Source organism: Vombatus ursinus, unplaced genomic scaffold, assembly GCF_900497805.2.
Source record: "Vombatus ursinus unplaced genomic scaffold, bare-nosed wombat genome assembly UNPS02000580.1, whole genome shotgun sequence".
Taxonomy (NCBI): domain Eukaryota; kingdom Metazoa; phylum Chordata; class Mammalia; order Diprotodontia; family Vombatidae; genus Vombatus; species Vombatus ursinus.
This window is the reverse complement of record NW_020940358.1, coordinates 4,384,840-4,510,454: the sequence shown is the minus strand read 5'-3', so window position 1 is coordinate 4,510,454 and position 125,615 is coordinate 4,384,840. Positions and strand designations below refer to the sequence as shown.

The following is a 125,615-nucleotide window of genomic DNA, read 5'->3' as shown; positions in this document are numbered from 1 at the left end:
CTGCTTGGCCTTGCTGTGATGGCCTCTGAATAAAGCTCTAGTGTTTGCACCTCCTGATTGGCTCGTCTCTGTGTTTATCTGGGTGGGCTCCGAAGACTGGTAAGTATGACCCTGGCAGCCTGCTCCTTATAGGAGGAGAGTGCACGGCACAACCGGCACAATTGCCACAATGGAAATGCAAACAACAACAACAACCTAAAGGAGAGCAACATGAAACAAGCCTGACAAGGTAGCCTGAAGGCAGAGTTTATATTTTATCCCGTCAGTGGAAAGCCACTGAAGATGATTTATGTGTAGAGCATTTTAAAAGGTGTTATTCTTTGTCCTTCCTTTTCTCTTTTTTTTTTTTGCTTAGGCAATTGGGGTTAAGTGACTTGCCCAGGATCACCCAGCTAGTAACTATCAAGTGTCTGAGGTCAGATTTGAACTCAGGTCCTCCTGACTCCAGGGCCAGTGCTCTATCCACTATGCCACCTAACTGCACCTTGTCCTTACTTTTCAAGGAGGACCTCTGATATCATGGGGTGATGACTTGTGGTGAATTAGATTTAAATGAGGCAAAATTGCACAAAGTCTTTAGCCTCACTCTCTCTTCCTGAGGCACCAAAGTCCAGCAGCAAGACAAGAAGACTGGCAATGGTCTGGGATGCAGTGGATGACTATGGTGGTGGATGACCTTGGCATCTTTGATGTCTGACCAAGCTCTAAGCACTCCACAACTTAGCCACCTTCATAGACATTAGAATAAATCTTTCTCATCTGTCTCTTCTGCTAGAGGAAATCTTCACATGCTTGGAGTAGACATCCCCCTAACTCACCAACAGGTTTGAGGCCTGTTAGAATACAATATTCAAAAAGGCAAAAGATATACTTTTACAGCTAAGAATAATTTAACTAGCAAATCTGAATAAAAATCCTCCAGGAGGGAAAAATGGATCTTTAATAGAATACAGGACTCTCAAGCATTCCTGATTGAAAAAGAAATCAGAACTAAGTAGAACTTGGAATACAAGCACAAAAGTCCAGAGAAACCTAGAAAGGTAAATCTATTTGAGCAATTGGAAGAGGCTGTATGACGATGAAAAGTTAACATTCTTTTTTCATTTTTAATTTATTTTTAGTTTTCAACAATCATTTCCATATGCTTTTGAGTTCTAAATTTTTCTCCCCTTCCCTCCCCCCCTTCCCAAGACAGTGTGCAATCTGATATAGGTTCTACATATACATTCCTATTAAACATATTTTCACATTAGTCATGTTGTAAGGAAGAATTAGAACCAACAGGAAGAACCACAAGAAAGAGGAAACAAAATAGAAGAAGAAATAAAGAGCAAATAATATGCTTCAATCTGCATTCTAACTCCCTAGTTCTTTCTCTGGATGTGGATACCATTTTCCATCATGAGACTTTTGGCGATGTCTTAGATTCCTGCATTGCTGAGAAGGGTTAAGTCTGTCAAAGTTAGTCATCGAACAACATGGCTGTTACTAAGTACAACATTCTGGTTCTGCTCACTTCACTCAGCATCAGTCCATACAAGTCTTTCCCAGACTTACAGCATCTTCTAGAAATAATAGCCCCTCAATAATGTCACATTTATTATAGGGGATTAAAATTTGGAAGTAGGAAATCAAAATGCAGGCAAAAAGGCAGTGCCCCCCTTTACTGTTGGGTTGTTTTTTTTTTTTTTGTCTCCATAGTCTTGTACAAATCCTGGCCTCTGAGGCCCCTGTGGTCTGAAGGTCTCTTTTCCTCTAATGGATAGCGACCTTATGGTTAAGGGACTTTCCCTATTTTTTCCGAAGGCCCAATAAAGGTCTTCACTGTTCGAGAGTGACCTATGTGATATGTCAGCCCTAATTATAATCTCATGTTTATGTAAATTCCACCACTCCCGGCATGCAGTGGCTGATGTTTCAACAACTATGACTTGGCACTAGAGAACTTCCCTGATTGCACACACTGTGGCAAATTTTCCTTGTTTCTCCTCCCCTGACACACCCACAGAGGTGGATCTCCTCAGCCCCTCCTTCCCTCCTGTCCATAAAAACCCTGTCCCTTCTCTGTTCTAACAACCAACCAGTATCCTGACCTGCTTGGTTCCCTTTGCTTTTATGACAATAAAGCCCTGCTTAGGACTCTGGCCTTGGTATTCTTACTGACTCCGAACCAGCTCTTCCACTACAAAATTCAGACTTAAATTGAAGAAAATTAGGGGAAACCATCATACCTTATAAGTATGACCTAAAAATAACATCCCTTATGAATATGAAGTGAAAGTGATGAATAGTTTTAAGGGATTAGATCTGGTAGAGTGCCTGGAAGAACTAGGGACAGAAGCTTTAAATATTGTACAGGAGGAAGCAATAAAAAACATTCCAAAGAAAAAGAAGAGCAAAAAAGCAACATAGCTGTCTGATAAGGCTTTACAAATAGCTGAGGAAAGAAGCAAAGGGAATGGAGAAAGGGAAATATATACCCAACTGAATGCAAAATTCCGGAGAATGGCAAGGAGAGATAAGAAGGTCTTCTTAAATGAGCAGTGCAAAGAAATAGAAGAAAAGAATAGAATGAGAAAGACAAGAAATCTCTTCTAGAAAATTAGAGGTATCCCAAGGGAACATTTCATGCAAAAGTGGGTATGATAAAAGATGAAAATGGTAGGGATTTAAAAGAAGTAGAAAGGATTAAGAAGAGGTGGCAAATATACACAGAAGAACTATACAAGGGGCAGCTAGGTGGCGCAATGTGTAGAGCACTGGCCCTGGAGTCAGGAGGACCTGAGTTTAAATCCAATCTCAGACACATAATACTTCCCAGCTGTGTGACTCTGGGCAAGTCACTTAACCCCAATTGCCTCACTAAAATAAATAAATAAATAAAATAAAAAATAAAAAGAACTATACAAGAAAGATCTTGACATCACCAATAACCATGATGGTGTAGTTACTGATCTAGAGCCAGACATACTGGAGAATGAAGTCAAGTGGGCCTTGAGAAGCATTGCTAACAATATAGATAGTGGAGGTGTTCAACTATTTAAATTCGTAAATTCCAGTTTAGCTATTTAAAATCCTAGAAGGTGATGCTGTTAAAGTGCTGCACTCAATATGCCAGCAAATTTGGAAAATTCAATGATAGCAACTGGGTTGGAAAAGATCAGTTCATGTCCCAATCCTAAAAAAAGGCAATACCAAAGAATGTTCAAATAACCAACAACTGTACTCATTTCACCCTCCAGCAAGGTTATACTTAAGATTCTGCAAACTAGGGTCAGCTAGGTGACACAGTGGATAGAGCACTGGCCCTGGATTCAGGAGGACCTGAGTTCAAATCCTGCCTCAGACACATAACACGAACTAATTGTGTGACCCTGGGCAAGTCACTTAACCCTATTGCCTAACCAAAAAAAAAAAAAAGATTCTGCAAACTAGGCTTCAGCAATACATGAACCAAGAATTACCAGAAGAGAAGGCTGGTTTTCAAAGAGGCAGAAGGACTAGAGACCAAATTGCCAACATTTGCTGCATTATGGAGAAAGAAAGCAAGGGAGTTCCAGAAAAACATCTACTTCTGCTTCATTGACTACCAAAGTCTCTGACTGTGTGGATTACAACAAAATGTAGCAAGTCCTCAAAGAGATAGGAATATCAAGTCATCTCACTTGTCTGCTGAGGAACCTGTATGTGGACCAAGAAGCAACAGTCAGAACTGAACATGGAACAACTGATTGGTCTAAGATTGGAAATGGAATATGACAAGGTTACATACTGTGACCTTATTTACTTAACTTATATGCAGAGTACATTATGTGACATGCCAGACTAGATGAATCAAAAGCTGGAATTAAGGTTGCTGAGGGAAATATCAGCAATAAAGTAAAGAATTAAGAAGCCCCTGGATGAGAGTAAAAGAGGAAAGCATAAAAGCTAGCTTAAAGCTTAACATCAAAAAAACTAAGATCTTGGCAACTCGTCCCATCACTTTTTAGTAAATAGGAGAAAAAAATGAAAGAAATGTCAGATTTTATATTCTTGGGCTCAAAAATCACTGCAGATGGTGACTGTAGCCATGAAATTTTGATGTTTGCTCCCTGGAAGGAAAGCTATGGCAAATCTGGGCAGCACGCTAAAAAGCAGTGATATAACCTTGCTGACAAAGGTTGTACAGTCAAAGCTACAGTTTTTCTAGCAGCAATGTATGGCTGTGAGAGTTGGACTATAGGGAAAGCTGAGTGCTGCAGAATCAACACTTCCAAATTATGGTGCTGGAGACTTCTGAGAGTCCCTTGGACATCAGGGAGATCAAATCAGTCAATAGGTAAAGAAATTAATTCAGACTATTTACTGGAAGGTCAAATACTGAAGCTGAAGTTTAAATACTCTGGCCACATAATGAGAAGATGGGACTCATTGGAAAAGCCCCTGACTTGGGGAAAGATTGAAGGCAAAAAGAAAAGAGGATGGCAGAGGATAAGATAAATACCGTCATGGAAACAACGAACATGAACTTGGATAGACTTCAGAAGAGAGTGGAGGAAGAAGGATCTGGCAAGCTATAGTCTATGGGGTCCCAAAGATGTATGAACTCAGCTACTTCTCATAATTGGTGTGCATGAGAAGAGTATACAAAAATGGATTAAGGTAGAGGGTGGGAGTAGGGAGCAGGCATCAGATAAACCTTACTCTTTGAGTGTTTGTTTTGTTCAGGTTGAACAGCTTCAACACAGATGGTAGCGTTAAGCGGATCACAGAGGACGAGCACCGAGGCAATCAGAGCACAGAGCCAAGGAAAGGAGGGGCTGGACCTCACTTCCACTTAGCCCAGCCTCAGTAGCAACAGAGGCTTTACCCCCCCCCCCCCCGCCCCGACCCAACCACTGCCCGCCTGGAGCATCACGGGAAGAAGGACCGGCTTTGGACCTGGGATGTGACGTAAGTATCACGTGACAACTTAGGCCAATGGTTCTCTGCTGCCCGGGAAAGTGCAAATTGGGGCACTGCGGAGGACCCGGGGAGACAAAGGGAGGAGAGCTCTTGAAAAGGGCTGGTAAGTACTCCTCGGGATCCGTCTGTCCACTCGTGTCTACTCAGTGGTTCTATCGGAAGTCAAGGGAGAAGTAATGGTTTCTGGAGTTAAAAGGATGATCTTTAGAAAAAACTACAGCTCCCAGCAGGCTGCGCGGTGGCTGGCTTCCTGCTGCGTTCTTTAGGAAGGAAGCTTGCGTTGCATTGGAGGGCTCCAGCTTGCGTCTTCTTGTCCATTTCTTGCACCTTCCCTTCCCCCCACAAATCTGAGCCCCGCATCGGTTACAAAATCAGAAAGTCTCAGCTGGAAGAGACATAACAGTTCCCCTAGGCTAGGTCGTTCACTTGAACAGAAATCCCCTCTACAATATGTGTTCAGGGGTTCTGCTTCCGCTGGGGTACCCTGAAGGTGGGGGTGGGGAGGAACCCCACTAATCCCTCCCTTACCCGGCCCATTCCTCTTTTGGACCAGCTTTAATTGTTATTTCAATGGATTGTTAAGTAGCTTCTCTTGGAGGCCCAAATCTGCCTCTCAAGGAATGCGTGAAAAAGCATTTATTGAGTGCTAAAGACTTGTGGGGCTGTGTCAATTTCTGGGGATGCAAATGCTGAAACGAAACTACCCCTGTATTTTGAGAGCTTCCATTCTGACTGGGGGAGCCTGCATTTATTCGGGAGTGGTGGGTGGGCTGAGAAGGGAGTTCCCCTTAGGCACTCTGCAGCTTTCCTCCGATGGCTTAAGCCCTGTCCCCCGGAACCTAGCAGAGCAACTTAAATCCCTAGGTACTCCATAGTGAATAGCTTCAGTTAAGCAGGATCTTTGCTTTTCTAAAGGTCGCTCAGACTTGGTGTGGCTTAAGCTATTTGTTCGAACTTTTGTGTAACAAAAGCAGGAGATCCAAGGGTGGAGTGTAAGAACCCTCAGACGTCATAAAATCTACCCCTGCCCCCCTCAATTTTGTAGAAACCCTGGGAAGTAAGTACCAGAGTAGGATTTGAGCCCCTGCTCTCTGTCCAATTTCCAGTGTGCTACACTGCCCAAATCAGCTCTCTGACTGCTTGTGTGCATACTAGTTGCTTAACCTCCCATTGTCACTTATATCACTTATAACCTAGAGATAGAGGAATAGTAGAGTAGTGATGTTGAAAGAATGCCACATTTGGATTGGGAGATCTGCTTTCCCATTCTGGCTCTGCTATTGTTTGACTTTGGGCAATTTCCCATCTGTAAAATAGAGGTAATTTCTGTAGCCTGTCCCATAAGAGTTGTTGTAAACCCTAAATGCTAAAACCTTAATGCAATTGTAAATGTTAACTATCATCTCTGTCCTTTGGGAGGCAACCAACCCCAAACCGCAAAAAAATTAACCGATATACGTTATTATTTACAAAAATGTCATAGCTGTTTACCTTCATTAGTGTGCACAGAAATGTTCAGAAGTCTGGGATAATTTCATGGAGTTTTAATAGTAAATATGCTGAATTTCAGGAAATTTGGAAATTGTACTGAAAACAGTTAAATATGCCCAAGATAACATTAAATGGCGTTACAGTGGATTTTCCTTTCCAACCATACAAGTGTCAGGAAGATTATATGGCTAAAGTCCTGGAGTGCCTACAGAAGGTGAGACATCCTTTAGAATCTTTGTTTGAGTCACAAGTTCATGTTAAGGCTGTGATTCAAAAAATACCTGATATATTATAATAATTTCTTACATATTTATTCCTCCCTTCCCCCCTTATGTAAGTTTATTTTCTATTTTATTTTAAAATGCAAAACAATAAGCCTGGAATACCAGAATGACAAAGGAGAAGTGCTTGATCAGTTGGAAGAGTTGCAGATTTGGTTCCCCTTCTCTCCCATTTCATTTATTTATTTTTCTTTGTATCTTTTGTTTTTACAATCCCTTTATTTGCAAAAGTATCCTTCTTTCCTTTCCCTCCCCTACCTAGTGAACTACCCCTTGTAAACAAATATTAAAACAGAAAGAGGAAAAAAAGAGTGGTTCAGTAAAACTTGCTAATGCATCAGTTCTGTGGATGTGCAATATTCCCCACTTGTAGTCATAGGATCGTAGTTCTATAGCTGGAGGGAACTTCAGAGGTTCATCTATTCCAATCCCAAATCCCCACCTTTGCAATGACTCAGTCAATCTATAAAAAAGAAGATCCATTTTTTTCAACTCTTCTGTGCTTCTTTCTGCATTTTAAAGTGGAATCAAGATAATGTTTTTTGTGCCTTTGCCATTAAGTTCAATTCAACAAGTATTTATTACAATTGTTTCTCTCCTTTATACTTTGTAGTATGTATTGGCTATTTATTTCTAATTTTATCTTATCTTTCACTGATACTTTTTTTAATTTCACATTTCTTTTCAAATACTTCCATCCCTACTGAACCATCCTTGGTAGCAAAGATTCAAAAAGAAATTGGGCGGGGTGGGCAGAAGCCTTTTAAAAACTAACCACCACATCAGTAATTTCTGATGGAATTTGAAATATTCCTTGTCCATAATTCTCCCATCTGAGGATTTATTCTGATTATGATGCTGGAGCTGAGATTTCCTGTGTGCTGTTAGTATCCTGCCTAGGTTTTAGCTCTGGTCAGCTGGTTTGTTTCTAACAAAATGGAGACTTGGATCCATTTCAACCCCAGCTAAGTTCACAGCTTTTGCAGAGCTGTGTTATTAGCTTCTCATTGAACCTAATGATTACAGGCATTCACATATTAGATTTATATTTAGGATTTTAGAGAAGGCAACTGTTTGAAAGCCTAAATTCAGAATTGCAAAATTATTTGTTATTTAAGGGGCCCCTAGCAAAGTATCTTACTGTTAATTTTGAGTTGAACATACCATCATAATCTTATTCAATGAAAAAAAATGTTAAAACCAAGTTAAGCTGTGATTTGTGTAACTAGTTTGAGAGTTTCAACTTAAATTGTAACATCTTAGCATTTACTTGTTTTATAAAATACTGCCTCTTGCTTCATCAGTTTTGAATTGTGAATGAAAAACTATGTATTATGTGTTTACTAAGTGTCAAGCATTGTGGATATATACACAGATATAAAAGCAACAAAAGCCTTTTGCCCTTGAAGAGCTTCCATTCTAACAGGGGAAACAATGTAGGTCAGGGTACAGCACTTTAGTCTAGAAGGTTAAGGGGATGGTGAGTGATGCCACAGGAGTAGGCTGGCATTTCCCTTCCAGAACAGGGGCAGAGTTGATTTAATCATGGTTCCCAAATTTGGGAAAGGTGTGTTTGAGGTGGCCAGACAGCTGGTGAGACTGTCAAAAGTATGTCTGGGGTATAGAGAGTGAAGAGATGCAGGTCTTAGTTTTTCCTGAAAGAGGGCTGGGTAAGGCAATCACCAGTCAGGATAGAAGTTGCAGAGGTGAAGGAGTTATAACTTCTTTCGTGTGGTTTCTGGTCTAGGCAGCAAAGCTGCTGCTGCTGTGGCCAGTAGAGGAGAAGGCCAGGGCAGCAGGAACTTAGACATGCAACATACAAGTACCTGGACAGAATGCTATAGTGAGAAAATAGAGAGTTTGTGTTTAAGCCCTAGCTTCTTGCTCTTCCAAGATATGTATGTGACTGTGGGCAAGTCATCTAACCTCTTTGAACCTCAGTTTCATTTGTAAAATGAATGCCTACCTACTCCATGCCTACTTGTTGTTGTGAGGAAAGTGCTTTGTAAACCTTAAAGTGTCATGAATATGAGTTATTAGAGTGATTCAAATAGTTGCTCTGCTTAACTTCTGTGATTAATATAGGACAACATGGCCCCTCTGACTTTGCCTTTTTAAACCTTTCCCTCATTTCCCTGGTCTTCAGAAGGTAAATGGCATTCTTGAGAGCCCCACAGGAACAGGAAAGACTCTTTGTCTTCTTTGTACCACTTTGGCTTGGCGGGAGCACTTTAAAGACACAATCACTGCTCGAAAGATCGCTGAAAGGATGCAGGGGGTGGAGCTCTTTCCTGATAGACCAATGTCATCATGGGGGAATGCTGCCACAGATGGAGATACCACAGGTACAATCTCCCCTTGCATCCACTACCCTCCAGCAGGGAATACCATCTGATAGCCCAAGCTGTTGTTGTTGTTGTTGTTGTTGTTGTTGTTTGTCTTTTGTTCTTGAAGAGGACCGTGACATCAGGAAGGTGATGCCATGACTTGTAAATGAATTGGATTTAAGTGAGGAAGAGCTGTGCAAAGTCACCAGCCTCACTTTCTCCTCCAGTGTCATCTGGGTTCAGTGGGAAGATATCTACCTCAAGCTAGAGAAGAAATGAAGGAGATTCAAGACTGAGATGCATGTTCTCCCATTCTCTATCTTTTGAACTCAGGTCCTCCTGACATCAGGGCCAGTGTACCATCCACTTCACCACCTTTTGAACAAAAGGGATGTGAGAGTGTTTGTGGCTGTCTCATTTCTCATTACCCTTTCTGAGCTTAAACCTGGGATTAGAACATTTTCTCTTATGGCAGTGAAACTATCTACTTATCTCATTTCCAATAGATTATCCTAGGTTGTATAATTCTCCACTATCTATGGAAGAGAGGGAGTTGTTATCTGAATGCCAATTTTGTTAAAAATAAATGTGTTATCTTAGGCTATTCCTTGTGTAATTATTTTATTTTTGCCTCCTCTGCCTCACTCCACACTTTGTCAGCATACTACACTGATATTCCGAAGATCATTTATGCCTCCAGAACCCATTCTCAGCTCACTCAGGTCATCAGTGAGTTAAGGAACACTACTTACTCGTAAGTATATCAGTAAACATAAGAATATAATAAATATGGAGAGGAGAAGGTCTTAGTGTCCAAAGAGCTGAACCAGTCCCCAGAAATGGATGAGTTTTTAATGTTTTTTAAATTTCAGTATTGAATGCCATTTTCTTTTGAGAAATGATTTCGTTTTCCACATTGCATGCATTTTACTTTCTCTTCTTACTCATCTCCGTTCATCTTCCCTGAGTTAGAGGAGTGGCCCAATCTATCTACCCTTATTTTCTTTAATGGGTTGAAAGTCTGGAGCCAAGATGAATACCTGGCATCATGTTTCAAGACACTTTCTCATGTTAGGAGTAAGGAGGAACTCAGATGCTTAGGTCAGGGTTCAATATGCATTTTTTCCTCTGTACACTTCCATGTTCCCGATCTTGCTTGTTGTAATTCTTTGACTCCATCACCACTTCAAGCAGAGCAAGCCTTTTGCACTCTGAGTTCTTGAGGGAATAGCTCTCTGCATGGTAGGGATTTTGATTAGAACTCACAAAAGAAGATTCATTTATATATCCTTATCTCCTGCCTCTTACTAGGCTCCTAAATGGAGGTCATTATTGTGTAACACTTGAGCATCATTTTCCCTCTCTGCCTCTTCACCCCATTCCACTCTTCCACCCAGTTTAAGAAATCTACCAAATCTACCCCACTGAATCTTCTTTAACAAAACTTCCTGGATTAGAGGAGGATTTAAGGTGATCCATTTAAGATGGAAAAGGGCCGCTCAGTGGCCCATGTAAATAACCATAACCATTTCAGTATAGCTTTTAAAAAGCTAAAACATTTCTATTCTGAACTTTTCAAACACCAAATTAAATTGGCATTTTTTAAAGCATTTTTAGAACCAAAAAAAGAAACTGTACTTGAAACTTCAGATCTCTCTTATACAGAGTTTGCTTTTCTTTTTGAGTATCTAATAAATTCATCCTAAGGCTTTCAAAGCTGTACTGTCCACCTGTCTTTCTTTCTGGTCTTCCTCCTATACCTTTATAGCTAGCTACCCTGTCTATGCTTGTTCTTTGCATGTGTCCAATTTCTGTCTGAGCCATGTCTTTTGCAGTCTGTTTTGTGAACTTCTTTTTTCCTACTAACTGTACATTATTTTTAAACAGACCAAAGGTGTGTGTACTGGGCTCTAGAGAGCAGCTGTGTATCAACCCTGAAGTGAGGAAGATAGAAAGTAACCACGTACAGGTAGGAACTTGGCATTTTCTATGCTGGACTTTGTGTCTTCATTGTTTCCACTTTATATGTCCTTTCCATTTGCTTACAACTCATCAGGAAGTTGGGCAGTATTTTCTGAATGCGTATTGGGGACTTTCTTTATTCTGTTCAGTGGTGTTGCCCTCAACTTAACTGCCCCAGAGGAGAGTCTCTCCTCTTTCATTTCCATCGTCCACCCAGCTGCCAAAGCAGTTTTTCCAAAGCACAGATCTGACCGTGTTTCCCCCCTCCCTTAATAAACTCCAGGTGTAGCCAGTTGCTTTTAGGATCAAGTACAAATTCTTCTGTATGCCATTTAAAGCCTTTCACAACCTGGCTCTAACCTACTTTTTCAGGCTTATTACACTTTTATCAATCAATAAGCATTTATTGAGTGCCTGTTGTGTGCCAAGCACTGTATTAGGCACTGGAGATACAAAATAATAATAATAACATTAATAAAATTGTCCTTACTCTCAAGAGCTTATATTCTATTGATGAAGACTATCTGTACACATTTAAATATATTCAGAAGAAATTCAAAGTAATTTGAAGTAATTTAAGTAATTTAAATAGAAGGCACTAGCAGTTAGGGGGACCAGGTTGGCTTCTGTGTAGAAGTTGCTCAGTCAAGCTGACTATTAAAGAAAAAAGATGATTCTAAAAGTTAGGAGAAAAGAGAGTACAGTGTGTTCCAGGCATGGAGGGTGGCCATGGGAACAGACAAGGGAGGGTTGTGTGTGAGGGAATGGCAACAACACAGGTTTGCTTGGACTATAGAATATGGGAAGGGAGGTGATGCACATATAATAAGTCTGGAAAGGTGGGTTGGTGCCAGGTTGCCAAAGGCTTTAAAATCCCAACAGCAGCATTTATATTTCATCCTAGAGGCAGTGGAGACCTGCTAGAGTTTATGGAGTGGGGAAATGACATGGTCAGACCTGTGCTCAAGGAAGGTCACTTCGGCAGCTCTGGAGGTTATGTTGAAAAGAATAAAGAATTGTGAGAGGAAGAACTATTAGGTGGCCATTATAATAGCTCAGTTAAGAGTTAATGAAACTAAAAAAAAAGAATGTTTAAAAAAAAACCTCAATGGGGTGGGGGTGTGGTTGGAGGAAGAGAGAATTTGGAACCCAAAATTTTTTAAAATGAATATTTAAAAAGTAATAAGAATTTAAAAGTCTTTCTAAAAAGTTAATGAGGGATTGAACTACAGGGGTAGTTGTGTGAATAGTGAGAAGGGGATAGATGTAAGATATTGTGGAGATAGAAACAATGAAATTTAGAAACAGATGTGATAATGTGGGGTAAGGAAGAGTAAGGAGTCAGGAATAATGCTGAAGTTGTGAGTATGGGGAACCGAATGGGTAACAAAAATACTTTTGACAGAAATGGGGAAATTTGGGGACAGGGTGAGTTTGAGGAGAAAGATAATGAGTTCTGTTTTGGATGTGTTGACCTTGAGGTATCTGTAGGCCTTCCATTTTGAAGTGTCCATTAGGCAGTTGGTGTTTTGGGCCTGGAGCTCAGGAGAGAGATTTGGACTGGATATATAGATCTGGAAATCATTTTTAAAGAGATGATAAATTCATGGGAATTTATGTGGTCACCAGGGGAGAGAGTAGGGACAGAAGGGGGGGAGGACCAAGGGGGAAGGGAAAAGAAAAGAAGAAACAGGCCAGAGAATTTGAAGTAAACCCATAATTAGAGAGTGCGATATGAATGATAATCCATCAAAGGCAACTGAGAAGACCAGTTGGGGAGGTAGGAAGAAAGCTAGGAGAGAGCACTGTTAGGATAATTCATAGAAGAGTATCCAGAAGGAAAGCAGCATCTGCAGAGAGATCAAGAAGGATTTAGATTGAGAGGTGACCAACAGATTTTGTGGGTCTGGTCACTTTGGAGATAACATCAGTTGATTGATAACATCAGAAGCCAGGTTTCAAAGGTTGAGAAGGGAAGTGAGAGGAGTAGAAAGGGAGGCTATGAATATCAGCAGACATTTCTAGTAGTTTGGTCAAGAAAGGGTAAAGATACATAGGATGATAGCTTTAGGGGGTGGTAAGGTCTAGTGAAGGTTTTTTCAGGATGGGGAAGACTTGACCATATTTGTAGTTAGTAGGGGAGGAACTGGTAGAAATGGAGAGATTTAAAAATTAGCTGGAGGATAACATTTTAGGGAGCTGGAGAAGACAGAAGGGAATGGGATCAAGTGCACATGTAGGGTTGGCTTTGGCAAGAAAAAACTGCCATCAATCTCATCGTCAGAGATTAGAGTAAAGGAGAGAATGTAGGATGATGTCAGAGGATTTTGTTGTGAGGACATGGAGAAAAGAAGGGCCTCAAACTAATGGCCTCTCTTTTTTCAATAAAATAGGAGGTGAAATCCTTACCTGAGGTTTGGGGGTAGGTGGGGGCTGGAGGGCAGGGAAGGGGAGGTTGGGAAGGAAGGGAAGAAAGGTGGTATGATACATTTGAAACAAGAAAGTTTGGATGGTCCCGAGGAGCGGGATAGTGAATCACTTAGGAATTAAAGAATTGCTTTGCTGCACGGAGGGTCCATTTGAGGTAAGACAAGCTGAATTTGTAGTGGACCCAGCTGGTTCTTTGTCCAGCTCCTTTCAGCAGCATGTGAAGAAGAGCAGAGGAAACATAGGGTAGGAATGATGCAGGGTTGGTGCTTGGCAAGGCATGAATGGAAGTAGAAGAGGGAAAGGGATTTGGGAGTAGAAGATAAAAGAGAGTAGAACAGGGTTGAGATTGTGAAGGAAGGGAAGCAAAATCAGAGTGGGGTAAGAGCCTGAGGAAGTACTGACGGGTGGAGGGGATTGGAGATTCTGATCAGGACAAAGAATAGGTTTAGGAGGGTAAGGTACAAAGAAAGACAGAATGATAAGGAGAATTATGATCAGATAGAAGAATGCATTTGATTATGGAATTGGAACATTGGATGAGGGAGAAACCCAAGCTGTGATCATCTCTGTGTGTGGCTGAGACATCTTTGCTGATTCCCTAGTTGCTGGTGCCTGTTCCTTAAAATTACCTTGTTTTTCTTTTGTATAACTTCTGTGCATCATGTTTCTTTTGATAGATTGTAAACTTTTTGAGGGCAGGGACTGTTTGATTTTTGTCTTTGTATATTCTAGTACATAATAAGCATTTAACAAATGCTTGCTGATTAATTGATAGTTTTAGGCCTAGATTTCAGCAGTACTTACTGTCTTTATTCCCAGTTCTTGAAACTGGATAGGATTATGGTTGAGGTGAGGAATCCATGCTCACCTCTCTTTGTTCTGCTTTTTCTGGTATTGTGATATGAAGGTAGCCCAAGGTAAGTCATTGCTCCTAGAATCATAGTCTCTGAAGTGACTTTAGAGAAGTGATCTTAGAATTCATCTAGTCTAATCCCCTTGACAGCAACCACACAAGGAGCCATCCAGCCTCTGCTGAATGTGTCCTGTGGTGGGGAATTCACTTCCCATAAGACAGTCTCCTGGCCAGTGACTGCTGGTCAATAGGCCTCTGACTCAGTGCAGAAACTCTAACTAGCAACTATCTATTAGAGCAAGGAAGAACAAAATTGGGAGCACAGCACCCCAACCAGTTGGTATCCAACTAAACTGATTTTTGTCGTTTACATCTTCCATAACAAAACTTTTCTTTTGTCTTCTGGGCACATTGACTCTTCAGATGAATACACAAATATATTTTATTTTCCAGATCCATGTGTGTCGAAAGAAGGTGTCAACTCACTCTTGTCATTTCTACAACAATGTGGAAGGTAAATAAGAACATCCTCAGCTTCTTTGGAAGAGGCATTGAGGAAGAATGATATAAAATATGAGTTTACATGGCCTACTTCTTAAGGACTCACCTGCTTCCCTTGTAGGTGCTCTACTGGATGGAGCCAAGTACTAACAATTAGGATTCCAGGGTTTTATTTCTGACTCTGACCATAAATAGTCCAGTTCATGGGACTTGCCCTTTGGCCACATAGGGATAATAATCAGAGATGTGTGTTTGAATGATTGTTATGACTTCTAATTACTCCGGAATTCCTATAAGGGAGTTATTCCAAATAGACCCTAATGTAGGTAGGTAGGTAATCCTTGCCATGGTTTAATATTGGTATTCTTCTGTCATGACCTGAAGGGTAGTTCAGATTCTCCCTTGAAATTTTGGCATTCTTTTGATTATTTGTCCAGTAGCATTCAGACTGGTTCCAATGAGCAGGAAATCAATGAGAAAGTACTTGTAAAACATGGCCTCTTAAAGCAAGTCATTGATCGTCAGGATCAGTGCCATCAGATGGTGATGAATTGAGTACTGTTAACTGGACCGGTTCTAGAGTTAGGCAGCCAGTTGTGGTCCTTGGAGTTCAGTATTTATCATATTTCCTCAACAGCAGATGACCTTGGGTTCATTTTGTTACATTAGGAACATTAGCAAACTGTGCTAAAGGTAAAACTCTCATCTGTATTAATAACAGTGACTCACATTTATATGGCTCTTTAAAGTTTACAAAGCACTTTGCTAATGGCCACTGTTAGGTAAGTAATGGAAGTCTCATTCTCATTTTATAGATGAGGACACAGACTTAGGAGGAAGAGGTAATTTGTAAAATAAACTTTTAGCTGGGGAAAAGTCAGCTGTCTCATGTGAAAAAATGTTGCGGTTGTGCTGCTTTTCCTGTGCTAGAAAGGATACAGGATTTCCTTTTAACACCTTGATATTTTACATATTCTCCCCAAATGGTCATATGTCGTTTTCTGTCTGGTGCCTCTGAAATAATCCTCAAATCATCCATATTTCTAAATACCCTGGTCTGTTGCACAGTGGCAAGCTATTCCATTGGGATAGAAGGGCACAATGGGGAATTATCCAATTGCATAGTTTAGATAACATCCAGAACAAATGTATGCCCCAGAAAGGAAAAAGTGAATATTCTCAGGCCTGGAGCAGCCACACCAAAAGTTCCATTCCTTTTCTTTTAAGATGCAGTGTCTTGTTAACAAAGAAATTTAATGGTTGCTAGAGCTGCATCACATAAAAGAACAGTTTTAAAAAGAAAAAAATAGTTAAGTATTCATTGGTATCTTTAGAATTGAATGGTTGCTTGAAATCAACCATATTTATATTTATTTATTACGTCCTATTACATTTTGTTGCCACTTGTATTCTTAGTAGGCTTGTTTTACCACTCTCTTGAGGATAAAACCCAATCATGGCAGGCAGCCTCAAAAAGGCTAGAACACTAGGAAGGATAAAACTCTTCCAATTGTCTTGTTTTCCATGTATTTAACTTTGTAAGTTGTTTTAAATCTCTTAGGAAGTAGATGCAATACAAATTCTAGATATGGAAAATGTTTTCCTAATTAAAACCTGGCAGTTCTATCACTGGAATCTGTTTTAAGAGCCCTGTTATTCTATCCACAACCTATTAGATCTCAAATGGCCATGTCTGTCTTTGCAAGACCTTGGGAGCCTTACTGGAGCTTTCTGGCACTCCTAGGGTTAGTTGGGAGTTTGGATGAGTTTTTGGTGACTCGCTGCTGCCATCTAGTCTGGGACTTCTTTCTCCTGGGCTGCAGCCTTTTGAGAGTGGCCTAATGTTCGTCATCCTTCCCCCTTCCTGTGTCACTACAACCACAAAACCTCTAGGCCTGTTCTTGCTATTCTACTGTGAATAAATAGGTTAACTGAAGTTAACTAAATCATTCACTCTGGGTCCCCATCTTCCGTGAATAAATGTGATTGTTGTCTGAGGCTCAGCTTGAGCTTAGTAGATATGTATCAAGCCAAGTTGGTAGTTAAGTAATTTATCCAGGGTCACAGAATTAGTAAGGTCAGATTTGAACTCAGATCTTCCTGATTCCAGGCCCAGTGTACTATCTACTTTGCCACTTAGCTACCTTACCGTTACCAAGCCTTACCCTTTTACCTGTTCAAGCAGTCTTCTTCCATCTTGTCTCCTCCAACAGATTGCCCCTTCCAGCATCCCTGCTTTTTCACTTATTTTATTTTTTATTTTTTTAATAATTTTTTTATTAATTTATTTTTCGTTTTCAACATTCACTTCCATGAGTTTTTGAGTTGAATTTTTTCCCTCTCCCTCCACAGACAGTGTACAATCTGTTTATCACTTATTTTCAATCTCTTCCTGTCTACTGGCCCATTCACTACTGCCTAAAATAACATGCTTACGTCTTCTCCATCCTGAAAAAACCCTCACTTGATCCTACCATCCCTACTATCATCCTTTATCTCCTCGGCCTTTTGTAGGCAAGTCCTCAAAAAGTCCAAGTACAATAGGTGCCTCCACCTTCTCTCCTCTCACTCTCTTCATAACCCTTATAATCTCGTGATCTCTGTCTTTTGCTTCTTTTTGTATTCCCAGAGTTTATAGTGGTGTCTGACACATAGTAGGCATTTAATAAATGTGCATTGATTGATTTATTGTGAAAAGAGGAAATTGAGGCCAGAAAAGGGGGGGTACACTAGGAGAACAGGGAGGGAGGAGGGAATGATTGGAGGTCACAGTGAGGCAGAACAGTAGACTACAGAGAAACGAGCAGAAGGAGAAATGGGACATTATGATCACAGAATGCATTTCAGTCGGGATTAGAGAGATGTAATGTTTTGAGTGCTGATGAAGGCTAAAGTGGGGGCCCCATCCCTGGGGATGGCTGAGATTAAAGTGGAGAGGGAGCTCAGGAGAGTTGAAGACAGTGATGAACTGAGGCCAGGAAAAGGAAACAGAATAGAGAGGATTTTACCTTGGCAAGAGAAGAGCTCTGAGTTGTAGAGGTTGGGGGAGCAGGAGGTAGGAATTTGCTAGCCATAGGGAAACAGACCAGTGGAAAGGGCATTCATTCAGGTGGTCAGTAAAGGTGATGGGAGGGTTAATGATAATGGTGATTGGGAAGGATGTATAATGGAGATAGTTGTGAATCTTGGGCAAAATGCTACCGGGCACCTTCATGATAGAGACAAACTGATTTTGGTAGAGCCTTGTGATAAAGGAGGCCCAGGCATCCCCTAGCCACTTCACATCATTGCGGCAATGGAAGCAGGATGTCCTCCTTCCTCAGCAGCAGCCCCCACCACCCCACCCCATCCCTGCCCCCAGCCTCCTCAGACAGTCAATAGTGATGAGAGATTGATGGTGCTGTTTTTTTTTATATCCTTAATACTGGGTGATAAGCAGTGATAGAGGGCACAATTGCCAGGGATTGAGGAGGCCTCCAGTCCCAGTCCTTGAGAACAGCCAGGGCTGGAACTCCAGACTTCCAGGGTTGAGTGACAAAGGCCACAGTATATGCTGGGGCAGGGATATCTGTGTCAAGAGTTCCTTGTTTGGTCTAAACAGTGGTTACCTCTACCTACCTACCCTGGCCTTTGGTGGTGGTGAATGAGGGATGAAGGCTCTGCATTAGTTTAACCAATATTTAAGACCTATTCCCCTAAGCCATTATTTCCAACCTTTTTCATTTTATCTTATTCCTTTAGATTTGCTGGGATGTACTAGAGTACATTTTCTTCCTTACTCCTTCATCAGTACCACCTTGTTCAGCCTCCGTACACATACACACACACACCTACACACCTACTATCCGTCTTCTTTCCCACAATAGTTGTGTATTCCTGGCAGCCCTGATGCCATCTAGGCCAGCCATAATAGTAGGAAATATCAGAGACTAGATTTCCTGATCAAAAATGGCAAAGGGAAACCATTGTAGAACATGTGCCTAGGATGTCCTTGACAAGGATTGGTTGGGAAGCTCCACCTCTCTCCTCCCCCTCTCTCCTCCCCCTCTCTCCTCCCCCTCTCTCCTCCCTTCCTTGACTCTCTTTGCCTCCTCTGGTCCTAATCCACATAGTCGTGGTGGAAATATAAAAGACCAGTGAAATTGTTCATAAGAAAACCACAGGAGGGAGAAGCAAAGGAGCTGGAATCCCCAGTGAATGCTTTTCTTGGTTGAAGGTTGATTGTTCTCAAAAGGATGCTGACAGTTTTTGATACTGTGCTGAAAAATGCAGAATGATTGTGGCCTAGAATTAAATAGCTCCTCTGCAGGAACTCTTGATATATACTTACTGGTGCTTCCCAGTTCTCTTCATAACTTCCTTGGAAGGCCTATACTAGGCATTTGGTTGAGGAAACCACAGCACATAGAGTAAATGAACTGTTTGAGGCCATCATCTAGTTTAGGAAAGGCCTTGGCTCCAAGGCTCCTGATGTCCTCACTGGATAATTCTACTTTCTACCTATTGTGGCTGGCCTGGGTGACATCAGGGCTACCAGGAATGCCCCCTCCAGCCAGCTAAAGGAATCTGTAGAGACCTCATCCCCAGGAGCCATTGCCTCTGGGTAGCTATCCATAGCAGTGGTTAAGGGGAGGCCAGCTGGAGAAAGCATATAGCTGCCTTTCTTTTGCCCCACTCCTTGAATTTTACTTCTCTTGATGCTCAGGCTACAGACAAGCCCCTAAACCAGCTCCAGCCAGACTTGCTATTGCTAGGGAGAAAAAAAACCTTTGCCAATCATAAATCTAAAAGTCCTTGCTGAGCCAGTGCTTGAGCTCTGGGCCTCAGCATAGGAAAGCCAGCCTCTCAGCTTTCTGGGAAGCTGCCTAGCATCAGCAGTGTTGGCTGAAGACCAGAAAGGGGTGGAATGGGGAGGGGCCAGGAGGCAGCTGAGTCAGTTGTTGGAAATGTAAATATCAGGAGATTTCAGTGCATGCAGAAATCAGCACAAAACAGATAGGGGAGAAACAGCCAAAGAAGATGGGGGTGCTGATAGGAAAAGAGACCACAAGATGGAAAAGGAAGGGGAGGGATAAAAGAGTATCAGAGAATTGTTTAGCTTCCTATTCAGTCTCTTGAAAGATAAATTGGGAGTATATTAAGGAACCAGGAAGGTTTAAGTCAAAGGCACTAAGAAATGGTTTGTTTTTTTTTTGTCATGTCACCTTTCTACATCTGTTGAGGAACCTTCCTGGAGAACTTCCTGTGGCTGTCAACTATGCAGCCCAAGGCTGCTTTTCTGTAACGAGCCTTGGCTACTCCATTCCTACTCACCTGGCCCATTTAGCAGCTGTAATTATGAAAGCTGACGGACACCTGTTGCATGTTGCAAGAGGATTTTTGTCATTGAATTCTTTCTAAAATTCTTTATAGCTTACCCATAGCTCTTGGTTTGCTTATTTCCAGCTCCTCCTGCACCTTTCTGTTGTGAATTCTTTCCTTTTGTTCCTCTGTAGTCAGTCATCTTTACATTTACAAATCATTCAACAGTTCAAGCCAGATCAGTTTTCTATTCTTAAGTGCTTAAAAGCTTAGATTTGACCAGTTGGACCCGGGGTTGTTTTTGCAAATCACTTGAGGTTTCTAGAGTGGAAGCATAGGCTTTTAGAGTTGTCGGGAAGACTGTAACATGGACCACAGTGTTCCTGGTCTTGTGCCTTTGGCTCCCTTCTTAAATGTTGAGCTTCTTATTAAAGGTACCTCTCAGTGAGTCTATTTTATTGGAACAAGCTTGGTGCCCATGGCCTGATGGTTCTGGTGTTACAGAAACACTCCCATATTCCAGCTCACATTTGCATGTATGAGCCATCTGAACTAACTTGTCAGTCCCCAGCAAAAGCAAGTGATTTAAGGCAGCTAGGTGGTGCAGTGGATAGAGCACTGGCCCTAGAGTCAGGAGGACCTGAGTTCAAATCCAGCCTCAGACACTTGATACTAACTAGCTATGTGACACTAGGCAAGTCACTTAACCCCATTACCTATTCCCCACCCCCCAAAAAAAAATCACAAAAGGGAGTGATTTGGAACAAGGACAGTCATGTTTGATCTTCCAGTTCCTTGCCAGGTAGAGAGAACTGTTTTCAGAAAGCAATTTTAGGTGTTAATCCTTTTGATTTTAGGATTTTTAAAAGATGGCTCTTCTTGCTCCTGTTTTAGCTGCTTCTTTGATTAGTTGATCTTAAATTATAAGGGGAAAAAAGCATACCCTGGGGAGTTTGCCAGCCAGGGTTAAACAATAACTCTTAATAGGAAGGCTTTGTGTTGGTCTCTGGCTGAGCTCTAGTACACAGCATGCCAATTGGCTGCTGCTGTTGCTATGGTGCTGCTGAATGGATACCTTCTCTCCTCTTTCTGCCTTGTCTCTGCCTTTCCCTAATGTCCCTGTTCTGGGAACCTTAGAGATGTTTTGGGCCCATCATGCTCTGGAGGAGCAGAGGGATTTTTTTTTTTAGTGAGAGCAGGGCTCATGTAGGAGGTAACAAGTGTTTGCTTATTCTTGTCATTGGAATTAAGATTCTAGTACTTGGTTGTCGAATGGACCAAACCAGAGAACTCACTGATATAAATGCTTGCTACTGTTGTGGCAAGGAAATGCCTGGAAAGCCTATGCCACATTTGTGCAGAGAGGACTGTTATTTTAAAGGGCTTAGTCTGTCTAAGGACTTCTACTCAGAAAATGATTGAATAGGTAGTAGTATGGTTAATGCACCTTCTATATATTGGTACCTTCTCGTAAATGTCAGCCCCCACTAAAGGGCCTATATTGACTCAGAAGCTGTGTTCCATATGAGACTTTTCTCCTTGAATCCCTGGCAGTTTAACATAAAAGTTTTGATGCCTAGTTTCCATTGCCAGCAAGGAAAACTAGCATTTTTAGGTGGCTTAACTACAGCACTATTCTCCCAGATGTAGAACTTTCTCAGTTCAGAACTTTTGATCCTGCACTTGGCCTGGGATAATCACCACCTATTGGCTGTGGTAGAGGAAGGTGAGAGTAAAGATAACGGGGTCAGAGTCACTGAATCAGCCTTCTTATCTCATCACCGAACTTTATCAAGGTCCTCCCCCCACCCCAGACTGTTTGAAATTATTACATAATCTAATAAATCTTACCACTCTGCAGGATTTTTCTAAGGTTTGTTCTTGGCTTCTCCATCCTGATTTTGTCCCTTTTCTTAGACTAAATGGATCTCTACTGGGTTGACCCTTACTGCACTTTCCCCCCTGCTCTTGTTTATCTTTTGTTTTTCATGTCATGGGCTTTTAGTTTCTTTGTTCTCCTTGTGGCAAGCCAGTTTCTCTGCTAGGTTGTTCCTCCTTAGGTCCCTTTTGTATTCCCTGGCTTTGTTCCACAGTACGTGCAATACTCAGGCTTGGGACAGTAGGGAGCTTATGCATTGTCACGCCGCTGTGTGGCCAATCTCATCTTATTGATCCTTTTAGCTCTGGTTTGTGTTAGCCACAGATTTTGATTGTCCCTTAAACTCTTCTATGTTGTATTGCTTCTGAACCTGATTTTTTCTTTTTATGTTTAAAGACACCAGAATTTATTTTAATTGGTAAGAGAGGACAAATCAAGGCGTGAATTATCTGCATATTGCAGCCTAACAGCTCATTCTGACTGATGACTGTCTTTAGAGGTTTGTTTGAATTGAGATTATGCAAGAACAACAGTCCATTGCAACTGCTGTCTTCGTGATCGTTTAAAAAGGAGGTGAAGGTTATCTGTCAGGTTGAGTGAGGGATTTTCAGTTGTGTTTCAGATGTGTCCAGCTCTTCAGATGTGACTCCATTTGGGTTTTTTGTTGTTGTTGTTTTTGGCAAAAATACTGGAGTGGTCCTTCTCCACCTCATTTTACAGAAGAGGAAACTGAGGTAAACAGGATTAAGTGACTTGTCCAAGATCACATGGCTAGTAAGTGTCTGAGGCCACATTTGAACTCACGAAAATGAGTCTTCCTGACTCCAGGCTTGGCACTCTGCTCACTGAGCCACCTAGCTGCCTTGAGTAAGGGATGGTGACAGGGAAAAAGATAGGTCTGTTTACCTTCCAGGAATCTCTGAGTGAGCTACTTTTCTATTATCTACTCCATCCCATAAGGCTAAATAATACCACAGCCTGTGGGCATTCGTGCTCAGCCCCCTTTGATATCTTTTGGTATTCCTGCCTCCCCAGGCTTTGACACCAGGCAGTTTGTCTTGGGGATGGACGTAAGAACCAGCTAGCTATTCTGCTTCTGTTGGTACCCTGAAAAAAGATTGGCTTTGTGTCCTCACCTGATTGACATCTAACTGTGAGTTTTGGTGTAGATAATACAGCCTAGGATGGGAGGACTCATGCTAAGGTATAGGGTGTGTCTATTCTTTGTTCCCACCAACTTTCACTGATGCTCCCTAGACTTTCCCAAGGGAGTTACAATTGTGCTGACAGTCTACAGTGTGCCAGGTATTGTATTTTTGCCATAAATATTATCCCAGAGCACTCTGCTATTGGGAAGCTATACTACCCAGCTTATGGAATGATCTCTGTCTTTGGGGCTTGAGGATTGATTCAAGAACTCATGAAATCTTTATGTGAAAAATAGACTTTTAACTATGCCCAAAGAGCTATAAAACTGTGCATACCCTTTGACCCAACAATACCACTCCTAGGTCTGTATCCCAGAGATCATACAAATGGAAAATTAGCCATGTGTACAAAAATATTTATAGCAGCTCTTTTTTGTGGTGACAAAGAATTAGAAATTGAAGGGATGCCCATCAGTTAGAGAATGACTGAACAAGTTGTAGTATATGAATGTAATGGAATACTGTTGTGCTCTAAGAAATGATGAGCAAGAAGACTTCAGAAAAACCTGGAAAGACTTCTATGAACTGATGCTGAGTGAAATGAGCAGAACCAGGCAATGTTGTACACAGCAACAGCCATATTGTGTGATGACTAACTTTGATAGACTTAGCTGTTCTTAGCAATGCAAAGATCTTTTTGTTGCAAAGGCAACTCCAAAAGACTCTTGATGGAAAATGCTATCCACATCCAGAAAAAGAATTATAGAGTCTAACTGAAGATTGAAGCATATTATTTGCTTGCTCTCTTCTTTTCTTCTTTCTCGTGGTTTCCCTCATTGGTTCTAATTCTTTACAACATGACTAACGTGAAAATAGGTTTAATGTGAATATCTGTGTAGATCCTCTATCAAATTGCGCACCGTCTTGGGGTGGGGGAAGGGGAGAGATGGGGAGAAAATTTGGAACTCAAAATCTCATGGAAGTGAATGTTGAAAACTAAAAATAAATAAATTTAAGAAAAAAGAAGAGTTTTATTCATTCTTGGCTATATTCTCACAGAGAAGAGCACAGAGAAGGAGCTGGTCACTTCCATCTTGGATATTGAAGATTTGGTTAAAAGTGGCAACAAGCACAAGTAAGAACCCCCTTTGCTCCCTTCCTCCCTTCACTGCTCTGCTTTTGTGAGAAGGAAGAGGAAGGCTGGCTCACAGTTCCTATTACCTACCACAGGGTCTCTTGGTTAGCTTTACTGTAGGTAATGGGGCTTTGTAACAATGATAAGAAGTTGCCAGAAAGGAGACACTGGAGTGGTATGAGCTCCTTCATGGCTCTTCTCAGAAGTCCTTTCAACTTACAGCCCAGACCTCTGCCAGTTCTTACCCTATTCCAGTTTTTGCTGATGTCCCTGAGTCCGTCGGGACCCAGCTAAGTCCTTTTTGTTGTTGAGTAGTCAGTTCTGGTGCTGCCTCTCCTTATTTGTGGACTCTTGGCCATCTCAGAAGGCAACGTAAAGGACTATTAGCCAGACATCAGTGTTACCTGATTACATTGTAGGTCTTTACTTTCCTTCAAGTAGAGCTCTTCAGAAAGAAGGCTGAGACTTATAAAGCTGCAGCCACATTATTTTGAAGACTTAGAGTGTTATAGACTCGATAGGAATCCCAGTGTTGTTCCTGGATCCCTGTTACAGAAAACTAAAATGTTACTTTTGATCTATGTGGCTTCCCAGTTCCTCTCCCCTTATATGATCTCTTAACATGTGGAAGCACCTATGAGTTGGGCTTTTGTCCTTCCTGGCAGCCACCTGTCTTCAAAGCTAGCATGCCCATTCTATCTTTTGGGAATATCTCAGCCTCTCCTAGAAAACTCTAAGTTGTGGAGAAGGTGCAGTTATAAAGGGAGTTTCCTCACTCAGGTGGTCAGTGCAGTTCACATGTCCAGTCCCTTGAGTTTGAGTGTAATCTCATCTTTCTCTGAGTGGTATTAGTACCTGATTCCCTGTTCTTTCATTTTTAACAGAGTCTGCCCTTATTATTTATCTCGGACGCTAAAGCAGCAAGCAGACATAATTTTTATGCCATACAATTATCTGTTGGACTCCAAGGTAATACTTCATTATTTGTATTAATACTTATTTCCTTATTGACTTTTAGTGACTTAAGCCTGGTATAAAAGGTTAAAGGGAAGGGATGCTTCAGGTACACATTTTGCCTTAGTTAAAGGTATTGTTTGGTTCAGGGTCCTTTGTACCTTCACTGCCACAAAGAATAGAGCAAGAGTAAAAAACTCTGAAATCTTCTGATAGCAGCAAGAGACCAAGATCTGCTCAAACTTTACTGTTTGCCAGGAACCTGGGACTGCCAGGCAGAGGCTTAAATATGCCAAAGTTGTAGATCAGTCATTTTGTGATAGCATGAACAGTGCCAAGCTATTGGGAAAGGTCCTTTTCTAGAGCAGTCCTGTAAAATATTCAAATATTTGTTTTGTCAGAAGGATTGTGGTCATTTGGTACCTAAGCAGAAAGGAAACTTTTGCATCATTTGGGTCAGTATGATCTGGAACTTCATTTCCACTAAACACACCAAGAGGGAAAAACCCTGCTATTCTCTGGTAACAGTTGGAGGCAAAAGAAGGGAGCTGGGACAAGCCAGAGTACTTGGTCCAGGCACATGGTGTTTGATATTCTTCTGAATGTCTCTCCAGCATGGGCCTCTCAGTTTTCTTTCTTATTTTTCTGCTTCCCCAAAGCAAATACCATTTAGTTTGAAAGACTGGTCAGTCCAAACCATTTGAATGCACTTTTCCCAAAGATGCCTTTTTTAACTCATGTGAATGTTGAGTTTAGTTTCTATTTCATCTGCCTTCAGCCTCATACATTCCCTTTCCTTAACTTTGCTTCTGCAGACACGAAGGGCACACAACATTGATCTTAAAGGGACAATAGTGATCTTTGATGAGGCTCACAATGTGGTAAGTTTCTAGGATTCTTTACATTTCCCCTTGGCTTTGAATTAGTGTTCTCCACATCTGACTCAAAGATCTTCTCATTTCCCCAAGCCCATGACATTTTCCTCCCTCGGCATGTAATTGGATTGGATTTCCCAGAGACTTAGATCAAGTCCTTTTTAAAAGCAGACTGACAAGTATATGTCTGCTGGACTATTTAGGGGTGGGACAAGGGAGGTAGTAAGTGTCAGTAAGAATCAGTCTTGGCACTTCAAAATTTGGTTTCCTTTATTGATTTTTATTCATATAATTGGAGTCAGATTCATTTTGGTCTTTCCATTTTTTTGGTATTCTGTATCTGTTACTTTTTATGACACAATATTACATATATTACATGCATATGTTATATTAATGTGCCATAATTCATTTAGCTATTTCCCAACCATTGGATAGATAGGGGGTATTTGGAACATTTATGTATAGATAGGGCATTCTTTTTTCCTAATAACATTGTTTGAATAGAGTCACAACAGCTGGGGTAAAATATATGGTTAGTTTTATGACTTTTATTGTGTATTGCCAGATTGCTAGAAGTCTCTTGGAAGCCATTCTTCAGTCCTACCAACAATGTAATAGAATTTGTTTCATTGAAGTGTATAGTTAATTCTTGAAATTACGTGATAATGTGTGGATTTATTTTTCCTATCTTTTGGGGGCAGTGGCATTTGAAAATGATTCACAGGTAAATTCTCTCCTTTTGGCCATCATTTCCTTGTTTCATAATATTTCCTTAACCTTAGTCCTAAAAGGAAACACTTACTGTCTTTGTTCTCAAGACCATTGGGTTTTGTGAGCAGGAAAAGCTACCACAGGGAATCATGGCTTTTAAAACCTGCTGAGTAGAAATGGTTGTGGAAGAAGATATGTTTCAAGCACTAATTCTTAAGCTCTCTTTCAGAACTAGGATCATTGAATGAATAGATGAATGATCAATGTAGGGAAGAACATCTTAAAAATTAGAGCTAGAGGTAAAAATGAAATGGTCTGTCTTATAATGTAATGAGTTTCCTGTCACTAGAAATGTTCAAGCAGAGATTGGACTATGTTTTTGGAGGGCCATGTTTTGGATTACAGGGGCAGGGGAGATTCTATCTATGATTTGGGAGTGGTCTCTCTGACTCCCCCCTCAACATTATATGATTCTTAGTTGCCTTGGGTAAAGTCCATGAGTTTCATCAGTGAATTTTCAATATTGAACTCATGTCGCTTGAATTTTCCAATTGTTTTCGTGAGGAGCTAGCCAAAGTCCTGAGATAAAGGCATAAGCAAGGAGCTTTGCATCAGATGATTTTCTTTGATATGGTAGATGGAGTATTGGACTTGGAGTCAGGAAGACCTAAGTTTAAGTCCCAGACAAAGAGTAGCTGTGTGACGAGTTACTTAACATCTCTCAGCCTCAGTTTCCTCATCTCTAAAATAGGGATGATAATAACATCTACCTCACAGAGTTGTTTTGAGGATCAAATGAGGCAATTCAGGTAAAGTGTTTTGCAAACCTTAAAGCTCTATATAAATGTTAGTTTTTATTATTATAGTTATTTGAAAGGAATTTGACTCCAAAGCAGCTATGCTGCTTCATGGAAGTACATTAATTGTGAGATCTCTGGCTACACAGAGCAGCTACAGAGCCCAAGATACAGGAGATAGCCAGGCTATTCCCATTAACTTCTATCCTTTTGCTAGGGAGGAGTCAGGTTTGTTTTTATTAAGGGATTTAGGTATCGTTTTCCTGTGCTTTTAACTTCTTCCAGTTGTTCTCTACCTCAGTCCACGACAGACATACTCTTAGAGACTTGCCAGTCTACTGGCAAGCTATTCTGGCTTTACTGACTCTAGAGCTTCTCAGAGCTGAAGTGTATGTAGCTTTCCTTCCTGGTTCTGCTCTCAACTTGGGTTTCTTTACTTCTCAGGAGAAGGTATGTGAGGAATCAGCATCATTTGATTTGACTCCCTTCGACTTGGCATCTGGTCTAGATGCTATAAATCAGGTGCTAGAAGAACAGACGAAATTGCTGCAGCAAAATGAAATCCATGCAGAATTCAACATGGAACTTGACAATTCAGGTGGGCATGAGACCAGGGGAGTCAAGAAAGAGGGTTTTTTGAGAAATAATAAAGAGTCAGACTTCAAACTAGAATAAAAACAGGATTTCCACCATTTGAAAATTGACTTTCTGACAGTCTGGGACCCCAGAAACCAGGGGATCCAAGTTCTAGCCAAGTAGAACCTTGTCCCATTGAAACTTATTCACTGGGATAACAGCAACCTTCCTTAAGATGAAAAGGGGTCAGCATCTCAAATTCTAAGATTAAGTGTATATATAGTGTCAGTATTTTTGGACACTTCCCAAATTCGTTTGTATTTCTTTTCGTCTGGAGCATTGAATGTACAAATGGGTGGTATGAACTTTTTAACTTAACAGTCTCATATCTCAACTGTACGTGTCTTTAGATAGGTTTCCAGGTTTCTTATTCAACTCTGATTTTTTGCTTGTATTACTTCTGTCCTCTGACATATAATGGGGAAAGATGATTGGCCGAGACTGTACCTACATCTAGTATAAAGTGTCCTGATTGTCAGTAGGATCACATACTGACTCTACATTGATTTGCTTTCTTGTTTTGTACAGGTCTGAAAATGGAGCTTGAAGATATAGCTAAAGTAAAAAGTAAGTCTAGCTTTTCTCATTCTACTTCTTTTTCTAAAACCGAGCTCTATAGGATTGCTGGTTAGAATGCTGAATTTAAATAGGTGGTCATTGTTGAATTTTTTAGTTAAAACCCTTTAAAAGGAACTTCTACCCATAATTTTGGCATAATTCTAGTCTAGCTATAGCAATGAGAGAACAAAATTACAAGAAATGACAAAGAGGAGACAAAATTATTCCTATTTGTAAGTGGCATGATGGTATACTTAAAACACCCCCAAAAAAATCAGCGAAGAAACTAGTTGAGATGAATAATAGCTTGAAGTAAGGTAGCAGAATACAAAATAAATCCACAAAAATCATCATACAGTGCTAACAAAAACCTGGAAAATATTGAGAAAAATTGAATTCAAAATAACCACAAAATGCCTAAAGTATCTAAGGGTTAGGCCTACCAAGACACATGTAAGATTTATAGAAACAAAACTACAGAAATAACAGAAGACAAATCTTTGGAAAGACATTCACTTCAGATAGTTGGACTATGCCAATACAATGAAAGAATGCTCTTACTTAAATTAATTACAAATTTAGTGCTTAGATCAATCAACCAAAGGCATACTTTATAGAACAATACAGAATTGTAACACAATTCATTTGGAGGAACACACAGTTTAGAATCTCAAGGGATATAATGAGGAAAACTATATTATAAAGCAGCAATCATAAAACCTATTTGTATTGGTTAAAAAGCAGAAAAATAGATTAGTAGAATGAAATAGTAGCTCAGTGTTTGGTAAACTCAATATCATAAATTACTTGGATGAAAGATTCCCTTTTTGACAAGAATTTCCAAGAAAACTGGGAAGTAGTTTAGCACAAATTAGGGTTAGGCCAACATCTTACACTACATATCACCAAAAGCTCCAAATGGATACATTACTCGAATATAAAAAGGTCACATCATAGAAAAATTTGAGAATGGAAGAAAGTATCTTTCACATTTGTAGCAAGGGAGGTCAGAATTCTTAACCAAACAAGGGATAGAGGTGTTCATAAAAGATAAGCTAGATAATTATAAAGTACAAAATTTAAAAGCTTTTGCACAAATAAAATCATTGAAGAAAGAGGAGAAATTGTCAGATGGAGGGGAATCCTTTGCATCAAATATCACTGATTAAAAATCTGATATCCAAAATATGTTGTGAATTGATATATATGAAACACCCCCATCATTCTCTAATAGATAAGTGGTCAAATGACACAAATAGTTTTCATATGAATTTTATAAATTATAAACGATGTATGGGAACATGTTTTAAATCACTAATAGTAAGAGAAATGCAAATTTAAACAACTGTTTTCACTGCATCCTATGAATTCAAAAAGATGAGAAAAGATGGTAAAGATAAATTGGAAGACAGACACACTAATGAACTTTTAGTGGTTGAGCTATGAATTAGTTTAATCATTCTGGATATTAATTTGGAATTTTGCAGTCAAAATGACTAAACTATACATCCCTTTGATCTAATGATTCTGCTAGCGGGCATATGGCCTTAGGAGGTGAAAGATAGAAACAAAGGTTCCAAATATACCAAAATATTCAAAGAATTGTACACAAAGTAAATGAATGACTTTTGAGAAATGACTTAAAAACTGTGGCATATGAATATAACGGAGCATTGTGTAGTAAGAAATGATGAGTATGAGAAATTCAGAAACTTAGAAAGATTTCTGTGAACTGATGGACAATGCAGTACTCCAAATAAGAACTACAAACTAGGTGACTACAAGAATGTAAATGAGAGGCTCATTAGAGGGAAATTGAACTCTTTAGGAGTTTAAAAGGCAATTGGCCCCAGGGAAGAGATACTAGAATACCTTTCTCCTCACTACAGTGAGTTTGAGGACTAGAACAGAATATTTATACTTTGTCTGGTATAGTTATCATTGGTGGTTGCATTTAATTGTCTTTCTGTGTTACAATGGAGGATTCAACCTGGAACAGGGAGAAGAGGGAACATCTGTGTTCTCCAACAAAATGACTGATGTAAAGACAAAGGGCATCAATAAAACATTTTTAAAAAGAAAATAAAAAAGGACCATCTGTGAGAATTTCAAATACAGCAAAGTATCAGGCCAATTTTGGGACGAATGGGAGTTGCTAGTGCTCTTTAGATTGAGACTTTCTCTTAGAACACAGCCCAAAGAAGCTCTGGACTTTACTTAGGAAAACAAAGACCACATTTTTGTTCAGAGAGATGTGTAGAGGCATGGTTGAAGTAGTGATGGTATTCATTGAGCACTACCATGATGTCAGCTGCCCTAAATACTTGAAAAAGAGAGATTTTGTTGCTTGACCTTTACATGAGTATCTGGATGTTTGGGTGTCAGAGTGTTAGTGAAGACTTTCTTTCATTTCTTACTTCCTTTCTTTTAGACCCCATAGAAGTGTGAGGTTGAATATATTGTGTGTAGAGCTAGGAGATATGTGTGTAGATCTGCCTAAGGGGAACTATGAAGCTTGTATAACAGCTTTTACCAATCTTTCCCCTGATTTTCTCCTTTGTTTGCTTTGGCAGTAATTCTTCTTAAGCTGGAAAGTGTAATCGATGCCATTGAGCTTCCAGGAAATAACATTGGCATGACTAAGCCTGGAAGGTAAGTCCTACCTGTGAAAAACTGTGTTTCAATCACTTCTTAGGGTTACATATTATGCGGATTTCCGTCCTCCCTTAAGAAACAAAACTTAAACTGAAGTGAGCAAAGGGATGTTTGTTTATTTACAGGAAGTTCTTGCAAGAATCAGGTGTGTGATATGCCCCCAAAAAAGAAAAAGGGACATACACAATGACAGACACCAGAGCAAGCCTTTTATGCAGTTAGTTCCTTCTTGTCCCTCCCTTTAGAGCCAGGATTGGTCCCTGGTCTTCCAGGTTACAATCTTCCTGATACTCCCACTTCATAACATGTCCCTCCTCCCTCTGACATATGAAATGTGCCTAGTTCTGTGCTATTGCTCCCCTCTGGGTGGAGAAGTTAGTATTAATGAGCCCATTACACATGCACACTCTTAAGTAAAGCTTAACCTTTGTCCTACTTCCAGCCTCTTTAACCCAGACAACCAGTTTTGTCCATTTTCAGCTGGTTCTAGAACCTCTGAGCTACTTTTTCTCTCAATTTCCTTATATGGAAACATAATCATTTCTTACCTCTCACATGGCTATGGAGGCTCACGTCCCAGGGTTCTGCATTTTGTATTGTGTCTGCGTATATCGTTTGGTTAGGGCAGGGTTCCCTTACATTTCTCTTTGGGGCTTGAGATCCTGAAGAGCAAATGACTAAGAGCTCAGCCCCTAAAAACCATCCTCGCTTTGACCTGATACATTAGGATGATTATAGAGTAGACTCCGTCAACCATTTTACCAAAGGTTTGTCATAAGAACAAACAGAATGGGGTTCACCTTACCAAACGTTTGGACAAGGAACAAATAGAATCAGGCTATACATGTGCTATAATGTGCTTATTTATTCTCACTAAGCCAGATTATCATGCATGATGGAGTCAGAAAATAATTCTGAACTCAGAGGTAAATAAGCTGAAGGAGACCCTTTATAAACTTAGAGCAATCCCAACTCAGGATGCCTGTGTGAACCCAAAATTATAGTCTCCATATGTTTTAACCATAACGTGAGAAAGGAATTTCTTTTCTTTTTTTTTTTTTTTGCAAGGCAATTGAGATTAAGTGATTTGCCCAAGGTCACACAGCTAGTAAGTGTCAAGTGTCTGGTCTGAGACTGGATTTGAACTCAGGTCCTTCTGACTCCAGTGCCAGAGCTCTATCCACCATGCTACCTAGCTGCCCCTGAGAAAGGAATTTCTTAATGGAACAGGTTGCAAATACAGTAAGATAAGAGAATGTCAAGATGTCAATTGAAATTATAGATCCAGGATGTCTGTGTTTCTTTTATCATTAACGACATGATATAACATATGAAAAGTCCCATTATTCAAGATAGTGTCTAGTTCAAGGGGCCTTGTCCTTGGTAGTCATAAACAGAAGAATGTTCCTGATCAGCTTCATCTGGCCTTGTAGTTGCTGACACAGGAAGAGGCATTTTGGGTTCACTCAGAGAGCAAAGCAAAGCATGTCTGTTATGACAGAGCACACAAAGCACTATGGTAGGTTAAGCTCAGAGGGTGGCAAAATGTCTTTCTCCTGTTTGACCAATCTAGGTTTTAAGCCTTTCTCAGATGATGGTAGGCCCCAAATGGTTCACAACTCTAAGTGAATGGAGGCTAATTCATTACAAACCAACCTAACCCACTTTATCTATCCAGCTTACACTATGCTTCACATTCCATCCACCTATCCACCTTGTTATCTGCATGCCCCTTTACTTCCTGCCTCCTCCTCCCTCCATGTTTTCCATTGTATTCTGGGAACAGTAATCAAATCAATATTGTCACACTTCTGAAATACTTCTGAAAAGGTTATGCTCTATGACTGCTCTGTGACTTTGCTTACTATCTCCTGTGACAACCCAACCTAAAACTCCTTTTCTGGCTACCACTCCTCCTATGTATTGTCTTTGCCCCTTAGAATATAAGCTTCTTGAGGGCAGGAACTGTTTAACTTTTATATTTGTATCCCCAGAGCCTAATATAGTGCATGGCACATAATAGGTGCTTAATAAATGTGTTTTTATTCTTTCAAGTGACCATTATTTTTCTCATTACCTTTCCCCCAAAAAACTCTCTCTTCTTTTAAACATTCCAATTCCACCAAATACACAACCATTCATCCAGTCTCCCAGGTGTGTAACCCCATATTTCTAACTCATTGGACAATAACCCCCATTTCCCCTTTCCCCCCTCTCCCTATCTTGCACTTTGCAGTATAGCCACACTGGCTGTCCCTCATGTCTAGAATGGACTTCACCTCATAGAACTCTCTCTTCCTCTAAGATGCAGCTCAGGCACCATCTCCTGTCTGAAGCCTTTCCTGACTCCCCCAACTACCAGTACCCTCCCACCCAAACTACCTGGTATTTAGCTATTTGGGATATATTTGTATTTATACTTTATATATTTGTATTTACACTTGATATTTATACTGTATACTTATCTCTTGCTTTCTAATGGAAGCTTCTTGTGAGCAGAGATTGTTTCACTCTTTGTAATGTTTTTTTTTTGAGAAGAGGACTGATTTTATTGTAAATAGTATTTTATTTTTTCCACTTACACATACCATTTTTTTGTACTTGCATCCCTATCACCTTGTACAGTGCCCAGTACATAGGAGGAGTTTAATAAATACCTGTTGATTGATTGGTCAGAGCACCAGAATTCTTCAGTTTTTGTCTCTTGAATCTATTTCTGTATCATACATTACATTGTCTTTTCCTTTTGAAACAGCCCAGAATTCATAAAAACTGGTAGGAAACTGGATTTCATTCTCTGTCTCTCACTCCTCAAATAATATCTTTCCATTGATACTAGAAATTTTATCCAGCCTCATTCTTCACAACGTTCTGTCTTGCTCTTTTAGCTTTTGTGACTTGCTTTTTCCAGAAGGGTAGGCTAGTTTTCAGCCACCAAATTAGCATCAAGTCTCATGCAAGGAACAGATCAGACACATGCTGAAAATAGGAGGAATCTAGCTGAGACATTTACACTGCTGTCCTTCACCTATGTCTCCTTATATACAAATTTACCTTCTATGGTGTAGAAGTTTTTGGTTCCATTTTTGAGGCACAGGTAATAACAGTTATAAGAAATGCTCCATTTGCCTCTTGGTTGGATCTGATTTGAAGAGACATGTCACTATGGACTCAAGTTTTTCTATTCTGGTAATTATTTTTCCTCTTCAGGCCATTTATTCTGCTTTCACAATTCTTATTTCTTTCTTGAACCATTTGAGAACCTCCTGCTGTGGGCCCAAACTCTCTTGGGAATCCACAGGGTCTTCTATCTCATCAGGTGGTGATTCAGTTTCCTTGGTCTTACAGTATTTGGACTTAAGTGCTCTGGTGGTCATTTTCCTTTCTGTTTTGCTATCTCCTCCGTTAATTTATCTGTTTGTACTCCAGCTTTTTAACTGAGTTTTCTTCCTCTTGAGATCTTTGGCAGTTTTTGTCTTTTGGCTTTATATTCCTCTACTGCTCATTTTCTGACTGCTTCCTCTTTGATAGTAGATCCTACTAGGATTGGACCACAAAGGTGTCTCAGATTCCTTCTGCACTGAGGTATTCAACTTTCTTGGCCTCATTCCCTGCCCCAGGCAACTCCTGGGGGGACAGAAACTGTTCTAGATGAATGCCAGTCCCCTTTCCTTTAGGCCTAGTACAGCCCCTACACCCTCTGGTGCCCTGTTGCTATTCCCTCTGTTCATTAGTTTTCTGGCTGAGTGCTGCTATATCAGTACTCTGCAGGCCCAGACAGAATACTCTTCGGTTTTTCTAAACCTCCACCTCCACAGGAGGAGGGGCTGTGGGGAAAAGGGAGAGGGCAGTTGGGCAAAGGTGGGTTCTGTTCCTCGCTGCCATGTGAGTCAGGGTATGCTCACAGAAATGGCGGCAGCAGCAGCAGCAGTAGCAGCAAGGAAATTATGGAGTGAATCCCAGAAAACAGGCCTGAAGTTCTGGTGGTGTTATCCTGCCAGAGCTTGGGAGTTTGTAAGGGAGAGGATGCCAAGTGAGTGCATTAAGGATTATGACAACCTTCTCTGCTCATAATGCATCAGGTTGTTATCTTGTTAGACTTCTTAATATTTTGGCCTATGGAGTTAACTGCAATTACTTTGATCCCTTGTGCATAATTATTATTTGGGGGAGTTTTGAGAGATTGTGAGGTGTGTAGAAAATGTCTAGTCTTTCATCATGTTGGTCACATGACTCAGATACTTCCTGTTGGATCTGACTTGAAAGTTATTTGTATTATAACTTACATAGTTATAGTCAGGATTCATATTGTTGTAATTTTGCTTAGTTCAGTTTATTTCCTATAAGTCTTACCATATTTCTTTATGGTCTTAATATCTGTCATTTCTTATGTCATTGTGTTCATGCACCATAATTTATTTAGCTATTCCTCAAACTTTGGACACATAGGTTGTTTATGATTTTCCATTATTATAAGGATGTTACTATGTGCCTTTTTGTATAGATAGGACTTTTCTCTTGTCAATAATATTTGCCATTGTCAGTGTAGTGGCTATAAGGTTGTATCTCACAGTTGTTTTAACTCACATATCTCTGTTTATTTGAGCATTTGAACAGCTTTTCAGGTGATTATTGATATTGATAAAACCAGCACAGTGTCATATGCCCTGAAACACTGAAGAGCTTTCTGAAAGAAATCATTCAAGAGTTTGATGCAACCATCTACACAGGAATGACTCAATAGGTGAAGAATATGTGTTGTCCAGATTGTGAGATCTGTTTGTATGTATGACCTTATTATGCATATGTGAGACAATGCAGATGGAGAAGAGTGGACTGGATTGCTTTTAGGAAATTGCGGAGCACCTTTGATAACCCCAAGCTGCTCCTAAAAACAAAGGTTCATCTTTTTTAAATGAACGTTCATTTAAAACCAGTGCTGCTGTGTGGCAGTGACATGTGGAATATAAAGCATTGACATTATTACACAGCAGCCAATGGAGAGGCACATGGTGGGTATGTGCAGACAGCAGTACGTAACTAACAAAGAAAAGGAGGAAAAGATGTCTTCCAGGAAATAGATGGTAGGAGGAGATGATAGGCTAGTCATATGGGAAGGGTGGGCAGCCAGTGTTCCGTTGTTATCCCTGAAGTGTCAGGAGAAATCGAGGAAGACCTTCATCACCCTGGGTAAGCCTTTTGTGCCAAGCTTGTAGGAGGACACCCACAAGAGTTATAACATGGAGGAGTTGCTGTCCGCATCACTGGAAGGTGCTATCAGATTTATAAGATCACAGACAGATATGTTTGAGTGGAGATGTTCACTATCAGTGGGGTCTTACATTTTGTAAAGGAGGCAGTTGTGTAGTGGTCAAGATGTAGTTTAAGGAGAACCTTACTGATGCATATGTGGATTGTTCTCGTGAAAATGTTATGTAGATAAAAAATTAGACATAAGGGTTTATAGTTATTAACGTTTTCTTGGTTTCTTTTTTTTTATAACCTCTGAGAGTTTTCCCATGCCTTTGATATTTTCCCTTCTTTCAGATAACTTGACAACCTCTAAATTCTCTCAAAGTTGTTTTCTCTCACAGAGACCCTCTCTTTAAATACTTGGTTCAGTTCAGCAGCTTTTCACAACTTTATTTTCTTTGGTGCTATTATTCCTCCCAAAGAAACATCTGCTGGCCTAACATCTGATGTTAAAATCTAAATGGCCTTGATGGTCAAATTTGTTATTATTATCTTTTTTTTAAAAAACTTCTTTAGGTTCTTTCGATTTTTTTGTCTGTTGTCCTGCCAATTTCATCCTTAAATGCCCTTGGGATGACTTTGCGTAGTCGGATCTCTCTTCACTGTTTTTCCCTCCACTTCTCACTGCTTTTTGAGTTGATATTGTTCATAATCTTCCGCCATTCTTTTCTGTAAGATTTTACAAATAAGGTTTATATTCTACCCACTGTTGACCTTGGCTGCCATATCTTTCTACTTGGCAAGGAGAGAGTGTTTGCTGACTGCATTTGTTTTTAGAATTTTTTGGTCTTTTCATTATTGGCAGCTGATTTACATTAGTTAAATTTCTATATGAAATCATTATATTCGGTGGTGGTATTTTTTCCTTCTTCTGCACTAGTAACTTAAATAGTTCTAATTGTACTCATATCTTTTCTTTCACTTTTGTTCTAGTTTTGTAATAAAGTTGATCTTTGCTCTTAGTAAGTTAGTGCTTGACTGTTTCAGGAATCATTCCTGTATTAGTAACAAGTTATTATCTGTTACAATGTAATCAGTTTCACTTTGTGATGTAATTCGGTGCTTGCAACTCCCAATTCTTTCCTTGATGTGAGCACTTTTTTTATTTAATATTTTTATTTAGTATTTATTTATTTTAATTTAGTATTTTATTTTTCCCCAGTTACATGTAAAAACAATTTTAATACTCATTTTAAAAACTTCCAAGAGAGTTTCAAGTTCTCTCCCTTTCTCCCTCTGCACCTCCCCCCCATTGAGAAGGCAAGCAGTTTGTTATAGGTTATACATGTGTAGTCATGCAAAACACTCCTGTAATAGTCATGTTGTGAAAAACTAACTGTATTTCCCTCCATCCTGTTCCCCCTCCTGTTTATTCTATTCTCTCTCCTTTCACCCTGTCCCTCTTCAAAAGTGTTTTGTTTGACTGCCCCCTTCCCCAATCTGCCCTCCCTTCTATCACCCCCCCTCCCTTCTCTTGTCCCCCCACCCCACTTTCCTGTAGGGTAAGATAGATTTCTATACCCCTTTGAGCCAGTTCTGATGAGATTAAGGTTCAGTGTGGGCATTCTTAAATCTATAGATGTGAAGCTTCTGTGTATTCTACAAAACTCTGGACTTTCTCATTTCTTATTTCCAGATCACATCTTCTAACCCTTCTCAACATTCTTATTTATGTCCACCTTTGCATTGAAGTGACCCAGTATATGCTGATCTAATTTTGTAGAATTTCTTCACCCCTTCATTTTCTCCAGCAGATGTCGTACATAAGCTATAATTATTTGCATTGTAGTCTTTTTGCATATAATTGCCTGTGAGCACCAAGCACCAAAACACAGATGAATAAATGTGAAAGTGTTTTATTCATGATATATAGTATAGGATTATTACATTCCAGTACTTTGCATTCTTTGAACTTAAGCTCCTGGCCTGCAGCCGTTTTACTATAGAGATACTTCTGCCCTGAGCTTCACCTGAGGAATTGTTGAGTCCTAAGCCTTCACTGCCGTATCATGAGGGGCTGCCCCCTTTACTCCTGACTCAACCCGCTCTCTGAACGTCTTCTTTTCCTTATCAGCAACTTTGCTTGGGTACTCTGTCTCCCATCCCCTTTTTTCCTGCTTCCTAGTTCCCCTTTGAAATGTAAACTCTTTATGGACTTCCTTATTTCCCCAGTACTTAGCACTGTCTCTGCCTCCCTCTGTCTCTTCCCTCTTTTCCCCTCTTCACCTTCCCACAGTATGATTTATAGTACTCTTACATATGTTATATAGAGCAGAACTGATGGACCAGATTACCTTCAAATTGTAGGTGTTCTAAGGGGAAACAAAATTGTAATAATTCCTTTGCCATTCTGTCTTCCATCCAACTAGTTCAGTATATCATAGAGACTTCTGTGGTTTCCAAATATTTCATTTTATGGACTGTCTCCAGGCATTTGAATCATGATAGCTCCCTCTTAGGTAATTAACCATTCTGGAAAGTTTTTTGAAAGTACTTCTTACAAAAAGCACATTTTATAGAATGTGTGCAGTCTCAGAGTCAAGATGGAAATCAAATACTGATGACTTTTTGGTGAAGATTAAAAAACAAATTTTTAAAAAAAGCTGAGCAAAACTAACCCATAACTGACCATGTATGACAGTATGTTCAATATTCCTTATCCAGTGACCCACAAGGCCAAGCTTAGTCATGATAGTAACATAGTTTTTAGTCTCTTTTTTTCTCTTTTAGTTTAAATTGTTAGTCAGTATGTGTGCTGTTTATCTAGTTCTGCTTACTTTACTGTGCATCAATTCAGATAAGTCTTCCCATGCTTCTCTCAGCTCTTCATAGTCATCATTTCTTATGACATTTTAACATTTCATTATTCACATAACCCAACTTTGTTTAGCCGGTTAGTGGAGAGTTACTTTTTCTTTACTGTCACAAAAATTGCTATTATGAATATTTTGGTGTACATGAGACCTTTCTTTTTGTGATCTCTTTAGGGGGGGTTATATTTGGGATAGCACAGTGCATAGCAGTGGGATCTGTGGACCAAAGGATATGGATATGTTAGTCATTTTTTTCCACCATAATTCCATATTGCTTTCCAGAATCATTGTACCAGTTCACACCTGCATCGGCCAGTGTTCCTGTCTTCCCCCAGCTCTTACAGCATCAACCATTTCTGTTTTTGTCATCTTTTTCAATTTGCTTAGTATAGATAAAAAGAAATATTTGAAGCAAGATGTTTTTCCAATTGATTTAAATTTTTATCCTAACTTATTTTTCCATCTAGATTCAGCTTCTTTTTGTCTTCTGTGTTTGTTTATAATCAAAATGTGAAGGCTGATAGAATTCATTTTCTCAAGTGTTGTATCATTAGACAGGGATCTCACATTTAGAATGCTAGTAGGTAAATCAATACATATAGTCAGAATAAAAGCTCATTCTTGCTACCCTTTCACCCCTTTGTCACCTCTTTGCTACCTTTGCCTCAGAAGTGGAAGGGCTTGGGACAGGACCAAGAGCCATTTTGCATTTTTCTTTTGTTACCAAATGGCCAGCCTATAGATGACCAGTCCCTTCATTCTTGACTGGGCTGGTTCTCAGGAAGAGGCTCAGGCAGTTGTTGGGACCACACTCAGACCTTCTGCAACATGGCAGAACCTGTAGCACTTGTACTCTGCTATTGGCTTAGCCTTTGGACACCCAGAGACACCTGTCCTCAATACTGTGAGGCATTGGAATAGGACCTTGTAGAGGAAACTATCTTATCATCTGCCAAGAGAGAAAATTTAACTTCTTTGCCTGTGCTTAATTTCAACATTCTGGTCTGAGATAGTAAAGGAGAAAACTTAGGAAATTTGAAGAACCATTCAGAAACACTGCAGTTTATTCAGTACAAATAGAGCATGTTGGACATAAGCTTATTTAACTTCCATGCTGTATTTAATGATATTGAATAAAATACAATTGTAGATAGTAGTACATAAAAGTCTAGGAATTTTTTTGTGTGTGTCCAACAGGGCAGTAAATGGAGGAACTCATTGCTTAGATAAGGTCTTACAGTATTCTGACCTGGAGGGGACCTCAGAGGCCAAGCCCAACACTCTCATTTTACAGATGATGTCACTGAAGTCTAGAGAGGTAAAGGAATTTGCCCAAGTTCATAGTTGGTAAATATCTGAGGTGCTATTTGGCCAGGCTGTACTGCACTGTCTTCTGTTGAACCAATAAGTGTTGTGGGGTGGAGAGTCTTTGTATAAGATTTAGCAGGCATCATTTGTGGGTGGGGTAAGCTTGGAAAAAGGAGCCAGCACAAAAAGGGTCAGTCACAGCTGAAGTTACCATCTCAAAGGTAAGACCAGAGAAGGAGCCGTCAGTAAGAAGCTTTGGCATAGCAGAGGTGCCTATTACCAATTCACATCTTTTTCTGGGTAATGGGAGCATCTTGATCTTTCTTCCTAAGTTTGAACAGTGTTCTTTTGTCACATCTAAAGCTTTGTTCCTCTTACTTGGCAGCTATATCTTTGATCTGTTTGCTGAAGCCCACATAACCTTTCAGACCAAGTCTTCCCTCCTGGAGTCACTGGAGCAGATCATCCAGTTCATGGCAGGACGTGAGTCATTGTCTCAGCACGCAACTTTTTAGCTCCAAATTTGTCTCATTCTGTTACATGATTGGTTTTAATGGGTTTTTCTCCCCTTCCCAACAAGTGGGGTACCCATTGTATGTGAGGAGAAAGAAAGATGAAGAGACGGTGGCTTTTTAAGTGCATTGATTGTTGGTATTTGAGCCATCACCCTGGCCAGGGTAAATTAAGGAATTTTGCAATGATATAGTAGGACCAGCAGTACACTCATTGCCAGTGCTTTGGTGACCATTTACTGTAGGCCCCCTAGCTTTGCAGATCACCAAGAATCATTTTCAAACTGAATTGTAATTGCCTTGAAATAAAACTTAGGGTAAGCTCTTTAGTTTACAGAGATCAAGTTAAGTATTTTATCCCTTGTGATTTTGACATTGAGGAATTAGCATTATTCAGCATCTGAGTTACACTGTATTTGTAAAACCTGTATTTTTATTAGCAATTTTTATAGTAAATTCTCAGCAGAATTCCTGCCTAGAATTATGGGCTGTGTAGGGATAAGTGGCATGATTATTCCCCTAATCGACTCCACACCCCTTTTTTAATCCAAAGGAGATAAAATTATTCTCCTATATAACTTCACACATTTGTTCCTCTGGGGAAAGCAGTTGAGGTGCTTTTTCATTAACAAATTCTGCATTGAGCATTTAGCTTGAAAAGAAGCCTTAAGTAGGGGGCAGCTAGGTGGTGCAGTGGATGGAGCATCGGCCCTGAAGTCAGGAGGACCTGAGTTCAAATCCAGCCTCAGACCAAACGCTTGACACTTACTAGCTGTGTGACCCTGGGCAAGTCACTTAACCCCAATTGCCTAAAAAAAGAGAAGAAAAGAAACCTTAAGTGTTCCTAAACTGATAATACTGACTGCCAAGGAATAAATCAGAGGTAAAGATATTGTCTGCAGTCTAGTTGAGGTATTATGGGTGTGTGGACCAGTGTAGTCATTTTTGATCTCTGCAGGTCTAGTTGTACTCTGCCTTTTAGACAGTTCTTGACCATAGTTCTTGACCAGGAGACCATTCAGAGAGACAAGGTGTCATTGTTGCATGATTTTGTTCTAGGTGTCTATTTGTATTTATATGAGATGAACTTACTGCATTTTTGCCCTTGTCCATAGGTACTGGGATATTTAACAATACAGCAGGCTTACAAAAGCTGGTGGACATCATTCAGGTAAATGAGAAAAAAAAATCAGCCCTTTTGTCTTTCTCTGCCCATAAGCATAATAAGAAATATGGCAGAGAGACAGTAAGGCAGCTTTCTCTCCTCAAGAACTAAAAAAGGCTGTATCTGAAAGCATCGTTGGATTGATGTGCATTGAGAAAAGACTTAACAGAAGCTCTTGGATGGAAATCAAAGGCATCAAGTTGAGACATGGTCTTGAAATCCTATTGTACGTAGGATCCTGGTCATAGATCATAGTTTTAGATCTGGAAGGCACCATCCATTCCAGCCCTCTCATTTTACACAGGAGGCAAGTGGTGTCTGGAGGGATTAAGTCACTTGCCCAGGGTCACAGATCTAGTTAATGTCTGTGACAGGATTTGACCCCAGGTTTTCCTGACTCTGAGGCCAAAACTTATGTAAAGCACTTAGCAAACCTTTAAGATATTATATAAATGCTAACTATTTTATGTTATTGTTATTATTACTACTGCCATTTGTACTGTACTGCCTAGTGCCCTGTGAGGTTGTTTGTTTGTTTTTCTGTTAGATTTTGGGAATGACCATCAACATTTTCTGAAGGAGACAAGCAAATAGATTCTCATTAAGAACAGGTAAAGCTGGGGCAACTAGGTGTTGCAGTGAATAGAGCACTGACCCTGGAGTCAAGAGTACCTGAGTTCAAATTTGACCTCAGACACTTGACACTTACTAGTTGTGTGACCCTGGGCAAGTCACTTAACCCCATTGCCTAGCAAAAAAAAAAAAAAAGCAAACAAACAAAAAACAAGAACAGGACTAGTTATGTCTAGATAGTTCCAGAAAAAATAGAACTCTTTGGGAGTCTCATTCTATGGTCCTATCCAGGTAATACTTAAATAAATTTATACTTATTCAACAATTTCTTCTTGTTGATTTGCCATAATTTTCTTATATTCTCCTTAGAAGGTCTAGCATTTGAAAACACTTTCAATTTTGCCCTTCTTTAGTTTCTTGTCCTCATTATTACGCCATTAATTCTTTCTGAACTAAAGGTACATTAAACTGTGGTGTGTTCCTTTCTCATCAGCCCCAGATGCAGCTGGGACTTCTTGTGAAATCTAATTTTTATTTGAAAAAAAAAGGGGGGGGGAGAGAAGGAGAGAAAGGGAAAGGATATGCCAGATGTCTGGGTTCATCAAGGATTTGCTAATCCTCAAAAGAATTTTTCCCATCTCTGTTCTGTATATTATTTTCTGTTGAATCATATATTTTAAACGGATAGTCCTTGAATATATCAGACATTCTGGTTTGCTCAGAGCTTTCCGCTATCAATATTCAACAAGTGGAATGTGTATTCATTCCACAAGTATTTATTACATAACCTCTTTTTTTTTTTAAAGGAATCCTTCTGTTCTATAGTGATCTTTTTAACAAAGCATTTACATGGAATCAATGTAGGCCCTGTGGTAGCCCTTCCTACTTCTGCATGTTGTTCAGAGCTGCTATCATTATTGTTCGAGGACTTCCTTAGGTGTTCTGTGCAAGTTTATGAAATCAATTCAGTTTATTTCAGTTTTTTCTTAGTTGGATGAAACCCTATGTGTCATCCTGGAAATCTACCACAGGTAGATGCTTAGTAAATGCTATTAGAAAGAGTGCAGGTAACCTGAACTGAGTAGTTATAGAAACATTTTTAGCTTTTCTGATACACTAACAAAATAACCTGGCTCCTTGTCATTATGCTGTATTTTTTGTAAGAAACTTAAAATCCTGTTGTTTCTTTCTTTACACCCACATCATTGAATGGAATGGAAAGGACCTGTGTTCTCAGTGCTAAGCCAGTCACCAAACCAATAGTAGAATGTCTACCTACAACTTCTAATCTAATTGCTTATCCTGCAGCTTGTTGGTTATTTTGGTGATCAAATAGAAACATTGCTCAGCCCAGCAGGATCTTAAGAAAGCCCCAAATCATGTATGTACAATTCAGTAAGCATTTATTGGGCATCACCTGTTTATCTGTTATGCTAAGACATCTATTATGTAATCCGTAAACGTGTCTACTCATAAGGGACTAGAGTAGTATGAAACATGGTTTTTGCCCTGGAAGCCTTTTGCAATCTGGTTAGAGACACACATAAAACAATCGGACAATAGTCTAAAACAAGCCTCGGAGATGGCAGAATGGGTGGGATAGGTGGCAAGTGCTACGAATACAGATAGCTGATGTTGTTCAGGAAAACTTGGAGAAGGTGGAACCTGAGCTAGGCTTTGGAGGATGGGATCTATGGAATGGGAAAAACCCTATGTGCATATAAAACTGTGGACCACTGGAAAAAAACTAAGGGGAACAGCTCTTTCTTTCATTACTATCACACATATGATCTATAAAAGAGGTGCTAGTTTTAAAAATGTAATTCTTTTTACTTAAAAATATTTTTTCTTTCCCACACCCTTCCTCCTAATTGAAAAAGAAAGAAAAACAAAACCCTTGAGGTAAATATGCATAAATTAAACAAAGTCCTGTATTGCTTCATATCCAAAAAAAATTTGTTTCATTCTGCACCCTGAGTCTATCACTTCTCTGTTAGGAGGTGAGTAGCATGTTTCATCTTGAGTCCTAAAAAAGGTGCTAATTACAGAATAGGGAAATTAAGCCAAAAAACAGGTTCAAATACTATGAAATGAACTGATGGGAGGAGAATTGGCCTGGACTTTGTTCTGGATCTGGAGTATATAGAGTTGCTTCATTCTTGGCACATCCTGCATTTTGATGTCATTTTCCAGCATTTCTGGCAGTGACCAAAAGATTGAGATGAAGTGACTATGCTTTGATTAAGATTGTGACTATACTTTGCTCTGGGTTTTCCCTTCCCATTCCTTATCTTTCTTTCTGTTGGCAAGTACTCTGTTCGATCCTGCCCTCTCTACTACTCATCAAGGGAGTAGCCACTAGACTGTCATTATTTTTGTAAAGGTTTTGGCATCTCAATCAGTACCTTCTGTAGATATCACTAGCTTCTTTGTTTTGTTGTAGGTCAGTGTGATAGAAGTTAGAAGGACCATATATGTATGTTAGGTGTTTCACTCCAAGTACCAAGGCAGTGTGATTATATTTGTCCTCATTTGGTGTTTTCACTGTTAATGATTCCTGGAAACAGACAGCAGCACTAGTACTCTTAATGTATGCTTCAATTTTTCCACTACAAATTCTGAAAGGGTCATTGCTGCAAAAGGTCCCTTGTCATTCTCACCTATTTACTTACTCTGGGGTGATATATAACAGAAATTTCTTGGTTTCTATACCATTTCATGAGAAAGGGAAGGGAAAAAATCTATTTGAATGAAATAAGATTTTGCTTTCCTAGTGTTTCCAGATTCCTTATAAGGCTTCCCCTTTTTCCTCTTCTGAGTGCTTCTAAGGATTCTTGTATTTTTGACCAGAGGGATAATGGGTAAAAAAGAAACAGCTCTTTGGAAGCATAGAGGTAGTAATTGTTCTCTTCTTTTTCATGTGTGAGTATGAATAAGTCTCGCAAGTCCTGCTGGAGTCACTGTCCAGAGGACAGACAAAAGCTACAAGAAAGACCCTTGCCTTGCTGTGATGTTGGCCTGTGCGGCTTATTCCCCTACAGTCTGAGGCAGTCCTATCCAGGGAAACTAGTGTCTCTTTAGCCAGAACTTAAGAGCAGAAATGGGATGTTCCTTCTCAGTAAGTGATTCCCTGGGACCTCACAGGAATCATGCATGTGAAGTTGAAAGAGGCCATCTATTCTAACCCTCTGCTATTACAGATTTTCAAAACAAAAACAACTGAGGGCCAGAGAAAGGAAGTGATTTAGAATCATAGATTTAGAGCTGGGAAGGGACCTCAGAAATCATGTAATCCAACTAACTCCCATCTTTACAGACAGAAATGAGGCTTAGAAGCAGGTCAAATGATTTGCGCAAGAGTCTGTAGTTCATGGCAGATCGAAGATTTGAACCCAAGTACTCTGACATCACTCTTTGCACTGCACCATGTTCCCTATCTTAGCAAATATTACACAAAATTGCCTCAAGTTTGGGAAATAATTCTTTTAATGTCATCTGTAATCCAAAGTGTATCGATGAGTTTGCCTCATTTATTTTGCATTTCCTTGGACTCCTGCCTTTAACTATCCGACGGATGATGACGAGCCGGCGGTATATAACTGGGCATGCTTTGAATACTCAAACTGGAAAGCCTCTCAGAAGAAATATAATCATCTATTCCCTTAAGTTTTCATAGTCTGTTTCCCCATTTATAAAACGGGGATGATAATATTTCTACTGCCTTACAACATAGCTGCTGGATTCAAACGAGATGATGTATAGAGACTACTTTGTAAATCCTGAAGCACTGCATGAGTCTGAACTTGGGAAAGGAGGAATAAATTGCATTTGATCGGTGTTCAGAAAATGCTTATCAAATGTTGAATGAAATTTCCAGTTGTCTAGCTTTATTTTGGAAAGGTTTGGGCATCTGCAGATTTGCTATTTTCACACGATGAATTTTTTTTTTTTGTTTATTGCTGTTTCTTTTATTAGTCATAATAAGACAAGTTGGACTGCATACCATCTTCTGAAGGAAATATAAATTTAAAAATAAAATGAAGTATTTAAAATTTATTGGAACTCCATCTACTGTCACCATTAGGGGATGGTTCAGATGATGCTAAGTGGTTTTTCTCTTCGTTGGGGTTGGGGAGAGGGGAGTGAGATTTACGGAAAGTTTATTGAACATAAACCTGATAGAGCCCTTAGAATTTGTGCCTACCCAACAATGAAATATAGTACTGTCTGATCTGGGGTTTTCTCAAACTGATTTCTCTTCCTAATTTCCTGTTTTCATTAGTGGCATTTACTATTCTTCTAGTCACTTGGGTTCAAATCCTTGGATTCATCTTTAACTTTTCCCTTTCTTGTGTTATGTTTGTTGCCAGTTTTTGTCAGTTCTTCCTTCAAAGTGTCTCTCATATATGCCCCTTCCTTTCTATTCCCACTGCAGCTTCATACCTGGATATGTCAACAACTAACTGTTTATTTCCCTAAAATGCCATTTTCATAATTTTAACATCATTTCATCCCCTGCTGAGAAATGTCCACTGGCCTGCACTATTGCCTGCACGATAAGATTTAACTTCAACTGTAGGCCATTTACAATTAGACCCCCATTCCACCTGTCCATATTCTCTTTCATCAGTCCCTCTGTACAAGTCTTGTACTTTGTCAGGTTGATCTCCTCATTCTACTTTGTATAAGTCACCTTGGGTTTTGACTCTAAACCTTTGTTTATGCTATGCCCTCTCCATTTCCCTTCCACCTATTCCAAATTCTACCAATCATTTGGAGAAGTCAGTGTAATTTTCACTTCTTCATGAGGCCTTATCAAATTGTTTCATGCACTAGCTTTACCCTTTTTTTTCTGATTTCCTATGTTACTTATTGTTTGTATCATTCATTTTGGCATTAAATAATTTACTCTCCCACATTATTATTCAGATCTTTTATATGTATATATTTTGCTTCTCCAATTATATCTTAGGTGTCAAAAACATAGCTCTTTTTGAGGGAACCCAAAAAAAGCCAACTCTAGCTTATAGCTATATCCAGAAATATATAATGCCCCAGAATATGGGAAATGATATTTCTGATGTATTCTGCTCAAGTCAGACCCCACCTGCAGTATAGCATCCCGTTCTGGGTGCCACATTTTAGGAAAGACATAGGCAAGTTGGAATATGTGCAGAAGAGGACAATGATAATGATAAGCTGGGTACCCTCTATATGAGGATAGATTTAAGGAGCTAGGGGGATGCTTAGCCTGGAAAGGACTTTGGGGGAAGAAGAGATTCGATTTGATCACTGTCTTCAACTATTTGAAAGGTTATCCCATGAAAGAGGGATTAGACTTATTCTGCTTGACCCTAGATGGGAGAACCAGGAGCAAGGGGCAGAAGCTGCAGAGGGGTAGTTTAGGCTTGTCAACAGGAAAGGCTCTAAGAAAGGCATGCAGAAATGAAATGGGCTGCTAGTGAAGGAGGAAGAGCAGTTCCTTTTCTGGAGCTATACAATTAAAGGTGGATGACTGCTTGTCAGATGTGTTGTAATGTCACAAGGTAAATTAGATGGTGTCTGAGGTCCTTTCCAACTCTTAGATTTGGTGTGTTGTAAATCTTTTGTATTTACACAGTACTGAGCCCAAGAAGCCCACTGTGGGTCCCAGGATACATTTTTGACCAGCAGGTCTCTTCCAGGCAGTCAGAGGTTTTTTGTTTTTGTTTTTTGAAAGACTTCATAGGACAAAGGGAGTATTTTGTAATTTGGTTTCTCTTTTAAGGGCCAGTATTTGGCAGCCATAGTTGAGATAATATTGTTTAGTACTGTTTGTTTGCATGTTACCAACACAACCTGGTATCATTCTGGTTATTGAGAGACTATTTATTGAATGGGTCCCAGACTTCTCTCTGCCTTATTTTCTGCCATGCTGTGGTCTGTGCCAGGACCAGAACATTCCTGTTCTCTGGCCTGAATCACAGATCAAAGAAGTGGTATTTATTTAGGGTTCTGTAGAGAAAAAATATTATAAAGATTCTGTAAGAGGAAGAAAGGTTCTTGGGGCAGGGAAGGGGAGAGGCAGAGGCAGAAAATTGATTATTTAATTACTTATATGCTTGTTTCTGGATTTTCATCATTTTTACAGTTTGTCCTCCCTTGGTCTCTCTCTTACAGATTGTTTTCAGTATTAACCCCCCAGAAGGTACAGCCAACCCCATGGTGGGACATACAGTTTCAAAATATTATAAGGTAAGGGATCTTTACTCTGAGCATCTGCTTACTGGGGATACTGAGGTTTCGTGAATTCTGGTTTATCATCTCCAGGGGGCCTTTGGGTATTTGGGAATGTTATAACAGCTGGCTATGCAAAAATTTCCTTTTGACATACCTCCTAAAGACATAGTAGGAAGAATCCATATCAAAGGTGGAAGGGTCCAGTATATGTGGTGCTTTGGATGCCCTGGACTGTTAGTGGAAATAATAGCAAAAATTCATTGTTGACCATTTCTGTAGCAACCTGTGGAACAATCTTGTGTTTATTTTAATAGGTCCACATCCACTTGGACACCGGTAATAGAAAAAAGACCCAGAGGACTGATGGTTGGAGTGCTCCTGTGGCCAAAAAACAAGGTGCTGAGGGGTTTCTGAGATTTCAGCTTGGTTTGCCATCCTGCTGCTCTTATGTTCATAATTCATTAGGCTTCTTCCTAGTCAATTCTTGGTTATATGCATGTATTACTTACTTATGTTGTTTTGAGGAAAGTTGCTTTGTCAAAGTGCTTTTTAAATGTAAATTGTTACTATTGCTTCTTGGTGAATTGCCCATGGCAAATGTTTAATCCCGTGTTGCATCCCACATTATCATAAAAGTTGGGAAAATCTTGGATCTTGGACCTGGAAGAAGGGTTAGGAAGACTCCATTTATTCCTATGCTCTCTAGTGTTCTTAAAATAGATCATTTTCATTCCATAAAATTAAAAGATTTTTGCACATTTTAGAACTGGTCTTATCTAATCACCATGTTTTATAGATAAGAAAACTGAGCTCAGGCAAAGTTAAATGATTTGCTCAGGGTCACACAGCTGTTTAAGTAACAGAGTAACCCAGGTCTCCTGATGCCCTACCCAGTGTTCTTCTCACTGCTCTATGCTCCTTAGCTCATATTCCCTCTTAGCCTTTGATTTTATAGACTGAAGATTTCTAGTCTTAGTCTGGCCTCTTAGGCCAGCCCTGTTGTCTCTCTCTGTCTTCAGTGTTCCTCTTCACCATTTTTTCTGTCTATACCTTCAAGTTCCAGGCTTTGCTCATGTTTTCACAGTGGATCAGGTCATTTCTGGCCTAGTCCAACAAGCAGTTTAGATAGTTGAGAATGGGGAGAGCTGTCTGGAGCAGACCTGGAAAATCAAATGTGTGGTTTAACTAAGGGGCAAGCAGGACAACTGTCCCTGGGACACATCTTATTAGAGCTGCTGCATCCAAGATCTAGCTGGAAGCAGGTGTAGCACCTAGGTAAATAAGGAAAGGTCCATGTGTAAGGTGGAAGGGTCCAGTACTCATGACTGGAAAGAAAGGTGAGTAGTGCTTCATGACTGCAGAATAGCTGGCTCAGCTATCTTCTGTGCTTGTTTAATAGTCTTTGTTTCAAATGATTTCCATTGAAATCCAGCCTTTGAAATCTTTTCCTTTTTCAGTAAGACTCTAGGATTAGCCACTTCCTCCAGTGTACTTATAGGAAGTGATTTCATTCCTTTGGTCTCTATAAGCCATTGCCAATGTAAGCTTATCTGAGGAGAGTAGCCTAGGGCGGGGAGTGGGAGAGGGGGAAGACAGTGAGATGAGGTGGGCCTTCCAAAGCATGGCATCTGTTCTTTCTCAGAAGAAATGTGGCCCAGCAATTTTTTTCTTTCCCTCATGGGACATGTTTTCAGGTTTAGAAATCTATGCCTTACCACATCCGTATTTTTTTGTTGCTAGATTTCTATGTTCTTTTCTCCTTTAACTTGCCTTGAATCTCTCTTCTCTTGAGAATATATTCTTTGTCAGCTAGTCCAACTGAGCAGCAATAACATTTATAAACAAAGTGGCAGCTAATCTGAGCTTGAAGACCCCCCAGTAATGAGGAGCTCACTACTGCATGAGGTGGCGCATTTCACTTTGGGAGAATTATATTGGTTCAGAAGTTTCATTTTGTTTTATACTGAGCTGAAGTCTGCCTCTGAAATTGGTTTTATCTTCTGAGGACAAAAAAAGAGCAATGTGTGCTATTTCTTCAAATGCTTGAAAAGATCTCTTATCCTATTATAGCCTTCTTCCCCTTCCTCTTTTTTCCCCTTAAGAGGTCCTCCATAAGTAAAATATCCCCAGTTCCTTTAACTTGTCTTCATGTGGTCTTGTTTTGTGTTTCCTCATTGTTCTGATCTATCTATTCATGGTGGTTGCCATTGTCATTCCTAACATGTGGGACCCAGACAAAACCACATTATCCCCGATGCATTCTCTCCAGAGCAACGAACATCAGGACTGTAATCTCCCTCTTTCTGGGCTGTGTTTGGTGAATGCAGTGTAACTTCACATTGACAAACAGCATTCAGAAGTTAAAGGTTAGGGGCAGCTAGGTGACTCAGTGGATAGAGGAGGACCTGACTTTAAATCCAGCCTCAGACACTTACTGGTTATATGACGCTGAGCAAGTCACTTAACCCTGATTGCATGCCTCGCCCTTCCCCACGCCACAAAAAAAAAAAAACGAAGTTAAAGGTTACATCGTAGGACCAAATTCTATTACCATCTTCAAATAACTGTATCTTCATGTCAAAATGTTTAGAATTTGTAGGGGATCCTTTTATCTGGGAGGTCAACCATAAGCTAGAGGTTTCTGTCCCTCCTGAAAGGCACTCAAACAAGGTGAAAAGCAGTCTACTTTGACCTACTTTTTTAAACTGTTTTTGTGTCTTAACCCTAGTCAAGAAAGAGAGTCACAATCCTGTCTCCACAGAGCTCAGATTTAGAGGTCTAGTGAAGAATGCACTGCTATCCTGGCTTTACAAGTTTTATCTTGTTTTAAAAAAAGCAACAATACTGAAACTCAGGACAGCCCGGAAAGTTTTCTGTTTTTAGTTTCCTCTTTATCTGAGAAGTTGGAATGTGTATTAGAATTTTAGCCATAGTTAACAGCTATGTGTTTGATTTCTGCTTTTATAAAATTGAATGCCCAGAATTTCTTAAAAGTTAGGTCAGGGAGAGGTTGTGGCCTTGGCCATACTCTTACTACAGATATCTCTGCGCCTCCCAGCTGCTGTCTATTCTTGGTTTGTATTAACTCATTGTTTCAACTTTCACAGTTACTCAAACCCATTATTAAGAATATGTGTATACTCCACAGTTCAAGACCAATTAGGCATTTCTAGGAATTGGACTAATCTTGTATACAAACTAATGACATTGTTTATTTCTTGCCATATAATAAGTGGTTTTATGAAAACACTTTTGGTTTTCCCAGTTTCTAATGGAAAAATGGAATCTGGTAATTTTGCCCTCTTTGTTTTGGTAGTCTGGAAGCCTCATATATGTTACCTTTAAATGAAATCATGTATGATTAGTGAGAGAGAGATTGTGGTGACTGTTTGGTATACTGTGCTGCATATCTTCTAAACCAGCCTATCAGTATTTTCTTTGAAATAGAGAGACAAAATCATTTCTACTCTCACCTCTCTGAAAGGTTTGGATTCCCTCTCCTGGAATTCTAAACTCAGAATTTGTCCCCAGATCTTGATACTACCCAAGCAGTATAAATGTAATATGGTGCCATCTCTTGGTTACTGTGGCTTCTATGGGGCTGGATTAAATAGATACCCAATCTGCCTGTGGGATAGAGAGTTGGGCATTTAGCTTATTCCTTCTTGTGTCAATTGCTTATGCTTAAACCTCCTGTAGTTATACATCCTTTATCTTCTCCCTACCAAAGATGTATATAACCTCTACTCATATGACACCAGGATAGGATGTCACCCAAGGGCCTCATAGAAGTTTCTATTGGCCTTTTCTATTCCCTGACTATATTTAAGTATTCTCTTATGTATTTCTAATGTGAAAATATAGTCAGTGATAGTAAATGAAGGAGAAAAAAAGGAAAATTAAAATAGGAGAATCATAAAGTTTACCACTAATATAATTGAAAGTTGCTAGATAATTTATTACATGGTCTTTAGGCATGTGGCTATTCACACATGAGCCTATTTCATACATTCAGATATTAATTAGCCTCATCAAAATAGAAAAATCCTTATGGAGACCAGATGGCTAGCTGTTCTTCTCCGGAGCCTAGGTTCTCCATAGTAATAGCCTTTAAAAATGTATCATTTTTTTCATTTCAGGAAAGATATTGAGCTATTGGTGTTTCAGTCCAGGATTTAGCATGCATGAGTTAATTCAACAGGAAGTGCGTACCATCATCCTCACCAGCGGGACTCTAGCTCCAATTTCTTCCTTTACTATGGAGATGCAAATGTGAGTGTCTTCTCAGCCCCATGGGTAGTGAAGCTTGAACTTCTTTTAGAATTATCTAGCATTGACAACTGGGAACAGATGTGCCAGCATCAAGCACTTAGAAGGTGCTCAGTAAATGCTTAGATTGGAGGAGGAGGAGGAAAAGGATAAAGAAGTTATTTTAGATTCGCCTGCTAATTGTCCGGAATCTATGACCAAGTAAAATAAAGACTGGGAGACAAAGGTGGAAAATGGTCAAGAAGAGGAGGCCAAGAATCTGCCCTCAGAGATTGGGAGAATTCTTTTGGTAGCTTTTATGTGTGGGACTCTTCAGGATTCTTCTGGTCATTTCCTTCCCTTCCACCCACTCAAGTTGCTCAGGGACTTCAGGAATAGCTGTTGAATTTAGTAAGGATCTGGAGGTAGAAAGGAAAATCCCTTAGTCTCTTTTTAGCTGCCCACCTGCCTCTGCCCTGGTCTATAGGAGTTTAAATCCTATATCTCAGGATTCCTCCAGAAAATGGGTTTGTTTTTTTCCTCTCTTTCTTCAATCCAAATGATGAACAACTTAATCATTTAAAAATTTTTTTCGATCGCATGATTACAGAATATAGAATCTGAAGGGATCTCGATGGCCATCCGATCCAGTCCATACCCCAAAGGAATCCCTACTACAAGCTACTTCTTGACAAGTAGTCATCTAGCTTCTGCTTGAAGACCACCAATGAAGCCTTTTGTTTTGTTTGTTTTTATGATTATTAGTGATGTCTTTAATTTTTATATTACATGTTTTCCTACATATATCCCTCCCTCTTCCCCAATACAGGTAGCCATATCTCATAAAAGATGTTTTTTAAAAGGGAAAAAAGCAATTTATCAAAACCAATCAACCTGCTTGACAGTATATGCAATATTTCCCTCCTGCAAAGAATGGAGGGATGGATACCATTTGTTTTTATATTTGTATTTCCAAATATTCAACCCATCCTTTACCCTTCATTCCAGCTTTAAATCTTTCCTTGCAAGAAATCAAAACAGAAAATAACACTATCTAATTCATGGCATCACACAGTGACTGTGCATAACAGTGTTTGCAACATTCTCAAACCTATACTCTCTACCTCCCCACTGAAAGGACAACTAGGAGTTTCCACATTGGATGCGTAATTGAAGCCACGACAAAGTGACCACATCCTCTGGTAGCAATTCAGTGTTATGACATCATTTTATCATTGTTTTTGTTTCCTTTTCATGCTTTCAGTCCTTTCCCTGTTTGTTTGGAGAATCCTCATGTTATTGATAAACATCAGATCTGGGTGGGAATTGTCCCCAAAGGCCCTGATGGCGTATTGCTGAGTTCTGCATATGATAAAAGGTAGGAGAATTCTTCAGCTTAGATGGATTTGTCTATGAGGAAGAATCAGGAAATGAGTGATATGGTAGGAACAGGTAGTATAAGTGTATGATAGAAATAGAATTAGAAAATGTGATAACAGCACATAAATATAGCAGTAAAAAAGATGTAGAAGTTAAAATTATGTAATTTTTTTTTAAAGCAACAAGCTTGATGTTGCAAATGATAGGAACACATAGGATCTATGAAGTCATCACCCATTCAATGAAAAGATAAATCTTATTTATCTAAGATCGTTTGTTTATATAGGGTTCCAGTCCTATTTCATTAAAGTTGGGAGTGGAGTTAAGTGAAATAGCCTTTCTTAAATGCTGGGCCCTCTGCTTAGTGTTGAAGATAAACTACAAAATGCAGGAGTGAGATGGTCCCTGTCTTCCAGGAGTTTACATTTGAGTAGTGGGGAGACAATGCATATAAGGGAGTACTAACCAAGATCGGGAGCCACTGTGGGGAGAACATGGCCTCTGGGAGTCTGGAGGGTGTGGTTGCCATGATGGGGTTGGGAGGAGAGGAGCAACTAGATGATTTCAGCAATAACCTTCCAACCTGGGCATTCATTGGAAGCTGTGCAGTGTGTATAGTTTGGAGTACAAGACCAGATACTTTTTCAGTTGTATTCTCATCTCCAGACGCCAAGTTGTTTCCATCACATTGTAATCTTGATATCACATTGTTGGCATCTGGCTCTCTCAGACTTCGCTCTTTGTGCATTGTCTGGTAAACAGATTATCCCCCTAAACTTCTCCTGATCCCACCCCAGCAAGGGAATTTGACAGCTGGAGGCAGCTCTCATAGAACTGAGTCATCACTTTTAGGAAATTCCCTGGCTCTTACTATGTTCCCATTAGATCTTGTCATGAATTAAGTAATAGAAGCCAGATTGGTAAAAAAATCAAGTCAACTTGATTACAATATGTGAAAGAATTTAAGACTATAAATAAGCAACAAAACAGTAAGTAAATTTTAGAGTGGTGTGTTTCCCTTTCCTTTTCTCATTTAGTTGCTCATGCAAAGCAGGCTTCCCCATCATAACACTTACCTGGTTTACTGTTTTTGTATCAGACGTTGACTATTTCTTACTTGAAGCTTTTGGATGAGGAGACCTTAGGATAGGGAGTGTAAGATGAGCCTGCCAGTGGACCGAGACGATGACTAAGGGACATATGATTAATTCCCTTGTCTTTATACTCGAAAGTTACCCTTATCTTTACCTTGGTGTGTACTATGGGAGCAAGCTAAATGTAACCCCGGTGAGTACCAGGAAAATCGGGCTGTATCCCCTCCCAACATAGGGTCAGAAAGTTAGGGTGAGTACTTCTGGGGAGAAGAGCTGTGAATCATCTGTTCAAGATGTGTATAAAGCACATTTGTTTGGCACAAAAATAGAGGATTAACAGAGTGTCCAGATAAATCATGATAAATGATACTAAAGGAAATGTCATTTTTGTTCTTCTCTAGGTTTTCTGAAGAATGCTTGTCTTCCTTAGGAAAAACTATAGGTAAGAGGTATGAAATTGAAGGTTGAAACAGCACATATTAATTGAATACCCATTTGGTAGGAAGCTGCTTACTAGGAAGTATTTGAGGAATATACTAAAGAATCAGTACAGTTTCTGCCTTTAGGAAGCTTAAAATCTAGTTAAGGATAGGGACTGTACCTGTGGTTTTACCATTAAAGGAAAGTTCCAGGCGAGGAAATTTCCCTCTAATATTATAGACTGTCACTTTCTCTTCAACTTAGAGCGTTAGAGGGATGACCAGAGCACTGCCCAGGGTCACAGCCAGGATGTGTGGGAGACAGGACTTGAACCCTGATTTTCCTGATTTCCAGGCTGTCTCCACTACACCACGCTGCCTCTGAATTAATTACTCAATCTAATTCAAGAAATGGACATTTTTCTTACATATTAAGGGTGGATGCATCATTGTGTTCTGGTTAAAGCAGAGGTTAAAACATCTGAGAAGATGCAATATCTGGGTCATGGCTTCTACCTTCATCTTTGTAGCCTTTCAAATTGGGGAAGGGCTTTTCATCCAGGTTATTGCCCATGTCCCACTCCATGATGCCAGATCAGCCCATATTTATGGTTCTGCTTCCAACCTAACTAGGATCTAATCATAATCTAAAGTTGTGTTAGACTCAGGTGTCCCATTTTTTTTTAACATGCTTACAGGGAATATTGCCCGAGTTGTGCCCCATGGACTCTTGGTATTCTTCCCATCATACCCTGTCATGGAAAAAAGTCTCGAGTACTGGCGAGTATGTTGTTTTCTCACTGAGTCTTCATATTTTGTGTAAGCCAAAAGGTGGTGAGCTGAATTGGGGGTGGGCAGCAGACCATGTCTGCAGAGGGTGGAGCAGGAGTAATGATGAAAAGAAAAGAAAGCTTCAGCTCTCTTCCTGGTCTTTAGAAGAACCAGGACAACAAGACTTCTGGGGTGGTTTTTCTCATTGTATCATATTTCTTCTCAATAGGACCATGACTTTGCCAGAAAGATAGAAGAGTTAAAGGCAATTTTTGTGGAGCCGAGAAGTAAAGGAGGCTTTAATGAGGTCTGTAAACATGAACTGAAGGTGACTGGATGGCCAGTTCTCTTGAGTTCCTGCATTTACCTCATTTGTTTTCTGTGCTGAGAGGCCTCTCAGAGAAATTGCTGGGCATCTGCTTCACGCAAGCCTCTGTCTCTTTCTCCTTTTCCCCCTTGAGCACAATCCTTTCCAAATGGTCCTTAACAGTAGTGTGGGAGAGGCTGGAAGGAAGTCCAGGAGCCATCACGTCATGTCAGTGGCTCATCTCTCACTCTGGTTTGGTTTGTTTTGGTTTGACTTTCCTAAGAAGTAGGTTTCTGTTTCTTGTGGCTTATGTCATGCATCCAGTTTTTTTTCTGACAACAGAGGAAATAAGTTGGGAGAGGATAGCAGTGAAAACCCAGTTCACCTGGTCTCACCGTCTTCCCCTTGTCCTTGTCCAGTATGGGACAGTGACTGAGAAATCCTGAGACCAGTGGAAGTTAGTGAAGGGTTGTTTGCCTGCCTTGATGTCCTGTCAGTGCACGGTTACTTCCTGGCACTAAAGAGACTACAAGAGTGTTTACTCTCTCCAGTCAGCATCAAAAGCGTTCTCTGTGTGGGAAGGTTCTCTTGGCTTCCTCCAAGACACTTATGTCCCTGACTTGATTTGATAGCACTTCTCTCTCACTGTTTGGCATTTTTTGCCACCTTGCAAATATAGCTTTTCACTCTATCTCTAGAAAAAAATTTCATGGGCAAGTTACTATATGTTCTAAGGTTTGCTTTGTTTGTGTGATGGGTACCCACTTTTGAGATAGAAATGCTACCAGTAAAATAGAAGGTTTATTCTTTTTATGATCCTACCCTGTAGCCTAAAGTAATGAGTGGTTTGCTTGTTTTTTTTTTTTTTTAAGCCACATAAATGTCTCCATTCTCTTTAATTGAAATTGCTCAAGAAACATCTTGAAACTGTGCCATGAATAAGACCTCTCTAAAATCTGACAACTCATCCCTGTTTCCTTGGGTTGTATGTTCATCTGTTTGCAATCTCACTGGAAAGGAGGATCAGGGCTGACGTCCCATCTGATCTCTTTTAGGTTATTGATGCTTATTATGAGAAAATTGTCTGTCCCAAATCAAATGGGGCTGCTTTCATGGCTGTGTGCCGGGGAAAGGTAAGAATCTGCACTTGTACCATGTAAAGGTGCTTCTACACAAAAAATTACTAAATACCAAATTACATGCTCTTCTTATCTCCAGTCTACTACATTAGACTCTCATGTATAAGCCTGGGTTCTTATACCTTGAGAAAAACTCCTAGGCTCCATGGGTCTATACCCAGCTTTGTTTGCAACCCTATACAGAGCTCAGCCTTCCTCTCTTGGTCTCCAAGTACACTGGAAGCTGAATCTTGCCTCTGGTACTAAGTCACATTGGGCTATGCCTAGGGCCTCCCTGGTACAGACAGTATCACCTGTATGTTACCCCGCCGTGTAGATTTATCTTTGCAATAAAGACCTCCTCAAACTTCTGCCATAATTTTATCCTGCAGGCTAGTGAAGGCTTAGACTTTGCAGATATGAATGGCCGTGGAGTCATCATCACTGGTCTCCCATTTCCTCCACGAATGGATCCCAGAGTCATTTTGAAGATGCAGTTCCTTGATGAGATGAGAGGAAGAGGTGGCACAGGGGGCCAGGTAAGAAGTGAGAGCCCATTCTTCTTTGCTTTCCCCTGCCTACACAAAGACAGACTTCTTCACATTCTTTGTGTCTGGAATAATGGTGATACATTGCACAGGTATCACCAATGTCCTGAGGTTGCCTATTCCACACCCTGAGCACGGAGTAAAGAAAGGGTATGGTGGGGTGGGCAGATATCCAAAGTGAATGTAAATGAAGGCGGATACCAACAACTACAGGGGCCCTACCCTTGGTTGATCTGAGATAATGGGTTGTCTGCATTTCCCATATTTGTTTAGGTGTCTTTGAAGGGCATTATTTCTTCATCAGCCTTTGAGCTAAGTCCCTATCCTACGTAAGATGAGTAATGGCATGAGTATAACAAGAAATCCTCAGGGAAAATGAGTTGGATGGGAGAGGTTAATACACATATTAATAATAAAGCTGACATATATATTGCTTTAAGGTTCACAAAGTGCTTTTATATAATGTCACACCCTGACAAATAATAATGTGATATTTTTGTGTAGGGCTTTACAGTTTACACAGCACTTTTCATATCTGTTTTTCTATTTAATCTTCACAACAATCCAGGGCATATAGTGTTATTTTCATCGTTTTACATATAAAGCACTGCACGATCAGAAAAGTAAAGTGATTTGGCAGAGGTTACGAGGTTAGTGAGTGGCAGAACAGAGTCATCTCTTGATGACTAATCATTGGCAGTGGTGATGACGTGGAACTTCCCTCAAAGGTTCCAGAATAGTTTCATGACTTTGAAAGGAGTTGTGACCATCTGGAGTACTAGGCTTTAGGGTGGCAGACAGCCCGAGACAACGGGCTACAACCTCACTGACTTCTTTTGCATCTGGTCTAGTTTTTATCTGGGCATGAGTGGTACCGGCAGCAAGCCTCCCGGGCGGTCAATCAAGCCATCGGCAGAGTCATCCGACATCGCCAGGACTTTGGGGCTATTTTCCTCTGTGATCACAGGTGTTGTATAATGTTTGCAGAAGGTGGAGTGCCTGCCTTTCTGGAGCAAAGAGAGCTGTCTGTCTGTAAGGGCCTCTCCTGGGCCATAGATGGCATCATAAGATGATAGAGTTGGGAGGGACTTTAGAAGTCATCTAGTCCAATCCCCTCATTTTACAGATAAGGAAACTAAGGCCCAGAAAAGTTAAGTGACTGGCCTAAAGTCACGCAGTAAGTAACAGAGCCAGAATTCAAACCCAGGTCGTCCTGTTACAAATCCAAAAATCTTTCCATTGCACCAGGTTGCCTCTCGATTTCTGTTGGTTAAGTGTGTGTCATGATTTAAATTTTCAAATTCCAGAAAGGGGACTATTTGATATTTATGTTTTATCTACCACAGCCCTCTGCAAATAGTAGGGAATTTAAAAAATATTCATTGAAGTTGAACTTCCCAGGATCAGCCTAAACAGCATTGAACCCAGGAGTTTCTCACTCTCAGTTCTGTATTCAGACAAGGCCACAAGTTTAGTGGTATTTTAACAATTTTTTTTAAAAACATTTTATAAATGAATAATAATCATTAACAGATTAGTTTTTGCAGTTCAATTTTTTTCTGTAATTGTTAGGCTAATTTTAATTATCCAAATTGGGCCAAAATAAATATCCATAGAAATAGTTAAAAGTTTTTGCAAATGCAACAATTATTGTGGTAAATGAAACACCAATTTAAAATGATATGTGAATCATGAAGTGAATCATGTGAGAATATATGATTTTTCAATATACATTTTAAAAAGAATCTTCTTCAAACTGGGTTAGTATGAAGAGATCCATTGAGTCAGCTGCTTCCTTTTATGCTCTGCTTCATCTAAATCAAATAAAACTAAGCCTAACAGTTCAGATTTGCAGGACAAGCTCAGAGTAAATTAAATTTAATTTGCCTATTAGATCAATATTTAATTTTTAAAAATACATATACATTCATAACTCTTTTTTGGCTAGGCAGTGGGGTTAAGTGACTTGCCCAGGGTCACACAGCTAGTAAGCATCAAATATCTGAGGTCGAATTTGAACTCAGTTCCTCCTGACTCCAGGGCCAGTGCTCTATCCACTGCACCACCTAGCTGCCCCCAATCATAACATTTTAAACTTGAGACTATATTCACTGATTCTTTTACATTCTTGAGAAAAATGTAAAATAGCAATTAATCACCGTGAAACTGATAAGAAAATAAATAGAAATTCTTAAACACATGTACTTTCACAAGCAAAAAAAAAAAGAGTAATGTTTTCAAAGTTCTTTGTAGTTATTTTCTCCAAAAATGCCTATCCTCATTTCTAGTTCTATAGCAGAATTTGTGTCATTTCTTATTTTTTGTCTGTGGGTGTGATTGGGGAGAATGATAGACTATGTGAAGATGTACCTGGCTTATTTTTATTTTGTCCTTTAATATGGATTTCCAGCTTCCTATTTTAGTGGGTAGTATTGGACAAATCATTATCTCTCTCTGTGACTTAGCTTCCTTAGTTAAAAAATGAAGGAGATCACAGCATTTTAGAATTGGAAGAGATTTCCCAAAGCTATCCAGTTTAATCTATACCCAAAGAAGGCTTCTCTAGGCCCAGTTTGCATAACTCCAGGAAGGGGAAATTCACTATCTCTTTAAGGCAATCCATTCCACTTTTGGTTAGCTCTAATTGTTAGGAAGGTTTCCTGGTGTCAAGCTTAAAATTGCATTTTGTTTCTTTCAGCCCATGGCCCTTGATTGTGCCCTCTGGGGCCAAAGAAAATAATTCTCATTCTTCCTCTGAACAGCTTCTCAGATACTTGAAGGCAGCTCTTATGGCTCTACTGAGCCTTTTCTTCTCAAGATTAAATATCTTTAGTTTTTTGACTAATTGACATATAGGTTAGACTCAAAGCCCTACATCATCTTGTTTGCCCTCCTTTTGACCCTGTCCAGCTTATCAACATCCTCCTAAAACTATGTTACCTGGAACTAAACACAGTGTTCACATGTAGCCTGACTGGAGCACAGAACAGGGATATTGTCATTTCCTTTTTCCTGAAAGTCAGGCCTCTTGAGTCCCAGATTGCATTAGGTTTTTTTTGGCTACATCCCACTGGTGACTCATTGAGCACTCATTGAGCCTGACGTCCGCTAATCTCCCAGATATTTTTTGGACAAACTACTTTCTGGTCATGTGTTCCTCATTCTCTGTTTCTGAAACTGACTTTATTTTTAACCCAACTGTAAGACCTTTTGAATTTCTTCTTAGAGTCAGTTCAATGTTCTTTTTGGATCATGAGAGTGATCCAGTGTTACCTCTCCCTTCCAGTGTTGTGTCACCTGAAAAGCTGATAAGCATGCACTCTATGCCTTTAAGTCTTGGTTCGGGGTGGGCAGGGGGGCTTGAGGCCGCAGGTTCCCCACCCCTATCTTGGACAAAAGAGTCAAACAAATCCCTTGGGAGTTCCCAAGAGTTCTACACTAGCATTGAACAATTGACAACTCTTCCTTTAGTTCAGCCATTCAACCCATGCTGAGTGTAGCTTTCAGTACATGACATTACATGACTCCTAATCATTGTCTAGTCCACATATTTCTATCTTTCTCATGAGAACAGTAGAAAGATACTTGTTAGCAAGCATCTCCTTGTCTTATCTCTTTTTGTATCCTGAGCTTAGCACAGTACCTTTAATAAATGTTTAGTAGTAGTAGTAGTTCTTAATAAATGCTTATTAACTAACTGTTCTTATGCTTATGTTCTAATACTTTCCTAAAACCTAGTTAAACTCTTTATAGGATCCCTAGGATCCAGAAATTTGGTAACTGTTAGAAAAGGAAATAAAGTTTGTCTGTCATGACCTGTTCTTGATGGACTCATCCTAACATTTCCCTTTCTGGGTTTTCTTTCACCTTCTCTTTAATTGATTGTAGAATTTTCTCAAGATTCTAAGTCAAACCTACTGGCCTATATGTTGTAGACTCTATTCAATTCCTTTTTTTTTAATTGGGAAAATATTTCCCCATTTTGACTCCTCTGTACCTTTCCCATTTCCCACTGTATTTTATATATCACTGAAAGTGGGTCAGCAGTCACACTTGCCAGTTTTGTCAGTATCCAAGGATGTGGTTCACTTGGATTCAGTGACTTGAATTGACCAAAGGCAGCTCTTAACTATGTCATTATTTATCTTGGGTATAAACTCCCATTTTTAGTCATTTTTGTTGTCATTTCCAGTCCAAAGGTCATTCACTTTCTTAGGAGAAAAGAGGCCAAAAAAAATTTTTTTTGTTCCCAGCTCTGCCCACTCTTGAATTAATCCCTTTTGTTATTTCTCCTTCCATCTATCCCAAGCAGCATAACCATCCTATCTTTGGTCCTTCTCTTCCCTACCTTACAGTTTAAAAAAAACAAAAACAAACTAAAAAAAACAACACTTTTCTTTGCCTTCAGCTTTTTTCATTAGCCTCAGCTCGTTATACAGTGTTGATCTTGTTACCTGCCTGTGCTTGCATCTAAGTTTCTTATGTATCCATGTCATTCTTTTCAGATAACTCCTATCTTTTCCCTCCTAATCATAATTGTTTCTCTTCTTGTCTTCACAATTTTATTCTTTAGAATTTTCCATCTGTCCTGGTTTGACTTCCCCTATAGAATTTAGTCCATGACATCTTTTCTACCCTTTGAAATCTACTCTACCAAAATTTAAGATGTGTGAGAGCTTATGCCTAGCTTGCCTTTCCTTTGTCACAAACTCTGGGAGGGAGAGGAGTTACTGGGCCCCCTAAGATTCCTATCATTTTCACTCCAGCAATCACTTCCTCTCTGTTAGTGAGAATGGTATCCAGAATAGAATTACCCCTCATTTATTCCTTTATCTTTTAAAAAGATGTAATTATTACTAAGGCAAGCCAGAAAGTTTTTAGCTGCTCTGCTTTTGGCACAGAAAGAGCTCCAGAAGATACCTGGGTAATTTAAATCCTCCATCACTACTTTATCATGTCTTTGTAATTTATATCCTCAACTCCTCATCTGTTTCTCCTTTCTGTTCGTATGGTCTGTGACAAAATTGCTTCTGATTCGCTCTCCATTGATTTTCAAGCAAATTTTCTCCACCGTGTTTCCCCTGTCTAGTTGCTGGATTTCCTCACATGAGAATATTGTTTTAATATACAATGCTACGTCTTATCTGTCTTTTTTTAAAAATAAGATATACCCACTCAAAGCCATCATAATCATAGGTTTCATCCTGCCCAGTCTCACCCATACTTTTGATGTCAATTTTGTCTAATTGGATTAGGACTTCTCGTTGCCTAAACTTTGTATATTTGTGTGTAGACATTTGAGACTGTGGGTTTGTCTCCTGTGAACTTCTGGATGTCTCAACTGATATTTCCTTCATTGTAGCTATCCTCTATGACATCTTGGCTGGTGGATACACATAGGGAGTTTTCTACTTCCTTTTTTATTTTAATGTTCTTTTGATTAAATTTGTAAGATACCAGACACTAAGGAAGACCATAGAAATCCACACTTATCTGTCTCAAGGAAATTAAGTGACTGACCAGAAGTAGCCCAAGAGAGATGTGATTTCAAGTATTGCTTACTTACCCTGAACAATCTGGATATGACCACAGGAGATGTCAGAGAATTCTGTATATGTTGGGACTCCATGTATCCCCATCCTGTTTTTCTAGCAAGGTAACTAAATCTCAACTGATCCATCTACTGGTTCATTTCCTGTAAAGGAACTGAGATGTTTTTATTTGAGTGGTGACTCTAACATGGTGTGGCTGTGTTGGTTGGTACTGTGTGCCTTTGTTTTCTTTAGGCTATTCTCCAGAGTTGACCACAGGCTCAGCTTTCATAAATTCCTCATGATCAGTCAGTAGGGAGTTACCACAGCAGACATAACATTAACCTTATTATGTAAAGTTAAAGGTCACCTAAAGAGCAGTGGAAAGGTTCCTGGTCATTGTGAATAGACTACAATATATTATCAGTGACGAAGGCTACTTAGGAGGTTGTTTAAAAATACCACAGAGATGATGAGAAAAAATGATAAGCCTGTCATGTTACGAGAGTTAAGATATAAGCGGTGGATGACCTGCATTCTCCATTGGAACCCGTGTAATGTCAGAACACCCAGAAGAAGGCCTCTTGTACTGCCTGTGGAAGATTATGGGAGGATTTGAAATGGAGTCATACAGAATGAGAATGCATACATAGCGCACAGTCTACACTGTTAGATGTAATACCTACATTGATGAAACCGTAGATCCAAGAAAGTATTAATCTTCCCGTTACCCACCATCTTCCTTAGTAACTTTGACATATGTATGTTTGGTATATATACATGTTGATGACCCTTGTAACATCCTGCCCTTATTATTCCTGGACCCGTTTGAGTCCAGTGACCTCCGTCTCTACACATAAGCCACATACCTATGTGACCACAGCTTAACAAGCACCATCACCTGAAACTGCATCACCTCCAGGATACTGAACTGTACAGATATTTTCTGTCACTACAGTCTCCTGTATTTCTTCTTCTCTTGTTCTTATTGCTATTGAACCTCTTCTTTGATATGACATCTGGTCCTTCAGTTACCCCCTATTCTCCCAGTTGGTCATTTTCCATCTTCAGTTCACTTGCCAATAGTCCTAGGTCAGCCACAATCATAGGATCCCTTACCTTCTTGATTTCTGTACTTCTTACTCTACTGATCATCCTAATTGTAAATTCATGCAGCCTGACTTCTACTGGACACTCATAGTTGCCTAGCTATTTTTCTCATCAAGTCCTGTAGAGCAGTTATTCCAGTTATTTCCTCTCTTTTCAATCCTCCTACTCATAATGCTCTATCCCAGCTCACACGCTCTGAGCAGATGCTCTTAGTTCGTTCGCTGAGAAGAGCATAGCTGTCTGATGTGAGCTGCCTGAAGTCTCCTTCACCCTCTTTAATACTTCTCTAGAGGAGAAGGTTGCTTTCTTCCTTGCCAAGGTTAATGTCTTCCCCTCTTGCCTTTGGTCCATGCTAGATCAAACAGCCAAGTGACACCTTTCCCACCTTCTTACACCTTATTCTTCTGCCCTCACATGAAGCTAGTCACACTGGCCTCCTGCATGTTCCCAGTGCAAGAGAGCCTATCTCTCAGCTCCTGGCATTTCCCCTGTGCCTGGAACACTGTCTCTCTTCATCTCTGCCTGCTGACTTCCCAGGTTTCCTTAAAATCCCATCTCTTACTTGAAGCCTTCCCCAACCTCTCTTAATTCTAATGCCTTCCATCTATTAATTATTTCCTATTCTCTATATAGCTTACTTTGTATATATTTGTTTGCATGTTGTCTCCCCAGTTAGATTGTAAGCTCCTTGAGGGCAGGGACTGTCTTTTGCTTTTTTTGTATTCCGGGTGCTTAGCACAATATCTGGCACATAGTACATATTTGATAAATGTTGATTGCTTAATTGATTGAACATTGGACTTGGAGTCAAGAAGACTTGAGTTCAAACGTGGCCTCTTACTTACTAGCTGCGTAACCTGGGTAACTCATTTAACCTCTATGTGTCTCAATTTCCACAACTGTAAAATAGGGATAATAATAGCATCTATTTTACAGGGTTGTTATGAGGATCAAATGATATAATAATTGTGAAACACTTAACACAGTGCCCGGCACATAGTAGGTGCTTGATAAATACCTGTTTCCTTCCTCACCTCAATCACCCCTGTGCTGAAAGACTGAATGATATATTCAAAAGAGCAGTGGACATGGAGTCAGAAGCCATGTTCTCTCCACATGTCTGATACCAGTTCTGCCTTCTACTCCGGAGAATAATTGTGGGTCATTGAATCTCTGTGAGCCTCAGTTTTGTTTGTTTGTTTGTTTGTTTGGTTTTTTTGTCTTAAAATCAGGATAATAGTGCTTGTAATACCTCTCTCATGGGTTCTTGTGAGGAAATCAATTTGTCCATCTTGGGGTGTAAATCATTAATATTCTCATCCACTCTCTTTTATCAAATTTGTTGTTGTTCAGTCATATCAGTCATGTCTGCCTCTTTATGATCTCATCTGGGGTTTTTTAGTCAAAGGTACTGGAGTGGTTTGCCATTTCATTTTCCAGCTTGTTTTACTAATGAGAAAACTGACACCAGTAAGCTTAAGTGACTTACCCTGAGTCACATAGCTAGTAAGTATCTGAAGCTGGATTTGAACTCAAGAAGATGAGTCTTCCTGACTCTAAGCCCAGCACTCTATCCACCATGCCACCATGCTTAATTAATCATTCTTTCCACACCTCTTCCATCTTTAATCTTTCCCTCTCCGGTGGCTCCTTCCCCTTCATTTAGAAACATGCTTAGTTAGATCTTTCCTGACTTTATTGAAAGCAAAACAAAAATTAATCTTCTCTTGATCACCACCAGCTGTTTCCTCCCTTTCAATGACAAAGTATTTTAAAGAGTGTTCTTCACTCATATCTGAACCCATGGTCATCTGCCTTCAGTCCCATCACTTTGGAAATTGCTCCAAATACTAGAAGTTGGAACTTGAATGTATGCTAATCCCCATCAGATGACAATGAAAACATGTCCATCGTCTCTAGTTGTAAAAACTGCCCCGGAGCTTACCTTACCTCTTTAGCACCTCAACCTAATTATGTTTGTTGCAGATGAACTTCTGTTTATTTATTCATTTGGCACTGAATATATGAGTGGTTACTGTGTTCAAGACTCTGGGCTTTAGGACTGATGAGTACATCTTCATATTTTCTTGGATTCTATCTCACTATGAGGAGGGTATGTGGATTTCATTCTTAGTATCTCCTGTCAACATAGATAGGGCCCAAACTAGGTTTGAAGGGCTGAAAGATGTAGACAACTGGGTTAAAGCCATCTTGAGAGGATGCAAAATGTACATATCCTCTTTCTCCGAGGTTCACTAACAATGATGCCAGAGCCCAGCTGCCCTCCTGGGTGCGCCCTTACGTCAAGGTCTATGACAACTTTGGCCATATTATCCGTGATGCTGCCCAGTTTTTTCGAGTTGCTCAGAAAATTGTAAGTATCCCAGCTCCACCCAGATGGAGACGTTAGAGCTTGTCCAGGGAAGGGAGGATAGGTTGATCCATCCTACAAAGAGTGCTATCCTGTTTCTAGTAGCCAGTGAGGGGGAGATAGCTACTCAGCCAGGAAATGCTTTTCTCCTGACTCAGTTATATGAGTCTGATCTGGGCAGAAGTTTTCTCCCAAAAGCAAAACACTTACCTCTCTTTAATGGGTAGTCTTTCCCTCCTAAACAGATGCCTGTTCCTATCCCACGGGTTCCCCAGAGCCCCTGTGGGGGAGAGGTTGCTGCTGCAGCCTCCACTTCTTCATTCAGCCTATTCCTCTCATCTAAGAAAGCCAAGAGCCTGGATGTACATGTTCCTAGCCTGAAAAGGAAGTGTACAGGTGGGTATCTACTCTTTGGTCTTCATAGTTCAGTGAGGAGGGAAAGAGGAAGAGGCCATATCTCTTAGGAACCAAATGTAGTGTTTTCTTCACATGCCCAGCACCCTAGATGACTTAATGTTCTGCAACTGGCAGGTGATTCAAATAAGCATTAAAAACAACCTACTTTCTTTCTGCTTTCAGTGTACTGGGTTTTTACACATGGAAAAGTTGGTATACTTAGAAGGTAAAGGATCTGCCTACTTTAAGCCTGAGTCAACAAATAAACTTGACTTTCCTGCCTCCCAGAGTCTGGCTTAGGCAAAACGATGATTTTTGTGATGTCGTGAAGAGCTACTGCCCTTACCCCCATCTATTTCCCCAGGATCGCTGGACAGTGGAAACAGTGAAGCCAGCCTATGGGGAGAGTATGAACAGGAACTAGTTTCCCCGCAGAGGAAGCCCAGAGGTTTGCTGGCCGCATTGGACCGTAGTGAGAACAAAAGTGAAATTGATGAGACCAACACACTTCCAGGAGAAGAAAAGGTACTGCTAATTGACTAGGTTTAATCAGGTGCATTAGGAATTAACTAATTTCTCCTTCCTCTCTGTCTTGCCTTATCCTACCTTAAACCTTCCATTGTAAGCCATCGGTGGAGTAGTTGTGTAAACTTTTGGTCCATAGCCTTAGTCCATTCAGAAGCAGGAACATCAGCTCTTCCCAAACCATTACAGACTTTGAGACATTAGTATCTGTGAGTGATGAAACTACCAAGAGTGCCATTATAAAGAAGGCTTCCAAGGTCATCTTTGGCCACTTCTGCTGCTATTGCTCAAAGGACTGAAGGGTTTCTTCTCTTTAGACTTCATCATAGTGACTGCATTCTCCATCTTTTGTCTGCTTTTGTCCCTTTCTTCCCTCCTAAGCCACCTAAAGCAGCTCCCTCTCTGCCTTCCAGACCTGCTTTGCTCAGTGTAAGAGACCTTCAAGATGTCTATAGATCTTTGATGTAGGTTCTCAGTCAAGAAACCATCTTCACTTGGGATGAAATGGTTTGAGACAAAAATTTTAGTCTCAATTCTCCCTAAGAACTGAGCTGAGCTCCAGGTTAAAGCTATATCTTTCTCAGTCTTTTTCCCTCTTCATTTTTTCTCTCTTGACTGTTTTAAAATCCCTGAAGATTTACATGACTCTTAGGATCAAACTTCCAGCCTTCTAGTATTTCCCGTGTTCTGTTGCTGTCAGTCAAGTATAGGTCATATAGTCTGTACCCTCTCAAAGTGACATTTGCATATCACATCCAGAAATTCATTTTTGTCTTAGTTAAACAGTACACAGGGGTACTTAGCATGCACCCATAATAGAGGAGCACAGTTATTCCCTCCAGTGGGCCTACCAGGACAGTGACAAACCTGCTTCTGTTTAGGGACTTCTGGATCAATGTCTTATGTTGTCAAGGGATTCTGGGACCTGTTGTTATTACCTGGGGCTATCTCAGATCCTTGTTCAGAATAAATGGTCAATAACTCCTATGTTCAACTGATTAATCTTTTGAGTTCTGGTTTCTTATCCTATCCTCCTGTGGGTTTCTAGGGTATCCCTTCCATCCCTTTTGGGTTGAACTAAAAATGATTTTCTTTTCTCTACAGGCTCAGCGTCTCTCTACCCTATCCTTACAATATGAGAAGACATTAACAGATGAGCAAAAAGGAGGAAAGAAGAAAATCAGAATTGTTAGCAACCAGGTATTGTGCCTCCTGTACTAATAAAAACAAAAACCACAATCCATTCCCCAAATTCATGACTAGAAGAATTGAAATGTGGTTTGGTTATATCCCATCTTTCTACGTGTTATTGTCGGAGGAGAGATTAAGAACCCAAATCAGTGCTGGAAGGATAGGGAGTGACCTAACAAAGGAATAGGGAGGTAGTGATGTTGATGGAAGTAGCTGTGTAAAGGGTTTGGAACCTGAAAAGGAAAACTAATTCAAACTAAGTCAGGAGCCACAAGGACAGTTAGTGAAGAAGTCATGAGAGTAGAGGGAAGCTCAGTCAATCTGAATAGAGTACTATGTGCACAGGAGAGATATCAGCTGACATCAAGGAATTTCTGTGGAGCAAATCAGGGTTCTCTCAAGTACATTAAGAAGTAGGTTTTTAACCTGATGCTGAGCAGCAGACTTTTTGAGGTCTGAGTTTAAAAAAAAAATTAAAAAAGGATTCTGATTCTCTGGGAAAAGAGAACTAAGAAATAAGCCTCTCTTCTCAGCCTGGGGATGAAAGCAGGGATGAGTAGGAAGGAGAGTATTCCAAAGGACCAGAAGCTCCCTAGAGAAGCTGGCCATATCTGTGGCATGAAATAAGAAGGGCCTGGGAGAAACTGAGGCATGTGTCAAGCTCCCTAAGTAGCATTGGCCCACATAACTCTACTTTTCAATTTTGTGCGTGGCTTGCACCCGAGTCTTCTTCTGGGCAGAGTAAATGCAGGGTCTTCATAGAGGCTTGCAATTTTTAAACTCTTAAAATTTAATGCTGTAGTCCAACGGTGGGGAACCAGCAGTCTCAAGGCCACATGTGGTCCTCTAGGTCCTTGGGTATGGCCTTTTGACAGAGTCCACATTTTATAGAACAAATTCTTTTATTAAGGGGATTTGTTCTATGAAGTTTGGTTTCAGTCAGAGGGCTGCAGTTGAGGACCTAGAGGGTCCCTGATCTAGTCTATAGCTGTGAGAGGAAAAATCTCATGGATTTAAAGACAACTTAAATTTCCTTCTCCTGGCTAATAAGGACTTCAGTTTTGCTGAAGGACACAGTTTGTCTGAATGTCACTGGTGGCATTTTCTTCATTCGCATTAAGGATAAGTTGTATACAATTGTGTAATATTCTAAAATTAAACTTTAACAAATCTGGTTTTAAGGATAGTTTATAGATTGTTTCTAATATATTGTCAACCTTCATTATTTAAGCTTACGATAGAGAAGGGCTTGATACGGACTCCCAAGTTTGTGCAGCTTGCAGTTTATGCTTTCCTGCAGGGGACAGTGGTTGGGAGGGGTACTCTAGAAGCCAAGAAAGGGAATGAGTCATAAATCCCATGAGTGAAGTCTTTGCAGGAAAAATTCCTTGGCTAATGGCAAAGGAGAGTCTCCTGTAGAAGTCACTGGGGAGACAATAAGCCTTTTTTAAAAATTTCCTTTTTTTATTAAAGTATAATGTTAAATTTAACATGCTAATTTTCAAAACTGCTCTGCTTGTCTGTATCCCCTTGTGAACTTTCTTCTGCATGGTGTTTGTTTTTTTTTTTTAACTTAACAGTTATTAAGAACATACTATGTGGGGTCAGGGAGCGGTGGAGGGGAGGAAGGGAAGAGTGCTGTGGAGGGGTGTGGTTAGATATCTGCCTGATGGAGCCAGAGGCTGCGAGGCATGAAGAACAGCTCAGCCTCGTAACAAGGTGAGCGGGCTCTGCATCGAACCCAGGGCAGGTGAGGGTGACCGGAGCCGAGCCCAAGTGGATGGCTATGCAGGGAAAGCAGCTAAGGCCAGGAAGCACCAACCTAGGCCCGGCGGACATATCCAGCTGCTGCGCTTGTACCTGCACAGCCACTTGACTCATCACCTTGCTGATCTCTGAGCAGAGAGGTGTTGCTTGTGGATGAAGTCACTTCTCAGTTTTAGGAAGGCAGGAGATCTTTGAAACAGATTCTTTGAAGAACTCCTTTTAGGACTTTTTCAGAAACACCAAAAGATGGGACTAGCAAGGATGGTTCAGCAGATGGAAATAAGAAACCAGTGATGAGGAAGGCAGTAAAAAAATCAGGCTCTGGGAGTTCTGGGAAAGGAGGAAACCAAAATGTCCAAAATGTGGTGATCTGTGCGCACATGTGGAGACTTTCATGTGTTACACCCAATTTGTGAAGTGTGAAAAAAATGTTTTGTTGTTGCTCTTGTTGTGCCATCTGAAGTGGACTCAAAGAAAAGCATCATTCAAGAGCCTGAATCAGCAGCAGAAGCTTTAAATTGGCATTCCGACAGAAACCACCTTCTCCACCCAAAAAGATGTATAACTACCTCAACAAACTGCTATTGGTCACTCGTTTGCCAAGAAGTTGCTTTCACTTGCTGTGTACAGTTATTACAAGAGAGTTTATAATAATATCCCAGCCAACCTGAGGCAGCAAGCAGAAGCTGCGAAGCAGACACCATTAACTCCTAAGAAATTAACTCCTTTGAAATAAGAAGACGGGAGAATGAGTATAGGATGTGCAAAACTGCTTCAGATTGCTGGAATTAGTCCACATGATAATACTCTAAGAGCATCAATGCAGCAACAAGCGAATCAACAAATACCTCAGGAGAAACAGGGAGGTGAAGTCCTAGATTCTACCCATGATGACATAAAGCTTCACAAAAGTAATACTTTGTTGCTGGGGCCAACTGGATCGGGTAAAACGTTGCTGGCCCAAACTCTAGCCAAATGCTTTGATGTACCTTTCGCTCTCTCTACTATCTTGACTCAGGCAGGATATGTAGATGAAGATATTGAATCTGTGATTGCCAAATTGCTGCAAGATGCCAGTTATAATGTAGAAAAAGCACAACAAGGAATTGTCTTTCTGGATAAAGTAGATGAGATTAGCAGTGAGCCAGGCATTCATCAGTTATGGGACGTAGGTGGAGAAGGCGTTCGGCAAAATTTGTTAAAACTGTTAGAAGATACAATAGTCGTTGTTCCAGAACAGAATTCCTTTAAACTTCATAGAAAAACAGTGCAAGTTGATACAACAAAAATACTGTTTGTTGCATCTGGTGCTTTTAATAGTTTAAATGGAATAATAAGCAGGAAGAAAAATGAGAAGTATCTTGGATTTGGAACACAAGCTAATTTAGGAAAAGGCGGGAGGCCTGCAGCAGCAGATCTTGCCAACTGAAGTGGGGAATGAAATGCTCACCAGGCCATTGAAGAAAAAGATTGTTTATTATGCAATGTGGAAGCCAGAGATCACATTGGATTTGGCATGATTCCAGAGTTTGTGGGATGGTTACCCATGATGGTTCCCTTGCATAGCTTAGATGAAAAAACACTTATATAGATTCTTATTGAACCACATAATACAGTTGTGCCCAGTACCAGGCATTATTCAGCATGGACAAATGTAAGCTTGATGTTACCGAAGATGAAGACTGGTACAAGGAGCCTTTGATCTATCATGGAAAAGCTGTTGCTAGAACCAATGTTTACAGTGCCAAATTCTGACATTGTACATGTGACAGTTGACAAAGAAGTTGTAGAAGGAAGGAAAGAACCAGGATACAATAGGGCTCCAACTAAAGAGTCATCTGAAGAGGATCATGACTTGAGTTGGAGGAAGGATGGCCTCGGCAAGCAGATGCTGCAAAGAGTTAAATGATGTTAAACCTTTATCCCATCAAAATCACTCCCTTTTATTTTAAGATCATTAGCGGGCTTTACAGTCTGACGTTAAAGGCATCGGATCTATCCTGGATATTATACATGGTCAGAAGCCTTTAGGATAAGAATCAGATCATGGATGTTATTGTAACTTCACATTGTTTTTATGCAGTGGACATTATGTGGACATTAATGGCACAGTGTTCAAAAATAAAATATACATTTTTGGTTCAGTTGTTTAAAATATGCTTTAATAAAATTCTGAAGTGTTTATGTTAAGCAATGTAGGTGTTGCCAGTAACTAATGAATTTTACAATAATGTTACTCTACAAATGGAAAAAGTAAATTTCCCTAAAAACTGAGTTGATATATCATTAGTTCATCTACATTTGTTTCTTAAAGAGATCCAACTTGTTATTTATTATATTTATTTTTCTTTATCCAACTTTGAAATTGAAATGCATACTAATGGTGACATATTAGTAATGGAAAAGTACCCAAGATTACTGAATTTTGATGATGTTTAGTTATATCCTTAGGCTGCTTTGCTAATTCATGACACCAACTTACCAGTTAATTTCAATATAAAAGCCATTTTGCTTATTGGCCAATCTGATTTATTGGCCATTTGAGATGTACTTCAGTGCAATGTAAAAGGAGATGGAATTGGAATCTTGGTAAATTTCCCACAGAAAAAAAAAACAAATGAGGAATACAGCGTGTAGGTATATTTAAATTTTAAATAAAATACTTTTAATGTTGTGCAATTACATTCTAAAGAGCTAGTGTGCATCAGATTTTTGGTGCTGGATATTTGTCTAACCTCTTATTTCCTTCTAACTTTGTAAGAAAGTTTTTTTCTGTCATCAGTGGTGAATTTGTTCATACAAAAATAACTTCTAAGTTATTTGCTCTCATTTGTTATACATCTTTTTCTTGGTCATCGTTGATTTTGGACTTGCAGCAAAACAAAGAGGAACAAAACTGAATCCCTTGGAGGACTTGAACATGAAAAAAAATTGGTCCTTTAGCAGAAAACTTAGGAAACTAGTAAAGGATTTTTGATTTTTAAAAAAAATTTAAAATATCAAAATCTTTAGATACCTTTTCAGCTTTTTTCCCTTCCTGCTAAAATGTTGCTGCAACTTTTATTGTTATATATCTAGTTCAACTTTTAAAAAAAAATGAATTTAAAACTGACTTAATTAGGTATTCATTTATTTTCTTAGTTTAGTCTGCTTACTAAAGATGAGGATTTTCCTCATACATTTTGTCAGGAAGAAAAAACACTAAGCTCTGCAGTTTAATTACAAGCCCTTATCTTGTACTGAGTAGCTGATTTAATTATGGCTTTACATGACTTAGATAATAGGAGAGTTGTGAAATTTTTATCTCTGGATGGGATAGGTACAGAGATGTACATTTGCCAAGTCAGATTTGTGTATCTTACTTAGTTTCCCCAATAATGGTTATTTTCAGGAAGTCCTTGATACTGTGTTGTAACTTCCATGTATTACTTTTATTGTATAATTTTCCATTTTGTAGAGTGGAACAATTAAAGTAGATTATAGTTCTTTTTTTTAAAGGCAGTTGGAGTTAAGTGACTTGCCCAGGGTCATACAGCTAGTAAGTGTCAAGTGTTTGGTCTGAGGCTGGATTTGAACTCAGGTCCTCCTGACTTCAGGGCCGGTGCTCTATCCACTGCGCCACCTCGCTGCCCCGATTTTAATTCTTTTGACAATAATCCTGCAGAAATGGACCGGGAGACATTATATAGTGACAACAGTAAAACAACTGGCGTTAAGTTTTAGAAGTTGTTTATAACGTTGTGATTGATGCAGTGTAACTACAGTTTGTACCTTGGAACTTGTGTTTTGGCATTTGAATAAAATGAAGCTATTAATGAAACACATACACATACACACACACACACACACACACACACACACACACAAGAACATCCTATGTACAAAATACTGTACAATTGGCAGAAAAAGTCTTTATGAGGTTTCCTAGGCAGCAGTTGCTCCTAGAACTCTTTGGGATTGCTGCTGCTTCGTTCCTGTGAAGGGTCTAAAAACCGCAAACTTTATATTGGACTGATTTAAAAGAGATGAAGTGGCATGTCCTTGGAAAGATACTGAGTCAGTGACAGTGCTGTAAACAAGACCTCCTCCCAATGCTAGTTGACCTTTTGCTTTTCCAAGTAGTTGCAAAGTGTGTCCAGGCTTGAAATAATATTTAGGTGGGTGCTCTTTCCGTTTCCAGAAACCTAACATGATCACATCACACAGGCAGCATTATTTTTCATCCCTTTGATTGTTTCCAGTCTTTTTACAATGTTTTGACAGAAGGTCTTGGTTTGTAGAGTGTTTTATGGTGATTTTTTTTCCTCGTGTCTTTCAGCTTGAACCAGGAAGGCTTATGATGAATCTAGTCAAAAACATCATGTAGGAACTCCCTTATGCTGCTTTTCCCTGTTGGAAATCCCCAAGGATTATTGCTACTTTGAGTCTTATGTGTGTCTGAGCTCTTTGCTTCTGGGAAGAGAGGTTTTTTATTGGAATTAAGTAACTGCCTCCACTTCCCAGGCATTAGACAAAGAGATATTTGACATAGAAACCCTGTTCTGAGTTTCTCTATCTGGAAATCATTGAGCTAGAGAGAAATGACCCTGAGAGGTGACTTCGGGAAATACAACAAAGACCAGATTCATAAGAATTCTAGTTTTGAGGAAAGGCCATACTTTTCAAGAAGGCCTCAAAGGAATCTTCTTTCCATTTCCTTTTTGGACTTGAATTCTGGTTAGCTCTGAATAACTATGGGAAGAATCACTTTGAGAACAAGTCTTACTTCCCAGTTCATTGCTTTTGAATGTTATGTTTTCTCTAAAGTCCAGTTTGGGTCTCTGGGAATGGGGCAGAAATAAATCACCATGATGCATCATGGTATAATACTTTTTAAAAAATTTGAGTTTAAGTCTTAGTGCTGCTCCTTACTAGTTATGTGATCTTGAACAAATAATTCTACCTCTCACTTTTCCTCACTTCTTTGTTTTTACCTTTAAAAAAAATTTTTTTCTGTTTATTTAGTATTTTATTTTCCCCCAATTACATGTAACTTTAACATTTACATTAACATTAAGCATCAATTTTTAACATTTGTTTTTAAAAGTTTTGAGTTCCAAATTCTCTTTCTCCCTCCTCATAACCCCTCATTGAGAGGGCAAGCAGTTTGATATAGGTTATACATGTGTAGTCATGTAAAACATATTTCCATATTTATCATGTTGTAAAAGAAAACATAGACCAAAATAATAAAATAAAGTTTAAAAAAATATGCTTCAATCTGTGTTCAGCACCATCAGTTCTTTGTCTGGGGATGGATAGCATTTTTTATCCTAAGTCCTTCAGTGTTGTCTTGGATCATTGTATTGCTAAAAATAGCTAAATCATTCACAGTTCGTCATCTTACAATATCATTGTTCCTATGTACAATGTTCCCTTGTTTCTACTCATTTTACTTTGTAAGAGTTCGTTTAAGTCTTTCCAGGTTTTTCTGAGAGCATCCTGCTCATCATTTTTTATAGCACAGTAGTATTCTATCACAGTCATATACCACAACTTGTTCAGCCATTCCCCAATTGATGGGCATCCTTTCATTTTCCAGTTCTTTGCCACCACAAAAAGAGTTGCTTGAAATATTTCTGTACATGTGGTCCTTTTACCATTTGTATGATCTCTTGGGTATATAGCCCTAGAAGTGCTATTGCTGGGTCAAAGGGTATGCACATTTTTATAGTCCTTTGGACATAGTTCCAACTTGCTCTCCAAAATGATGGGATCAGTTCACAACTCCACTAACAGTGCATTAGTGTTCCAGTTTTCCCATATCTTCTCCAACATTTATCATTTTCCTGTTTTGTCATGTTGGGTAACCTGATAAACCTCAGAGTTGTTTTGATTTGCATTTCTCTAATCAGTAGTGATTTAGAGCATTTTTTTCATGTGACTATAGATAGCTTTAATTTCTTTGTCTGAGAACTGCCTGTTCATATCCTTTGACCGTTTATCAGTTGGGGAATGACTTGTATTCTTATAAATTTGACTTCTTGGTTCTCTATATATTTTAGAAATGAGGCCCTTATCAGAGATACTGGTTGTAAAAATTCTTTCCCAGTTTTCTGCTTCCCTCCTAATCTTGGTTGCATTGGCTTTGTGCAAAACTTTTCAGTTTAATGTAATCAAAATTATCCATTTCATATTTCTTAATGTTATCTTTCTCCTGTTTGGTTATAAATTCTTCCATTCTCCATAAATCTGACAGGTAAACTATTCCTTGCTCTCCCATTTTGCTTATAGTATCAGCTTTTATATCTAAATCATGAACCTGTTTTGACTTTATTTTGGTGTATGGTATAAGATTTTGGTCTATGCCTAGTTTCTGCCATACTCTTTGCCAGTTTTCCCAGCAGTTTTTGTCAAATAGTGAGTTCTTATCCCAGAAGCTGGGGTCTTTGGTTTATCAAATAGTAGGTTACTGTAGTCATTGACTACTGTGTCTTACATACTTACCCTATTCCACTGATCTACCATTTTATTCTTAGCCAGTACCAAGTAGTTTTGATGATTGCTGCTTTACAATAAAATTTAAGATCTGGAATGGCTAGGCCACCTTCTTCTGCATTTCTTTTCATTAGTTCCCTTGATATTCTAGACCTTTTGTTATTCCAAATGAATCTTGTTATTATTTTTTCTAGTTCTGTAAAATAATTTTTTGGTAGTTTGATTGGTATGGCACTGAATAAATAAATTAGTTTAGGTAGAATTGTCATTTGTATTATATTAGCTTGGCCTACCCATGAGCAACTGATGTTTTTCCAACTTAATAAACTTTTATTCTAAGTTTAATGCCAAGGACATCTGGCTTATACCTTTAGCCCCAATACATACTTAGTCTCTCATTGCTGAGTTGCAGATCAAAGCAGTTCTTTCTGCAGCTTAAACTCCCAACTAAGTGATAGCTTTCCCTGAAATCCACTTCCACGATGCCTTCATTAACCCATCCTTTAGTCTGATTTAGGTTCCCCAAGAACATTTTTCCTTTTTGCCCTCTTCATTCCTACATTCCTTCCTTTCTGATTTCCCACATTATACATCTGAACTCTTTCTAAAGCCTAGTTGGCATTACTATTACTCCTGGCCCCACCCACAACTTTCGATGAAGGAAAGGGAAGTTTGTTTTGAGGTTGATTTTTATTTACAAAAGTTGAATAAATTATATCTTTTTACAAGTTCCCCCTCGGTAGTGTAGTTTGAATAAGCTCTGAATTAGGAATTTGGACTATCCTGATTTTATCCCCTTTTACTGTGTGACCTCAGGAAAGTCAACTCACTAATCTCTTCAGTTTTCCCATCACTATAATGACTGCAAAGGTTTCTCCCTGCTGTGAACAGTGGGAATTTCTAGATGCTTATGCCTTTATTTCTCTTCTAGGATAAGAAAGCATCTATCCCCATGGAGCAGGCAGGCAAAGCCAAGCTGTTTATGTTATCAGTGAAGCAGTCCCTGAGCCAGGCCAACTTTGACGTCTTCACCAGAACCTTGCAGCAATATAAGGGGACAGATGACTTCCACAGCATGATGACTTACATTAGCACACTGTTTGCGGAGGACCCAAAGAAGCACCATTTGCTCCAAGGTACTGTAGTTCTGTGCCTGTCCTACTCCTGGGCTTGTCTGTCAGTCCCTTCTAACACCCCCACGTGTTCTCTGACAAGCACCATGAATGAAACTCGACAGGACTATAGGGTAGCACATAGCAAGTCTATATTTTGCCACAATCCAGATTGATAGGATCACAGAATCCAGGTTAGAAGGGACTTCTGAGAACATCTAGTCCAAGCCATACATAAATAAGAATCCCTTTGACAATAGACCTGACAAATGGCCATTTAGCCTTTTGTTCCCCCTCCAGGGAGGGAAGATCCTGTTAGCTCCCAAGGTAGCTCATTCCACTAGGATAGTCATCATTTTTAGTAAGTTTTCTCAGATTGAGCTTAAATAAGTTAAGTTGTCTTTTGCAATTTCTACCCATTGTTCTTAGTCCTGCCCTCTGCGGCCAGGGAGAGCAAGTCTGATCCGACTTGTATTTGACCCCCCATCAGAGACTTGAAGAAAAATAGCCTACCCCTCCCAGTCTTCTTTTCTCCAGTTAAATATCCCAGAGACTTCATCGTGTTTTCATGTGATCCTATATCCTGATCTCAAGTTCCTTCATCATCATGCTTGCTTTCTTCTGGAAGCTCTCTAGTTTGTTGTTGGCCTTGTTAAATTGTGACACCAAAACTAAACAATACAGTGCTCTAGATATGCTCTGACCAGGAGACACGACAGCAGACCTCTCTAACACCCCTCATCTTGGACACTATGCTACTTTTGTCCTAATGTAGCCCAAGAGCCCATTAGCCTTCTGGGCTTCCAGATCATACTGTGGATTCATAGTGAGTTTATAATCTACTCCAGCCCTCTAGGTCTTCTCTGAAGAACCACTATATAGCCATACCTCTTCTATCTTATATTTGCAAAGGTGATTTTGAACCCAAATAACAGATTTTACAATTAAATTTACAATTTAATTCCAATTAAATACAAGTGATTCCTGGGTAGGTAAAGTGTTACCAACTTCAGTAGGGCTTGGTTACTTTTTTGTTTTTGGAGTTAAGGAATCCATACCTGCCATCAACTGGGGAAAAACAAGAGGGTAGTGCTGATGATGTTTGAGGCACAGGGAAGGCCTGTTAGACTGCGAGTGAGGTAGAAACAGAGAGAGAGAGAGTGTGTGACACAGAGAGAGAATGGGCTGAGACAGTGACACTGCTCTGCTCAATTCTCTGATAATTCAGTTATTCAGTTAAGTAATAAACAAATGAGAAAAGTATATTGAAGGCAGGGGGAATCACTGCTTCCTAGAAATGTTTCTGGGCTGGAAAATCCCAAAGAAAATTGAACATTAACAAAAATATTGCCTTATTGGCTTCACTAGCATATTTATTTGAACAGGAACATACTTCTTAGCTCTAAGAATGTTCTGCCCTGCCATATTGCCCTACTTTTCATTTTCTCCTAGTTAAATATTCTCCTTTGATAATGCAGCTCTTCTGAAACCATCTAAGTCTCTGTTCAGGCAACCCACAGAATCGTACCCAAGCTAATCTAAACCAAATGGTTGGCCAGTAATGCCCAAACTTTCCAATGAAGTAGAGTCATGTGACTTTTCCCAATTATCTATGTCCTTTCAGAAAGCTAACTTAGTCTTTCATACTGTGCTGATCTTATATTGGTGCCTCTTGACTAGCTTCTTAATTCAGGGACCAGTTTCCACATGGTGACCACCTGCTGCCTCTGTTGCTTCTTTTTTGAACAGGATTTTACCAGTTTGTCCGGCCACACCACAAGAAACTGTTTGAAGAAGCATGCCTCAAGCTAACTGGGCAAAGCTGTGGCTACAAACCTGAGCATAGCCTGCCGCGTGAGAAAAGAGAGCAGATGGTCCAGGATCCAAATGGTAAGCAGCCTGAAAGGCTTCTACCAGCACCTGAGGTAGAAGATCAGGGAAGAGATGCCTTCCCAACAGCGGCAGCACATGTCCACGCTGTCTGAGCCAATTGGGATGTTTTTTGGCTCTGGTGATGATGGTGATGATGATGATGAAGGTGATGATGAAGGTGGTGTAGTAAAAAGACTGGATTCAGATCCATACAAAGTGGGTTCAAATTCTACTGCTCCTGCTTGCTGCTTGTATGGTCTTGGGCAAATTACTTCATCTGTCTGGGCCTCAGTTTTTTCATCTGTAAAATAAGGAAGTTGGACTAAATGACCTCTATTCTCTTCCAGCTCTCAGGCCCTGATTCTCTGGAGGATTTTAAAATTTACAAAGGACTTTTTATACATTCTCATTTGATCCCTATGAACCCCAACCCTGTGAGATGGTGCTACAAGTGTTATCCCTATTTTTGTTGTTGTTCAGTCGCTTCAGTTGTTTCTGACTCTTTGTGACCCCATTTGGGATTTTCTTGGCAAAGATACTGGAGTAATTTGCCATTTCCTTCTCTAGCTTATTTTTCAGATGAGCAAACTGAGGCAAACAGGGTTAAGTGATTTGCCTAGGGTCACACAGCTAGTAAGTGTCTGAGGCCGGATTTGAACTCAGGTCTTCCTGACTCAAGACCCACTGCTTTTATCCTCTGTGCCACCTAGCTGCCCCACTTTACCTACTTTACAAGTGAGGAAACTGATTTTGAGAATTTAAGTGCCTATAGGCAGCTAGGTGATACAATGGATAGAGCACCAGCCTTGGAGTCAGGAGGACCTAAGTTCAAATCTGGGCTCAGACACTTGACACTTACTAGCTATGTGACCCTGCACAAGTCACTTAACCCTGATTGCTTCACCAAAAAGAAAAAAAAGAGAGAGAGAATTTAAGTGCCTAGCCCAAGATCAATCCACCTGGTCCGAGATGGTATTCAAATCTAGGCCTTCATAATTCCCTGACTGATGGTGCCTTGCCTCATCTCTGGGCCCAGCTCCCTGGCTGTTCCCTTCATCGGCATATGTTTACTCATCTACAAAGGGAAGAGGCTGGACTAGATAATTCCTCAAGGTTCCTTCCCACAAGGATGTTGTGTGAACCTCTGTGCTTAACAGTGGCTCCCGCTTTATGGGGTCTGCAGAGGAAGGATACTCATCCTCCTGTGACTTCCCCCTTTAATGCTCCTTCCCTTATTCTAATTTGGGAAGATGATGGTCCCTTTGCTGTTTTTAAAGTTTGAGAAGTTTACGCACTCTTTTGGGCTGTGGCAGTTATTCACTGTCCTGTTTAAGGGGAATGTATGTAGGCAGCACCAAATGGCCAGGCTTCCTACTTGGAAGTGTGATAGGCTCACAAGTGTTTGAGGTCACCCTGGAGGTGTGGGTAAATAAGCCTTGGCAGTGGATTAGATGAGGGGGGCCGCAAGTGGAATAAAGTGCCTTGCCCCATTGCCTCAAACAAGGTCATTTGAAAGTTGAGTGGAGATGGGCTGGTGCCTGAGTGGGGAATGCCCTACAAAAGTGAACGAAGCACCCCTCCTCAGGCCAGTTCTTCTCAGCCCCTGAACTCTGGAGCATACATATACCACATTAGGTCAGATTGATGGTCCATCCAACTCTGTGTCCAAGAAGTATCCCATGGAAGCACATAGGTATCATCTTTGAAGTTAGCAGTTTGTCCTGGTAGCTACTTGCGGCTCTTTTTCAGTCTAATTCTGAGATTTTGTCAGTGTTAAGAGCTCCCTGTGAGGAAATTCTTACCAGTACAAACAAATCTGACAATTCTTCGACAAACTTAAGAGTCTTAGATGATTGCCTGGGACACTGAGAATTAGTTAGTGCCCAGGCTTACACAACCAGTTTGTCTCTCAGGCATGACCTAAATACGGGTCACCCTGCCTCTGAGGCCAGCTCTGTCCACCACATGCAGCCTTCTCTGGCTGTTGTTCATACATCTATCCAATGTCTAATCATTCCAGTTCTTCTCTGAATTACCCCTTTTTAAAGTTTAGTGACTAAAACTGCCTATGAAATTTCAGGTGTAACCTTAGCAGAGTTCTTTCCTTAGAAGGAGAAGATGATGTTTTCTGATTTGATTCAAGGACCTACCTTGAAGCTGCCCAAGCTCAGTATTAAGGCATTAGCAATATGTCAGTGCAGCATTCTTATAGAACCATATACAGTGACCCTATTTCCTACTCAGCAAGAACAGTAATAGTAGTTATCACTCACAGAATCAAATTCTCCAACTGCATATCACACACTCCCTCCATTGTTCTATGCCAGCCTTTCCAGGTTCTCGTTTTACCTTTCTGAATAATCAGATTGGTTCCTTTTTTCTGGATCATCATTCATGTTTGGCTCTTTGACCATCGTTATCCCCAAAGGACCTGTCTTGGGCCCTTTTCTCTTCAGCATGCTGTGACTCTGGAGTCAGAAGATCTTGGTTCAAAGGATATCTCTACTACTTATACCTAACCCATGTAACATAGAACAAATCACCTAACCTCTATGGACCCCAGTTTCCACATCTGTAAAATGAGGCAGTTGGATGAGATGGCCTCAGGCCCTTCCACTTCCAGATCCCTGGCCCTCTGGCCCTCTGTCTTAGCAAGCTCATCAGCTTTCATGGGTATCCTTATCTCTGTGGAGATGACTCCCAAATAAGTACTCCTAAACAGTATTCTTGCATCAACAGCTTTCCACCTGGACATGCCATAGGTATCTCAAGTCTAACATGTCCAAATCAGGTGTTGTCTTCTTCTCCAGTCTGACTGCATCCTGCCCCTTTGGGATCACTGCACCTTACTACTTTCATGTACTCTACCTTTTAGCCAAATTTCCTACTTGTTTACTTGCCCATCCTTACATAAACATTCCTTTCCCTCCATGTTATTGCATAAGCTGTGTCTGAACTGCTTTCTCTCATTACAGCTGCCTCTTAACATCTCGATCCGTGTTATCTCCCAAGCTCCTTAAGCAGAGATGCTTTTTAGTGAATGTTTGTGGAGTTGACTCTGAAAGCTAGTTTACCAAGGTTCTCCAGATTTCAATTCTGGTGTTCTTTCTACCACAGCACACGTGAGTTCACAGGCCCTCATTTTATATGTATGGTGTGGATTTTTTTTTTTATCCCTAAAGTCATTTTATTTGTCTATGTAAAAATTCATCTGCCATTTCTCAGCTCTCTCTCACAGATTTGTTAATTTTTTTTATTACCTTTGGCCATTACAGCAAGGTCTCCGTTAGTGCCAATAATGAAGCTTCTTCCTCATTTGTGGTTCCAGAGACTCAATTTCTTTAGTAGCCTTTGGTGTGGTACTTCATAAGGGGCTTTTTGGGAAGACTACCTGTACATTGACAACATTTACTAGTTCTCCTTTACCAAATGCCTGTTAACTTCCTTCTGAAGCTCTCTAGTAAATATCACACATGATTTTCCCAAGCAGAAATCATTTTGCCTTTCCCCAGAGCTTAGCACAGGGCCTGGCACATAGAAAGCACTTAATAAATGCTTGTTGGCTGGCTGTTTTTATTTTATTTAAAATTTGTGATTGGTATCTTTTTTGCTTTTTACATCAGCATTCATTCTATAGGCAGGAAGACCTGGCACCACTTGTGGTCACTGTCTCCCCCCCATCCCCCACCCCTTCGCCCATCTTCTTCATCCTTTCTTGCAGCAGGGCTGCCCCAGAACCTGAGCTACTCCGCTCCTCACATGGCTCCCATAAGATGGAAGGCACCAACTCTGTGTCCTCCAGTTAGAGGGAGGAGCCCTGGGCTTCCTGATGTCCCCCAGGCTTCACTATCTGTCTTGCCTCTGTACCTGGCACTGACATCTGAGGAGCTGATGCCCCCTCAGTACTTCAGTGCCGTTCCTTCTGCTCAACTTTCTTTGGGTGTTGTCTCCCCATACTAGACTGTTAGCCCCCTAGAGAGCAAGGACTGTCTCGCCTTTTGTTTGTATCCCCAGTGCTTAGGACATGTTTGGCACATTGTGTTGTTGTTGTGGAGTCATTTTCAGTCGTTTCCCACTCTTCACGACCCCATTTGGGGTTGGGGTTTTGTTGGCAAAGACACTGGAGTAGTTTGCCATTTCCTTCTCTGGCTTATTTTACAGATGAAGAAACTGAAGCAAACAGGGTTAAGTGACTGGCCCAGCATTACCCAGCTAGTGTCGGAGGCTGGATTTGAACTCATGAGGATGAGTCTTCCTGATTCTAAGCCCAGTGCTCTATCACTGTGCCACCTAGCTGTTCCCTGGCATGTTGTGTTTAATAACTACTATTCATTTCCAACTAATATGCCTTCCCTTTTCCCTGCCCAGACAACCATTTTTTGTTACAAATAATAAAATACAAAGAAGAAGGAAAGACTGTTCTGCAAAATTAACTAAAGCATCATGTGACTGACAGGAAATGCAGAATTCTATGCCCATGGTTCCTCGCCTCTAACAAACGAAGGAAAGTGTGTATGTTCTTATCTCTTATTCTGTGTCAAGCTTGGTCATTATAGTTGATATAATGTTCAGTTTCGAGAGTGTTTTTGTTTTTGTTTATTTCATTTACATTGCTACAGTCATTATTTGTATTGTTTTCCTGGTTTTACTTTACTATACAAGTTCATATAAGTCTTAAACTTTCCTGAATTATTCACATTCCATCATTTCTTACGCCACAATAATATTCCATTACCTTTAGATTCATGTGCCACAATTTGTTTAGCCATTCCCCAGTCCGTGGACATCTTCATTTCCAATACTGCTACAAAAAGCGCTTCTAAGAATGTTTTGATGTATATGAAATATTTTCATGTTTTCTACCAACTTGTACAGTATGGAGACAAGGCTTACTAGTCTGTAATGCTCTGTACTCTTACCCCTTTGGAGTCCTTTCCCCTCTGGCCCCTTCTGTGTTAGAGTGATATCAGTAACCAGACCGCTGGAAAGAATGGATCACCCATTGTGATCAGTAGGTCCCCAGTTTCCACCTCATTTAGAATTTAGAACCTGGTTATCTTCCTACAGTTACATTTTCTAGTTGGCTCATATCCTCCCAAGTATGGAGTACCTTTTCCCTCAGTCAGTTCATTTTAGGGGACAATTTTGAATCAGGCATCTCCCTAATAATGTCCTAAATAAAGACAGTTTGAAAGAATTCTCTGTCAGCTTCCTCTTCCTCTTCCTCTTTCAAAAGTACCCCCCTTGGCCCCACCCTCCTCAAGCTATCTTATATTTTTAAGACCCTTTTTATTGGTTTTAGAGTCCCTTAGCAGGATTTCTCAAAGTCCTTTCTGATTTATACCTGACCTGCCTACTTTGTGGATTTCCTTTTTCTCCTTATTTGAAAGATACCTTTTTTTTTTCTTTTTTCTGTAGTAACCACTTGGACTCTGCCAGTTAAACAGGCTTCTTTTAAAGGCTAACCTTTCCTTGAACTATTACTTAATCTCTTTCAATTAAGTAATTTTACCCTCTGATTCTAGGACCTCAGGAAAGTTTTCCTTGATGATTTCTTGGAAGATGCTGTCCAGGCTTTTTTTTTTCCCCATCATGGCTTTCAGACAGACCAATAATTCTTAAGTTATCTCTACTGGATCTGTTTTCCAGGTCAGTTGTTTTTCCAATGAGGTATTTTATGTTTTCTTCAATTTTTTCATTCTTTTGATTTTGTTTGATTCTTGATGTCTCATAGAGTCATTAGCTTCCACTTGCCCAATTCTGATTTTTAATGAATTGTTTTTTTCAGTTAACTTTTGGACCTCCTTTTCCATTTGGCCAATTCTACTTTTTAAGGAGCTGTTTTCTTTTTCCATTTTGTCAATTGTATTTTTAAATTAATTGTTCGATTTTTCTTTTACCTCTCTAATTTGACTTTTAAATCCCTCTTGAGCTCTTCCAAGAAGACTTTTTGGGCTTGAAACCAGTTCATATTCCCCTTTGAGGTTTCAGATATGAGTATATTGACAATGTTGTCCTCTCCAGATTTTGCGTTTTAATCTTCCCTATTACCAAGATACTTCTCTGTGGTCATTGTTTTTCTTTGTTGCTTCCTGCTCATGTTGTTTGCCTTTTTTCTGGCTTTTAAAGTTGGTCTCTGCTTCTTGGGCACAGGGGCCACTGACCTAGGCTTCTTGTGCTGGGGGCTAGGGGCCTGGTTATTGGTTTTGTGTGCTGGAGCCTCAGGTGTTGGCAGCTGGAGGCTGTAGGCGTCTAGTAGTTTACCTGGTGCTGAGCTAGAGCTGGTGATAGTGGCTGTTGTGTGCCTGGTGTTGGCACTTGCCTGTTCCACCACTGTAGGGCTCAGGATCTCCCACTGGTTTGCTGAAGTGGGGCTTACTGCTGGCTTGCCACAATGCCTCCCATCCTGTGCTGGTCCTCTTCAGCCACAGCAAGAGGGACCTTTCCCGTTAATTCCCCTAGCCTGCCTAGCTAAAGACTGCTGTATCTCATCTTTCTGCTGGCTCCACTATTCCAGGATTTTTCCTGGGGTCATATTCTCTGTGTTTTTCAAAGTGAATAAGGGAGGGTAAGAGCAACTTACTACTTACTCTGCCATCTTGGCTCCTGGAAGTCCAACGATTACTTATCTCATTGGGTGTTGGGGGTTTAGAGTGAAAAAGGGCCTATGTTTTGTTTAGACGTTATGCTATTGGGAACACCATTCCTGCTAGAGCTCCCTGGAGGGAGCGTCCATATCATGCCACTGAATTTTTAAAGTGTTCCTTCAGTGGACCTCACCTGTGATGTTCCCTGGAATGGACAAATGACCACACCTGCAGCTGGGAGGAGCACCTTAATGGCCTTTGTTCTTTGAAAATAAATACAGATTGTAATGTAGTGGGCCCAAGGATGAGGTACACTTACCACATCAAGCCTAGCTAAGAGTTTGGGATAAGGGCGAGGGGCATTTAAAGAGCCACGGTAAAACTCTTGATGGAGGAAGGCTTGGGGTTGGGAGGCATGGATTTCCGTCCTGGATATTAAAATCAAGGAATCACCTCCCTATATACATTTGACAGAGGCTAGTTGAGGGCAAATAAAAAGAAGGTTCCATTTTGTACAACAAAGAGTAAACCAAGGAACTTGCTTCTCCAGGAGATGGTACAGATTGAAAATTCAGTAAAACAAATTCAAGAGGGATTTTGATCAGCTCTTCGAGAGAACTCAGTCATGGGTCATGAAGAAAAGCTGGTGGCACTTAGGGCAGGCCTTTTATTTTTTTATTTTATTTATTTATTTATTTATTTATTTTTTTAGCTAGGCAATGGGGTTAAGTGACTTGCCCAGAGTCACACAGCTAGTAAGTGTTATGTGTCTGAGGCCGGATTTGAACTCAGGTCCTCCTGAATTCAGGGCCGGTGCTCTATTCACCGCGCCACCTAGCTGCCCCAGGGCAGGCCTTTTAAAGACAAAGGCTTGGCTGGAAACTTTCATGCCATCTCCTAGATTTCTGCTGGTGCCAATTCTGCTTTGCAGAAGTCAAAGTCTCTTAGAGAAAGTCAGTCCTGTCAGAGCAGACCAAAATCTTTTCTCTGTTGCTTTGACCTTAGGAGTGGGTGGGCTCCATCATATTTGTATGTTCCCTTGCCCAACCAAATGAGTTTTATTTAGCAGTATCCTCAGCTTGTTAAGTCTCATGATGGTGGGCCCCGTTTAGTGGTGATATAGAAGTGGAAGAAGACATGACTTTATGTGATTGACTTTGCTTTTCCTGATGTTCCATAGGTAGGACCATAGTTGTTTTCACATGGTTTTCTTTACAGAGAAGCAGAATAAGATCAAAATGACCTTTTCAGAGGGTGTGGCCCAACAGCTCAACTCAGACATTCATCTGAACCAGGGAGGAGCCCACCTGGTATCTGAGATCGCCACCCAAGGTACCCTGACTTTTATCTAACATCTTCTCATGAACTCCATGCTTGGTTCAACGGAGAAATGAGGAAATAGACACACTAGTTACCAGACTCTTCAGGATGTTCAAAGCAAATCTTTTGCTGTTTTACCTTTTAAATTCTTAATAGGAAAGAGAATGGTGCCAGTAATGGATATTTGGAAAGAATGTATGCTATATCTCTTTAGAAAAAATTAAATCTATCTTTTTTATGACACTTTAAGCCTTAAAAGGCTGTTTTCAAAGGTTAAGATTAATTTGTTTTCTTTTATTACTATTATGAACTCAACAAATACGAACATTTCCTTAGATAAAAAACATAAACAGGATTGTTACTGTACAATTTTTTTAAAAATATATACTAAATTTAACAGTTATTTCATTCACCTTCTTCTCTGAGTCCCCTTTTCAACTTTCTTCTGCTCTTCTGTGTATTTTTAAGATATTTCATTGATGCTCTTTTTTTTTTCTTTTGGTATCACTATTGCCACACACTTCCCTTTGTAGTGCTCTCTCTTGGCTCACCTCCCTAAAATAAAAGCTTCCGGTAACAGGGTGAATAAAACAAGTCCACACGTGTCTCAAAATGTATGTCTCATTTGACTTCTCTAGTCGATCACCTCTTCCATGAGGTGGAAAGTGTTATTCAGTATCAGTCATCCAAAGTCATAGTTGGTCATTGTATTTATTAGAGTTCTTTTTTTATTATACTTTATTTAAATGTTCTTTTTTTTTTTAATTTTGAGTTCCTTATTCACTCCCTTCCTCCAGTCCCTCTCCCATCCATTGAGAAGACAAACAATATATCATAAATGATACATGTTAAATTGTGCCAAACACATTTCCCTATGAGCCATCTTCCTTCCTTCCTTCCTTCCTTCCTTCCTTCAATTGAGGTTAAGTGTCTTGCCCAGGGTCACACAGCTAGTAAGTGTCTAAGGCCAGATTTCAACTCTGTCCTCCTGACTCCAAGGCTGGTGCTCTATCCATTGCACTACCTAGCTGCCTCAGGAGCCATGTTTGTCACCCACCCCCCCCAAAAAAAGACAGAAAAAATAAAGTGAGAAAAGTACATTTCAATCTATACTCAAAGTTTATCAATTCTCTCTCTAAAAGTAGATGGCATTTTCTTCATGAGTCCTTTAGAATTTTCATGGATCATTGTAGCTAATGAGAGTAGCTAAGTGTTTTACAGTTAGTTGATCATTGTTGCAATATTGCTGTTACTTTGTACAATGGTCTTCTGGTTCTGCTCATGTCACTCTGCATCGATTCATACAGTCTTCCTAGGTTTTTCTGAAACCATCTTGCTTGTTGGTTTTTTATGTCAGAGTTGTGTTCCATGACAATCATATACCACAACTTGTTCAGCCATTCCCCAATTGATGGGCATCTCCCCAATCTCCATTTCTTTGCCATCACAAAAAGGGCTGCTATAAATATTTTTGTACATAGAAGTCCTTTTCCTTTTTCTTTGATCTCTTTGAGATGCAGATCTAGTAGTGGTATTACTGTGTCAACACACAGTTTTATAGCCCTTTGAGTATAGCTCCAAACCATTCTCCAGAATGACCAGTTCATAACTCCACCAACAGTGTATAGTGTCTCTATTTTTCCACATCCCCTCTAGCATTTTTTATTTTCCTTTCCTGTCATGTTAACCAATCTGATAGGTGTGAGGTAGTACATCAGAGTTGTTTTAATTTGCATTTCTCTTATTGATTAGAATTCGGAAGTCTTTCATAGTTGTTTTCCTTGACAGTGTTGTAGTCATTGTGTACATTGTTCTCCTGGTTCTGCTCATTTTTCTCTGTTTTAGTTCATATAAGCCCTCTCAGGTTTCACTGAATCTGTTTCTTTTGTCATTTTCTATGGTTCAAGAATATTCCATTACATTAAAAACCATAATTTGTTCATTCATTCACCATTTGATGGTTTTCCACTTTATCTCCAGTTCTTAGCTACAACAAGAAGGTATAAATATTTTTGGATGGGTCCTTACCCTCTTTCTATGATCTCTTTGGAGTATTAGTTTAGTGCTATTATCTCTGGGTCAGAGAGTATACACAGTGGAATGACTTTTTGGGTCTAGTTACAAATTCATTGAATGGTTTCTAGGATCACTTCACTGTTCCACCAACAGTATATGGTGTTCCCGTCCTCCTGCAGCCCTTCCAACAATTGTCATTTTCCATTTTTGTCATTTTTTGCCATTGTAAGGCATATAAAGTATAACCTAAGACTCATCTTAGGGATTTAGAGCATTTTTTCATATGGTTGTTAAAAGCTTGCATTTCTTTTGAGAATTACCTGTTCACATCCTTTGACTATCTATTGGATAATGGCTCATATACATATATACCCATGCATCTTAGATGTAAGGAATTTATTGCAAAGATTTTTTCCCAATTATTTTCCTTCTAATTCTACCTTGCAGTAATTTTTACAAAAAGTTTTCAAGTTTATGTAATCAAAATTTTCTTTCTTATCACCTGTGATTTTCTTTATTTCCCATTTGGTCAAAAACTCTTTGCTTGTGGTAGGACCTTTCATATCTAGGTCATGTATCCATTTGGTGCTTATTGTGTTGTAAGGTGTGATATGTTCATCTAAACATAATTTCTGTCAAATTGTTTTGTAGTTTTTGTCAAATAGTGAGTCCTTACCCCAGGAGTAATAAGAATCCTTAGGTTTATAAAATACTATTCTACTATTTTTGCTTGCTTCTGGGTCTATTTAAATTGGATTTTCTATTTTTCAGACTGAGGATTTTGTTTTTGTTTTTTTGAGCTAGTTCCTTGGTCAGAAAACTTGCTTGTGTGCCCATGTATAGGGACCAGAGTAATACTTTTTCTTTCTTGCTGCTTTCCCATCCCACTCTGCTGACTGTAGCTCAGAATTTACCTAGTTGCAAAAGCAGTCTTCTTAATGTTGCCTTCCTTCTCCATTAGGAGAAGATCACCCGAGTGTCTTGAGCAGCACAACCAAAGTGGAGCCAAAAGCCCCAGGGGAGAAGAAGGGACATGCTGCTGTCACAGCCTATCTTGCAGATGTCAAGAAATCCCTTGGTCCAAGCTGTTACAGCCAGTTCTCCACAGCACTCTCTGCTTATAAGAAAGATGACAACTACGAAGCCATGGTGTCTGTGATTGCTGCCCTCACCACCGAGAAACCTGAGGATTTGCCTCTTCTACAAAGCAAGTGTCGTATGCCACCTTGGCCTTGGGAATAACCTTAAAGACCCACTCAGTAGTCTCTGGATGGACACAGTAACCCGTCTCCATAGGCTTCTTGGTCTTGGCCAGCTGTATTGCTGCCTTTCTGCAAAGAGACCTGAAGTGTAGTAAAGAAAAGTTCTCTGCCGATCCCTGTGGCTGACCCCCTGAAACCAATAGGATAGTTTTCAGGAGCTCCCAGAAATAAAGTGGAAAATCTCAAAGCAAAACTAGGGAGAGGTTCCAGCTCCAGAGATCCCAAGTCCTCTGCCTTTTTCTGGGCTGTTATATATAGGCCATGACTCCTTCCCAATGCCACACTTAGCAACAAACTCTGTTCTTATCCCATTCACAGAGTTTTTTCTTTGCTTCTCTCAAACTGGGGAGAGATGAGAAGTTCTATTTTCAGAGGGCTCGAGACCATATAGAGTGGGACAGATCTGTCAAGATACAACCAAGGCAACTCAGAGGCCAAGCTGCAAATTCTAATTCTGGCCCTTGAGCAGCAGATGACAGGATAAACCCCAGAATGGAGCAAGGAGTGGCAGGAAGCAGGAACCAGTTCTTCTTCCCCTTTCTGATGGCTTATTCTTCTGTTTCTTAGAGTTCTCCATGTTTGTTCGCCCTCATCATAAGAAGCAGTTTCTCCAGATGTGTATGGACTTGACAGGGCCATGCCCTGGAGAAGGGACGCTGGTATCTCCCAGGAAGAGCCACCCAGAACCCTCCAGCCTCAGCCCCCAAGTAGAGGAAGAGGCTGAAGTGCAGGCACTGGTGGCAGGGTCTAAACCGGGTAGGACATGGGCTTCTTTCTCATTTCCATAAGCACCACATAAAGCTGGGCCCTCTTGTCTTCTCTGCTCACCGTGATCCCAGGACACCAGCTACAGGTTCTGTTTCAGTGTGATTATCTCACTTGCTTAAAAAAAAAAATTGCTTGGTTTCTGTGAGATGAGGAAGATACTTTACTTTCTCTACAGAACGATAGATGATTCAATCAGGGACTCTGCCTTCTTCCCTCCTGTGTGACACACTTAGATCCTAAACATGAAGGTATCTGAGTCATTTTGGGATCTCGAGATTTTTCCCCAAGATCATGTTTGCTCTAGTTTCTTCCTGATAACTACACCCAGTATTCCAGACTCAAATGATGTGTATTATGGGGGTGGGAGGTGTGGGAGAAGCAAGGGAGGGAAAAATCTAGATAGTGCAGTCGAGGTGGGAATGTTCTAGAAACAAGTGTGACAACTTAGGATAGGATAGGCTATGACTTGAGTGCCTGAGAATACAACAGGGTGGGCTGCAGCCTGCCTTCTTTAACCAGGGCTCTCTGTCCCACAGACCTCTCAGAGCCTGAGAAATCCAGGAAAGTTCAAAGCAAAATCTCTTCCTTTTGCTGCAAACTGAGAAAATCAGAATCTCCAGGAACTAAATCTCCTGAAGGTGCCAGCCACCTGCCAGCGAGCTTGGAGCCTGACCCAATCCCTGCTCTCCCTTCTAATGTTGAAGTGGAATGGGGTGAGTGACAATCCTGAACTTTTTGTTGTTTCTAGGGATAGTTATGGTACCTGTAATTTCATTGGTATCGGGTCTTTTCCAGATAAGAAAACTCCCTTTGCCAATGGAGGGCAGTACCTTCTTAGATTTCAATTTACTGTCTTAGAGGCTTGCCTTGAGCACTGAGAAAGTAAGTGATTTCCCCAGGGTCACACACCCAGTATGCATCAGAGGCCAGACTTGAGCCTAGGTCTTGTTGACTTTCAGGCCAGCTCTGTGTCTTAGACCTTTATCTCCAAGGTTCCATTTAGCTGAATCTTAGTGGTTTTGAGATATGTGATCTGTATGCATTGCACTGAGCCAGAAGCACAGAAATTTACATCCCGAAACCTTGGTAGGCTGGCCTGGAATGAATTGGGACCTTATCTCCAAGTCTAAATGGGTCTGTCTTGACTTGGGAAGGCCCTAACCCCTACCTAGGTCCATGATAATGAAGTCCAGTGAACAAGGCACTGGGACCCAGAGGAGGACAGATTCTGGATTTGCAGAATTACATAAGGATGTTTTCTTCTGACTCCCACCAAATCAATCTAAAGCTTCCAGCTTGAGGCTAACCTGGCTGAAAAGTACCCATCTCATCCACCTGTTCTGTGTAAGACACTGCGCTAAACCCTATGGATACAAAGACTGAAAATGGTTTTTGTATCACCATCAGGCAGCCTGGGACAGAAGAAACTGGCTTGATTAAAATTCCACCTCCAGTTCTTACCACCTGTGTGATCTTGGGCCAGTCATTTTACCTCCTTGATCCTCCTCAGTTTCCTAACACGCAAATGGAGGGCATTGGGTTAGATGGTCCCTGGGGTCCCTTCAAGCTCCAGATTGGTCCTAGATGTAGAAGTATAGTATAAGATAGGGAATGATGGAAGCAGCAGCACAGTCTTATCTTCCTTGTGCTGAAAAGCTTCCATGGGTTTAGGTTGTCAGACCTTGAAAGAGATCTTAGAAAACATCACCTCAACTCCCTCATCCGACAGGTGAGGACAGTGATTTATCTAAGGTCAGACAGTCTTTAATGACAGAGCCAGCATTAGAATCCAGGTCTCCTGCCTCTTTCTCCAACCTCTTTTCACTCCAGCCACCACGATAATATTTGTGTTGCCCAGCTGCAAAAGGACAAAGATATTTGTCTCGATCTAGTAGCAGCTTAAAAATGTGTTTCAAGCTTTCAGAGGCATCTCTGGGCTAGACACAAACTTGAAGGTTGGAATCAAGTTTGAGAAGCAATAAAAAGGAAATAGAAATAAGATTATGGTTTTCAAGAGAGAATTAGGGTTCGAATGTCTTGTACCATCCCAAATCATCTCCATCCTTCAAGGCCCACATCAGATTCCTCCTCCTTTATGAAATCTTCTTGATAGCCGCAGCCAATGCAAGGCTCTTCTCTTCCTGATCATTCATAGCACTTTCTGCTGGTACCACACATTTTATCACTTGCTTGTATTTAATTTGGCTCATATTAAACAACTACTTTGTACCAGGTCTTGGGCTTATTTCATACTAAGATGAAATAGGCCCAGTTTTAACCCCCAAAGAGCTCCCATGGTGAAGGCTTGGATAAGGGGGATATATGGCAGAATGGGATAAATGCAGACAAGAAGTACAAGCTGTTGCATATGGGAAATGTGAAAAAGGAGAGAGGACTGTTGGCTGGGAGTGTCAGGGATGCCTTCTTGAGGGAAACAGCAGGGAGGAAGGGATCTCAGCAGGAGGAGAAGTTCAGGATGAGGGAAATTCCAAGCATAGAAGGATCCCACGACTTCCCAAAGAGGTGGGGATGGGGTAAATATAAAGAGAGGGCAATCAGGAGCTTCTTTGCCCAAAATATCGAGTCCAGGATGGGGAGCACTGTGTGAAAAGCCCAGAAAGCTAGGTTGTAGGTCTCTGCATCTCTGCAGACAAAAGGCCATATGTCTTACTTCAGCCTTCAGCTCCTTAGAAAGATGTGAGCTATGTGTTAGTCTGCTCCCCAGCACATGTCCCAGATACACTCAGCTCCGAGAGCTGCAAATGTGTGAATCAGATTAAGAGAGAGCAGAACTGTGACAGTGGAAAAATACTGGGGGGAAATGAGTAGTAATTGACTTCATGGTGTGGACAATACAAAAATCATCCAACTTACATGTCTTTCATTTTGTGGAAAGTACCCCCATGGTAGTGTTGGTAGAAGTAGATGGAGGTGATCATTAGGATATTACTTCACAGTTAAGTCAGATGCCTGCCACCATTTCAGTTCTATAAAAGTGGATAATGGTTCATTTTTTTGAAACTAAAAATGAAACTCAAATCAATTGCTAATCAGTTTAATTATGGATTCTATGAACAATCTGAATAATTATCAATTAGAACCTATACATACACATTTACATATAAAACATACATGTACATATATTATTTTTCTTTTTCCAAAAAAAGGATCAAGTATAACGACAATATGTATCCTTATACCATTTGTGAGAAATGGAAGTAAAATATAGTCAACGTTTTGAGTGCAAAAAGAAAGAAAGGTTAGGTCTGTATTGTAGGTAGCCTTGAATGCCAAAGTAAAGAGTTTATTTTTTGTGGTTTAGTTATTTCAGTTGTGTCCAAACTCTTCACGAGCCCATTTGGAGATTTCTTGGCAAAGATACTGGAGTGGTTTGCCATTTCCTTCTCCAGTTTATTTTACCGATATGGAAACTGAGGCAAATAGGGTTAAGTGACTTGCCCAGGATCACACAGCTGGTAAATCTCTGAGGATGGATTTGAGCTCAGGAAGATAAGACTTCCTGACTCCAGGCCCAGCACTCTATCCACTGGGCCACCTAGCTACCCAAAGAGTTTATATTTTATTCAATAAGCTGTTTTATGTTGTTTTCTAAATGCCCCTGCCTATGAATTTCATGTCATTGGCAGTAGACTTGAGAGGCCAGGGTCATTCTTATTTCTCCTCCAACAGAAGCTAAGTGTATAGGGCAGGGTACTTAGAAATGGAACTGGCACTAGGGTGCATGTTTAGAACTGCAGTGACTACCATATATGGCTTCATGGAGCTCCCCCTAGGACCTCTCCTAAGGTCCCCCTGAGATGGCCACAGCTCTGGATGTCAGGCACAAATTTTTGTCCCTGTCTCTCCTCTCCACCCCCACCCTCTTTCAGAAGGTTTCCATTGTCCTGGTTGCAGTGCTGAGGATGTGGTGCCCTTTCAATGCCATGCTTGTGACTTTCATTCCTGTAAGGCATGCTGGGAATGGCATTTCAAGGTTGGCTTAACTTCTTATCTTTGTTCCTCCTACTCCTGTGTCCACAAAGTTACTAGGCAAGGGACACAGTTCTGTCCCTCCTATGAGGTTCATTATGGCAACCACCCCCGGGCTCTCATTCCCTTGTAGGGGAACCATTATCCCATAGTTATCCCCTAGATGTGGGCCTGCAAGCCTTTATCAGTCTGTGCGCATTTTAAAGAATTAATTCCTGTTGTCTTTAGCACTATACACTCATTTGTCAGGGCCATTTCCACCAAACAGCTGAATCACTAGCTATAGCCAATACAGGACAAGTAGAAGTTTTCTTTCCCTTCCCCCAGCCCCTCACCCATTTTTCAAGATGAATTCAATGTTCTGTCTCTTTCCAGGATTGCCCATTATTACAGAATATGCTGTTTCCACCTTCTAGCCAGACAGCACCTAGAAGCAGGGTCTCAGAATCAATCACTAGATAGCCATTGTATTTGGAAAACCACCACTCGTCAGGGGTTTTCAAGCAGCTAAAGGTAAAAGACACAGATAGAACAAAGAATATGGAAGGAATTTCTGGGATTCTAAGGGAGGTTCTAAGGGATATAGGTGGAACCAACATTTGATTGTTTCTTCACCCAGCTGTTTGTCCATTCCTTCCTCCTGGCAGATGGGCTATAATGGATCCCTCTTAAACTACCTTATTTTTCCTGTTGCCTCTCCAGACCACTAAGAAATGTCCAGAGTGTGGAGCCATTGCCAAGAAGAGATATCTCACCCAAGTCTTCTTCTGGAAGAAAACCTAGTGATGAACTCAAATTTGTACCCTCTATTGCCCATGGTTGAGCCTCATGCACAGGGTTAACTTGAGATATTCTTGATGAAGTTTACCCCTTGCAGATCCTACCACCTAAGAAAGAAGTTCTGGCACATGTAGCCCCATAATCCTGGCACTGTTTCCCATTTTGCCTTGTTTTGGCAATATGGCCAAGCTGTCCTGTTCATCTTGTTGCATCTAATGTACATCCTGCCCTTGGACCAGTAAATTTTCAGGCTCTGTCATTACTGAGAAATGCCTAGGGAGCATCTTAGCATCTCAATCACAACACTCAGATCTTCCATTGTCCCTGATTATGAATTTGAGTTGTCTAGTTCTAGTTCCTAGGTTCTATTAACATCACCTTTGCTTCTCGTATTCAAATAATGCATTCATGAAAAATGGAGTTTCCAGTGTCTCTAGCCAATGGTGGGAGTCATTCCCCAGCTAAGTCTTCTCAGGATCCCATGATCTTTATATGAGAGTTGTGTAATGCCCCACTCTTTCTAACCATGTAGGATGTGAACTTTAGGCTCTATAGCAGCATTGTTATATATCCTGAGGTCCTCTATATCCCATTTTCCCGTGGGGATCAGCATACTTTGGTATTCATGGTGGTGGTGGGGTAGGGGAATCTGAGGAATGGGTAAAGAACATTTGTTTTTATGCTTCATTTTTTTTTGTTGTTGTTATTTATTGTGTAATTTTATTTATTGTGCCTTGGTAATTCCCAGATATTTTGTACATTTTGTAGTCATTTTGAATATCATTTCCTTTTCTGTTACTTCCTCCTAGATTTTGTAATTGCTACATGGTACTGATGATTATTTGAATTTATTTTGTATTCTGCTGCCTGACTGAAGCTTTTGTCTCAGTAGCTTTGATGATTCTCTTGGGTTTTCTAAGTAACCCATCTTGAATGCAAATAGGGATAATTTTGCCTGGATAAGGAACATTTTGTAAATTGTCAGGGAGAAGGACACCTTTTTTGCTCATCCTTAGTCAACTTGTCAGAGGTGTTATATCTTCTCTATCAGTTTTCCACATCAATTAAGTCTAATTTCCTAGCTCTGCTGACACTGTATCTGCCAGTGTCATATTGTATAATAATCAATGGGGAAAAAAAAAGGAAGAAAACTTGCCACTGAGATGGTAGCCTGTGTTTGTGTAAATTAAGACTTTTTTAAAAAATCAGGTGGAAAAACAAGTCTATAAATAAAAACTGTTGACTGCTGAGCCCAGGGACATATTAATTTCAGGACAAGAGGTGCTCATGCTAGAGGTGAATTCCCAACAGTCAGCTCTGAAACAAAGTCTTTCTCTGCCTTTTTCAAAAAGTTTCACAGCTATTCTGTGGGCAGACATCTGATTTGTTTTTCTAACACAGCAAACAATCCTGAAATAAATGGATAATTGTCTGGGATATAGGCTTCCAGGAAAGCAGAACTATTAATGAGGAATAGTCAAATGCCATCATAAGGGGACAAAGAAAAGATTAGTCATAGGGCCTCAGAGACTGATTTACAAATGAGGAGATGGCCAGAGGGGTTCTGATTTGCCTAATGCCTCACAGGTAAAAGAGTTGAGATTCAAATCCAGTCCTCTAGTTCCAAGCTCACTGTTCTTTCCCGGAGGTTACTGGCTCATGGAGACCTGTGTTCCCCACGTGCTCTCACCTCTCCTTGCCCGGCTTTTCCTCTTATGTCTTTAAATATCAATACTCCTTACTAAGAGTAAACTGAAAGGAATTACATCAGAATGAAACCAGTAGACTTTCAGGCCAGATAATTGGGAAGAACTTGTCATTATGGAGCAAGATTCAAGAATGAATCAGGGAAGGAAGCCATGGATCATGCTTCTCTGTAGATATTTGAAAACAGGAAAGGTCTTACCCCATCTCCACCTCCAAAACTTTCTAGCCTAGGCTCAATCCTCAGTGTTGCTGGAGGACTGGAATGGATATCCTGTCATTTCCAGTTTGGTTTATTTCCTCAAGGGAAGAAGAGCTGGGATTCAAATTGCCCAATCTACAATAAAGAGACTGAGGCAGAGCTCTGAGCTGATGGCACTTTACAAAAGGGTCCATTGCCCTCTCTAATGAAGTGGATCTCAGATCTTCCTCTCCATCTGAGATGCCTTCTTCCTCTGGGACTTTGTATTTATAGAGTTTAATACCCAAATATGCAAAAGAGGCATGGTAAAATACAGAATTTTATTGGTTGACCTATGACACATAAGCTAAAATAAGCAAAAATGGTATGTCAGCAGGGTCATAAGTTGGGTGAAGCAAAGAATAACTCTGCTGACCTAGGTGGTCAGAAGTTGGATAGACTCCTAATGCTAGGCAGGAGAAGATGGTACAAGTTATATGTATGCTCCAAGAACGTATTGGGGGGGGGTGGGACTTTCTGTACCATGCCACCACTCATGCTTGGTTTGGTCATGGAATTTGAGCAAAACAGGATGGAGATAACTTTGTTAGGATTCTTGTGGTTGCACAAGTGAGCTCCATAGCTGGTAAACAAGTAATGAACATTATATTAAAGTTTGACACCTGGCCGATTGGGGGGGGGCGGTGGGCGGCAGGCGGCAGGGCCCGGAGCGGCCGCCAAGACCAAGGATGAAGATGAAAGAATTCAAGCAAAAAGAAATTGATTACAGTGGACTCAGAGTTCAAGCAGTGCAGATAAGTGAAAAGGAAGAAGATGATAATAAGATCCAGGGGATAACTGGGAAGAAGCTGGTAGTGGTGGCATAGAAAAATCATCTGGTCCTTGGAATAAAACAGCTCCTGTTCAAGCACCTGCTCCAAGTATTGTTACAGAAACCCCAGAACCTGTTATGACTGGTGGTGTATACAGGCCTCCTGGTGCCAGGGTGACTTCAACGAGGAAAACACCACAAGGACCACCAGAAATATACAGCAATACACAGTTCCCATCATTGCAGTCCACTGCCAAGCATGTAGAAAGTCAGAAATACTGAGCCTTCGTAAGGGTTGACTACCTCAGATTTGCTTCGCTCATTGTGGACACCATGTGGATCACAACTTCTGGATAAGAAGGTTACAAGCTATTAAGTGGCGATGTGAAACTTGAAACAAGCTCTATTGGATTCCTATCAGAAATCCTGCAAAAGTCATCGATTTGGGTTCTGATCTGCTATAAATGACAAAAGATTTAAGTTACCTTAATTAACCTGTGCTGGGCCCCATCCTTAAGGAATACTTTCTCTAATAGCTGTAGCTATACACGATTTTTCCTGAGACATACCAGTACCACTCTTAAAGAACTGTGTTCAAATAAACCCATGCAGAGCTGTCGTGGTTTTTTTTTTTTAACCCCTTAGTTGTAGCCATATTCTGAGGTTACGAGAAACTAAATTTAACCACACTTTGATGTACAAAGTGGGATTGGGGGGTAGGGGTTGAATGGTCCAATTTCTTTTTTCTTTAGCCATTTTTATTTGGATGGCACATGTGTTGTATTTTCCACCAACAAGGCCTTCCTTGCTTTGACTTAGAATCTAAGTTCTTTGAACAGAGCATAAAGCTTGGTTGAGTAACTTGAAACATCTGTTAAGAGGGATTGTGAAATAAGTTTCATAATCTGGAACTCCATAGCCTTTAAAGAGCAGTGGATGCCAAGGCTTGTCTTCAGGTGCTGCTAAAGCCTCTAATCACCAGGTCTTTAGCTTGTACAGTATGTATTTGACAAGAGTACTGGTATCCAGCAGGTGGGATCGTAACCTTTTTTTACTACTACAGTAGACATATTCAATCAGCTGTAAGTTTATTTCTAGCAAACTTGTCTTGCTCCTTTTCAGCTCAAACCAACATGAGTAAATCTTAATCAGAAGCTTGGTGGGTGTGCAAAAACTTTGCTGATATTTCACATGTACTGACCAATTGTGTGGTGTTTGAGGAGACTCTCAGATGCCACACTTATCCCCAGCCTTTTCAAGGTCAGGATGCTAATTGCTGCAGTGATTATCCTGACTAGCTCTGTTGGATTGTCTCTGGCTGTTCAGTAGTTTGGGGGTGGGGGGAAAGAATGGGGCAAAAGACACGTGACATAGCACTTCAGTTTTTAATAACTCCAGGTTAAACAGTCCAGTAACTTAGTCCTTAGGTGGGACCTGACAACCACCCAAAGTTATTGCCTATGGTGTGAAAGTTTCATTCCATCTAACTTCAGATTCTGTTTCATCTTTGTTAGTTTTGTCATTTTGATTCAGTACAAATATTGCAAAGTAGTATGTGACCACTTGATGTGCAGAGTCTGGGTTTCTCCATATTACATTTCAGTGCCAAATTCAGGAGTTGCAGACTTGCCATTGACAAGAGTGAAGCAAGTAGGTGAGTAAAACAGTCTCCCTGATGTGAAAGAAAGCTGCAGATTCCCTTTTAGGGGTTCAGATGCCAGAATCCCCTTCTGACTCCTAGAAGGGCTCCTGACAGTGTCTCTTGGCATAGTTGCTGGCAGGCTCCCTGGTCTCTTAGAGAGGTGTACCTGGACAAGTTGCTGAGCCCAGAAGGAGCTGGGTGTTCAAAAGAGGAACTGAAGACTTCATTTGGGAACCAACAACTTTAGTAAAAGAATTAAATAGAATTCTTGGACTTGGAGCCATCTATTTTCCCTGAAAAGTATGCATCTTTGCCAGCAGTGTCTTGTTGGAATATATTACTGAGGAATGAACTGAGATGATTACGTGGAAGTGTTATTTAATGGCATCTTGTACTAGAAATTTGAAGACCTGCAGTAGATTTTAAATCCCAACTCTTGTTATAACATTTTTAAGAGATTGTGAAATTGTCAAAATGCACATTAATCAAGTTTTGATATACTGTATGATGGGTAGATGAGACTGTTCATTGTACCTTATTTCATTATTTGAATTCTCAGGCATGGTTTTTGGCAGTGCAAGAACCCTGTAACATTAACAAATTCAATAAAATGGAAATGTATATGGAAAAAAAAGTAATAAAGCTATTATTAGATAACTAACTAAATATGTATTGCTAGATGAATATATTGAAATAATTACTAACAATCATTACCTCTTATAGAATCATAATGAACTGATTAATCGTGATTAGTGTTTGAGAAGGAGTCCCCAATGAATCAATTTTCTCAGACTCACCAGACCATCTCACATATCACGTATCAAAAACTGTATCTTTACACACACACAAAGACTTGATGTGAGAGAGACTGCTTCCTAGTTCTTCCTGGCTCTGCTTCAAGGCTGAGAGTCAATGCTTTACAAAGAGAAATGACCTCAAAGGGAGGGAGACAGGGAGGGACAGGAAAAGAAATAATAGGAGATAAGGTGTGAAATAAAGATTGGTGCCAGATTGTGGAGGGCCTTGAATGACAGGGAGAGGAATGGGTGATAGGGAGCCACATGTAAGATTTTAGAACAGAGGAATAACATGAGATCTCTGCATAAGAAGATTAGCTTGGCAATGGCATGTAGTATAGATGTTGGAGTGGAAACAGGAAGACCAATGAAAACATTGCCATAGTCCACACAAGGGGTAATGGGTGCCTGTATTAAAGTGGTAGAAGTGGTTATAGAGAGGAGAGGTGCAGATGTTGTAGAAATGGGCTTGCTGTCAATTTGAATATGAGAGGTGTAGGTGAAGTGCCTATAAGAAATAAAATAGAGGAAAAGGGGAATTGGTGTTACAGAGACATCAACCTACTTTTCTAGGTTTATTCTGTATTGTTCCCTTTCACACATACCACGTTCCCTCCAAACTGGCCTGCACAGTATCTCCCATACACAGTATCCTATCTCCTGTACCCATGCACAGGCCAGCCTCCATTCCTGAAGTGCATTCCCTTGCAAGTACCTCTTAAAATCCCTGGCTTTCTTCAAAGCAGACTTCAGAGGTCACCTCCTACATGAGTTTTTCATGATCACCTAATTGTTAGTGTCTTCCTCAACTACCAAATTACTTTGTATTTTTTTCTATGTTACAAGTGTGCATGTATTGTTTTCCCCTAATAGAATAGAAGTTTCTTGAGGGCAACATTTTAGTTTTATACCAGAATTCCCTGAGCCAGTACAGTGCCTGGCACACAACAGGTACTTGATAAATGCTTGTAAAAAGCTGAAAAGTTAAAAAACAAAACTCAGCAATTCAGACTTGGGAGAACGGGTGAATAATGATGCCACAAAAAAGTGAAGCTGGGTGGAGGAGCAGATTTGGGGAAAAGATTAGTTAGCTTCACTGTAGAACATCTAAGTAGCCAGGCAGATAGAGTTGTAGGTAGGACTGTCCCTCAGAAGAGAAGGGGGTTAGAGCTGTGGTTGGAGATATGTGAGTAATAGATATCAATGAGAATTGAGATTGTCAAGGAAGAATTCAGAGGAAGGGACCAGGGACAGCACCTTAGGGAGCACCTACTTTATGGAGTGAGAAAAGCATAAAGAGCCAGTAAAGATGGGACAAGTTAGAATCTGACACCATGGAAAAGAGTCTCCTTCAATCAAGTCAAAAGCAGAGAAGTCGAGGAAGATAAAAATGGGGGTGGTGGGAGGAAAGAGGCCTTTGAATTGAGTGAATAGGAGGTCATTAGTGATATTTGAGAGCAGTGGAGGTGAAAGCCAGGTGATGAAGAATTGCAATGACTCCTTGGAGAAGATAGTGGATAGTGAGGAAGTAGAAGCATTGGGTGTAGACAGATTTTTCCAGTTTAGTAATGAATGGGCTCTTCATAACACTCCTGAAGAGACTGCTGAAAGGGGCTAAAATTTCATTTTACAGGAAAATTTTCCATTTCCTTATTTTACAGAGGAAAAAGAAGGCTTGGAAAACCTAGAAAAAATGAAGCAAGAGCTAAAAAGTGAAAGAAATGCTCTTGAAGAAAGAACTGGAAAGAGAACAAATAGATTAGACTTACTGAAGAAATGAAATCCTTAAGAACTAGAATAGATGAAAAAAATCAATGACTATGAGATAACAAATGTTAGAACAAAGTCAAAAGATTTTTTAAAAAATAAAATGTGAGATCTGATATCACAAACAAGTGGCTTAGGTCAAGAAGAGAAAATATAAAAATTATTGGAATCCCTGAAAACCACAATAAGGAGGGGGGGGAAAAAACCTGGATGTAAAATTCAATGTCATAAATGAAAACCACCCAAATATGTTAGAACCAGAAATGAAGTTCCAGGAATGTCATAGCCAAAATCCAGAACTCTTACATCAAATAAATAATACAAGCATCCAACAAACAGTTTTAAGTACCAAGGACTAATCAGGATCCCAGAGAAACAGGCAGCTTCTATCACAAATGAAATGAGATCTTAGAATACAGTGTTTTAAAAAGTAAGTGATAGACTTAACGTTACAAAGCTGAATATAATCCAAGGGGAGGGAAATGGATCTTTAATGGGATACAAGATATTCAAGCATTTCTGATGAAAAGACTAGAGCTGAGTATTAATCAGTAGAAAACCTAGAAAGGTAAATTTGTGAGGAATTGTATGAGGTAGGGCTAACATTCTAATGGGGGAGAAGTTTCCTTTCAGAATCCTTAAGGTCTTCAAAGGAAATGGAGGGAGTTATATAAGACAAAGAGAGGTCCTGGGGGTGGATTGGTTCTCCTCTGAGGGTTTGAAGAGAAGAAGGAAAAGTGAAGATAAATGGAATACACAAATGTAGAGAAGGAAGGAAGGGGAAGAACTTGAAAAAGTGTCATTTTTCATAATTAGGACTGTGAAAAGAATATGCAAACAGGAAGGAGTTGGCATCTGATGAATCTCACTCTTACAGAATAGGACAAAGGAGAGTTGAATACACACATGAGTTTCTCAAACTTTGGGGAAAAGCTGAGATAGGGGCAGGGATGGGAATTAGGAAGGAGGATCATATCAGAGCAAAAAATCCTGATCTGGAAGGGGGTAGTAAAAAAAAGGGAGGAAGAATTGGAATTTTTCTTCCGTCTCCTCTTTAACAATTGGGAAATGGCTGAGCAAGTCGTGGAATGTGAATGTAATGAAAATTATCGAGTAGTAATCAGTAACAAAAAATGGGCTTCTCAGAATTCTGGGTAGGATAAACTGACTCAGGGGGAATTAAACATAGTCAGGACTTAAAATTTTTATAAGCACAATGACCAAGCATGTCACCAGAGGACCAATGATGAAGTATGTTCCCCATTTGCTGTTAGAGAAGTGATGTACACAAGGTACAGAGACAGTTTTGTTCATTGCCACTATGGATTCCTTTTGTTTAACCATTATTTGTTACAAGTAGGTTTTTTTCCGGGGTGGGGGAAGGACCAAGGGGTAGATGGAGTAACAAAAGTCATTTTTTTAAAAAAAGTACCACTGAATCATTTCTTTAAATGCACAGGAGAGAACAGAGCAAAAAGAAGCACAAACAGGGTAGTTTTGAAAGTAATCTATAGAATTCATTTTTGAAAAACGACAGGAAATGGAGATTCACGCTTTCATAGAAATTCCTCTTTTTTCTGCTGTGTATAGAAATGCTTTTTTTGTTTTGGATATTTAAGACTCAAAAAAGAAAAAAAAAGTGATTTTGCTTCCAAAACCTTCATTGGTCACTCTATAGGCTAAAATGCTCTTGTGAATATTAAGCTAGCACTCCTGGAACTGGGTGTACCTTTGCTCCCGACCACCTACCCTCCAATTTATTTTTTTAATTGGAGGCAAGTTAGTTTCTCCCATGGTGGTTAGAACTCAGTTCTTTTTCTGATCGGGGCAGGGGAACAGATACATTCTTGCTCAAGCCCGCTCCTTCCCCAGAAAAGTGTCCTGTTTATGAAGTCTCGGGGGAGGGGAGGTTGAGGAGGAGGGCTTTTCCTGGGGCCGAAGCCGGGGGTCCCGCCCCCTTTTGCCTCCGCCCTCCACTCCCCTAACTCCCCGAGGTTAATAAAGGGCGGCAGCCCTGGAACAGCGCAGAGAACTGAGGAGCCGCCCCGGCGAGGGATAGGTAAGAGGAGTAGGTGCATATCGCCCTCTCCCTCTGCTCATTTTATGTCGGCCGGGAGACTGAGGCAGAGGGAGGGCGGGGCCTGGGAGCCCCGCCCGAGCCAGGGCTCAGGGGAAGAGGAGGGAAACGGGAAGAGCTGGGATGCCATCAAAGTTAAAAGTCGTGTGCCTGGCCGCCTTTCGTTCTATACTCTTTGTGGCAGAGGGTGCTGGGGTCAGTGGGTCACTGTGCGTGGTCCTGACCCTGGCTCAGCCCAACTCGCTTCAACGGGAAAGGGAAGGGGAGGCCGCCGGGGCTGTGTGTCAGTCGCTCTGTATCTGCGCCTCTTTGTAAAAGGTTCAGTCCGGACCCAGCGTACTTAAAGGTATGACGGGCATACCGGGGTATACAGCCCTTGTGCTCTTCTTACTGGAGGTAGTGGAGAATGAAGAGAAAAACCCATCTGCGTGCAGGTGTACTGGCTCCCCATGCCCTGGTGACTCCCTCCCCTTCCTTTCTCAGTCTTTTGTCACAGGAGGGTCCAGGGACCCGGTTCAAAAGAGGAAAGTTTTGAATCTCCCTTCCCAGCAGCATCCCCTGAAGATTCAAAAGACCTTTCTCCTTCCAGAGTTTGGATCATCCATCCCAACCAAGAACCATGGATCTGCCAACCCAGAACATAAAATTTTTGGTAAGGTCTAGACTAACACTGAGCTCTCCTTTCAACTCTAAATGGGCATGGTGGGAATTTATCCAAGTTCCCTGTAGTGACCTGGCCTAGCCCGAGAAGGGCGCCCAGAAAAGTATGGGAGAACCTCTGGTTCTGACCTGGAAACCTTTGTCTCCCTGTCTCAAAGTGGATAGTCAGTACCCTTCTGCTGTTGCTGGTGATGCCAGGGGATGCAGGCAACTTCCCTACCTACCCTTGGAGAGATGCAGAGACCCAGGAGTGGCTACTGTGTGATCAGTGCCCACCTGGCACTTTTGTGAAGCACCACTGCAGCTACAAGAGCCCCACGGTTTGCCAGCCATGCCCATCACTCCACTACACACAGTACTGGAACTACCTGGAGAAATGCCGATACTGCAATGTGTTCTGTGGGGAGCGTGAAGAGGAGGCTCAGGCTTGCAACGCCACTCACAACCGAGCTTGCCGCTGCCAGTTGGGCTACTATGCCCATGCTGACTTCTGCATCGAGCACTCAGCCTGCCCCCCAGGCTCTGGTGTGGTCACTTTGGGTAGGTGGTGGGTTCTGTATCCCCAGAGCTAAGTCCTTCTCTAGGCACCCTAGGTTCCCTTTTCCCACACCTCCTCTACCCTGGCTGGTCTGAGCTCTCTTGGTTTCCACAGGTGGTCATTGTTCACTTTACTCTGTGCTGGATTAGGGAGCTAGGGGGTGGAGAGTGGGAGCACTGAGATGGTGGCAGGAGGGATGCCTGGAAGTTTCTGATTTGAAAATAATATGTAAATGGACAGAACCCAGGATACAAACATCTATATCCCCTCCCTCACTTCATTCTCAGCTCCCAGGCACTGGATCCAGTGCTGGGCCTGGGGCAGGAAGATCTGAATTCAGATCTGCCTCAAACACTTAATAGCTATGTAACCCCTGGGCAAGTCATTTAACACCTCTTTGCTTCATTTGCCTCCACTGTACAGTGAAAATAATAAAAGCACCACCTGGCAGGGTTGTTGTGAGGATCAAATGAGATATTTGTAAAAAGGCATATGGCACATAGTAGGAATATATAAATGCTTCTCACCCTTCCCCTTCCTTCCTTCCCCTTCCTTCACCCCAGGGCTGCATAGATTTCTACCTGACACTATCCCCTCCCCACAGGGACCCCAAACCAGAACACACAATGCCAGCCATGCCCCAAAGGCACCTTTTCAGATAACAGCTCCAGCACAGAGAAGTGCCAGCCACATCGAAATTGTTCCACCCTTGGCATGTTCCTCAATGTTCCTGGGACCTCATTCCATGACGCCATTTGCACACGCTGTTCTGGTTTCTTGAGCAGCACTCCTGAGCCAGGTGAGAACAGAGGCTTCCCCTATTCCTCTACAATCATCTCCTTCCCTTTGAAAAACAGAAACCTAAGGGCACGGGATTCGTTCTGAATCAGCCTCCCTGCTTGGCTTCTTTCATTCCATCACACCCAAGAGGCCTGAGTCAGGGTGCAGCAGAACAACTAAACTGGTTGGAGAAATTTACTCTACATGGTTGGAGCCCAGGAAGCTGGAGGGATACTGGAGAAGCCTTAGAAGAGATAAAAGAAGGGGACAGCTAGGTGGCACAGTGAACAGAGCACCGGCCCTGAAGTCAGGAGGACCCGAGTTCAAATCCAGCCTCAGACCAATCACTCGACACTTACTAGCTATGTAACCCTCAGCAAGTCACTTAACCCCAATTGCCTAAAAACCAAAAAAAAAAAAAAAAAAAAAAAAAGAATCCAGAAGAACAATCCTCATCTTTGTCAAGAGTGGATGAAAGGCCTAGAAGCAGCTTGTGTAAAATCTCATTTCTTGCTAATATTTTAAGAGCAAGAACGCTCTCCCCACCCCACTCCTCATCTCTGTCCCACTTACAGTTGAAAGGAGATAGGCCTTTTGAGGTCCCTGATGCTGAGACTGCTATCTACCTAAGCCCCACTTGAGAATACTACCTTTTAGCTGACTGTCCCAGCTCAGCCTTAAAACTAAGAATTACTCAGGGTCAATGAGGCACAGGGAGGTATAAGGAGCAGGGGGTCCTTCTGTAATGTAGGATCTTTTCCTAAACAGAGGGAGCTAGGACTTTAGCTTTGGCCTTTGGACATAACCTAGCTAGCAGGGATAGCAGGAGGGTAGGTCTTATGCTCTCTGGAATGGGAGGTGATGGAGAAAGAATTCTCCCATTCATCTGTCCATAATCAATTACCCCCCCACCCCCATATTTCCCACTGCAGGTGACAAGGAATGTGAACAGGCAGTGATTGACTTTGTGGCTTTCCAGAACATTTCACTGAAGAGACTGATGAGGCTGCAGCAGGCCCTGGAGGCCCCTGGTAGCTGGCATAGGCAGTGGCCGGAGCCGGAGAGCCGGGCTGCTGTGCAGAAGGAGCTACTGCACAGGTTAACTGAACTCAGTGAGACCCAGGGATCTTCAGGCCTTCTACTCCAGGTGCTACAGGCTCTTCGAAAAGCTAAGCTGACCACCTTGGAGAGGAATATTCAGAAGCATTTTGTCCTTGACCAGAAAGACTAGACCACCTCCACACCTAGATTTGCCCAGGGTTCCATTAGGCCAGCTCCCCTCTGGGAGGCTAGGCCCTGGAGCCAAGTGTCCTGGGGCTCACATCACTGGTGCCATCTCTCCTCTGGAGAAAGCCAACAGGCAGTGTACCTTCTGGGCCTCCCACTCTTTGGGCTTATTTATTTCACAGCTAGGTGGCGCAGTAGATAGAGTGCTGGGCCTGGAGTCAGGAAGACTCATTTTCCACAGTTCAAATCTGCCCTCAGATAGATACTTAATACCTGTGTGACCCTAGGCAAGTCACTTAACCCTGTTCGACTCAGTTTCCTAATCTGGAAAGGAAATGGCAAACTACTCCAGTATTGTTGCCAAGAAAACCCCAAATGGGTTCATAAAGAATCAGACATGACTGAAAAATAACTGAACAATTTCCATTTCCGTCAGCCCTCTATTTTCAGAGGTCCCAGTACCCCAACTTCACCAAGGCAAATGTGGAGCTAATGGGACTTTTATCATGATGAAAAATTATTTTTTATAAAACCATTTTGTAAGCTCACTTTTGTGCCCATTTCTAGTGCATAGCACAGTGCTTGGCACATGGTAGGGGATTAATAAATGTTTGTTGACTGAGTGACTGTTTCAAACCCGTCTTGAGCAGAAGACAGTGAAGATCCATATCCCTAGTCAAACTTACCTCTTTTTGTAAGTTTTACCTGATTGATACCACCAGGACTCTCACTGTTTGTTAGGTATTAGCCCTATAGTGTATGATTCTCACTTATTCATGTACTTTTTTAGAAGTGTTTTTAAATCTTTGTGAAAGTGGTTCCAATTTTCTCTCCTTGGGTTTCTCTAGAGTCCCAAGAATGCAGGAACCTGGTCTGCAGACAGAGAGTTCCCTGAAGAAGCTCTGTCACACACACACGCACACACGTTTTTCAGTGTACTGACATACAAGTCCCTGTTCTCCAACAGCTGTTATCCTAATAAAAGACGTAATACCTAAATGCACCATTGGGAAGGACAGGTCAAAAAGTTGTGTTAAAAAGTTGGTGAATTGGCTTGAAGACTCCCTAGAGGAAGTGGACATTACCTGCGATTCAGAAGACAGGGGTGTGGTCTGGGACAGTCTTTTGTAAAAGTAGGCACACAGGAAAAGTAGCTAGGAGGGAGTAGAAACCTCAACCCTGGAGGGTCCTTCCTTCTCAGCTTTGGGACCATATTGGGGGTGAGGAAGAAATGCTTGGCTTTTCTTAAAGCCCTCCAGCTATGTTCCATTTCCCTAGGCTTTGTTTCCTGGGAAGATGAGGAATCTGTGGTCACTTACAGATGACAACTCCCTCTCTTAAGGCTGGCTTTTTCCATGTGAGTTCCTATGGTCTGAGGACCCCAGGGCTTCTCCGGTGGGGCTAGTGCATGTCTGACTGACACCTCTGCTCTTTTCCCTCACCCAGCCTGGCAACCTCCTAAGACCACAGAGGCCCAAGCCCAGCCACTCAGTTATACAGTGTAGTTTGGGAGAGACTGAGGTACAAAAGGAAGTGGAAAACTAAAGCACAGAGAGGGAACTGAGAGGTGGGAAGAAACTGAAGGAACATAGGAGTGTTGGCCTTAAGGGCACAGTGAAAGGTGTGAGTTGTGAGGGAACTGAAAGAGGGAGAAAACTGAAGGACAAGCAGAGGCAGAGAAGGGGTGGGTAGTAGAAGGGGTTCAAGTATAGAAAGGTGGGAGTGAGGTTTTATCTCTTGCTGCTCCCTTTCTATCAGTATTCTATCAATACTTTCTATCCTTTTCCTTCTGGTAATTTCCCTCCTGAGCTACTCCTCAGGATTTCAAATTCCCTTTCAATCAACTGTACTCCACTTCCTAGAAAGAGAAAGAAGGGCCACCTTTTCTAGGATCATTCTCTCTTTTGGCACATAATTCTTCTCTTCTTCCCCTCCCCCCCACCTCATTTTGGTTCTCATGCTCCCACAGGACAAACATCTCCTGAAGGCAGTGGGTCTGGGCCTGAAGCCAACTACCCAGTGCTTCTTAGGGGTGGGAGTAGCGATAGATAAGAAAACTGGTTGAGGTCTAAGTGTGTAGCCTGACCTCACCAGCATCATGTCAGATTCTCATCCCATGTCTGTGCCAATGCCAGCCCCTCCCTCCCTTGGTGGTGAAATTAGGGGATTTCCTAGCACTGGAAGAAATAGCAATACCAATTTGCAAGAGTCCTCTGCCCTTTTCAGAAATTTCTGCTTCTGGCAGGTCTTTCACCTTTGACCCCCTCCCAGAGTTCTCATTCCCACATGCTTTCTGGGAAACTGTAGCTTTTCCTCAATAGCTCTGGTTTGACTGGTTTGACAGATCTTTTTGTCCCAGACCTGGGGGAGGGGAATCCAGAAGGAGGCAAGAGATTTAGCTCTGGACAAGAGGAGTAGCTGACCGAGAGCACAGTCCATGGATGATGCCTTGTTCCTTTCCTAGAGCTTTCTCCCCAGATAGCCTAGGTTCTTCCTGCAGTTTGACTAAATATTTGAAAGAAGTAACATCTCAGGCTCCTTCATGCCCTAGAGGCCTTGGAAGAATTGAAGTGGCCAGCTCAGGAGAAATCCTCATCCTGATGCCTGCCACAGGGAGGTGGGCAGTTATTTTCTTTCTGCAGTTTTCTTTCCAGTGACTCACTCAGTGTGACAAGTGATTCTCTCAAGTTGTGAATTTGTTTGCTGGAAAATGTTTCCAAAACCCCTGTCTGATGGGTTAAAGTTGAACTCAAGAAGTGTCAAGGGGGCAACAGGGAGGCAAGAGATGCAGCTCTGCTGGATCTCAATTCCACGAACAACTGAGTGGGAACACATTTCTGTAGAGTTCTGAGACAGGTGGGCAAGGAATCAGTCTCCTAGAGAGAGGGGAAAGAGAAAATGCCCCACCCCCACTGTGTTTCTTGGCCTGGGGAAGCTAGGTGGCCCAGTGGAGAGTTCCTGGCCTGAAGTCAGGAAGAGCTGAGTTCAAATCCAGTCTCAGACACCTACTAGCAGTGTGACCCTGGGCAAGTTACTTCATCCTGTTCGCCTCAGTTTCAACATTATCTTTCTCCCCAAATCCTCCTCTCTTCCTGCCTTCCCTGTTGCTGTCAAGGGCATGACCATCTTTTCAGTCACCCAAGTACACAACCTAGGTGTCATCCTCAACTCCTCACTTACTCCTAGTCACCCCCAGCCTCAATATCTAATCTGCTGCTAAACCATATCAATACTACTTTTGCTCCATCTTTGTGTATCTATCACTCCTCTAAAACCGCCACCATCCTAGTGCAGGTTCCTATCAATTCTGGCCTGGACTGTTACAACAGCCTCCTGGTTGGTCTCCCTACCATGAGTATCTCCCCACTCTGCTCTCATATTGATCTTAACTAAAATACATTTCTGACCATGTCAAGATGCTATTCAATCAACTCCAGTGTTTCCCTATTGCCTCCAAGAGCAAATATAAAATCCTCCATTCGGCATTCAAAGTCCTTCATAACCAGACCCCTTTCTACGGTTTACTGTCTTATTACACCTTCATCTCCTACATACTCTGCAACCCAGTGACTCTGACTTCCTTGCACAAGACATTTCATCTTCCTGTTCAGTACATTTTCACTGGCTCTCATGCCTAGGATTCTCTCCTTACTTACTTCTGCTTCCTGGCTTCCTTTAAATCTCAGCTAAAATCCCACCTTCTGTAAAAGATATCAAACTTATTTTATATACATAGTTTGTAGATATAGTTGTTTGAATGTTGTTTTCCTCCCATTAGATTTCAAACTCAAGAGCCGGGACTGTTTTTACCTTTTTTTTTAATCCTCAATGCTTAGCAGAGTGTCTGACATAGTAGGCACTTAATAAATGCTTTTTGACTTGAGGCAGGAAAGAGTTCCAGGAACTCTCCCTCATACCCTACACCTTTTTGAGCTAGGAACCAAAGGCACACCATTAAGACTAGTACTTAGGAGAAAAATCATTTGCATAAAATCCAAATAAGCAACCATACTGTATTCAGGAAGCCTGGCACAAACCCGTACCCAGGAAGGACCAGAACAGCTCATATTCCTGATCAGATTTTTATTTTTCCAAACACAGAGAATCACTAGGGATTAAAGACAATTGGAACACCTCAAGAGTGGTGGCCAACAATCAGTGGCCAGACCCCTGCCTGCTTAGTGGTCAAGATGAAGGTGTCAGTGGGCAGGGAGAATATGGCTCTGTGACCACAAGCACTTAAGCCTAAGGCTGGACAAATAAGCATCCAGCCAAACTTCTGCTAAATACTGCTGGGGAATGGATATCAGCACACTGGGAACCATCACTGATCTCTCAATCGTTAAGTCAAGAGTAGCTGCTGTGTGAAAGAACTAAGTCCTCAGAGATACTAGGGTCAGATCTTTTTTCAATTTTTCCTTAAGCCAGTTACAGTTGCCTGGATAACTATGACCAAAAAGCTACAGTTGTGAGGGCCTCAGGGCAAAGAGGCTCCATCAGGTACTCTAAAAGAGTCCAAGTTTTCATAAATTAGAACAGGACCAAAACAGGGGATAGGGAGTTCCAACCCAGCAGCTGCAAAGGCTAGGCTGGAATTTCCAAAGGAAGAGAGGATGTTTATGCTATGGAGTTGCTATTTGGTTTGGATTAGTCCAAGAATCAAGGAGTGGGATGGGGTAAGTGGCAAGGGGGAGAATCCTAAAATATTTTGAGGAAAACTAGAAAGTCCTCAGTAATAGCCATATTAGAGAGGCTTCTCCACTGAGTCACAAGTCTCATTTCATCAAAGCAAGGAGGTATTTAATGGGAAACATGGATATTTAGACTTTGGTAGAAGGATGATTTAGAGTTTTTACCCAGCCATGCTTCAGGACAAGCCTCAAACTGCCATCTCTTTGGCCAAAGCAAACAAAGTGTGAAGCACTTTCCTCTCATCTTGATAGGTCCTGATTCTGAAGCCTGATCCTGACCCTAACTCTAATGCTGACCCTCTTTTAACCTACATTGAGCTGGAGCTGCTGAGCCATACCACTACTGGACTGGCTATAGAAGCCAAATCTATAGGAATCCTCTGGATCTCTGAAGCAGTGGGATTTGGAGTATGGAGGATAGAGCAGATACAGTGCTTCACAGATCTCTCTAACCTCAACTGAACCGTTGGCGTTGCTTCTTACTAATGGACAGAAGCCCCACAGAATATATCCTATCCCATTCCCTCCCAACTCACCCAGGGTTCACTGTACAAAAAAGAAGAAATGTAGCACATTTAACTTTGCCAGATCTATTTATAAAGGGGATTTCTGCACAAGCATATTCTCTCATTACCATGTAACGTGAAGAACATGATGTTCCAACAGGGGCAAACATGACCTAAAGACAAACATGAAGTATGTCAAACTCCTCCCTCAAAGGAAACGTAAAAGAACAAATCCTACTTTGGTTTTTGGAGTGTGCTTACTTTCAGTTTGGGCAGCTTTCTCCCCACTCAGGATCTCAAAGTTCTTAGTAAACATTAACTCTCTCATCACCAATCTGCAAAGAAGTTACAGATAACTGGCCCTCCCTGGGCCAGATCATAACCCCCTCTATGACAGAGAAACCTTACATCAGAGGGAATTTTTCCCAAGATCATGCAGGGATGTTATAGGATCTCGGAACCATGTTTCTTTTCCTCTGACTCAGTTCAAGAAGTAGCAGCTACAGAGATCACTCAATTAGCATCAGAACTGAAGGAAAATATTCAGTTCAAAATCCTTAAACTACAAGGAAAGGGAAGCAGGTAAAGTTTTGCTTCTTCCTGATTCTATACGCTAACTTTTCTAAATTAAAAAGCAAAGAAGCCTATAGACTGCAGCTTGGAGATGTGCTTATCTTGCACTGGATTCTAAAGGAAGTAAATCACAAGAGAAACAGACCCTAGTGGATAATAGACAGTAGGCTGGGGTTTGAATTGGCTTAATTCAGACATACTTCATGCCTGTAGCTTGCAGATTGCCCAACAGGTCCATTGTGGCCAAGGCCATACCCTGTAAGGACTGACTATAGGTCACTGCCCACCCCTTTACTTTACCCTATAAATGGTCTACATGTAGCAAAATAAATTAAGAGAGAATGTTGACTGAAATCTACCGGGGCATAGTACTGACCCAGCCTGATGCACAACTTAGTATTCAGGCTACAGAGGCAGAGACCCCACAAAGTAGGAAGCAAGAGCCTACGTCGCCTTGTCCTTGGCTTTCCTATATCAGCCCTCTTTCTGCACCTTTTTGGGAGGCTAAAATCAGCTGTAATAAAGGTAACCAATGGCATTACGCTACTTGCTCATCTTCTCTATTCAAGCCGCCACATAAGTCTAGCCTGAGAAGAAAGAAAAACTTCTCCCTAAGTACCTGCTTGCCTTCCATTTCCCTGCAGACATTCTAAGAGTGACACCCAAGAGGTTGACTTCTCAGCTGGACCTGGAAGTATGAGAGAAGGGCAGCTTTGTGGTTCTGCCACTGTTAATACAAGTTCTAGGCAAGTGGCTCCATAAGTTATCAGCTCTTATGCCAACAGCTAGCTGCCCAAGCCCTCTTATAAGAGGCTCTAAGGGATCACACTAAGGGATACCTCCAGAGTAAAGTCAAAACCCTCAGAATGAGAAAAGCATTAACAACAGGAAGATAGGGAGGCTGGCCAACCTAGGCTGATTCTAGTTGGCACTACTGATCCTCAGCTGCTTCAGGTCTTACAAAGAAAAACTGTGACAGACACTCAAGGTCAGTCAGCTGGCTAGGATAGCTTTCCATCTAAGCTTTCTATGAAACTCTAGGAAGGATTTCCTATCTCTCACTGCTTTTGCTATGGGCAACACTGCAATTTGGTCAATGACCTGGATTTTCTGGAGCTAATTTCTATGTGGAAACAGCGAAGGCTGCTCTTCAACAACACCCACAATTCCTGGAAAACTCCACAACCATTTATGGCTTATGAGCCTGCACCTGGGCCAGGTTTGAACAAGTTATTTCAACTACCTATTCTGGACCCCAGGGTTGGGGCCCTAGAAGCCAAAGCAGGATTAAGAGTCGAATGCTGTTAGAGGTGAGCAGGTGGTATCTGCCGGAAAAGCAGCTGCAAAGAAGTGTCAACTGTTTTGGAACGGTTTTGGCTCAAAGTATCCAACCTTTTCCTTGGAGTCCATTTTTTATATATTACCTAGTACAGCTGCTATGAGCAGCAAAAAATGTGTCACCTCAGTGTGGGGCCTTATAACGAGGGTCACCTCTGCCTACTTTTGATGACAATGTTAGTGGTTCATCATCCTGTGACAGGCTGGGGAACCAAGCACAGGCCATTACCCTCAGGAAGGGGCAATGGGGAAGTTATTAGAAAATACAAGGATTTAAAGCCAAAGGGTAGCCGCTCCAGCCAGAACTCAGCCAAATAAACCTAAGAAAACTAGGGTTTCAGGGCAGATGAGAACCACTGCCTTATATGCCTATCACAACCCCTCATCAATACTCACACCACGGACTAGCCTGAGCCAGTTTTTCATGTTTGGTCTTAAAAGATGAAGGACTAAATTTAGGTCATTAACCAAAAATACTCCACCAGCTCCCCTGAGCAACTGAGGAGTATACGGCCACACCTCATGGTGGTATGGGTAAAGTCACTCATGACACCTGACAGTGCCTGTGCTCCAGGTGAAGTGTTGGTCCTCCATTTCCCATTCAGGAGGGTCTTGTGTTTGGTCATAGAGAAACTCTCCCCCAACATCCTCCCTTTTTTTCCCTCTCCAACCCCCAAGTAGAATCCTCAAGATGACTTTTTTTCTGGATGGAGATAAAAGTTTGTCTTAGGAAAAAACAAAAACAAAATAAAAAATCCAAATGAAAAGAATCCAATTGATGACAAGGTCCTGGCCCTGTTCCCTGGACAAGAAGGGTAGGTGGAATCTGCGCTGGGGGCAGCTGTCCAAGCACAGCAGCGGTGCTACTCCAGCCTTACGTGATGTCCTTCTGCCGTGGGGGGCGGTGGATATTCCTCACGACACACTTCACCATCCACTCGATGCCCTCATTCACCCCTTTGCTGAGAAAACAGCAGATATGAGGAAGTGGGTCCCCACAGTTCTTCAAAAGGTGTGAGAGATGGGGAAAAGTGGGAGCAGCCCTGGAGATGACTCCATGGTCTTTGGAGACAGGCCTGGGATAGCTCATAGTCAAGAAGGGATAGTGGCCACAGCTACAAGCTCCCTCTACAGACCTCATGCACGCTTACACATGACCGCACTGGAAGGGACTGGACCATATTTCCCTCCTGCCAGGTTATAAACATATCCTTGTTGACTCTCTATCCATTAAAGACTAGCAGCAGCTAGCTCCTGACTCTGAGCCAGTTCTGCCACGTAAGTCTCTGGTGCTTCTCCTCATAAAGCCATTTAAATGCGGTAGCAACAGCTGCAAGCATGCAGAAATACCCTGGGTACTAAGATGCTAAGAATACAAATCCTTCTCTGGTCACTGACAGTGTCTAGGTCTGGGTCATGAAAAAAACTGATCCTTTGGGATTCTGTAACGCCTGTTGAATATGGTCTACCGGCACCACAGAGGGTATGGTTAGGAAATACCCACTGGTAAGGCTGCTATGCCTCCCCACACTTACCCTGTGAGAGCTGAGCAAGCCTGTGTCAGGCAGTCTCTCTTTCCAATTTTATTAATGCAATCACTGAATGCAGTCTTGATGTCAGGGATGGATAAGCAGGTCTGATGAGAAAGGAAAGCGACAGAAACATTAAGAAGCTGATCTTTTGATCACAGCAGCCTCAGAGATGCCAACTGATTTGTCCTCAGATACTTCGTGACAGCTGGGAATAATGTGGCCACCTTTTAGAAGAATGTGTCCAAAAGAAAGGCAAAGTTACAAGGTCAACCTAGTGCTTACTGAATACCTAACTTCTTATCTCTGGCCTCTCTTTTCATTTATTCTGGGTCAGCAGGGCACATTGGTCACTCATCTTTAAAATAGAACCATTTAACTTCTCTGCCTGTGGCCCTCCACACAAATGGCAGATGGTAAAGGTAGGACTCATATGCACTATAAGAACAGCTTCTCTCATTTCATTCATCAACCAGAATGCCACCCATTTTCCAGGTGAGCATCCCTTTATTTCAGGTGTTAGGTGTCCCTCTCATTCATAAGACCCTGGCCCAAGGATCCTTCCTCCTCTCCAACAGGTAAAGAAGGGATTCTGGGCTGCAATCTGGGTTTATGTAAATATTTTGAAAACATCACACTGTCCCCATGATACTCTATAGTAAGGTTTAAAGAAAGGGAAAAAGCAAATAAGCATAGCAGGTAATTCAGAAAGGGATGAGACAAGTACAGCCACCAGCCTAGACCTCTCCAGCTGTCAGTAAGAGCCCAGCCTCACCATCAGCGAATCTCTTGAGACCTGATATTGGCAGGGGTGAGGGACCCATAGCTAATAAACAAAGCTAGGCAATTCTCTGAAGGAGACAAAAAAGGAGAGGAAAGTGAGGGAAGGGGAAAAAGGAGATTCAAAGTGAAAAGACCTAACAGAATAGGCATCAATTGTGCAAATTAAGAAAAATCAAACTCCTTTATAAACACTTGTCAAAACAGATTGCTCAACGCTCTCTAAAGATTCATTTGAGACCTCATGCATGTAAGGGGCTATTAAAACCTATTCCCAGAGCAATCTTCTCTCAAGAAGCTTCACTGCTTAACACACTTGAACTCAACCTTACATTATCTCCAGGGAATAAGTCAGAGATAAACCCTCCCTTTCAAAGATGAAGAAACTAAAGCAAAGATATTAAGGGAGTTGTGCAAGAAGGTCACACTACAAGCCAGAAAGAGCTACATATAGAATTCAAGATATAATCTTCCCATTTTATGACCCCCTTCTAGCACCTGCTCTTTCTCCAGTTCTGACAGAAATCAGCTCAGTCCTGTTGCCAATACTTCCTCCCCCTCACCCATTCTCTGACCCCCCCCAAAGAAATGACCACCTATTTACAACAAGCTGCACTGGGAACTTACATAAGAAGCAAGGGGCAGAAACTCAGATAGGAATGGGTGGGCAGACAATAAATAACATCTGACTAGCCCTAAGTGATGTCCCTGGGACCCTCCAGCATTAGTTTACTACCTCATAAAACTTATGAGATTCTTTGAAGTTTCCCACCATCCCAAAAACTGGTGAAAAAAATACGATATAAGACCCAGAAAAATACGAAAAAAAAAATTTACTATATGTAGTCAGAGCAAATGAAGATAATAAAACCATATTTCAGTCATAAAAATTGATGTGATTGAGAGGTAGGTATAACATGAGAACCTCTCAAATACCCAACAAATGAGTTCCTAGCCACTACTTTTTTTCTCAGCTTTCAGCAGAACTCTGTAAAACAGCAGAAGGTCTGAGGCTAGTCTCCTGTGTTTAGGAAGGGCACCAAGGCAGGAAGCTCTAATAGAATCACCTCTGGAAGGGTTTTCGTCTCATTTTCATGCAGTCATTTATCTAACCACTTGGGCACAGAAATGTTTTTCTTCTCCTATGCAGAAATTTCATTCCTTTCTCTGGAAACATCTCTTCTCTGCCATAATGAATTTAAGTTACAGGGACAAGAAGGAACACAACTGAAGGTCACTTTGGAGGCAGAAGGAGGGACTGAGGAGAAGCTACTTATCACTTGATACAGCATAGATGCCTGGAAGACAGGTGACTGAAACAAAGCCCTGCTTCCAGGAGACACCCCGGCTGCCTCAGTCTGTTCCAAGGCTCACCAACATAGGGCTTTGGAAATTATACAGCATAGAGCCAAGCCAGCCGGCTCGGCCCAGTTGGTGTTTAGAGGGAAATAGAATTCTAGGAAGAAGCTAGGAAATGAAGATTGACCCTTAACCAGAGATAACCAGTCTATTAGCCATCCCCCAGGAGATGTATAAAACATACAGGTCAGGAAAAAGAAATATTCTTCTGATATTCTGTGATCCTATGATACATACCGGCCCCAGGATGGTTGCTATTCCCCAAGGCAAGACATTTGATCACAATGAATCATAAAGGCTAAAACTTTAACTAAAGGATAAAAATGAGACAAGAAACCACAAGTCTAGTATTTATAAACAAAATAATCTGGGGACAGCAGCTTTCTGGACTCCCTAACATCTAAAGAGAAAATTCTTGGTATATTTAAAAGTCATCATACAAGCAAGCAGCCATCAACAATGAAGAATGAGCCAAGGGCCAACATTCATAACATGCCAACAACTGAAACACATGGGGCACATATTTCAATTCCTTTCTGCCTGTGGGTAGGGCTCACTAGAGGTATGAATGGCAGGGAAGAGAAAGGAAAGACAAGGAAAATAGATTTCAAAGGATCACAAATTTAGAATTGGAGAAGACCTCAGAGATCATCTGAGCCAACTAACTCTCTCCTTTTGCAGATGAAAAAACTGAGGCCCAGAATTAAGACAGTTTCTCAAGTTCACACAAATAGTAACAGAGTGGCTCTTGAACCCATGTCTTCTGACTACATATCTCATGCTCTTTCCACTGCACCTCCACCATGCTACTGCTGGTCCACAGTGAACTCTACCCTCCAAACAACAATAGGCTCCAGATGTGACTGGTAACAGGATGAATGGGAGTAGTGACCTACCAGCTCCTCTTTCTCCAGGGACTTACTTGGGAGGCTAAGATAACTTTTCTTTTTCAGTTCCCCCTTCTCTTCCACACTTCCTTAATTGCTTGGAGGTATGTTAAAGCTTAATGAACATTTAACACAAAGCAGTATATATAAGAATAAAGTATTTCTGTTAATGACAACAGTTCCTAATCTAATTTCCTTCACCAATTCCTAAATCTTCCTTCTGAAGATCTTTTCAAGATCTTCTTAAATCCAGTCTTCTCCAGAACTCCTGCCTCAGGGAAATTGAGGTAGTTATTTCCTCCAGTCCTAGTCCACCTAAGAAACCACAATGGTATTTGGGCGGGGGGGGGGGGGGGGGGAAGAGAAATTCACTTTAATCTCTTCAACACTAATAGAAAGATAAGTCCCAGTAAAATATCAGCTTCTGGAGGACCATCTTTATGTCAAATAGCCTACTTCGAGGTACCTGTTGGTGAAAGTCCATGGCCAAACTGTGAGGTAGAAATATAGAGTGTGAATTAATTTAGTGTATTAGAGGATGGAGGTAGCATGAAAGAAGAATGGGATTTATAGACACTGGTAAGTATGGATTCATCCTTTTTCTGAATAGCATCTTACGATAATGTCAATCTGCCTCCCTCCAGTGGGCAGAACATAGTCCTACATCTGGAGGTCAGACAGAAGAGAGAGATAAAGGACAAATACACTGAGTTCAGATCATCAGCTGACTCTCAAAAGGGAACCTCAGCTTAACTAATGGCTTGAAACTCTTCAAAGTACAAGAAGTTCTGCAGCTTCAAGTGTACATCTTCCAGATCCTTAGATGTAATGAAAAAGGGAAAGATGAGGACAACAGTCGCAGTGATGAAGCAATGAAAAGAAACCGGGTTCTGAAGAACAGAGGGAAAGAGCTTAAAGATGATTATTTTTTACCATAGCAAATTTAATAGCACTAAGCAGATGGAGAGTTAAAACCAGTCACAGATTAGTGGTCCTTAAGCACACTATTTTGACACAATATTGGGTGGTAGAGGAAGTAAAGAACTACAAGATCCAAAGTCCTGGAAGATACACTACCAAAAAGAAGGGCCTTAGACCTAAAGGGGTAAGTCATATGGAAGAGAACTGGCAGGGTTTGGGAACCTCACACAAAAGGTCTCAGATATAGACTACCACAGACACATTTCCTTGGGTCCTGAGCATAGTAGGTACTTACAACTCAAACCAAAATACCATCTATGCCAACCCATAAGACAAAAGATTCCCCACCTTTGCTTGCCTCTGGGGTTCAGAAAAGTCTTAAGTCCAGTTTTATCAAAGAAAGCAATCTAGGACAGAGTAAGAAGCAAGTGATCTCACCTCTACATCCTGCTTATTGGCCAGGACCAAGATAGGGACCCCCTCCAGGGCTTCACTGGTGATCATTTTCTCTGGGAGAAACAAAAATGATGAGTGATGAGCTCCCCTTGGGATAGAGGCATTAAGCTTTGTCAGGAATTTCATTTTCAAGACTCAGATAAACAGAATGGGTTCTTTTCATGGTCATAGTACCCAAATGAGTGGTCTCCACTTCATGCCTTCACTTCCTTCACACCCACTGTCTTGTCAAATTCCCCAATATGGCTTCCACCCCCATTAACCTACAAAATAGCCCTCTTTAAGGTCACCAATGACTACCTAATCATCACATGCAGTGGATTTTTCCTCAGACCTCATCCCATCCTCTTTAACCTGATCTGCAAGCCTACTGAAATTTCCTTCTTGAAACTGTTTCCTCATCTTTAGTCATGCTGCACAACACTGGTTCTCCTTCCATCACTCTGGTCTCTTCTTATTTTGCTGTCTCTTTCTCCTCAACTGGGCTACTCCCCAATATTCTGTCCCTGGTTCTCCCCTCTCTTCAGACTTTCCTCCAAAAGTTCTCATGCACTGTCACCTCCTTGCAGAATACTTTCAAATCTATGTGTCCAGTCCAAACCTCTATCCTGACCTTCAAACTATCATTTGCATCTACTTGCTGGAAATTTCCACCTGTATATCCTGGCTGGCACTTCAAATAAGCATGCTTAAGACTGTACTCACTTGCCCCACTTCTTTCATTAAAGGGGGACTCTCTTTCTGACTACTGTACTTGATTCCCTATTAGAATCACTCTCTTCTAATCACCCAAGATCAAAATCTTATAATCATATTTGAAGATTCTCTCTTTCTTATGCCCCATATCCAGTCAGATGCTAAGGCCTCTCAAATTTTCCTTTAAAATACTTTTCAAATCCATTCCTTCTACTCCTATTGTTGCTACTACTACAGCTTAGGCCCTTATTACAACAGCCTCCTCACCAACAGTCTCTCTCCACTCAAATCTATACTATTGCTACGGAAAAAACACCAGTCTGTGAATCAGACTTAGGATTGAGTCTCATCATCCTAGCTGGGAAAGCCTAGGTAAATCAATTCACCTTTCTGAGTCTGTTTCTTCATCTGTAAAAGAGACACTTGCACTACCTACTCCAAAGGAATAGTTCAAGGAAAATACTTCATAGACCTTAAAGCACTATGTGAATGATAGTTCTTCTTAGAGCACAACTCTGATGAACTAAATAAAATCTAAACTCCTCAGTAATCTGATATTCAAGGTCCTTCACAATCTGGCCTCAGACTATTTTTGCAGCCTCATTTCCCACTTATTCCCTTACACAAATTTCATGTTCCAGCAAAATAGACTGCTCACTTCTTCCCAGATCTGGTTTGTATGTTGTTTTTTTTCTCAAATGTTTCTCACAGCCTAGGATGGCCCTCCTCTCATTTCCATTTATAGAAATTCTACTCATTTTTTGAGGTCCAGTTCAAATGCTACTTCTCCAATGGAGCTTTCTCTGATTACCCCTCCTTCATCTAGCACTTTGCAGGTATTACCAATAAAGTACTTATATAATGCCTTGCATGTGGTTATTTGAGTTCATGCCCTATCTCCCTTACTAAATTCTACCTTATCTAGTACAGAAATTATGTCTCATTTATTTTTGCATTTGCCAGGCCAAGTCTTCCTGGCAGACTTGAATACAGCAGGCACACAATAAATGATTTTTGAATGAACAAAACCAAGGACCTCTTAGGTCAAAACCATAACTCACCAAATGCTCTCTTGGTTTCTGAGAGCCGCTCCTCATCTGTAGAATCAATGACATAGATGACCCCATGGGACTCAGCATAGTACTAGAATGACGGTAGAAGGGTTAACATCCAGGAGCAGCTTCAGTATATTCAGAGTACATTTTTTTAAAAAAATTATTTAAAAATTTATTTTTAGTTTTCAACATTCACTTCCACAAGATTTTGAGTTCTAATTTTCTCCCCATCTTGCCCCTCCCCCACCCCAATCTGTCATGCATTCTGAATACCCCTTCCCTTAATCAGACCTCCCTTCTATCACTACCTCTTTCTCTTATCCCCTTCCCCTTCTATTTTCCTGTACAGCAAGATAGATTTCTATACCCCATTGC

At 40.8% G+C, this 125,615-nt stretch overlaps 3 protein-coding genes and 2 pseudogenes across 17 annotated transcripts in view; 4 read left to right on the top strand and 1 right to left on the bottom strand.

Annotated features, from left to right (window-relative positions):
* The first annotated feature begins 4,965 nt into the window (after positions 1-4,965).
* Positions 4,966-99,494, top strand: RTEL1 (regulator of telomere elongation helicase 1). Of its 4 annotated transcripts, none has more exons than XM_027849854.1 (36): positions 4,966-5,050; positions 6,518-6,652; positions 8,866-9,064; positions 9,707-9,800; positions 10,934-11,015; positions 14,745-14,805; positions 24,180-24,255; positions 25,140-25,224; positions 26,025-26,090; positions 28,037-28,190; positions 28,757-28,795; positions 31,360-31,438; positions 41,201-41,298; positions 42,443-42,498; positions 49,225-49,299; positions 49,599-49,680; positions 53,424-53,556; positions 54,797-54,910; positions 56,408-56,448; positions 57,124-57,209; positions 57,426-57,503; positions 58,559-58,636; positions 59,014-59,160; positions 60,021-60,136; positions 68,061-68,184; positions 68,427-68,577; positions 68,942-69,102; positions 70,207-70,302; positions 79,469-79,673; positions 81,399-81,539; positions 89,327-89,440; positions 92,406-92,651; positions 93,274-93,462; positions 94,011-94,187; positions 97,365-97,468; positions 98,167-99,494. In XM_027849854.1, exons 2-36 carry the CDS (start codon positions 6,551-6,553, stop codon positions 98,245-98,247), a joined length of 3,930 nt encoding a protein of 1,309 aa, XP_027705655.1. In that variant the 5' UTR covers positions 4,966-5,050; positions 6,518-6,550; the 3' UTR covers positions 98,248-99,494. The 4 variants fall into 4 exon arrangements, with proteins under 4 accessions (XP_027705655.1, XP_027705649.1, XP_027705669.1 ...); XM_027849848.1 differs by lacking the exon at positions 98,167-99,494 and adding an exon at positions 97,840-98,150; XM_027849868.1 differs by lacking the exon at positions 97,365-97,468 and having other exon boundaries at positions 98,167-98,253.
* LOC114033092 lies at positions 72,074-73,965 on the top strand (annotated as a pseudogene).
* A 101-nt stretch (positions 99,495-99,595) lies between the features above and the next one.
* On the top strand, positions 99,596-103,269 carry LOC114034277 (annotated as a pseudogene).
* Positions 103,270-107,122: 3,853 nt separating this feature from the next.
* TNFRSF6B (TNF receptor superfamily member 6b) lies at positions 107,123-110,703 on the top strand. 2 transcript variants are annotated; one of them, XM_027848019.1, is made up of 5 exons: positions 107,123-107,226; positions 107,728-107,896; positions 108,063-108,444; positions 109,047-109,241; positions 110,155-110,703. In XM_027848019.1, exons 2-5 carry the CDS (start codon positions 107,864-107,866, stop codon positions 110,451-110,453), a joined length of 909 nt encoding a protein of 302 aa, XP_027703820.1. In that variant the 5' UTR covers positions 107,123-107,226; positions 107,728-107,863; the 3' UTR covers positions 110,454-110,703. The 2 variants fall into 2 exon arrangements, with proteins under 2 accessions (XP_027703820.1, XP_027703829.1); XM_027848028.1 differs by lacking the exon at positions 107,123-107,226 and adding an exon at positions 107,401-107,590.
* A 3,812-nt stretch (positions 110,704-114,515) lies between these two features.
* Positions 114,516-125,615, bottom strand: part of ARFRP1 (ADP ribosylation factor related protein 1) — a 16,082-nt gene continuing 4,982 nt past the window's right edge. For all 11 annotated transcript variants that reach the window (XM_027849784.1, XM_027849822.1, XM_027849826.1 and 8 more), the window contains 4 exons: positions 125,247-125,328; positions 123,472-123,542; positions 119,093-119,193; positions 114,516-118,519 (listed from right to left, as the gene is read on the bottom strand). In XM_027849784.1, the coding sequence (XP_027705585.1) occupies positions 118,432-118,519; positions 119,093-119,193; positions 123,472-123,542; positions 125,247-125,328 (342 nt within the window). In that variant the 3' untranslated portion in view covers positions 114,516-118,431. The remainder of the gene's footprint in view (positions 118,520-119,092; positions 119,194-123,471; positions 123,543-125,246; positions 125,329-125,615) is intronic.

Bases quoted from the DNA above. Each gene is read 5' to 3' on its own strand.
- RTEL1 (XM_027849848.1), top strand. From the start codon at position 6,551: ATGCCCAAGATAACATTAAATGGCGTTACAGTGGATTTTCCTTTCCAA. The intron at 69,103-70,206 runs GTACTGCTAATT...TTTTCTCTACAG, and splicing joins CACTTCCAGGAGAAGAAAAG to GCTCAGCGTCTCTCTACCCT. The intron at 93,463-94,010 runs GTAGGACATGGG...TCTGTCCCACAG, and splicing joins GGTGGCAGGGTCTAAACCGG to ACCTCTCAGAGCCTGAGAAA.
- TNFRSF6B (XM_027848019.1), top strand. From the start codon at position 107,864: ATGGATCTGCCAACCCAGAACATAAAATTTTTG. The intron at 108,445-109,046 runs GTAGGTGGTGGG...CCCTCCCCACAG, and splicing joins CTCTGGTGTGGTCACTTTGG to GGACCCCAAACCAGAACACA. The intron at 109,242-110,154 runs GTGAGAACAGAG...TTCCCACTGCAG, and splicing joins GAGCAGCACTCCTGAGCCAG to GTGACAAGGAATGTGAACAG.